Genomic DNA, 142633 nt, shown 5'->3' with positions numbered 1-142633 from the left:
CACGTTGGACTCTGTGCTGACAGCTCAGAGCCTGGAGCCTGCTTTGGATTCTGTGTCTCCCTCTCTCTCTGCCCCTCTGCTGTTCATGTTCTGTCTGTCTCTGTCTCAAAAATAAATTAAAAAACATTTAAAAATAAATAAATAAATCTTTTTAAATATAAAATATTTTCTTAAAAAATTATAGAGTAAACATGAGTATAGAGGATATGCAGATATGGTCAAAATTGTGATGGTGATACACTAGTTAAGAAGTCTGGGCTACACTGCAATATGTTGAGCCATTCAAAGCATCCCAGCCCCCTTGACATTCAGTGCTCTACATCAGTCATAGTTATATAAAATCTAAGATGGCGCCTGGCCTCTAAAATGAGACACATCAGCTTCAGTCAACTTCACTCCAAATTTAACTCCTGGGGGCACCTGGATGGCTCAGTCAGTTAAGCATCTGACTTCTGTTCAAGTCATGATCTCATGGCTCGTGAGATCCTTGATCACGAGGTCAAGCGCCATGTCAGGCTCTGTGCTGACAGCTTGGAGCCTGAAGCCTGTTTCGGATTCTGTGTCTCCCTCCCTCTCTCTCTCTGCCCCTTCCCTGCTCCTGCTCTGTCTTCCTTTCTGTCTCTCAAAAATAAATAAATGTTAAAAAAATAATAACTCCTGACTTGTCTTGACACAAGAAAAGTCTTTGATAAACTGAACGTGTCCTAAATTTATAAATCATTGGTCAGGATGCTATTGCAAACATTCAAGAAATTAGCTCTGTTCTGCCACTAAATATTTCTGTGGACTCTGAAGTTCTAAGCATTTTTTAGAGACTCAGCATTCAGGGATGAGATCCTCTAATACTCCATATTAGACTTAATGTTCTAAATCATGGAATCAACACAGATCATCGATTTTTGATCATAGGGCCTTATTTTTTTCATCGTAAGAAAAATAGATGCTTTTCTTTTCGTGAGGAAGCTGTGAATTATTTTGGTAAGTGTGATACTGAAATATCAATTCAGACCTCCACATATACTCAGGATAAGGTGTTAGAGTGTATATCAGATATACTCAAAAAATAAAAATGTATTCAAGCCTTTCTAGGGTTAGTTTCCAGTATAGTTTTTTTCACAAAATGCAAAAACTATTGGGCATTTTCACTGCCCAATGGGGAATATACTCCATGGCTCTGAATGCTACCAGTGTGAAGCACCTTCTAAAGTTGTTCACAATGAGCACAGTGTCTCAGCTGGCATCTGTGGGGAATGCTTGTTGAGTACCTAAGGAATCACAAGTACAAAGCAGGACCCTCAGCCTGAATATTTGCACTGGAACATCACCTAAAAATATTCCCTAGTCATAAATTTGTCTGGGATACTGATAATTCAATTTTAAATTACATGCCTAGATTATGAATCCAGGAATCTTAGTTTGTTTAAAAAGGACCCTTACCAACCCCAAATGCACATCAAAAGTGGAACTAATTACTCTACTTCCTCCCTATTTCTTTCTCTTCATTTTTCCATCTCTCTCTTTTTCATTCGCACACACAGATACTTACTCCTGGAAGGTATTTCTTCTAACAACTATGAAAAGGAAATATGATGCCTGGGCAACGAGGGTTCAAAATGCTCATTTTATAGAGGTTCAACACTCGACACCATGTAGTAAAATGATACATCCATATTTTAAATTGTACCTTCAGATTCAAATAAATTACCAAAGTACATCATTTCTTTCATAGAGTCAGTGAGTAATACAATAAACCTTTATCAATGGCTAAGGTGTACAAGTATGACACCCCTGAGGCTAACTTGATGGCGTAACACAGACGTTTCTGAAAGCTTTGAAAAAATCAGGGAAATGGAAGATGTAATCTAGGGAAATGAAATCATTTCAGTTTCTAAATGACAATTCTTTTAAGTTTGTCTATTTATTTTGTGATAGACAGCATGAGCAGGGAAAGGGCAGAGAGAGAATCCAAGCAGGCTCCATGCTGTCAGCTCAGAGTCTGAGGTGGGGCTCAAACTCACAAACCATGAGACCATGAGCTGAGCTAAAACTGAGAGTTGGACACTTAACTGACTGAGCCACTCAGGTGCCCCAAAAACTATTTTTTTAATAACTTAGAAAAAGTACTATTATGACCATAAATGGATTAGACAAACTTTCTATCTTGCTTGCCTTCACAAGTCCTCAGTTATTAAATGTGAATGACGTTTGGAGATGGACAGGTCATTGATATTCAATGAAACCTAAAAATACAGATGTTTCTTCCTCTAAAACTGAATTTATCATTTATAAAATTTTTATTATGGGAAAAATAAATTCAAGTTCCATATATTCCATAGTTCCACTGTAGTCATAAAATATATTTATTACTCTAAAATATAATATAAATACAGTAAGTCATAATTTCTGGGAACTTACTACCTTAAATATTAGTATATAAAATCTATTTTTTCCTCATTAAATGATTGCTGCAAAATCTATAACCAAAATTACGAATTCAGCTGGCCTCATATGATGCATCCATCTCTTTATTACAGCAAGAATAGCAATATGTGGAATGTACATCACAATCGAGACCATCAAAAGTATATTTCCCATTATAAAACAATCTCAAACTTAACATAAAATCTTTTAAACATTTCAAAAATGTTTATACTATTTGAGTGGGTTGACATGATACTATTCTTCCCCAAATGCTTGAGTGTGTTCCTCACTCACGAAGACAGTTCTGTACTCAATCCGGTATGAAAACTGAAAAAGGGATATAGGGATATATATATATACACATATATATATATACACATATACATATAGCCACTGGGTGGCTCAGTTGGTTAAGCATCCAACTTCAGCTCAGGTCCTGATCTCACAGTTTGTGACGGGAGCTTTACACTGGGTTTTCTGTTGTCAGTGCAGAGCCTGTTTCAGATTCTCTCTCTCTCTCTCTCTCTCTCTCTCTCTCTCTGCCTTTCCCCTGCACTCTCTCTCTCTCTCTCTCTCTCTCAAAAATAAACAAGCACTTAAAAAAAAATAAAATAAAATTGTTCACCAGTCTTCCCCACTAAAAAGCCAACCTTATCCCCTTTGTAATAAGTATTTTGTTGGAAGTTATTTTGAAACTGTAAAAATCCCATTCCTAATCAAACGTTCAAGTTACCAGTTTGCTTTTTATCAGTATGAACATAAGTATATCCATTCCATTCAATGGGTCATGATCCTTGTTATTACTATTTAAGTCTCAATTTTTTTTCCAGTTTTGACCTTTGGAAACTCATCAAATATAGCCCCAGTGTACTTTCAACGTATTCCCATTATTCTTGAACACTCCTTTACTTTATGGTTGAAAAAGAAGTTCCAGTCTCATCGGGTGCATTTCCTACCCAGCCCTGGCACTTCTTCATGGCACTTTGGTTCCTTTTTAGTGGAGCAATGTTCAGAAATCAAGGGCACTATGTTAGTAATTGTTAGGGAGGTGAAGCTATTCCCAGTCATTGTCAGGGGAAAGAGCTAGGGAACATATGTAGATGAAGATAGAGGTACACACATGTACACACACACATATCCCATATATGTACTTTTGTTATTACCTTCATATATCCTATAAAACCAAAGTGCATTGCTAGTTTGTGATTTTTTGCTTCATTTACTTACCTTTAGAGCGACGAAGAACAAAGAAAATTACTTCTTATGTTTCTGCTTCATTGCCAGCAGCCAGTATTGTCAGGTTTTTTTATTTATGCCATACAAATAAGTACATAATAGCATCTCACTGTTGTTTTAATTTCAGTTTCTCTAATGATAATGTTGAATACCTTTTCACATGCATACTTACTATATATTTATCTTCTCTGATTTGTGTTCAAGCGTTTTGCCCATTTATTAAGAATTGTATTATTTTCTTATTTTTGAGTTTTAAGAGTTTTTTATATTTTGTGGTTATGAATCCTTTAACAGGTGACTTGCAAATATTGCTCATACTCTTTTGTCACTTCATGCCTTTAACAGTTATCTTTTTCACGGCAAAAATTGTCTAATTTTGACAAAGGCCAATTACCTTTCTCTCTGTCAGTAATAACATATTTTAACTTGGTGTCTTAAACGGATGTTCACTTGTGCCCTGGGGCTGCAGCTTTGGCTGCTTTTCTCTCTGAAACTAGGCTTCCATTTGTTAAGGTAGTGAGGGCCCCTAAAGCCTTTCACACAGTGCTGGCTTCTCTTCTTCAGGACTCCACCATGGAGGCAGGCTTTCTTTAGTCTCCCAAACTACCTCCAACCACTCTTAGGTTCCTGGACAAGATCCTGAGAGATGATGAAAATAATGCCTTTTGTCTTTAATATGAGTGAGGGATTATCTCCTCAAGGTTGTCCATGTTCAGGCTTCAGCAATTTGCTACAAAGTTTAAGTGGATTCCTATATGCCTATAATGTGTCCAGCATCTCAGCTTCCTGTACTATGCACAGTTAAGATTATTCTTGGGTCCTATAGCTCTAGAGGGACATGTTTTACATTAGATGTCAGGTAATTTGTCCTGTGGCAAAAAAAGCTAAATTTTTTTATTTTATTTAGCTTGCTCTTAAACTTGGTTGAGGGCGGCCCACTGTTTCCAACTTTCTTTTCTTTTTTTTTAATCAATTAATTTATTTGAGACAGAGAGAGAGCAAGAGAGAGAGGATGCAGGCACAAGCGGGGGTGGGCCAGAGAGAAGGAGAGACAGAATCCCAAGCAGGCTCCACACCATCAGGGCAGAGCCTGATGTGGGGCTTGAACTCAGAAACCCTGAGATCATGACCTAAGCCAAAACCAAGAGTCAGACTGACTGACTGCGCCACCCAGGTGCCCCTGTTTCCAACTTTCTATACCCTAGGCAGAAGCAAAACTCTAGATCATCTTCTAAATGGTTTTCTCATTAAAAACCAAGCAATAAAGTCCTCAAAAGATTAACGAAATGTGCTATGTATGTATCTGTATATGTATACACATGGATACATGAAAATGAGAAGAGACGTTTCCATTTTATTCTTATAGTAAATTACAAAAAGGTTAATGAAGATTTTCAGAAACTCTAAACTGTAATGCAATTTATTACACAATTTAGGCTAATTTCATAGTTGATTTATACATTGACATTTTATATTAGATGCCAGTGAGCATAATGAGATATAAAATTACGGGACTGCATAAAGCTTGTGAAGAGACAGGAATATATATCAAATATAAGTTACTGTTCAAGGAAATTGCTGATTACCTGTCCTTTACTCTGGGTTATTAAAGATTAACGTTTTCAAGCATAACCTGAGAAAAATATAGTCTGGGGATCCCATCTCTGCTATCTCTCTAGACACTAAATGAACAAATAGCAATACTTTATGAATTTTACACCTCAAATAGTTGAGTGCTTTCTGTATTTTGCCTCATAGCATAAATTTTATAGCTTTACCTAAGCCAACTACTGAAACAAATAGTGTCTCCCTCCAGAAACAAAACTTAAAAAAAAAAAAGCCAAAACCCCTGAAGAAATTTTTTAAAAATATCAAAATTATGTTGTCATCTCCTTGAACATGCAACTAATGATGCCATCAACACAGCATTGGCTGTGGATAACAGACCAGCAACAGGACTGCCCACTACTGATAGGCCAATTAGAAAACACACTAAGAAAGATTTAACTGTCATGGTACCTGGGTGGCTCAGTTGGTTAAGCATCCGATTCTTGACTTTGGCTCAAGTCATGATCTCACTTTTTTTGAGTTCGAGCCCCACGTTGGGCTCTGCAATGACAGCACAGAACATGCATGGGATTCTCTGTCTCCCTCTCTCTCTGCCCCTCCTCCACTCACTTTCTATCTCTTGAGAGAAAGAAAGAGCAAAAGAAAGAATCTTTTTTTAAAAAAAGGCTAAGATAAAGAGTAGCATGAGCACTCAAACTTCGTATGTGAAGAAGACAACATGGAAAGGCATGTTCATGGTGTCTTGAAGCATTCCTCACTCAGATGAGTAGGATTCAAGCCATGCCTCCATTGACAGCTTGGTGTAATATATTCCATTAGCTAAACTAAGTTTTTCATCAGATCTATTTGGGAGTTTACAATTAACCCTTCACTGTGAATTCCTCCACATTTTGTAGAAAATGCTCAATTTGAATCATGAGATAAAAACAAGCATCCTACCAAGTCACAAAGAAACTTACACTTAAAATGGCACAAGTATGGAAAGGACATTGATTAGGATTGTGTGGCAATTTATCTAGGATGACACAGATCCATACACAAAACTCACAGACAAGGATAGAATTTCGTTTCTTTTAACCCTCTGAAGTTACGTATACAGAATTTATGAAATTTACCCTTTGTTTTTCCAGGTTAGTTCCTATCAATCCCTTTTCTCTCAAAAAGAATAAAATAACTCCTCCTTTTGTCCAACTCTATCTTTTAAACTTTCTGAAATTTCAAACTCTGTTTAGGGTCTATCAGTACACCCATCCTTCACCACTAAATTAACCCTTTCTTGCCAGATGTGCACGTTTTCCCCTTTGCACGGCTGTGTTCTCCAGTTGTTCATTTTTTGGAATCAAACTTTTGTTTTGTTTTTCTTCCCAACATCCTAGATTCTCAATTTGGGATATTTGCTCAAAGATGCTGATGTTTGAAGTTAGAATAAAGCATACCCTGTATCAATACTGAGTGAGTCTGAATGAAAATTTTCCTGGAAGCTAAGGAGTTAAGCACTAAAATCCAAAGGCAGCCTCTGTGGAGACCAAGACTGTGATTCAGTTAACTTTGGTTGAAAAATGGACACTAGATCTATTTTGCTCAAACCAAATAACTTAAACCTTTTTATTACATTGCTAGAGAAATAGAATTATTCAGAAAGCATAGTACTGATGAATTAGGCTATTGTGACTTTAAATTCAACTTGGAGAAAATCCTATGCTACCATTATAAGAAGTTTATAAAAACTAGGAAGTAGTTTATTTTTCTACAAAGGCTGCCTTCAACCACACACCGTTTAATCTGTTTCCATTTCCATATCCCATGACTTCTGTATCCCATGACTCCCATGAGTCATTTTATGGTATCAAAATCCAGGCTTAGCAACTAAGATTCATGTTCAGGTACTAAGCAACTTCATCTGTTCTAAGTTAAAACTTTAATCTCTCTTTCAAGCCAAAGCTTTCCTCCTCTTGCACAATCCTAAACTATTGTTCAGATCTCTGGTGGGAGAAGTACACTCTGATCTTTCACTTCCACTTGACTTCTTTCCCAGCTATTTTCTGGCTTTTCTAGAGCCATTGAGAAACTTAGAGAAACCAGGTAAAATTTTATATTTGCACTTCTCTCTTCCTGACTCATACTGGATGACCTCAATGTCCTTCCAAATGGCAGGTAAAAAAATATGGGCTTTTTGTGTGGGAGAGGTAAAGTTCTTTGAAGGCCATATGAGAACTTTGGCCTTTCACTTTTTCTAGAGATAGGCTATCACAGTTGACCTGCAGTCTTGTGATTCACCCATGCTCAATTGATGCTCGCTGAAGTATGCAATACAACCTACTTTTGGATTCTCTTTGCCCAAACAGGTTACCATATTGCTTTTAAATTACTATCTTTGGAGTGCCTAGGTGGTTCAGACAGTTAAGCATCTGCCTCTTGATATCAGCTCTGATATTAATCTCAGGTTCATGAATTGAAGCCATGAAGTGATAAATTTTTATGATAAATATCATAAAAAATATGGTAAATTACTATCTTTGACAGAAAGAGTAAAGGACAAAGCACATCTTTTGCATCGTGCCACCTGATTCCAGTTTCTTTCTTATTTTTAAACTTCATGGTAGTTCTTGACTAACATTTGTTTGTCAATGATTCTCTCTTGTAAATGAAGTATACTAAAAATAAAAGACTGATACTTCCCAAAACACCAGCATATTCTAAAGGAGTAAAAAATGTTCATTCTCAAATATACCATTGCAGTAAATAAATACATACTTGAAAAGAGTCAGCCTCCTTTCTTTTCTTTGGAAGTATTTTATTAATGTCCACCTGTAAGGCATCTGGAAAGAATCTTGAAGTATTCAGGTCTTTATGATCTAGGTCTATCCTTCCAGGATAATGAAAACACCAGCAATGTCAAGAAGTTTCTTTTTTCACAATATTAAATGTAAATACACAATCACAAATTCCCCTTACCTAAATTTGCTTATTTTCTAACTGACCAACCAACAAGTTGAATGCCAGTTGTATTCAGAATAATGAACTTGAAATTGCCAGTGACAAAATTTCCTACTGTCAACTTCTATTTATATAGGGAAAAAAATAGAAGGCAGTGGATTTTACTGACCTAACACTGAAGCTTTTTATAATTTCAGGTCCAAAACATTGTACAAGGTGAAATGCCAAATAATTCACACATGGGCAAACAAAGACCACAACAAGAGGAAGCAAAGTCTACGCATACAATTGTTTTCTACTTAAATGCTTTACACATGCTCGAGTTTGCCTGGAGTGCCAGACTCCACAGAACCAGGTAAATACATAAATGCAATTTCTATACTACATCAAATAATACGCAGTTAACAAATATTTAGCTTTGTATATTCTGTTTATAAAATACCTGCCTACTTCAAAGAGAAGAATGTCTTACAAGAAGGGGTGTGGTTCAGGGCTGCTTCCAAGGCAGAAGGCACACAGGGAAAACCATACTATAGTAATCTTTCTCTCACACTGTTTCTTATGGGTAAAACCCAGTAGAAACAAACATTAGATATGGTCTAGAAAGGCTAAACACATGCACACACACACAGAGAAATGCCTGTGAGGTTCCTGGCATTCTCTATACTTCTTATATGCTCCTGCCAGTTAACTCTCCAAACTTCTGCACTGTGTCTGTTTGGTCTAGGATGAGGACCTGAATAGAAAACATCATACCCCTCCCCTCCATGCTTTTTGCCCTTTTGTTTGGTTGGGCCAACTGAGTGCCTAGCGGGGTGCTGGAGGGAAGGATAGGGCAGAATGCTAGAAGCATAGTTGGGATATTTATTCTCCAGCTCCCTCTCTGAGAAATCAGCATGGATTGGCAGCACCCTTCACCCCAAATGAAGGTCACGGTTTCACTCAAGGTGGCTCCCTTCCACAAAGCAGTCTTCTTCCAGGTTGCAGAAACCCTCCCTTTCCCAGTTTCTCCAAGTCAAGAGTGGTAACAGCTGTTACTCACTCCATGCTACAACTTTCTACCACTTTTTAAAATATTGTTTTTACTAAACCATTCTTAAATCATGCCATTTGGAGTGTGTCACGGTTTCCTGCTGGAACCTTGACTAACAGACATGAGGGTCACCATCACACCTGCTTCATTCCCCACCATACACTAAGTTGTGGGAATAATGCATGACAAGGGCACATAGTAATTATTTAATTCCAGAAAGGAAGGAAGAAAAGGAGCTAGGGAGGGAGGAAAGAAGGAAGAAACCTGCCTACAGAGTTTACATTTAAAATTAACAATGGAAAGGTTTATCTGCTTTTGTATTCCCCCTTTTGGTTATTACCTGGGGGGGCGGGGGGTAGGCAGCACTTAGACTAATTGTAGTGAGTCTCTGTCTTAAATCTTCCCTCCAACATCTCACCTGGACTCTAAAAACAGTATTGACTGCTTTCTCTGTTTTGATTTTAGATCTCCTATAATTCATTCTCTGTAAAGTTGTCAGGGTGATTTCTCTAAAAACGCATACTTTACCCCTGCAGCTTCTAAGCTACTCACAGTCTTGTAGGTCACGTCCAAACTCTTGAATGTACCACGTATAATGTGCTATCTCTAGTTTCTACCATCCTCTTTAGACTTATCAAATCATTAATGTCAACCCTCAAAACCTTGTTCCAGGATACAATGCTACTATGTAAAACAGCAAATGTCCAATATTACATTTAGACATTGTTTTAAACTTAGGAAATAAAAACAAACAAAAAGTACATACATTAGTGAGCAAGAAAGGGTAGGGACTTTAAAATGTGGGCCATTGAAATAAACTAAGGGTGGGGCACCCGGGTGGCTCAGCTGGTTAAGTGTCTGCCTTGAATCTGGCTCAGGTCATGATCCCAGCCCTAGGTTGGGCTCAGTGCTGAGTACAAGCCTGCTTAGGATTCTCTCTCTTTCCCTCTCTGTCCCTCCCCCTCTGCTCAGGAGCCAGTGTGCACATGTGCTCTCTCCCTGAAATAAAAAATCAAATTAAAGTGGCATTAAAAAAAAAAGAAAAACTAAGGTTGGCAAAGGACTAAAAGGATAACTTTAAAATGTCTTTTGGATGGCACAAAAACAGACACATAGACCAATGTAATAGAATAGAAACCCCAGAACTAGACCCACAAACGTATGGCCAACTCATCTTTGACAAAGCAGGAAAGAACATCCAATGGAAAAAAGACAGTCTCTTTAACAAATGGTGCTGGTAGAACTGGACAGCAACATGCAGAAGGTTGAAACTAGACCACTTTCTCACACCATTCACAAAAATAAACTCAAAATGGATAAAGGACCTGAATGTGAGACAGGAAACCATCCAAACCTTAGAGGAGAAAGCAGGAAAAGACCTCTCTGACCTCAGCCGTAGCAATCTCTTACTCGACACATCCCCAAAGGCAAGGGAATTAAAAGCAAAAGTGAATTACTGGGACCTTATGAAGATAAAAAGCTTCTGCACAGCAAAGGAAACAACCAACAAAACTAAAAGGCAACCAACAGAATGGGAAAAGATATTTGCAAATGACATATCGGACAAAGGGCTAGTATCCAAAATCTATAAAGAGCTCACCAAACTCCACACCCGAAAAGCAAATAACCCAGTGAAGAAATGGGCAGAAAACATGAATAGACACTTCTCTAAAGAAGACATCCGGATGGCCAACAGGCACATGAAAAGATGTTCAGCGTCGCTCCTTATCAGGGAAATACAAATCAAAACCACACTCAGGTATCACCTCACGCCAGTCAGAGTGGCCAAAATGAACAAATCAGGAGACTATAGATGCTGGAGAGGATGTGGAGCAACGGGAACCCTCTTGCACTGTTGGTGGGAATGCAAATTGGTGCAGCCGCTCTGGAAAGCAGTGTGGAGGTGCCTCAGAAAATTAAAAATAGACCTACCCTATGACCCAGCAATAGCACTGCTAGGAATTTATCCAAGGGACACAGGAGTACTGATGCATAGGGGCACTTGTACCCCAATGTTCATAGCAGCACTCTCAACAATAGCCAAATTATGGAAAGAGCCTAAATGTCCATCAACTGATGAATGGATAAAGAAATTGTGGTTTATATACACAATGGAATACTACGTGGCAATGAGAAAAAATGAAATATGGCCTTTTGTAGCAACGTGGATGGAACTGGAGAGTGTGATGCTAAGTGAAATAAGCCATACAGAGAAAGACAGATACCATATGGTTTCACTCTTATGTGGATCCTGAGAAACTTAACAGGAACCCATGGGGGAGGGGAAGGAAAAAAAAAAAAAAAAAAAAAGAGGTTAGAGTGGGAGAGAGCCAAAGCATAAGAGACTGTTGAGAACTGAGAACAAACTAAGGGTTGATGGGGGGTGGGAGGGAGGAGAGGGTGGGTGATGGGTATTGAGGAGGGCACCTTTTGGGATGAGCACTGGGTGTTGTATGGAAACCAATTTGACAATAAATTTCATATATAAATTAAAAAAAAGAAGTAAAAAAAAAATAAAAAATAAAAAAATAAAATGTCTTTTGGATCACAAAATCCCATTAATCCAGACCTAAGTTACTATACTAAAACCAGAAGTAAAAACTCCGTTGAATGTTTAAATTTATTATTTAATAATTTGCAATATAAAGTACAGTTCAACTTTTTAAAAGGGTTATTCTTCTATTTGTATATTTCAAACTTATTTCCTTTTTTTTCTTTTTTCCCTCTCTAAGTACCTGTTTCAGTGGAGGAACACAGCTCATCCAAGGGGATGCCCAATGGAATACATAGATTTGATACACCCCTCCCCCACAAAAAATCACATGATAGGAACTGTTCCGAAAAGCAATTAATCAACAGAGTAGGACACACTTATTGTGTTGTTCTTATCGTGATGTGCAAGCTAAACACCATGCTTTTGGTTGTTGCTATTTCACAGATCTTGCAGAACATAATTACAGAATTATAGACTGTCTACCAGAATAGTTGTCTAATCTCAAACAGATCACACACAGCTTGTCCCATTTGTTTTGGTCCCCTTTAATATCAATTACAATGACTGTCAGTTTGACACAATTTTAGAACAAAGATTGTAAGATTATACCTGGTTATCTATCACCCACAGAAGGAAAATACAATGTTTCTCATCTCTATTATACTAGCCTTTTTCCATCTGCCTTCAACATTTATAACTAAGGAAACGAGGTGTCACAGTGATAAGTTCCTGTCAGTGAAAACTTCAATAAAACAGCTGCATATTTTCATGCAAAAACCCCTCGTCTATTGATTACACTTAGGACACTCTTGGTTACAAGCCAACTCACACACACTTAAGTCAAAAGGCAGCTGTTCACTATAAGAATGTTGAGTGTAGCTTTGCATTTTGCCGTCAAATTAATGACTGGGTCCCAAATGGAAATCAGAAGCTTTAAACATTCCCAATTTTAATACAATTACCCCAATTGTTACTCAGTGTTATAGATTAAGTTCTCCAGAAAGCAAACTCTAAGACAGAGTTCAGCATACAAGATGTTTTGGAAGGAGCACCGCCAGGATCAACAATTGTGGAAGGGAAGATAAAGAATTAGAATTGAGCAGAGGAAGAGGCCAAACTGCCATACAGGTTTTACAGGCTCACCAGACCCAAGAATCATCTGGACCTAAAGTGATCCTTCAGCGTTGTCCCGCTTTGAAACAAAATAAGTGAGCCTTATACTTCTGCCTCCTTCACTCATTAGATGTGAACTGACCCTGGAAGGGCATGACTTTAGGTGAGATGGCTATGTGATTGAGACAATCACTCAACAGGTGAAGACTATTTGCTTCAGCACCTGGATAGTAAGTCTTTCCTTCAACAAAGATCTGAGTGGCACATATTCCTGTCTATGTGGACCCCCTTTGTACCACCAAGCTCCATCTCTGCATGTATGCCCAGGAAACAGCATCCTCTGGAATCCAGTAAGCCTCAATTTTGTGGAGAAACGTAAAATAAAAATACGAAGGTTAGTAGAAATAGCTGCCCAACCCATCATCAATACCAATATCACCTTCCTTCATTACCTATACTAGACCTCCTTGCAGCTGCCAACTCTGCTGGTCTCCAGGGCATATCTGGTGACATGACCCAAACCCTCATTCCAGAGAGGACTGGACCCCAAGTCACTGTGCTGTTTTCAAGCTAGAATTGCTATAACTGTTCATTTACAGTAAAAAATGGGCAACAGGAATGTATTAGTCTTTTCAGCCTTCCATAATAGAATACCACAGACCAAGTTTGAATAATAGTTCTGAAGGCTGGAAGTCTAAGACCAAGGTCCATTAGAGTCCATTCTTCGAGTAGGCCTTTCTTCTTCCTGGTGTGCAGATGGCTGCCTCCTCACCAAACCTTCACATGGCCTTTCTCCTTTACACATGCAGAGAGAGCATATTCTCTGGTAGCATAGCTCTTCCTCTTCCAAGGATACCAGTCTTATTGTATCAGGGCTCCTCTTAGGACCTCACTTAATCTTAATTACCTCTTTGAGTACTCTATCTCCAAGTGTAGTCATATTAGGCATTAAGGGTTCAACACACAAACCTGGGGGGAAGGGATACAATTCACTCCCTAAGAAGGAAGACCTAAGGGATACCTAAATAGTTTATCTTGCCCTGCCCCAATTGTGTAATTGAAGTCCTACTTCCTCCTGATGATCAGGATCAATTACTCCTGCGAAATGGTATCTCCACTTCTCACCTATTAGTCTCTGGACACAAGAAGTTCAAAGCGTCCAGTTGGCTGATGTAGATTACAGTCCAATGGGATACAGGCAAATGTGTGCTCACTATGGGGACAAGGACATCTGGCCCTGAAGGCTAGAGTTGCCGGGAGAGGAAACATCCTGCCCACTAAGGTAGTTATGAGTAACAGTAAAGGAATTCACTCCTGCTTCTCTACTCTTGAGTTCCGTCAAAGATAACCATAACTGAGCATTGGTTAAAGTGGTAAAAATAGATTGTACTCAGTAACTACTGACAGTAGGGGAAAGAGTTGAGCTCCATTCTGATTTGTGAAAAGGCAATTTGGGCATTTTAAGGGAGAATGAGGGAGGGAAGAGACATTATGCATATAAAACACTTCTTAAAGTTTTAGTCAACATGAATTAGCTATTGTCTGCATTTCCAAAACAGATAGTTGGACACAAAATTTTATCTGTGGCTTTGTGACAGGACCAAGATAACTGGTTCCCATGCATAACTCTCAATGTAACAACAACCATGAGTATTACAACAAAAAATAATAGTATTGCAGTAACAATTGTTGCATGATGTCTGTGTGTCAAGGACTATACCAAGTGTTCCACATGGATTACTTCCTTAATCTTTACAAACTTTCTATAAGGTAGTTAGTAAATACGTGTGTATACACACACACACACACACACACACACACACACATACATGCATGCATATATATACATATCACACATATACACACTCTGGCAGTGTGGAGCCTGCTTGGTATTCTCTCTCTCCCCCTCTCTCTCTGCCCCTGCCCTGCTTGGTCTCTCTCTCTCAACATAAATAAATAAACTTTTTAAAAATTAAAAAGAAACACATACCTGCATATTTCAAATTGTATGATCCTAAATACATTAAATATTTTTCTACAATGAATCCTACATTCTACAATATAGATTCAAACACCTAAAAAATAAATTTTTCATAAAGTAAAGTTCACCATATATTCTCTCACTGAGAAAAACAATGTGCTTTTGATGAATTGTTAAATGACTTAGTTATAAAAGAACAAGATTTATTGCCCTACAAAAGCTAACTCCTTGATGGAATTTACTCTGTCTACATTTCAGAGAAAGAAAAATAAAATCAAAGCGTCTGCTATTGTCCTCCAGTGCCAGTCAATGTCATTTGAAACTGCCTCGTTACTGTGTAAAGGCCGAATCCATGAGCTTGCATCAACCATTACACTCAAGTATGTTAGAGGAGAAAAGAAAGCAATATGTGTGGTTATGGAATCATACATTGCCCAGGCCTGCATCATTCTGACCATGGAACAAACTACTGAACCATGGAAAAAACACTAAATATATTGTGGGATACAGTTTCCAGTTCATCTTAAGTATTTGCTTCAAGTGGATTCCATGGTCTTTAAAGCCCTCTAAAGTCAATAAAATAAAGCTCAATAACTTTTGAATTTAAATCATCACATTGCCATCTTGTGGCCATAGAAGAGAAAATTGATGATCACTAGGAGCCTCTCCCTCTGCTTGTAACTTGGGTTATAAGGACAGGATAGCTCACCTGCGTGACTTATGGGAGGCTAAAAAGGCTCTGTTGCTCTGACTGGCAGCTATAGGACCTGATAGAGGACAGAACTTTTACATAATATTGGGATGTGATTGCTGAGCAGAAAAACACATTTTCCAAATTAAGTAGAAAGTAAGTAGAAACTAAGTTAAAATCTGAAAAGGTCTTAGTATGAAGCATCATACAGTGCTCCATAAAAAGATGGTGAAGTCACATTTGCTCAGGAACCTCTACTGTTTTCTCTAACTTGGACAACTACAGAATGAATGCTTTTCAAAAGTGTAACAGATTGGACATCCAATTCATGCAGTTGGAAATCAAATTTAAATCAGAAACCCCTCAAAGCAAAGTGTCCCTGTTTGGCTGACTTAAGACTCCACTCAGGTGTGTATCAAGACAAATACCAAGGCCCGATTTCTTGTCTTAAATTCCCAACCGTATTTTGAATTATTAAAAAAAAAAAAAGTCTTTATTTGAACTTAAATGTCATGCGTTAGTATGGCTGCATGTTAACATCTAATTACATTTGCCTGTGGATTCATTAATTCATCAAAATTTGCCAACTCTACTGCTGGGAACATATAACAAAAGTATGAATTCTGTGAAGCACGAGTTGCTTTCCTAACATATGACAAAGCTGGGAAATTTTCAAGAGAAAGATGATGCACATAGGTAACCAAGTAAGTAGCTCCTGCTAAGTTAGCTGATGAAGAGGGGAATGTCTAGTGGTCTAGGAATGACTCGGAGGAGGAAAAGGGGCAAAAGGCAGGGCAAAAGGCAGGGCAGGGCATTTAAAGAACATACAGGCTCTGTAAGATTGTGTTTTATACTGCCTTAGTTCAAGAATGCTTTGCAGTCTATGACCCATGATCATCTCTGTGACATTCCAAGGAAACTTGAGAGCAAGCGGCAGTTCCCAGGAAGCTGGCCCCATGACTGGAATGAGCAAACACAGGCTGGAGAGACTAAAAGACCTCACACTTATCTGGTAGAGTTCCTCTACAAGTGAGTGCTCCAAAAATACCTATTAGCTGCTCCCATACCTATGTTATTTATTTCTAAAATTTCATTCGTCATGTAAGAATTCTGCTGAATAATTTCCAGGCAATAAATAGTTCTTGCTATCCTTCAACTTGCTCCAGCTAGTGAAACTATGGAAAACCAACCCCCTAAACTGTTTATTAGCTTTGAAGTGCCATTTTCCATTTCCTTTAAATCCCTAAATGTCTATGAATCTTGAAAGTGTCACATGTTTCCTTACTATAGTCTTCCATTGACTTGAGATAGTGGATTTTTATAAATAACCGAAATGTGTGTCTCTATTTCCACTTCAATAGAGAAGGTCTCCTGTATTTATTTCCTGTTAAGAGGTAGGTAGTTAAGATTAGAATTTAGGGAAAATTCACTGTTCTTATATACACGGATGCTCACTTTAGAAGTTAATAGAACCATCACTCCATCTCAGATAATGGTCTACCCTTTGATTATTTGTAATTGCTTGAGAGTAGTCAGCAGATCTCTAGAGACATTTGGAAATGAATTTACAAAATTGACTTGCTCTTGAAATAGAATGAAACAATAAAGATAAATCATTTTAATAGGAATAAAAATTCTACTCCTCTCAAATATAAATTCTCTGAAGAAAATGTATTTTGGGGAATCCTTATAAAGACAAATATCATTTCAGGAATTTTTGACTTAAAGAAATTGAAAATAACTTCTGAAGAGGACACATCTGGCAAGTCAAAATTCCTGGGTTCAGTTTTAATTGACATCTTCATTTAGGTGCAATAGTTGATGAAAGGAACAAATTCTGGTGTGTCTGGGTGGCTCAGTCGGTTAAAGCATTTGACTTTGGCGCAGGTCATGATCTCATGGTGCATCGGTTTAGGCCCCATGTTGGGCTCTGTGTTGACAGCTCAAAGCCTGGAGCCTGCTTCAGATTCTGTGTTTCCTACTCTGCCCCTCCCCACTCTGTGTCCTTTGCTGTTTCCTACTCTGCCCCTCCCCACTCTGTGTCCTTTGCTGTTTCCTACTCTGCCCCTCCCCACTCTGTGTCCCACCTGTGTCCTTTGCTGGGAATAAGAGTTACTCAGGCATGATGGATGTTTCCTGGAGGAGGTGTGCAAGCAGGTTAAGTTTGGTGGCCTAAACTGATCTTTATGAGAGAAATGGATGCATGAAGTATTAGCCAATTGTCAGACTAGAATCTGGGCCAACTGGCAGATGGGCCTGCAGGCATATATAAATGATCTTCGTTCATGACATACTAGACTTGGTTCTAAGAAAATGTAAGCTAGAATCAGAAAATGAACATGCTCTCCAGTTCTGCTCAATACTCTGTAGCCCAAAGGACTATAGCCCCCACAACTCTGGATCCCAATTTTCCAAGTATCAGAATCTAGGTTTTGGCACAGACATTGGCATTGACAAGGTGGGCATCAGGTATAGTGACAGACACATACTCATGCTTTTCACAACCAATAGCCATCATGGAGAGGGTTGGAGCTGCTGAGGAAGAATATGGCAGATGTTGACATGGTAACTGGAGAGAGACAATTCTTTTATGTCTTGTGCTCTCTCCTCTTCTGGTAGATTCACATGCACAGTCTAATGAAGAGCAAGGCCTCTACTACACAGCAGCAGCGTTTGGTTATCTGATAAGGTAAAAATATACGCCAGAGAAATTACCTTACTATAAATCCATAGCCTGTCCCCTCCAAAATGCCCCATAAATGTGTAGAGTAGTATGGGTACAGATTACTCACCTGAAACCTTTACCAAGAGAAGACTGAGTATTGTATTGCAAAGCAAGACTCGCCCTTTGTATTCTAATTTCTTTATTCATCAGCATATTGCCAACTTACTCAGACTTCAGGATTTTTATTGTTGGTGATGTGTATTAATTTGAAAGCATGTGACAATCAGCTGAGCAAAGTACAGGCTCTGAAAAAAATTGTGTGTTTAATCTGACAGTGTAATTAATATGAAAATTATAATTGGTTAATGAATATAGAACACTTGGATCACATTAATTTTTCTGATTACTTTCATGGGTTTTCTTCAATTAGTTTTACTATCACATATTCCTTTTCATTTTTAACTCCACCAAAAGGGGGAAAATATGGACACTCACTTGAATAAATCCCAGAATAACAGGCATATAGACATCCAGAGTTGCCTTGGACAACAATGAGCATGAGGCTGCTGGTGTTCCACTGAGGATGTTGTTTTGGTGACCAACACTCTTGAAGCCCTGAGATAGCCAGATCTGAAAATAAGATCACTCTGACAACTCTGTGATGGCTCAGGAAATTCTCAAACTACGTCAATATCTGGCTCTAACCCTAGTGTCTTGTCTTCTCGTGTTGCCTGTCCCTCAGCAGAGCCTGAGTTAGGCTGTAAGTACAGCATGAAGAATAAAGCCAATATTAGGCAGGAAGACAACCTAAGCAAATTGGAGAAATTTGACATTTACTTAAGATAACCACTAAAATAACATATAAAGACTGGTGTGATTGAAGATTAAGAGCGATCTACCTTTTCCAGGAAAGGTACAGACACCTATCAAGCTATCATTCTCAACTCTGGATTGAAAGAACATTCTCCTCCCCTCCACCCTCTCCCCAAAGCTTAATAGGCTGCCTCATGTTTTTCAAACTCCACATGGAGTAGCCCAAAAAAACTTTTTTTTTCAAATTTTACTCAAAATATGTTGTATTTCATTAAGAACCATTCAACACAATAATTCAAGGACATAGGGGAAAAAATCTAAGTCTGGAAATTATCTCATGGACTATCCAAACACACAGACTAGAAGAAGTATAAATTGTATCCCATGATGATGATAAAAAAGCAGAAATATTTTCTCATTTATATCCAATATAAAAAATGTACCCTTTCCTTTTCCCAATTAGATTTCACTGATATTTTTGATAATACATTTTCCCTTGTTATTAAGGACATAAGAATCACAGCCATTTATAGTTTTGAAGACATATGTAGTCCCTGAACATAATTAAAACTATATCATTTAACAATGATTATTGTTACTGCATTTTATTTGTTACCCATGCCTTCCTTTAAATTTATTTTAGTTGAATTCAGTTAACTACATCTGTCATTGTTACCTACTGTGTTTTCAAAATCTCTAGCCTGAAAATGCCATGTTTTTGAATCACACTGGTTTTACATAATCAAATCTGAGACTCTTCACCATTAAGCACAAATATTTAGATCGCTCTTATTACTATAATTGTATTGGGATTGATTTCAGTTTTCCTAATTAATATTTTCTACTTCCATATTCTCTTGACACTTTAAAATTTTGTTTTCAAGTGTACCTGGATGGCTCAGTCAGTTAAATGTCCAACTCTTGGTTTCAGCTCAGGTCATGATATCATGGTTTGTGAGTTTCACCCCAGAATCAGGCTCTCTGCTGTCAGCATGGATAGATGCTGTCAGCATGCTGTCAGAATACCGCTTTCTCAGGATTCATAGCAATAGATGACTCAAGTACAGGGAAGTAAATCTAAGGTGCTAAATCTGTGATCATGGTCATTTGATATGAATTGAAATTAAAATGTATTCACTCACTCTACCCACTCATTACCCAGCTATAGAATCTCACTCTAGATACATAAAACATAAGATCACTGCCCAAGAGAAACCAAAGGTCCACACCTGATGCTAGAACTGCTTCACAAATGATAGGTGTTTATTTAATAGACACTTTCCCCCCTAGCTTCTTCAATTCCATGTATCCTTTTCTTCCACGCATGAAACAAACAACTAGTGTAGTTTTCTTCCCTTTTAAATACATTTAAGTTCTTGCCAAAAGAATTTACCCCCTTTAGCTCTCTTTGTTCAATGAATAAAATTAGATACCTGTTGACCATTTTTGGGTTTCCAGTAATAACTTCCTCTTGACCATTTCATATCCTTCTAATTTTGTAATTGAAGAAAAATGGCAATGATAAGTTTTAAAGTTTGCCCCCAACAAATAAAATAGTGAAAAGAGGTTCTAGATTTTAGTTTTTCACCTTATTCAAATCCATTTAATTAGGGGGAAAAAAGCTACTTTATTAAGATGTAACGTTTCACCTTAACTTTATAAACACAAGAATAGTTATCCCAAACTATGATTAAGCTGACCTTAGATATAGTAGCATAAGCTGGAAGAAGTATTTGTATAAATGTAAAATGATGTGGAGCACCTGGGGGCCCAGTTGGCTGAGCATCTGACTTTTGATTTCAGTTCAGGTCATGATCCCAGGGTTGTGGGATCAAGCACGAATTAGGGGTCTGTGCTCACAGCATGAAGTCTGCTTGGGATTCAAACTCTCCCTCTATCTATTCCTCTCCCCCTATCACTCTGCCGCCTAAAAAAAAAAAAAAAAAAAAAAAAAAAAAAAAGAGGAAAAAATGGTGTAACTTACAGTCCTATCAAAACATCAAATATCTATGAATAAACAATGAAATATCTGTAAAAACTCTACACATAAAGTAAAAACTATCACAGAGTGGAATTAAGACATAAATAAATGGAAAGATAAAACACTTGAGAATCAGAAAATTCAATACTATAAATATGTCTCTGTTAATTGATTTGTAGATTCAGTGTCACACCAATCAAAATCCAAGCAGTTCTTTTAATGGAGATTGCCAGGTTGATTCTCACATTTCTGTAAAAAGGTGGAGAAGCATGGACACCTAAGACAGTGTTGAATAACATACACTTATAGGACTACAGTAGTTAAGACCGTGTAGTACAGGTACAGATAGAACAATAGGAACAAGAAGCACATACAGATAGAACCTGATTTCTGGCAAAGTTGGCAGGAAGAATAATAAAAACTAGATATCTTTCTAATAATTTTTGCTGAATTTATTGGATATGTGGATATCCATAAAGAACAAATAAATTAATCACTATCTCACAACATACACATGTACTTACATACAAATCATAGTGTCCTATAATTTAATCTTGTTGATGATTACATGAGTGTAATCTTTGGAATTACTTTGGAAAAAGATCATCAGAATTTACACTCACAATTTACCCATTTTTCTCTACGTGTGTTATACTTCATGTTATACTAAAAAGTATATTCTCAAAAAAGTCCTTACATGGGGTGCCTGGGTGGCTCAGTTGGTTAAGCAACTGACTTTGGCTCAAGTCATGATCTCATAGTTTGTGGGTTCGAGTCCCAATTGGAGCCTGCTTCAGATTCTGTGTCTCTCTTTCTCTTTGCCCTTCCCAGCTCATGCTCTGTCTGTCTCTCTCTCAAAAATAAATAAACAATAAAAAAATTTAATCCTTCTAGATTTCTTTTATAAATTAATGACATTAATGGCTTATCTATATTTATGCCTTCTGCTCTGAAATTTTGTAGATTCCAATTAGTCTGCTATGGGTTGCCATAGTAAAATACCATAGAGTGAGTGGCTTAAATAACTGAAATTTATCTGTTACAGTTCGGGAAGCTGGAAGTCCAAGATCAAGGTGTTGGCAGGTTTGGTTTCTCCTGAGGCCTCTCTCTACAGTTGTAGACTAAAACACAGACTGGAACTTTTTATCTCACTGTGTCCTCACAACATTTTTGCTCCATGCATGTTCATCTCTGGTGTTTCTTTCACTTCTTGTAAGGGACCTGTCATATTGGATTAGGGCCTCACCCTTAAGACTCATTTAACCCTAATTATCTCCTTAAAGGCCTTGTCTTCAAATACAGCCAAACCAGGGATAAAGGCTTGAATTTTGAGGGGACACAATTCAGTCTGTAATATCACCCATTCTGATTTGGGGGCCCAGATGTGTGACTTGCTCTCCCAAACTGGATGTGAAAAATATGCAGAGCCATAAGTCTGGATTCAGGATAAAGATACGACAATGAGGAGGTAGCCAGCCATAAATCCATCTTTCCAAGAATATAATAAAAATCTTAATGACTCAATAAGAAAGAAGGAAAGAAAGAAAGAAGAAAGAAAGAAAGAAAGAAAGAAAGAAAGAAAGAAAGAAAGAAAAAGAAAACCACAAAATAATACCTTACAAACAACAGCAAAGATGAGATGGAAGGAGACAGACAGTGACATACATGTTCATATGCCCTCGTCAAGGTTTTGGCCCAGATTATAGTCAGGGGACAGTATACTGGATACTTTGAAAGGAATGTTAAGGCAAGAAAGGTTTGGGAATCTGAAAAGAAATTAGTTTGTAGGCTGATTCACAAGATCTTCTGGCAGCCATATTAAGGTACGATGAACCACATCAAGTCAATAAATATGAATTATGTATGCACCATATGCTTAGATCTGTGCTCAGTATTTTTAAAATATATATGGAAGATTAAAAACAAAGTATATGGAGGATAAAATATTCTCCCTTCTTTCAAGGGATGCATGACCATCATGGAGAAAGAGGACAACACCATTAGTCTTACAAATAATGGGCACGAATGGTCAGATTTAGGGCTCATATAATCAATTGTAAGGAAACAGTGCCCCATGATTTTGCTGCAATGCTGTGATGCAAACCTTGTTGTAAAATTAAGGTTGACATTTAAAAAGGAACACCCTGGGGCACCTGGGTGGCTAAGTTGTTTAAGTGTCTGACTTCACCTCAGGTCATGATCTCATGGTTTGTGGGTTCAAGTCCCACATCGGGCTCTGTGCTGACAGCTCAGAGCCTGGAGCCTGCTTCCGATTCTGTGTCTCCTTCTCTCTCTGCCCCTCCCCCACTTGTGCTCTGTCTCTATCAAAAATAAATAAATGTAAAAAAAAAATTTTGTAAAGAAACACCCTGCCCAATATCTTACTGCAATGTGTTTCAAAGTATATTTGTACATAAATATTTCTTTTTCAATATGTCCATAAAGCCAAATGCCATACAGATTCCCAGTCTCCCTTCTATGAGGCAACACATTTTTAGTTATGGAAACTGAATTCATATTAACCACTGAATAAGTATGTATCTACTAGATTCTTAAGAAACCTTTGACAGGTAGAAAGGAATTCAATAAGAGATGCCTGATCTCAGCCCCTTTGGAAGGATTTGTTGATTTTATAATTGACTTAAATTTGAGAGGGATAACTGGCTTATATGTTGTTGTGTTTCTACATGGCCTTAGGCAAAAAAAATTTGAATGCACAGGCCATTTCTCCCTCTTTTGTGTGTGGTTTTAAAGCCAAGAGTACAAAATATACTCCATATTTTGCTTTTCATAACTAGGAGAAGTATAGTTTGTGCTGAAGGGGTTAAGTTCAAGGCATATTTCACTACACTTTATAAAACACTTATAGGATAATAACCATTTTCAATTATATCTAGTCAGGCATCAATACTCAACAATTATTTTTGTAAAATCTCATTCCTATTCTTGCAAGTAAGCAATTCTTTTCATCTAAAGCCATGTTTTTCAAAGTGGAGTCAAAATTTTCCATGAACATATAGGCTCTCGCCAAGGCAGAGAGTTCTGAGGCAGACCTGTATCTTCAATTTATCAATTCATATTCTCTCTGTCCTCCTCATGTCTTTCTCTGTTTCCATAGAGATCCTTATTGCTTTGCTTTTTTTTCAGTTTCTCCTTCTCTCTTCATTTAATGGTATCGCCTCTCTATCCTTTGTCTCTATCTCCCTTCCTTCTTATCCTTCTCTCCTTCACACACACCCACAAGCATTATTTTATTCTTCTCTCTCAAATGTAGCACAAAAGAAACCAGAGCCAGACTTCAAGAAGTTTGTTCCACCCGTACAGTGTGACCTTAGGGGCAAAAGGAAGCTACTCATGAACAAATAAAAATACTCTGCAGCAACTGCAGTTCTTATAATCCAAATAATTTGTCATGAACAGGTATGGTTCGATATGCACAAGGTCAGGCCAATAACAGCACCTCACTCTTCTGTCCAAACAGTACCAAGTGCTGGGCAAGGTATGCAAACCAGGCCAGATGCAATCCTTTCCTGGGGAATTTTCTAACGGAAAAGACCCTCTACCCCTCAGGATCTGCACTGAAAAGATACAATCCAGGGATGCTCATGACCATGCAATCTTGAGGATCTTAAAGTCTCCAACTAATTGGATGAGGCTCATCTATATGATGGAGGGTGTTCTGCTTTACTTAATGTCTACTCATTGTAAATATTAAACATATCTAAAAAATACCTTCCCAGCAGCATCTGGACTACTGTTTGGCCATAAAACTGGGCACCATAGTATAGTCAAGTTGACACATAATATTAATTAACCATTGCTGATAGTATGTGAACTAATTGTGCACAGATGATTTTAGAAAAGACATCTATCAACTTTTTGAAATAGCTATTTATGATATTTGTTTTAATGTGACTAGAAAAAGCATAACTAAAATACCAAACCTATGATATTAAGCAGATTATCGCAAAGAATATTTTCAAAGCTATGTAAGATAAAATAAATGTATTAAGTGATAGTCCAAGCTGTATGTGTCAAAAATTTGAAGGTGATACTAAAATTACTGAAGTCTGGAAAATCCCAGCCTAAGACCTTGTACCATTACAGATGAAAATATCCTTCACTGTTAATAAAACTAGTAGACATTTTCCAAGGTAGATTTTGATGAATTTAAGTCATATGCTAAGGACAGCATAGGAGACACATTCTTTGCAGTTAGAAGTGACCAGTGATGTAAAAGCAGAGATTGGGTAGGACCTCTGAGAAATATTTTGTCCTTCGCCCTTCCTTTTTCTACAGCTTAGAAAGATGCTATGATAACTCCAACAGCCACACTGAACCACAGGTCAAGCTTAGGATGAAAGCCACATGCTAAGCGTGGTAGAGTAGAAAGAAGAAGTAGTCAGGGCCCTATTGTTCATGACACCAACATACTATTCCTTGGCTTCCCACCTCCAACTTCTTATACCTGAAGAAAGAAATAACCCTTTCTCTTAATGAAGCCACTTTAACTGGATTGCTGCTTCTGGCAGCTAAGTGCCATCCTTAGTGCAACAGGAAGGACTTCTAAGGAAATTGGAAAAGGAAAAACACTTTTACCAGCTGGTAAGTTAGGAGGAGATGTTAGAGACAGGACATGAAAACAAACTGCTAAAACCATTCTAAAACAAACCCTACGGGCGCCTGGGTGGCTCAGTCGGTTAAGCGGCCGACTTCGGCTCGGGTCACGATCTCGCACTCTGTGAGTTCGAGCCCCGCATCGGGCTCTGTGCTGACAGCTCAGAGCCTGGAGCCTGTTTCGGATTCTGTGTCTCCCTCTCTCTCTCTGACCCTCCCCCGTTCATGCTCTGTCTCTCCCTGTCTCAAAAATAAATAAACGTCAAAAAAAAAAAAATTTAAAACAAACCCTAACTCAGGAAAGAAAGTGAAAGTTTTTGAAATATTTAAGACTAGTTGACAATGTTATCATAGTATTTTTTTTTTCCATTTCAACACTTACTCCATCTTGAATCTTGTTTTAGTTGAAATGTGATACAGAAATGTGAATATGACCCCCCCGAAAATGCTCAATAAGGCTTTGATCTTGGACAGTTCTGGGTACAAACAAACCAAAACTGAAAAACTGCAAAAGGAAACATGAAAGGGTCTATATGAGCTAAAGGATTAAAAATGCAAATTCTGAGGACACACACACACACACACAAAGAAAAAAATCACTAAAGAAAAATTAACACTGTCCTTCCATCTTACGGATAATTTAATGTTTGTTAGCCTTTCATGGTGTTTACCATTATGTTAAATTCAAAATAATAAAATCTGAGTTCACCAAACTTTTAGGCTTATTTATATTTTCTTAAAGACTTCTTCACTTTCCATAATTATGATTAATAGTGAAATTTTCTTGTGTGTGGAAAGATATCAAACAAAATATCAAAGTGAAATAAAATAATTTTTAAATAAGTACTTACTGGACATTTGAAGAGCACAGTACTTTATTACACGGAGGGTGATTATAAGCAGTTTCTTAATTGGAAATAAGGTATGAGGTTAAGACCATGGCTCTTTATAGTACACATGGTAATAACCATGAGGATGAGCTATTGCAATAATAAAATATGCTTCTCTTTAGGTTTTTTTAATATAATTTATTGTCAAACCGATTTCCATACAACACCCTGTGTTCATCCCAACAAGTGCCCTCCTCAACACCCATCACCCACTTTCCCCTCTCCCCCACCCCCCATCAACCCTCACTCAGTTTGTTCTCAGTATTTAAGAGTCTCTTATGGTTTGCTCCCTCCCTGTCTGTAAATTTTTTTCCCTTTCCCTCCCCCATGGTCTTCTGTTAAATTTCTCAAGATCCACATATGTGTGAAAACATAGGATACCTGTCTTTCTCTGACTAACTCATTTCACTTAGCATAATACCCTCCAGTTCCATCCAGGTTGCTGCAAATGGCCAAATTTCATTCTTTCTCATCACCAAGTAGTATTCCATAGTATACATAAACCATCTTTTTTATCCAGTCATCAGTTGATGGACTCTTTAGTTTTTAAAACAAAATGTATCCTCATTGTTTAGAATGTTAGAGATTTTCTTTTGTTACCTGGGATTCAGTGCTTATCATATACTTTGTGTCTCAGTTTTATTTCTTTCATGGCTGCTTGCTTGCCACATTCTAATCTAAGGAGGTCAAGGAGAAATACTAAGAGAAGTGAAGGAGTTTTAAATGAGATGTATCACTTAAACTTAAGAAATAAAGTCAAGAAAGAGTTCTTAGCTCAGTGCTCTCAGAGAGGGCCATATACCTGGAAGGAATTGAGAGTAGTGGACATTTTTCAGAAGCTCTCTTTCGTGGATTTCTTCTCCACTGCCTGGGGCCAGACATCAGAATGATTCACCTCAATGATTCAAAACCTGATTCAGAGATCTAGTTAAAAGAACTTTGTATTTCTCATTATCCTACCTTATTTCCAGTGGCAAAATAGATCATTCAGGATAAATTGGAATGTGTAAAAGTACAAGCAAGTAGATTGGGTCAGAATCATTACTGCCATCAGAGGGAAGCCTGGTATATCAGAGCTTTTATTAGTCCTTATAGTAAGCAAAATATCCTAAACAAGTAGAAATGTGTTAATTAAATGCACATATTGATTGCTCACACTTCATATAAACTTTAAAGTGATATCCCACCTTTGCCTCTTACGTGTCATATTTAAGTCCGGAGATCTAATCTTCCTAAATGTAAACAAAGTAGTATTTTCCCCGTCGACCCTACAACTTTCAAATCACTAAGAACACTAAAATTATCATGGAATAGAATTTTTGTCTTAAATCCTATTAGGGTTCTCAATCTAAAGTTATTTGAGTCCTAAAAACCAATCTTTCATCCTTAGTTTTCATATGTACAACATCAGATGTTAATAAATGTCATCACAAATGACCCTGTCCCCTTCACGCTTATTTTTCTGCGTTTGCCTTACTCCTACATCTTCTCCTAGTTAGCAGAATTACTTGAAGTTCTTGTGGCTCATTAACTAAATTGGGCTGAAGCTACTACGATACCCAGGTGAGAAGCTATGTGGCCTGGGCGAATGTGGCAGCAGTGAAAGAAGAACTGAGAGTTAATCAAGCTCAGGGTATCATTTTTAAGATTGAGACGATTTCCCTGTTCATGGTTTGGTCAAGGTTTGGTTGTGAAATAGAAGGTGTCATTTATGGAGACTGAAGGACTCTCAGGTTTATGGCAGAAAACAATTCAGATAATGACGCTTGATAAAGAGCTCTATTACATATTCAAGTACAAAAGTCAAGCAAGCATTTATAGTTACTGACATCTGAGTTTAGGAACACAATGAATGCTTGAGATATAAAGTAGGGAATTACAGGTGTAGAAGATGGTATTTGAAGCTTTGAAATTAAATCAGACCATCCGGATGTGAGTGTAAATAGAAAAAAAAAAAAAAAACAAGAAAGAAAGAAAGAGAGAGAGAGAGAGAGAAAGAAAGAGAGAAAGAAAGATTGTGCCGATGAGCACCATATGCTCCAAGATGTAGTGATTCAAAGAGGAGAAAAACGTGCAGGTAGTGTGCTACATGAGGGGCAAGTCTTTCCTAACACCACAAGGGTCTCTGTCCCAATTAATGGAGTTTGATAGTAATTCTGGCTACGAGTTAAAAAAAAAAAAAAAGGAGAAGAAATCAGAGGAGTCTAAAAAGGAACCACTTGTGAAGTAAGAGTGAAATTATGTGCGCAGGGTTCTGAAGACTGTTGTAACCCAGAAGTCAAGTGAAGAAAATATTTGAAAATGGTGAGATAGACCAATGGTGTTAAATGTTAAGAGATCCTGTAAGGGAACACTGTGGATCATCCATTGGGTTTCAAAGATGCAGATCGCAAAGCACTTATACAAGAGTAACATTAGGGGCGCCTAGGTGGCTCAGTCAGTTGAGTGTCTGACTCTTGATCTTGGCTCAGGTCATGATCTCACAGTTCATGAGACTGAGCCCTACATCTGCACTGACAGCGTGGAGCCTGCTTGGGATTCTCTCTCTCCCTCTTTCTCTGCCCCACCCCTGCTTTCATGCTCTCATTCTCTCTCTCTCTCAAAAATACATAAATAAATATTTTTTAAAAAGTAACTTTAGTGGAGCAGTGGAAATGCAACTCTGATTAGAGTGGGTTGAAGAGAGAATAGGAAATGAGTAAACAGAGAGAATGAGTATAAAAGAAGGTATTGGACCTAATATCTGCAGATATTGTTTTTGATTTTCACAATAGCATAAAGTTATAAATTACAGAGAAAAGTAAGAACACATTGTGGCTACTAGGAAAACCTCATTCAGATCTTTCCTAAATGTCCTAAGTCACAAACAGGCATGAATAAAGAAATTTGCTACCCCCTCAGCACTGAAACCGGTTATAGTATATAAGTCACCCTAAATGTGGGGCACCTGGGTGGCTCAGTCAGTTGAGCAGTCAACTTTGGAGCAGGTCATGATCTCAGTTTGTGGGTTTGAGCCCCATGTTGGCCTCTGTGCTGACAATTGGGAGCCTGGAGCCTGCTTCAGATTATATGTCTCCCTCTCTCTCTGCCCCTCCCCTGCTCATGCTCTCTGTCTCTCAAAAATGAATAAACATTAAAAAATTACAAAAATAAATCACCCTAAATGTAATTGTTCCTCTACTCCAAAATGGTGTGGTACTGTTGGAGTTGACAGATAGAAACAGAGATAGAATAGATACATATATCCAAATGTGTGAATAATGGAAAGAAAAGATCTTACAGAACTCCATGTGTGGTAGAAATACAGTCTGAGCATTCCACATGGTTTCTCATATCACAGTATTATTCTTAAAGTGTCTTTCTTATTTTTCACTTATTGTATTATTATTCACTTATTGTATTATTATTCACTTATTCTATTATTATTCACTTATTCTAGATCATTCATTTTCATGATGTTTCACTTAATTTATTTGAGAAAAAGAGAACGAATATTTACATGAATCTTTTAGCATTACTGGGAAAAACAAAGTAACAATCTACTCTTAGAAGTGCCTATTTATTAGCATTTATTTATGCAAGTAGGAAAATAAAGGCAGGTCATGTGTAAGAAGTGCCTCGTTTGTTAAATACCTCCTGATTTATATTTTTCTCTTCATAAGCTTCTTTCTCCTTTCAATCACTATATACCACTAGGATCTCAAGAAAGGAAATAGATAAATATCATTACAGAAAGCAAACACTGATTTAAGGGAGATCCTGACAGAAGACATCTTGGAAAACAGCTGGGGATGACAAAAAAAAAAAAAATTGACATGTTGAACAATCCCAAAGAGAATACATTACCAAGTTATCAGAATTAAAATTGTTTGAGTTGCTGAATTTGAATGAGTTTACTGTATTATAAATTAATATAGAGAGGTTGGCATGGAAGGACATGAGAACTGTGCTAGCCTACAAGGTCATAGCATTGTAAGAAAAAGCAGATAAATTATAGGAAGTAAACACTATTATTTGAATACATAAATATCAAAACATAAATATTTAGCCCTAATACATGATTTCACATAATGGGTTTATTATTCCTAGAAAATTTATTTTGTGAGGAAAGGATGTTAGTCCAATGCCTTACCTCATAATTCTTCACCCTTTCTACATATTAATATGGGGGGGGAGGGATGCAACTTTTCCCCTTTAAAACAAGGTTGATGTTAGCATAACACGAGCCTCTCTACTTCCAAATTTCCAATGATGAAATGCAAATTTTGGAATACCAGGAATGACCAAAAGGATTTTTTAAGCATGTGACTTTAATTAAAGCTAGATGATACGTTAGGCTGGGAGAGAAAATTTGATTTGGTAAAAGCAGCTTCTCCACCCTCAGTAAGCTTGTCCTTGCTTTTATGACAGTAAGAAGGCACTTTACCTTTGTTTTTAGATTAAGTACGATTTGTCCATGTTCCTGATGGCTCTCCGGTGTCATCTTTGTACTGTAGCGATGTTATAGAAGAAAACACAGAGCTGATCCATATCATTTTGAAGGCAATCTTTTCTACCTGTTGATGGGCCAGTTTGTAAAATAGTATAACTGAAGATGGAGATTAAGCTCCATTTTCCTAGATGACTCTCATAAAATATCGATGACAGAGACAAATAGCAAGAATCTGAAAGTATGGCAGTATTTTACAACTAGAAAATTTTTTGCTTTTTTTTTTTAATTCTGAAGTTTTTCTATTAGGATGTTCCTTTAAAGGCTGAATCAATGATGTCAAGAACTTTTCAGAAACCCCATGCTCTGGATTTTGTGATTACAATAAAGCTCTTGCACAGATGCCTGCTATTTATTTACTTATTTGTTTTGCTACACGAAGAAAAATCTCATTCCTGAAAGCAGAGATGCTGACTTGATTTCTCTAAACTTAGAGAATTAGAATATTGTGAAAATGGAAAAAAAAAAGATCTCTGGATCCCCAAAGTTACAGGTAACAAATAGCATATGAAAGAACAGGGCCAAATAGTCAAAACTAAGAATGAATAGCATATTATTATTACAGTAATTATTACAAAGAATAATATATAATTATGATTAATTAATACCATATTTAATTACATAAACCCATATTTCTTCTCATAATTTCATTCTAATCGAAGGAAAGGCAAGTGGTATGCAAGTATCCAGGCTCCGATCTATGGATACCCTAACAAATCCTTTAAATCTCACCATTAAATAAAGAATAGTAACTGCATTTAAGAGCTCCTTTTATTTATGGACATAGTTAATTAAAAATAAAAGAGTACCCTTAATTGAGAACTCCATTTCCTAATATTTATTCCTTTGAACCACCTAATTCCACAGCGGATAATGTGTATAATCATGAGAGAAAAAACAACAAATCATCAGACCTTTCTTTTTAAGTTTGGTAATTTTGAAGAAACTTTGTTCTCAGGCATAAGGAAAAACAAGTGAGAATATTTGTATTCTCTGTAGTTTACCCTTTTCCAATTTCAAGGCTTTAACCAGATCTTTAATTTTTTTTTTTTTTTTTTTTTTTTGCTAAAAGAGTTTTGCAGGGTAGGAAAACAAAATCTGCTTGAAGCCAAATCTTGGCTCTGTTTTTTGAAAAACATTAGTCTAGTGAAAACATTATTTTAAGTGTGATGGGGAGTGGGGGGAGAGGAAGAGACAAATCTTCTAGAGGGTTATGACCATTCATATTGGGAAGTAAGCCAAAGGAAAAAGAAGTCAAATTAATGCAGTTTTCTTCCCTCTGAGAAGACAGCAACCCTGAAGAGTATTTTAATCCTTTTTTCAACATTTTCCCACCTCTTCATATTTGCCAGCAGTGATAAAAGCCAAGAGAATGCATTGAAAGGGTGGTAAAAAGGTCAATTGAAGATTAGAGGAAGATAAAGAGGCATCTGGGGGTAAAGTAGCATTTCTATTTCTCTTCTAAATTCTCTGACAGTGGCAATGCTGGGCCAGTAAACTTTGATGTGATATAACTTTATTTCTGATTTATTTTGTGACGAGAAGTAAAAGTTATAAAAGGTAAATAGTGATTACAACTGATTTATTTATACTGCTGTTTCTTTCGTTTTATTTATCAGTGGGAAAAAAGTCAAATGTTGTCAAACAATGTAGACGATTTCCTATGGTCTTCTACTTACCCAGGGCTTCTGTTAGTACTCAGTAAATTTTATGATGCATGTTATTATTTCTAAGTATTGAAACCCATTTCCTGGACTACGTTTCGTTATAGGTTGTTCAGAACAATCATTTACTGGATGTAAACCTGCCTCAAAAAGATACTTTGTGTGTGTGTTGTTTGCAGGGAGAAGAGAATGAGGTCATGTTACTGTACCTAAAGTGTATTCTTTCATCATTTTATAGTGGTTAATTTGAATAACAAAGTCATTTAATCTTCTCAAAGCTCCATTTCCTCATCTATTAAACTCACCTGAAAAGGTTGTGTGGACTCAAGAATGTAACATAGGTGAAGACATTTGGACTGGTTTTAGGAACATAACAGGTTCTGAATATATCTGATCTGTATTGATTTCGTTACGTGCCAAATATGAGATAATTTGAATGCATGCAAGGATATATATGGCGTGTTCTGTACTCTACATTTTTTTTAATTTTTTAAATTTATTTACTTATTTTGAGAGACAGAGAGAGCATGAGCAGGGGAGGGGCAGAGAGAGGGAGAAAGAGAATCCCAAGCAGGCTCCGCACTGTCAGCATAGAGCCCAATGTGGGGCTCAGTGCAGGGCTCAAACTCTGGAACCTTGAGATCATGACCTGAACCAAAATCAAGAGTTGGATGCTTAACCACTGAGCCATCCAGGTGCCCCTGTACTCCATTTCGGAGGCACTTTTTATACCTAGGCCAGTAGCAGACCAATAAGATATAACCAATAAACTTTTTACATTTTTGCATTATGTTTCTGATGATGATTTGGGAGAGGTCCCTTACATTAATTCCTGTCTGAACCGTCGGGAACCTTTCTACCAACTGTTTCAGCACTGACTGAATGGTCAGCAACACCAGCACCATTGACAATACGGAAGACTCAAAGTTAATTGGGCTAGCAGTCTGCTTATGTCCCATGGATCGACTTCCCCCAAGCTTCTCTTCTCCCCAGTTGTGGTACTCCATCATGATTTTAGTCATGACCTTTCTTTTATTGCTTAGGAAAAAATTACTAACAGGTCATGGATAAGCCACATAGAAAATAGCAAGCTCATAATAAATACGCCATGGAACAAAATGACTGGCAGATAATGCCCTGGTATAGGAACTAGGTGGCTAGAGGACACATTTACTAGATTTGTGTGACAAGGAATGTAATTTTTATGATTTGTTTAAGGCAGAGATTTCCACATCTTCTTTAAAAAAATAGACAATATGATAAAAGAAATGTATGTTTTATGCTAGCACTATGAGGACACTTTGACATTTCTTTCCATTTTCTGACAGCTGTTTTTGCAAGTTTCTCTATAATATTTCCATAAATCAGTAGCTGAGTATATAAAATTATGCAGTCTCCATAAAATCACAGAAAACCATCCTTAGGTAACTAACTTCAATATTTTCAAAGTCTTTGTTTTAGATATTTTAAATGTTAGCTTAAAATGTTGGTTTAAATTATAAGCAATCAACTTCCTGGCACTTTCAGCAGGTTCCATATATGGGTCAAACCTGCTCCCAGGACTAGAAAATTCCCTCAGGATGCCAGCAAGTAGGGCAAAGGTCTGTGACTAAGCTCCCTAGGATGTGCTGAGGGAATGTGGTTGGGCATTGACAGTATCTTAGTTTAGTAAGAAATTCTAGAGTCCAAAGATTTATGATTTGAATCCGTGTGACCTTGAGGCAAGGAATGGGATAAGTATAGTCAACAAGAAGAGCGATGTGTAAATCCAGTTTTGGTAGCGCTGAGTATGTGATTCTATTCGGAGAATCAGAAACGCATGTCTTGGACTTGAGAACTGATTCAGGCAACTTATATACAATATAAACAAGAAGACAGTTGGGAACAGGAGAAAAAATGACATCCAGGAGGCAAGAGAAAAAAAAAAAAAGAACAAGCTTAAAGTTTAAAGAACCAGATATTTAACAACATGTCATTTGTATTGGCATTAAACTAACAGCATTGTGCTAGTTTTGCAATATTGGAATTTTTTATCCAAGGTATTTTGCCTTTCACATTGATTTGGAGATGTACCAAAGTTCATGGAATGTTTGGTTTTGCAATATTAAATTTTCACCTATCACTGATCTAAGGGTGGCTATATGAGGAAATGTACAAACTAATATTTACAAAAGTAGATATAGTTCCCCAAGACCTTAGTTTTCAAATGTTGAAGAATAAATTATTCTTTGACTTTCAGAAACAATACCCTCAGGAAAGCCTGAGAACAAATGTAAAAAAACTGAAGTCAAAACTAAGTTCAGGGCGCCTGAGTGACTCACTTGGTTAAGCATCTGAGTCTTGATTTCAACTCAGGTCATGATCTCTTTGTTCCTGGGATTAAGCCCTGCATCTGGCTCTGCACTGACAGTGTAGAGCCTGCTTGGGATTCCGCCCCCCCACCCCACCCCTCTCTCTTTCTCTCTCAAGTAAATAAACTTTGAAAAAAAAAGAAAATTAAAAAAAACACAAGTTTTATCTTAGTTAATTCTGAGTGATTAAAAACAAGATACTTCATTGAAAACTAGTCTGTAATCTTACTTATTTGTACACACTATCATATACCCCAGATTTTCCCTTGCCTTTGTTCAATATTAATGCTGTTTTAATATTCACGAATTCATAAATAACATAAAATAACACTATCACTGTAAAGTTAGCTATTGTTGGGATTGCACATGTTACTGTTCCAGGCAGTGTCATAGTTCAGGTCCAAGAGCCTCATATTTTGTGACTAGAGAAAATATGATGGAATACAAGCATGTCAGAAAGGTACTAGTAGGAGGGAAGAGAAAAAAGACTGCGAGGTCCTTTTTGGGAGATCCTTCAGGCTTGTTATTTCTCGTGGTAGCATCTTAGCAGCATTATGAACTTTTTCTTTTATTAGTTTAATTTTAAAGCTTCTGATATATAGATATTCAGTGAATTCAGTACATGATTTCTCATTTTCTCAATCTTAAAGCTTCAGACTTGATAAAATGAAGGAAATTTTCAACTTTTAATGTTTGTGGGCCCACCCTGCTCAAAAGGGTCTCAGAGGAACCATACTTTAACAGTCACCCAAATCAACAAAACCTCAAAGCACGGACTCAGTTTCTGCCCAGAGTACACATTGTACATCTGCTTCATTAACAAATAACCTTGGAGGAAACATTCTAAACATAAAGATAGGAGTAAAACTTCCCTAGTTCCCACAGGATTGGAATCATGCAGTCCTGCATATATTAAAAGCTTAAGATAAGGTCTGTTACTTTCTGCAATGCCTTTTGATTTGTAACTCTTTATGTAAAAAGTATATATAACCCTGAATGGTCCTTCCGTGGAGCACTTTCTTCTTTGTGAATGAAGATCGTGTATCACGGGCAGCGGTCCTAACTTGGACTTGAATAAAACTCTTTTCCTTTACCTTTAATTTTTTTTAAAAAGGTGTATTCATTTGTATTGACAGACTGCTTATCAGTAATGGAGAAATAATGATTACTTTGATTTTCAGAGTACTTTATTGTTGTTTGTACACAGACCTTTTTTAATTCACAAAGCTCTGTGGAGCACATAACTCTTAAGGCACACATTGACCTAAAATTTATTCCATGTGAATGACTCACAGAGTCTGCCTTTCTGACCAACTCCTGATTGTTTTAATGCCATAAGCTGCCTGTATTTAGTTTTCAACAAAATAATGTGCTTCTGAGCATAAAAATGAAGTATTCTGTTCCCAGAATACTTCTACTACTGTGGTCAAAAAAAAAAAAAAAAAAAAAAAAAAAAAAAAAAAAAAAAAAAAACTTTACCTAAAACTCAAGGTTTGATTTCCTCTATGAGAAAAAAAAAAAAAAGAAAGAAAGAAAGAAAGAAAGAATATGTGTGTGGGTGTGTGGACACTGAAAACTTGGAGTTATATTTAACCATTCATAGCAAATGAATCTAAAACACTTTTTTTTTAAATAAATGCTGGCAAGCATTGAGCCTGTATCCATACAAGGTAGAAAAAACTTGGCAATGAATCAAGACTTTTTGCATTCCCTTGACTGATTACATTCTTCATTGTTTAGCTAATTATTCTGGCATCATGTGCAGACACAGAGTCCGTGTACATTCCATATTTTCAGATAAATCCCAAATCTCAGAAATCAGGACTTTGAACAAAGTCTTCAAACAATGGGCTTCCCTTTGAGATATATCAATTCCTGTGCATCTTTTTCATAAATACATGCATGAAATAGAGTGAAAGATGATATGCTATCAAAGGTGTATCAAAGTTTAAGAAATTGTAACTGAAGGGTGGCGCCTGGGTGGTTCAGTCAAGTGTCTGGCTCTTGATTTTGGCTTAGGTCATGATCTCATGGTTTGTGAGTTCAAACCCCACATTCAACTCTGCACTGACAGCACAGAGCCTGCTTGGGATTCTCCCCTCTCTCTGCCCCTCCCAAACTCACTCTCTCTGTTTTTCTGTCTCTCTCTCAAAATAAAGAAATTGTAATTGAAGGAAAATTTTAGACATTTCACTAAAACACCCACAAAACCCTTTGTAAGTCTATGTTATTCTCCATGAAAATAGTTTCCCTGAATAAATCAAAAGGTTTTAACTTTAATTTAATCTTTATATAAGTAATACATACATAGAGTTTGAAATGTCAAACAGTGCTGAGATCTTAATAAAAATAAGTTCCACTAACACTGACCTCTTCACCCCACTCCCCCCACACATATACCAACCTACTGACTAGAGATAACTATTTTCAAGTTTGTTTTCTGTTCCTTCTTATTTACTAGTTACTAAATAATATTATTTGTTGTTAATTCATTGTCAGTTTTAGATGGTATCCACTAATTTCTTATTAAGACAGGTGAAAATATATTATTTTTATTGAAGTAACATTAACACACAATGTTATATTAGTTTTAGATGTACAACATAATGATTCAACAAATCTATCCTTATGCTAAGCTCTCCACAAGTATGGCTACCATCTGTCACCACACTACACTATTACAATACTATTGACTATATTCTTCATACCATACCTTTCTTCCTCATGACTTAATTCATTCCACAACTTGAAGCTTTTACCTTGTACTCTTCATCCATTTTGCCCATCACCCTCCCAAATATCATATTTCTTACGTATTGCCCTCCATTCATTACCTATTGTAATAATTTTTATCCAACCTGTATTCAGTCATTTATTACTTGTATTATCACATGCTTCTAAAATAAGTATTATAATTATGCTTCTATTTATATCAATCTTCGTGGTGGTGGTGTTTTCTGGCAATCCGTCCCTTCCCTTCCCTTCCTTTCCCTTTCCTTTTATTTGTATGTTACTTATTTTTGAGCCTTGGGCTGTTTTATCCAATATTGTGGCTATCAGTGTCTAAAACACATTATCATATTCTATTTGCCAGGCTCATGTTTTCAGTTCCAGCCTCACAAGTAACTATGCTAAATTTTGTATGTTTGTATCCTTCAGCTCAGCTCCTCATCTCTTCCTTCCTCTTTGACTAGTTACGGTCTTCACTGGTTAAATTTTGCTGGAGAATTTATTTCCCTTATTCCGATTATTTTTGAAATATCCAGTTGAGGCTATTAGAACCTATTGTAACAAAGAATTTTGAAACAACTCAGGAAATGTAAACAATTCAATTAATCAATTTATCAATAAATATTGATATTTAATCAATATCAAAAACCTGCTTGATATTCTGTGGGAGAGAATGGGAGAAATTTGTTGGACATGTTCAGGTGTATAAAATAATAACAAGAATAATAGAATCTTTCTCTTTAATTATTAAAACATACCATCAGATGCCATGGGAAGCATTTTTCATAGAGAAGCATTGGGTAAAAAAGCTGTCAGTTCTGAATAAACATTAGGATTCTTATTTAAATCGACATGTTTAGAAGTAAGCCTCAGACATAGCATTATATAAATCATTAGGCAAATCTAATGTGTGAGCCAGGTATGGAACTTGAGACAAGAACCTGGGTTTGGAGATCAGTTATACTACTTAATTGTTATTTGACATTCTTAAATTGGTTTATTTCCTTCATCCCTAAGAAAACTGTATTATCTATATCTTATAGTTATGTAAAAATCATATATGAAATCTAAAATAATGATTACTTTTTCTTGAGAATAAACATGTACTAGGCGCTAAACTAAGTAGTTTTACATATAGCTTTTAATAGGCATTCTAACAGTACATGGCAGATATCTACTTGATCTAAATATAAAAAGTAGAAGCTTAGAGATGTTGAAAGTGTCACTCAAGGTCACACAAACAGTATTTTAGGAAATGGTTTTCAAACACTGCTATGGTCATTGAAGAACTTAAACTCTTAGACACTATATTGGCAATAATAGGCCCTTAAGAAGTACTGGCTATTTTAATTTTATTTGGAGAGGCCAGCTGGGTTATTGGTATTCTTGGCTAAACTTATCACCCTCATAGACTGAGAAAAACTCTCTGGAAATGCCCTCTATTCCAGACAAATAAAGGGCCCTCATGTTACACTAGCAGTGTTTCCTCAGAGGACCTCTCTGCCAACCATTGAATCTGAATGAATCTGAATCTGTTCCGATTCAGAAGGACAAGCTCCTCGGTCAAGTTCTTAACTGTAAAACAATAGAAATGATCTGAATCACTCCTAATGGGGCAAGTCATCTAAACTCTCTGAGCCTTAATTTAATAGAAAATTTAAAAATGAGGTGTGTCTAAATGATTTTAGTTACTCAAAAATTCCATCTAGTTTCATGATTTTCCATCATTTTTAACACATTATTTTTTCTTTTCTGTCTTACTTTTAAGAAAAAGTAGGCCTCACAGAAATTTTAGAAGTTATATCAGAGATCCCTTGGTACCTACGTGTTGACATTCAGTTGATGCATTTAGGTACAACATTGTCTTATCAACCCTCAGGCTGACACACTTCATGAATGATAGAATGAGTCATACACTTATTATTTCACTATTCTTCACTGTGATTTAAAAATATTTTTTAACTTTTATATTGCACAAAATAATTTCTCATGGAAATGTGATTGAAAGAAGAAAGTTTTGGGGCGCCTGGGTGGCGCAGTCGGTTAAGTGTTGGACTTCAGCCAGGTCACGATCTCACGGTCCGTGAGTTCGAGCCCCGCGTCAGGCTCTGGGCTGATGGCTCGGAGCCTGGAGCCTGTTTCCGATTCTGTGTCTCCCTCTCTCTGCCCCTCCCCCGTTCATGCTCTGTCTCTCTCTGTCCCAAAAATAAATAAAAAACGTTGAAAAAAATTTAAAAAAAAAGAAAGAAGAAAGTTCTAAATGAAAATAATAATTTCGTAACTCAAAATTGGAATCACACCTGCATTAAAAAAAAACACAAAACACCTGCAATACTTCCAAGTGTTGATAAACAATTCTATATTATTTCTGTTTCTAAAATTAATTGGGAAGTAAGACATCTGAGATTAAAAAATACAGTATTTTTGAGTAGCATAGTTCAAGAGTAACCCAATGTGAAAAAAAAAAGCTAGTTTTTCTGTTCTTATTTCTACACCATACCTCCTTATAACTGAATTTTCATATTGTATTTCAATAAAAACAGAATATGGAAATGAATTGGTTAGTCTTCCTGACATAAGTATTTATTACAATATTTACTCGATAAGAAAACTTAATAATATAGTATTGCCAGAGTCCAGAACCTACTTTGCAAATTAATTCCTACCTATTATAAACTTGAAAAACCCAAAGTCTTTTTTCTCATATAATTTCTAAAAGACATGAAAATTATGTGTACTTTTTTAAAATCAGAATTTTGCATGTCATATTTGGATGTAATTTAACATTTTAAAATATTTTATTTTATTTTCAATTTTGTAAAGATACATCATTCGAAGTTGTATAATTTCCTTCAAAATTTCATTTGTCTAAGAGATCTTGTTCTTTTCCCTATCTTAACCTCATATACTTCCATTGGTATTCCATGTATGTTATTTTTTTAATGCTCTGTAATCATAATTTGTCAAACAGCCCTGCAAAGAGAGTATCTTTCATACTTTTTAAAATTATTATGTTCTTCCACAATTACTACTGGATGATTTACAATGTCACTCTAATCTATCTTTCTTTTTTTTTGTTTGTTTTTCAATCTATTTCACCCCTCCTCCTCCACACCTTCTCTCTGGAAACCACCTGTTTGTTCTCTGTATTTAAGAGTCTGAATTCGTCTTTTTTATTTGTTTTGTTTCTTAAATTTCATGTATAAGTGAAATCATATGGTATTAGTCTTTCTCTGGCTTATTTCACTTAACATTATATCCTCTAGGTCCATCAATGTTGTTGTAAATGGCAAGATCTAATTCTTTTTTGATAGTTGAGTAAGATTCCATTCCATATACACACACACACATATACATATATATACACACACATATATATATGATATTCCATGATGTCATATAATTTTATATATATGTGTGTATATATATATACATATACACACACACATACACATATATATATATATATATATATATATATATATATATATACACACACACACATATATACATACCACATCTTCTTTTCTATTCATCTATCAGTGGACACTTGGGTTGCTTCTATATCTTGGCTATTTTAAATAACGCTGAAATAAACATAGAAGTACACATATCTTTTTGAATTAGTATTTTCATTTTCTTTGGGTAAATACCCAGTAGTGGAATTACTCAATCATACACTAATTCTATTATTAATTTTTTGAGGAACCTCCACAAGTTTTTCACTGTGACTGCACCAATTTACATTCCCACCAACAATGCATGGGGATTCCTTTTTTTTCCACATCATCATTAGCACTTGTTATATCTAGTCTTTTTGATTCTAGCCCTTCTGACAGGTGTGAGGTGATATCTCATTGTGAATTTGAGTGGCATTTCCTTAATGATTAGTGATGTTGAGGATGTTTTCATGTGTCTGTTGGCTATCTGTATGTCATCTTTGGATAAATGTCTACTCAGTTCCTCTGTCCTTTTTTTAATGGGATTGAGTGTGTGTGTGTATGCATGTGTGTTGAGTTGTATAAATACTTTATATATTTTTGATATTAACTTATTTCATATATCATTTGCAAACATCTTCTCCCACTGCATAGGTTGCCTTTTTGTTTTGTTAATATTTCCTTGTTCTTTCCTTTTCCGTGCAAAATCCTTTTTATTTTGGGTGTAGTTCTGATAGATTAAATTTTCTTTTGTTTCCCTTGATTGAGGAAACCACGTCATTATTATACTGGACTAAAGATTAAATCCATTTTGGATTTGTTTTGTGTGTGGTATAAGTGGTCCAGTTTCATTCTTTTGCATGTTGCCGTCCAGTTTTCCCAACACCATTTGTTGAAGAGGTTGTCTTCCCCAGTGTATATTCTTGCCTCTTTTGTCATAGATTAATTGGCCATATAAATTTAATCTTGTCCTCTTCATGTTCTATTCAAAATTTGTTACTCCTTTGAAATATTTCTAAGATACCAATCTCAGATCTATGAAGTTGAATGACATGGTTTCAAAAATACTGACAAAGAAAACTTTATCTTCTTTCAATTTCCTTCTAAGATCATTTTAGGTCCTGAAGTATCAAATCTATCAGAAAGACTATATTATATACCACCATGTAAGATTGTCTAGTCTTGGTAACTGATAGACTCATCAAATTCATCTCCTGTCTGACCAGAGTTGCATTCAAACCTAATTAAAGGTAGTGGACTGCCATATTATTTTTTTAAATTAAGGAAAGGAAGAGTAAACTAATCATTATATTCATACACTGGAAATCTATGAGGTTGCTTGAACAGTGGGTTAGATATACCTAGAGAGTTATTGACTATGTCCATGAGACTATAAATGAAAGGTGGAGGGAGGGGGGTGAAGTAGAGCAACATTCCTTGTAACACAATTGCATTTTCCAGTTTTATAAAATTAAATAGACAAAGATTGAGAAAGGACTAAAGGGATAATAGGATTATTTTATTTGTTTCAACACTCCTATAACAATATTGTAATTTTAAGTAATATGGAAAAATATCAATAAAGTATAATCTCCTGAAAAGAAAGTTCCAGAACCTGACTTGAACACGATTTCTTATATCTTACAATTTTTAAAACTTTAATTATAAAGACTTTTTCTCATAATTTAACCATATGTCTTCTTTGTCAGTCATTTAAAAAAAATTCTTCTTTCATAACACTATGGAAAACAGAATGAGATATAAAAATTTAGATGCTGAATTTGACTCTCTGGAAAGCCACATACTCTAAATTTGTTAAAATAATATGAAAAAATAGGTATCATACTTATCCTAGGCACTAACCTTGTCATTTTTCTGGCATGCCACATAATCCCTGTTAGATTGCTCTTCATCTCTAAAATCAATTTTTAAAAAATGAGTTTCATACCTGCCTTCTAACTTTTAGAACATTGTGGTAATGTTATAGAATACAAATCATTTCTTCAACATATAAAAAAAGTGAAAATGTCTATAAGTATAAATCTAGAATGATCATAATCTGTAATGTTTGAATAGGTCAAAACTTGGAGGAGAATTCTGTCTAGGATCATACTCTAAAACAAAGGCCAAAACCTCAGGAAATATAATAAAAAACAGAATCTCCTCCCAACAGAAGGAGACAGAAAGAAACTACAACCACAAGTTTTCTAAAGTAACTGCTCTAAGAAAACAGAGAGAGAAGAAATATTTTCCCCAGGGAAAATTAAGCCTCTTATTTTCTATTTGTATTTGCCTTTATACATCACACTAGGCCATAACAAACTCACAAAGGTCCTGTGGAATATTTAAAAGGATTTTTTAAATATTTATTTATTTATTAGCGATCTCTACAATGTGATACTCAAACGCACAATTCTGAGATTAAGAGTGAAACACAGCAGGGGTCCCTGGGTGGTTCAGTTGGTTGAGCGCCCGACTTCAGCTCAGGTCATGATCTCATGGTTCATGAGTTCAAGCCCCGCGTCAGGCTCTGTGCTGACAGTTCAGCGCATGGAGCCTGCTTTGGATTCTGTGTCTCCCTGTCTCTCTGCTCCTTCCCTGCTCACACTTTGTCTCTCTCTCAAAAATAAATAAAGATTAAAAAAATAAAAGAGTGAAACACAGCAATATTCGACATTATAGTCCATAGAGACTGCTAGCTTGAGGAATTCAAAATCTTAACATTTGACTGCACTATATTCCTTGAGATGATGCCATATCTTTGCAAAGCTAGGTTTTCAGCAGTCACTATGATAAACGGCAAGTACTCATGAAAACCAATGTGGGATAGGAAAAGAGGATGGCAGTGTCAAATCTGATTACAGGTTTGAGAAGTTGCACTGTGTCCAAAACATGCATACATTAACAATTGTGATTAAGAATGAAATAAAAATATAAGTTCTCTTTCAATGTGCATGTGGTTTCTGTCAAACAACAAACTTTTAGGTAATATTTACTAAATTCTTGGACCCATTTAGAGATCAACTATAATTGTTAGCCACTTTTTTTTTTTAATTTAGGAGGGGAGGGGCAGAAGGAGAGAGAGACAGAGACAGAGAAAGAGACATAGAGAATTCTAAGCAGGCTCCACACTCAGAGTGGAGCCCAAAGCGGGGCTTGATCCCGCAACCCTGGGATCATGACCTGAGCTGAAATCAATAGTCAAATGCTCACCCAACTGAGGCAGCCTGCTCCCCCTTAGCCACTTCTTTGGGTGGAGATGCACCATGGAAAAATGACAGACACAGCTAGTTTGCTGTGAACTAAGAAACTATGGGACCTCCTGGATCAATACTTAATCTCTGCAAAACTACTGTGCAAGAGAGGAATACAGTACACTCATCTCAGTCTTGTGGCTCTTACCTTCATAACTTTAATGAAAGAAAGATATGTGCTGCCACCCACCCATGGAGAGTTAAGTGCAGACTCATTTGAATGAGAATGATTCTGAGACAGACTTTTGATTTAGGATACATCTGGGATGGCACCAAATTTAGGTTTTGTTTCCTCTCCCTATCACCAGAATCCAGTGATGTCTTGTCATTAGAATAATAGAAATTATTATTATAATGGGAATAAGCATATGATTCACCTTTATGTGAGCATGAAAATGAATTCATGAAAAAATTACTTATCATCCAAAATGGAAGCATCCACTCCACAGAGGGCCAGACTCCCTGGGCCTAGCAATTCACTGAAAATTGGGGAAATTCTGACAACACATCCTTCATCAGTTAAACAATTATTAATGTGCTAAGTCTAGCAAATTTGTGACTGGAGAAGACAGTACACTGGAAAAGGCCTGTCTTCAGTTAGACAAGTATAGCCCATTGCATCTCCATTCTTTTAAGGTTTCATGTGTATAGATTGTGTATCTGCAGTATAGCTAATTATCTAGGCATTAAAGAGAAAAGGAGAAGAAAAAGGCAAAAAGGAATTAACCTGTATGCCATTGTATGCATCTGTGTTCTCCTATAAATACTGGATTCATGAACCATTGCCAATGAAGGTCATTCACTTTAACTGGAATGAAACACAATAGCAATGTAATTTTCTTAATCTCCTGTATGACTTTCCTTCCATGCATTACATTTCCATCCCTCATTTCTTTTGTCTCATTTCATGTCTTCTATTATAGTGGCTTTAATATGCTTACTCCCCAATCTCTTATTGGCCCACATTCAAACCATTTACTGTAGGTAATTAGCTTTACTGTGTCTGAGCCTGTGTTATCTCTGCCTGTTCGGTTCACAGCAGCCTTTTTATGAGTATTCTTCTTATATCAGAATTTAAAAGAGTCAAAATAGGATCAACGTCTGTTGAGGACATTGTGGCTTAGTTTTTCAGTTTCAAGCAACCAAATGTGATGTTATACTCTTTTGAGTAAGAACACAAATCATTGACCAATGTGTTGTTTAATTAAAAAAATAATAGCTTAAGTCAGACCAAATTTAACAAGGGCTACTATATTACAGAGTCTCTAAATCTAAAATCAAATACCAAGCAACCACAAGGATATGCTATATAAAATATGCTTAGAGAGACTCCAGGGAAAATTGAAATGAAATCAAAGAATTTGCATCCCCTTGACCAAGGCAGCCTTAACATTTTTCTCAGCCTAACTAACCATTAGACAAGCTTCTTTCTGACTCTAGGCCCCTGCCCTTACTTTTCTGAGAACATTTCCTTTAGAAAACTGGTCAGTAAATCCTTTCCCAGCCCCTTTGAAATGTAAGTATTTTTAAAAGCTTGCCTATTTTACAACCTAAGGATGTCTTTCTCAAGACCTGGGAGCCATCTTTCTGAAATGTAGTTATCAAGAAAAAGAGTACCCCTCTCCTCATTTCCCCCCATTTTTGTGGAAGGACAGAAGCCTAACTTCCGTGGACTCCTTGATCTCAGTTGTAAAACTTCCTGTGATGAAGTTATGATTTTACTTATATTTGGAATCTAAAAACAAAACAAGTGCACAAACCACAAAAACCCAGAAACAGAATCATAAATACAGAGAATAAACTAGTGTCTGCTGGGGGGAGAGAAGGAGCGATGGGTAAAATAGGTGAAAGGAATTAAGAGGTCCAAACTTCCAATTATAAAATAAATAAATCATAGGGATGAAAAGCAGATCATGGGGAATATAGTCAAAAATACTGTAATAACATTGTAGGGTGACAGATGATAACTATACTTATCCCAGTGAGCATAACTTAATGTATAAAATTGTTGAATCACTATGTCATACATATGAAGCTGGTATAATATATGTCAACTATACTTCAATTAAAAAAAGAGAGAGAAAATGTTTACTTTTCCTTTTGTAAAAGCCAGTTGGCAAACACAGATGGCCTATGATCTTTGCCTCACCCCCACCTTTTATTTTTATTTTTTCAATTTAAATTCAAGCTAGTTAACATATAGTATGTCCAAGTATTGCTTTCAGGATCATTGGTTTCAGGAAAATTTAGTGATTCATCACTGGCATATAACACCCAGGGCTCATCTCAACAAGTGCCCTCTTTAATGCCCATCATTCATCCCAAGAAGTGCCCTCCTTAATGCCTATCACCTGTTTAGCCCATTCCCCCACCAACTTCCCCTCTAACAACCCTCAGTTTATTCTCTGTATTTAAAAGTCTCTTATCATTTGCTTCCTTCTGTTTTTATATTATTTTATTTTCCTTCCCTTCCACTATGTTCATCTGTTTCGTTCCTTAAATTCTACATGAGTGAATTCCTCTGACTTATTTTGCTGAGCATATACACTCTATTTCCATCCACGTTGTTGCAAATGGCAAGATTTCATTCTTTTTGGTTGCCAAGTAATATTCTTCTTTATCCATTCATCAGTTTATGGACATTTGTGCTCTTTCCATAGTTTGGCTATTACTGCTATAAACACTGGGGAGCATGTGCCCCTTTGCGTCAGCATTTTTGTATCCTTTGGATAAACCCCAACTTTTCAAAACCATACTGCCTTTTGTTTCTGCAAAGTTGCATTCAGACTGAGTTCTAATCTCTCTTCCTTATTATAACAACCTGAACAAAGTCTTCCTTTCCTGTTTAACTTCACTGAGTGCAATTTTTGTTTTGAGACATTAATGCCTGATAATATTGTTTTTAAAAATATTCAAAACCATCAGTTTTATCTCATAGATTTTACCCAAGGCTTGCTCTGGTCAATGAACTGGGTGTTGCAGAGTTGGAAAGTAAGAATTCAAGAAAATAAGCATTTTCATTTCCAGCTTATATTAACAAGTTATTCATTTCAAATTATTATATTATCATTGATTCATGAAAGAAATGTTTGAAAATAAAAAGCCAGGAAATGAAACTTAATATTTGATCATTCTTGATTTTTCCTTAATTATCTCTTGACAATACACAAAGGTAATGGAGAAATAAAAACATGGTCTAAATCTAGACGTGGCATTCTATTTTATTCTGCTCTCATAGTACAACCCAATACATATTTACTGAAGAAATTTAAAACTGTTTATATGTTATCCTTTCCTTTAAATTACAACCATTGTATGCAATATTTTTTTGTTGGTCTATGGTGAATTGTCAAGATGAGGATTGTTTATGGGTTTGGAGTAGGATAGATGGCGAGTTTAGAACGCAAAAGCAGGGGAGTCTAGGAGTCAACTGGGTATAGCCACTCATCAAAATGGAGAAAACAAGAGAAGAAAGGAGGTGGAGGAGGGTGGGAAAGCAAGGTACTTGGTGAGTTCAGTTACTGACAAATTGAGTTTTGATGCCTGTGATTTAGCCCAAGAAAGATGTCCACTATAAACCTGTATATGGAGAGGCAGATCAGGGCTGGCATTCGACATTTTGAAGGCATGGGGGGAGAAAAAGGATTTTCTACAGAAGGGAGAACCTTGAACTCTTCAGATGTGAAAGGGATGAAAGAGAGCAGAGATTAATATTCTACAGAACAGAGGGAAATTGATTGAGCAAAGTCCTGAGAAAGAAGTTCAGGGGGATTCAGAATGGATGAAGGAACGAGGTTGATAGTTTACCTTGAAAAATGAAGATGTCTTTTCCGCTGAGCTGAGATGAAAGACAGATACATGTTAATCTGAAAGCAGGATGTAAAGAGATGTGAATAGAAACTGAGAATAGTCTATTTAATAGTCTCTCTCTTGTCTACAAAGTAAAAAGCAGTATTACCTATGGAAAAGAAGGTTAGATGCTTCTAATCAGGGCTTCTAAATGTCTGTTCCATTAGGGAGATAGCTCTAACTAAACCAGTTTGGGCACAGAGCTGTGCAAGTCATTTGCGATCAGGTATTGCTTTGTAACATCACATCAATCCATCACTTGCTAAACCATTAACACAGCTGTCAGCCTCCTGTATTAAAATCCCAGACAGAGTTGTTGAGTCACTTCCATTGTGTGTTCTGGAACCCATCTGAACCCGCCATATTATATTTCTTTGTAGATTTACTGACTGTAAGCACTGGCTTGAGAAGGGGACAGGAGAAAAGGGACTATATTTCTGTATTAATTATCAGTGCTATGCCTGACACCAACTCTTCCACAAAAAAAAAACGCCTGGTGATAAAAACAAACTGTATTTTAATATGATTGATTAAATACAGTTCTATTTACAAATGTCCCTGAGTACCCGAAAAATAAATATAGACAAAGTGCCTCTCTGTCTCTGTCTCAATCCCCCCCATCCCCGCCCCCAGCATCTTCCCCAATTTTTGGAGCTCAAAACAGCCTGGCATTAAGTAAAGGATCAATGAATGTTTCTGGAGGCTGAATGCTTTGACTTTTGGCTTAAATCTTGAATTGCTTTACTTGTTAACTCTTTATATACTTATGCTTTACTTTGCCATTTGGATGCTAAGTTTTTGAGGAGAGAAACTCTAATCACAACACTACATGTTAAAGCCCCAACTAGCAAAAAAAGACAACTTTGAGAAAGGCAGTTTTATAATAAAACTATATACATAATACATTTGGTTAGCCAAAAGGGTTTGGGAATATAAACACGCTTGAAATCTCCTTTCAACAGCAAGTACATAATAAGTACAAGAACACATTTTCAGATTCGTTGTTTTCAGATTCATTTTTAAAATTCTAGTTTGAAGTGGTCTTATAGAAATCGATGGGAGGAAACCCCAGTATAATAGTAGCAAATGTTAATAATTTTAATATGTAAAAAATTCATGCTTAGCAATGGAAAGACAACCTCATCAAAATATTGATTTTTTTGGCATTTCTTTTCTAAGTTTTTTAAGGATTAATTCTAAAAAGAATTGGAAGATAATTTAAATAGCTATTTGCTATTTAAAAATAAAATATAGATTAATATCAAAAATTCACTCTTGGTCTATATCTAGAGAGAAAAACTGTTAAATTGGAAATATGTATCATTCTATTTCTAAATGAGAAAAGAAGTCAAAATAGCAAAAGTTGAATCCACCAATGATTCTCATTAGTTACCAGTTTCTCTTCTAACTGGAAATCCTTCCAATGATCTGTAATGAGAAAATAATTCTGGAAAAGTTACTAAAAGGATATGAACAATGATAATGAAAAAAATGCAAATGAAATTTTTACCAAAGAGCCAGAAATACTCCAACAACAAAAAGGTTCCTAAAGCAAAACACTTTTTTTTATTATTATAGTAAAAACAACACCGCCACCTTCTGATAAAAATATAAATTGCAACCTCGGAATGGATTTTTTTGTTTAGTGCTTCAAATTTGCTTATTTACTAACAATAACTTCAGAAAATATAATTTTTAGCATTGACGGATATTGGATAATTCCCACAAATAAAAGTTGTGTTTGGGGTTTAAAAAAATATCTACGTGGTTAACCTCAGCATACCAACGATAAAAACAAAAGCATGAGACTTGGAGCCACAGATACCCAGATTCAAGTTCTAGTGCTGACACTTACTAACATTTTGGCCTTGAAAACTTAATTTCCCTGGGCTTTAGCTGTCTCACCTAAGAAGAAATTGATAAGACTGTAGTGAGTCAAAATGTGTAATACATCTAATGCATTTCCTCATATCCAACAGATCCACAATAAGTAATATTTTCACTAGAACTATCTGGCCTTTTCTTTTTTCAGTTTAAAGTGTTCTGTAAGCAGTATTACCCAACTGGCTTTGCTGTTTATAATTTTCCGAGTTTCAAATTGCTTATCAAAGACATATGGTAATTATCTTTACACCATTCACTCATATAAAAGGAAAGCCAATAATAGATCTATTTAATCAATTGAAAAGCAGGACGTATATACCACAAAGAAAATAAGGCAGACAGTTGATAAACTGATTCATTTTTTCCTTTTCTTGGGCAAGCTTCTGCTTTGCAGACAACTAGCAAAAAGACGTGCCAGAGTTTCTGTAATTGGGAAGCCAGATGAGTCAGCTGTTTCCACATTCTTTTGAAGATTCAAGAATATAGCTAAGGAGCATGTACCAGGAAGTCTTTGTCTTATGTCGGTCAGTGCCTTTACCATCTCCATTGAGTTATGTCAATTCTCTATTTTCCTTATCAGAATTTATCCCATTACATCACCATATGCTGCCATGCACTCAACCCAACTACTCTTGGATCGATCCATGAAATAATCCTGTAGTGGGTGTTATGTCCACATTATTACTGAAATAGCTCACTAATGCAGGAAAAAAAGGGATCTAGTGATATTCTCTGATTTTTTTATTTCTAAAATCAAGAGCCTTTAGAAAAATTTAAAAACAAGTAACTCTCTCTCCGTTGCTTTCCAACTTTCTACCACCCTTTCTTCCCCAACTCACTCTACCCCATCCCAGAGAGCACATGCTTCTAGAAAAAGCCTCAGTAGTATCTCAGCTCTCAGCAGTTTCCAGCACTGATTACACTTTAGAATAAACTAGGAATTTTTAAAAATTATTTTGAAAGATGGAGAGGGAGAGAGAGAGAGGGAGAGGGAAAGAAAGGATAAGCAGGGGAGGGGCAGACACAGAGAGAGAGAGAGAGAGAGAGAGAGAATCCCAAGCAGGCTCTGGGCTGTCAGCACAAAGCCCAACTCAGGGCTGGAACTCACCAGTGGTGAGATCATGACCTGAGCCAATATGAAGAGTTGGATGCTCACCTGACTGAGCCACCCACATGACCCAGAATAACCTAAGAAATTTTTAACAAAGCAAACTTAATCAGACCTGGATGGCACTTGACATTGTTAATTTTTAAAGTTCCACAGGCAACTTCCATTTTAGTCATTGCCAACCACTCAATCCAAACTCTAGTCAGAGACAGAGTTGACACAGAATCTGAAGCAGGCTCCGGGCTATAGGCTGTCAGCACAGAGCCTGATGCGGGATTCGAACTCACAAACCAGAAAATCATGACCTGAGCTGAAGTCAGATGTTTAACCAACTGAGCCACCCACGTGCCCCCCATACGTTGGGAAATTCTTATCTTCAGATGTTATGAGTGCAGCTATTCTGCCGAGGCTTCTGCTCTGTGTATTTTGGTCCCTAGGCTTAAGCCATGAATTTCTAACTTTGTTCCTTTCCTCCTTCACCATATTGGGATACATACTCCATTCTGATGGGACTGAACTAAGAAAACATCCAAATAGGCAGGAGACACTAGCAAGATCCTCTTAGGGAATTCTCTATAGACTTGGAAAGACACAACAATAGTTGGCTTTTCAACATTGTTTCTAGTATCAATTCTTTTTACAAATCAAATATATATTAAAATGCACCATTTTAATATGTACAGTTCAACAATTAATAAATATATATATACTACCATGACAGAGAATAGTTCTACCATGCCCTTTTGCAGATGTGGTATTAATTATTTCTTTAACGCTAATTTGCTGGTTTACATCATCATTCTACGGATAGTTAATATGTTAACATAAGATAAGCTGGCTAAAGCTTATAGGAGAATTGTTCGTACTATTTTTACAGCTTTTCCTAAGTCTAAAATTATTACAAAATAAAGCATCAAAAAAAAGAAAGTCAAATTAAATCTGAAAAGAAAAATTAAAATGCCAATTATTTGAGGACGATTTTTATAAGCTGTTCATTTTAGCAAAAACACTAAAATGTTTTGATACCATTTACCCATGCAGTTTTTAAAAACAAATTCTTTTATTTATTTTTGATCACTCACATATAATGTGTAAGTTAATGTTTATTGTTTTGGGTACAAAAAAAGGCCGAAAAATACTGAAATATGCTGCAGTGCAGGAAAAGGACATTACCTCTAAAATTAATGTCCAATCTGATTTCTTTAAAAAAATAGTACTGAGTGTTTTGATAACCCAAGAGGACTTACATATAAAACCTTCACACAACACATTACTTTTGCAGTTTCAGATAACTGACAAGCAGCCATCTGCAACTGTATACTACTAACATAAATCTTATATGTCCATCTGTCATCCATGAAAACTATAGTATGGAACAATATTTTAGCATGTATTTCATAGTGAATGCAGTTTATATTGAATTAAATACATCTATTGAGATACCAGAAATCACTGAATTAAATTACATTCACCAAGTTCAAAAGTACACTGATTTTCCCTTTCCCAACCATCAAATGTGTGTATTCATAAACAGATATAAAACACACTGCAAAATCTATGCCAATTAATAAGGTTAAATACTTAACAACCTAATACAAATATTCTCATTTTTAAAGAGATACATATATACATTTTACATAATTAAAGAAAATATTCAAAGAAAATATACAATTTTACTTATATTTTTCTCCAATTTACAAAGCTAGATCAATTGCATACATTCTTTCCATACATAAGAGTGTGTGGAAAGTTACATTTTTATGTCCTACAATTAAGGAAATCTAAATATTAAAAATAAGTTTTAAGACATATATCCAATTATGTACAAAAATAACCACAGGTCAACTTATAGTTTCAAGTTCACTTTAAAAATCATACAAACTGTGAAAAAACAATACTATGAAAAAATTTTGTTCTTAAAATAGCATACCAACACATATAATCTAGTTGATCCAAAAGTATAAATAATGATTATAAATTACAGTAGTGTCTAAACTGCCCTGTCATAAAAGGAGGTATTCTTTGTAAATATGTGTAAGAGTCTGACTTCATTAAAGTGCCAAAATTATTTTCACTTTACCCATTTTCATTAAAAAGTTTATAAAAATGTATCATCTTATAAAATTGAGCACACTGAATGCAATTAAACCCTTGATAACTAAAAATCATTATGAATGCCAATTATTAAGTGACTTGTTCATCAAATATATGCATATATAGGGTGATTTCTTCTTCTCCCTAAATTAAGTATGAACTTCAACATTTTTCGTAATCTGTTATTCACAGATCTATTTCCTCCATATTCTGAGTAGACAAAGTTGGCTTCAATCTGAGCTAAAACAAATGGAGTGTTATAATGTTATATGTGAAATACTTTATCTTTCAAATAAATGATAAGTAGAAAAGTGGAGTTTAATGTATTAATCAAACAACATTAATACAGGCCCACTATCAGCAAAGTACTATTTTAGGTGCTGTAAATAATATACTAGGTGATAAGTTTTTAAAACGAGAAAAATTAAATTACTGAGTATGTAAATACTGATCAACAGTTTATTAAGAAGTCTTTTCAAAGAAAGCCAATAAAATGTACCTAAGTCATTTAAAAAAATTTTTTTCATATATAATTGGCACTTTACTGAAGTTGGTATTTCTCCTGGAAGACATATAATTGGATAATACTATTATGGAATCACAAAAGGAAAGTGTTAAAAATAAGAAATAGTAGCAAATTACTTCCTGCAATTCTTGAGTTAAAGTGAAAATATGTAAATACAATGTTATTCCTGAATTCATTTTATACTGGGATACAAAGAAGATAATCAACCTATGTTCTAATAATTCAGTAACCTTTTGTGATGGACTAGTGTATATAAATTTAAAAACAAAGTAGCTGGTTTTAAATTCATGAGTTTTCAAGAATAGTTCTCAAAAATCATCACATAAATTTGGTTAGTTTAAATTTTCATACCATAAATTTTCTAAATAAGCCCCAACTACTGGTAATGATAATTAAACTAAAACAAGTTGCAAGAAGAATAGAAATATCACTTTGTTTTTAAGATATAAACTTTTAACTAATCACTGGCTTTTTCTCTAGTTTAGTTTATTAGTTTTTTATTTCACACCTGTACAATGGGAAGTGTGTGTGTGTGTGTGTGTGTGTGTGTGTGTGTGTGTGTGTGTGTGAGTTCTGAGGTTTTTGGTGGGTTCTGAAGGCACAAGTCTGTTTCTTATATTAAAACAAAAACAAACACGTTCATAAATATACAGGAAATGCATTTAATTACAAAATACCAACTTTTAAAATATGATTGTCCGTATCGGGAGGATAATGCTGCAATGGCAATGTGAATTCTTACAAATGAAGGCCAATTTTCCGGTTGTAAAATGGTCTCCTTTTGCTATTTCACCCTTCATTTCCTGCATTGCTGAGATCACATTCTACTGAAACAGTCACAACTGCATTCTGACTCTGAAATGATACATCTGTGTCTAATGGTGGCGGCTTATACAAAAAGATTGCACACCCATTGAAGAAAACGGTGATAATTTTACAAGTAACACCTAAATACAAAAACAAAAATTAATCATGTGTTTGGGCCTTTAAGTATTACAAAAAATTAATTCTCACTGAAAAATTCCTCATGAATAGAAACTACTTTAAAGAAGAGCATTATTTACAGTTCTATATTTTAAATTTTAAAAGTTTTACAAAGAAAGGTGATATTCTTCAGTAAAACATTTCTATACAACTCAATGAACTAGTCTTTATTTTCCCTTTTAAGTTTATTTATTCTGAGAAAGAGAGAGACAGAGAGCACACATGCAAGTGGGGGAGGGGCAGAGAGAGAGATGGAGAGAGAATAGCAAGCAGGTCCCCCACTGTCAGTGTAGAGCCTGACGTGGGACTCAATCTCACAAAACAGGAGATCATGACCTGAGCCAAAATCAAGAGCTGGATGCTTAATCGACTGAGCCTCTACTTTCTTTTCAAACAGTAAAATGTACGATAACTATTCTTTTCTTGGTTATGCTTGTACATTCTTATAAAAGAAGTATTACAGAGAATTAAAATAAATCCATGTTTCACTTCTAATTTTATTAACATCGTATGTATAAAAAGTTACAAGGAATGAAGCCAGTGACAAAATATAATAGCTTACTATATCCTTGAACCTAAGTAAGTTGTAGAATTTTCATGTCCATGAAGGAAAACAATTCTTAAAATAAAAAGCCTCTGGGGCTCTTAGGAGAAAGCTTCCATGAAATAGATCACATTGAATACTCATCCAAATTTAAGTATCAACTAAAAATATGAAACAGATTCACTTCACAAATTTTGTTTTCAAAGAACTCTGATTCTGAACTTGGCTACATGAAGAGAAACTATTTCTGGCCAGAGTATAAGCATTTAAGTCACGGTTGAATAAATTAAATGACCTCATAATGTAGTTTTTACAATACCTAAATGTATTAGCCATTAGTATTTTATTCAAAACGCATATATGAAAAATAGGAATTTTCACTGAACTATGCATTTATAGAACTACATGTAGGAAGAATAATTACATAGGTATTATTGTCACAATGTTTTTAGAAAATTTAAAGGTATGTATGTTTTGGGGGAAAATTCTCATATTCATAGAGTAGGAAAAGGAACAAATTCATTATCTGTACCTTTTGGTTAAAAAATACAAACATAACAAATTAAATAATTTTTAAGCATAAAAACACAGTGAATAAAAATGTTTAACAAGTAAAAGTTGTGGAAAGATTAATTTCACCTAGTTAATATTTATTCTATTATATTTTTGAATTTATGTATTTATTTCTTCAGTGGGCATTTTATTATTTTGTCATTATAAATTCAGACATCATTCTCTAGGTTTAAACACATTGAAGCTTAATAAGCTATCCTGATACATATACCAAAATACAATCACAGTCACAACAAACTGCACAATATGTAAATATATACGTGTGTGTGTATTGTATCTAGGACTTCTGAATTTTTTTATTGAATTATAGTGGCATAAGATTTGTATTAGTTTCAAGTATATAAGAATACTTTGATATTTTTAAACATTATGAAATGATAACTACCGTAGGTCCAGTTACTGTCACCACATAAAGTCATTACAGTATTATTGAACATAGATCCTATGCTGTACATTACACCCTGTGACCTATTTTATAACTGGAAATTTGTACCTTTTATTCCCCTTCACCTATTTTGCCTGTCCACTCCTTCCCTCCCCGGTGTCAACTACCAGTTTGTTCTCTGTATCTACCAATCTGTTTCTGGCTTGTTTTGTTTCTTTTACTTGTTTGGCTTTTTTTAGATTCCACATATAAATGAGATCATATGTTATTTGTCTTTATCTGACTTATGTCATTTAGCACAATACCACCTAGGTCCATTCATGCTGTCACAAATAACAAGATTTCATCCTTTTTATTCCTGTGTAATGTTCCACTATATATATAGACCACATTTTCTTTATCCATTCATCTATCAATGGACACTTAGGTTACTTTCATATCTTACCTACTATAAATAATGTTGCAATGAACATAGGAGTACATATATTCATCAGATTAGTATTCTCATTTTCTTCAGATAAATACCCAGAAACACTCAGAAGTAGAATTACTAGATCATATTTAGTTTAGAATTAATAGATCTATTTTTAATTTTTTGAGGAACCCCCACACTATTTTACATAGCGGCTGCACCAGTTTGTATTCCTACCGACAGTGCATGAGAGTTCCCTTTTCTCCACATCCTCACCAACACTTATTATTTCTTCTTTTTGATAATAGCCATTCTGATAGGTGTGAGATGATAGCTCACTGTGTTTTTGATTTGCATCTCCCTTATGATTAGTGATGTAAAGTATCTTTTCATGTGCCTTTTGGCCATGTGAATGTCTTCTTTGGAAAAACGTCTATCAGATCCTCTGCCTATCTTTTAATCAGGTTGGTTGTTTGCTTTTTTGTGGTTGTTATTGAGTTGTATGATTTCTGTATATAGTTTGAATATCGACCCCTTATTGGACATCTCATCTCCAAGCATCTTCTCCCATTAAGTTGCCTTTTCATCTGTTTATGGTTTCCTTCACTGTACAAAAAAAGTTTTTTAGTTGAATGTGACTACATTCCCTTTATTTATTTTTGCCTTAGTTTCCCTTGCCTGAACTCAGAGATCCAAAAAACTACTGTTAAGGCTGCTGTCAAAGAGCTTATTACGTTTTCTTCTAGGAATTTTATGGTTTCAGCTCTTACACTGAAGCCTTTAATACATTTTGACTTTATTGTTGTGTATGGTGTAACAAAGAGGTCCAATTTCATTCTTTTGCATGTAGCTGTCCAGTTTTCCCAGCACCATTTATTGAAGAGACTGTCTTTTCTCCACTGTATGTTCTTGCCTGCTTTATTGTAGGTTAATTGAGCATATAAATATGGGTTTACTCTTGGGATTTCCTTAGTGCAATTGAAAAAGTTGTTTTCTTGATTTCTCTTTCTCATAGTTTGCTATTAGTGTAGAGAAATGTGACAGATTTCTGTATACTAATTTTGCATCGTGCAACTTTACCTAACTCACTTATTATTTCCAATAGTTTTTATGGTGGACTTCCAATACTATGCTGAATAAAAGTGGTGAGAGTAAGCATCCTTGTCATGTTCCTTATCATAGAAGAAAAGCTTTTATCTTTTTACTGTGGAGTAAAATGTTAGCTGTGGGTTTGTCATATGTGTCCTTTATTTATTGAGGTATGTTCCCTCTTTACCTACTTTGTTTAGAGTTTTTATCACAAATGGATGTTGAATTCTGTCAAATGCTTTTCCTTCAATTATGGAAATGATCAGGTTTTTTATCCTTAATTTTGTCAATGTCATGTGTCACACTGATTGGTTTATGGGTACTGATGAACTCTGCATCCCTGAAACAAATCCCACTTAGTCATGGTTTATGATCCTTTTAATATACTGCTGAATTAAGTTTGATACTTTGTTGAGGACTTCTGCATTTATGTTCATTAGGGATATTTGCCTGTAATTTTCTTCTTTGCAGTGTCTTTGGTTTTAATATAAGGATAATGCTGGGCTCAGAAGGATTAAGTATTAACTCTTTAAATGTTTGGTAGAATTCACCTGTGAAGCCATCTGGACCTGGACCTTTGTCTGTTGGGTATTTTTTGATTACTGATTCAATTTCATTACTAGCAATTAGTCTTATTCAGATTTTCTATTTCTTCAAGATTCAGTCTTGGAAGACTATTTTTCTAGGAACTTACTCATTTCTTCTAGGTTATCTAATTTGATGGTGTATAATTGTTCATAATATTCTCTTATGATCCTTTGTATTTCTGTGGTGTCCACTGTAATTTCTCTTCTATCATTTCTGGTTTTATTTGTTTGGGCTCTCTTTGTTTCTTGACGAGTTTAGTTAAAAGTGTTGATTTTTGTTGATTTTTGTTGATGTTTTCAAATAACCAACTCTTCGTTTCATTGATCATTTTTATTTATTTATTTGTTTATTTATTTATCTCTTATTTCACTTACTTTTTCTCCTGGTCTTTATTATTTCCTTCCTTCTAAGAACTTTGGGCTTTGTTTTCTTTTTCTAGTTTCTTTAAATGTAAACTTAGATTGTTTGAGATTTTTATTGTTTCCTAAGGAAGGCCTGTATAACAATGAACTTCCTTCCCTTTTACAACTGTTATTTGCTGCATCCCCCAAATTCTAGAACATTGTGTTTCCATTTTTATTTATCTCAAGGTATTTTTTTAATTTCTCTTTTGATTTCTTCTTTGATCCACTGGTTGTTCAGTAGCATGTTTTTATTATTTTTATTATTTTTTTATTTTAATTAATTTATTTTTAAATTTATATCCAAGTTAATTAACATATAGTGCAACAATGATTTCAGGAGATTCCTTAATGCCCCTTACCCATTTAGCTCACCTTCCCTCCCACAACCCCTCTAGCAGCCCTCTGTTTGTTTTCTATATTTAAGAGTCTCCTATGTTTTGTCCCCCTCCCTGATTTTATATTATTTTTGCTTCACTTCCCTTATGTTCATCTGTTTTGTATCTTAAATTCCTCATATGAGTGAAGTCATATGGTATGTGTCTTTCTCTAATTTCGCTTAGCAAAATACTAATTCCATACATATAGTTCCAAGTGGCAATATTTCATTCTTTTTGATTGCTAAGTAATACCACATCTTCTTTATCCATTCATCCATCGATGGACATTTGAGCTCTTTTCATACTTTGGCTATTGTCAATAGCATTGCTATAAACATTGGGGTGCATGTGACCCTTCAAAACAGCACACCTGTATCCCTTAGATAAATACCTAGTAGTGCAATTGCTGGGTCATAGAGTAGTTCTATTTTTAAGTTTTTGAGGAACCTAAGTACTGTTTTTCAGACTTGCTATACCAGTTTAGTAGCATTTTTTTAAAATCTTCACATATTTTGGAGTGACTGGGTGGCTCAGTCAGTTAAGCATCTGACTTTGGTTCAGGTCATGATCTTACAGTTTGCATGTTCGAGCCTGATGTCAGGCTCTGTGCTGACAGCTCAGAGCCTGGAGCCTGTTTCAGATTGTGTGTCCCTCTCTGTCTGCCCCTCCCCAGCTCACTCTCTCTCTTAAAAATAAATAAACATTTAAAAAAAATTTTAATAGAAAAATAAATAAATAAATCTTGACATATTTTGTGAACTTTCCAGTTTTCTTCTTGTAACTGATTTCCAATGTAATACTTTTGTGGCGAGAAAACATACCTGATATGATTTCAGTCTTCTCAAATTTATTGCAACTTGTTTTGTGACCCTGCATGTAATCTATTCTGGAGAATGTCCCATGTGCACTTGAAAAGAATGTGTATTCTGCTGTTTTGGCATGGAATGCTCTGTAAATATCTTTTAGGTTCATTTGATATATTTAAGGCCATACTTACATTATTGATTGTCTATCTGGATGATCTATCCACTAATGTGAGTGGGGTATTAAAGTCCCCTACTATTATTATATTACTATTTCTCCCATTAATACTGGTGATATTTGCTTTACATATTTAGGTACTGCTATGTTAGGTACAGAAATGTTTACAAATGCTATTGGATTGATACCTTTACCATTATGTAATGCCTTTGTCTCCTGTTCTGGTCTTTGTTTTAAAATCTATTTTGTCTGAGGGGCATCTGGATGGCTCAGTCAGGTAAGTGTCTTGACTCTTGATTTTGGCTCAGGTCATGACCCCACAGTCCATGAGATTAACCCCCACTCTGGACTCAGCATGGAGCACAGAGACTTTGGATTCTCTCTCTTTCTCTGCCCCTTCCCTTCTCATGCTTGCTCTCACACTCTCTCTCTCTCTCTCTCCAAATAAATAAATAAATAAATAAATAAATAAATAAATAAATAAACTTAAAGTCTATTTTGTCTGAAGTAAGTATTGCTATTCCAGCTTTCTTTCTATTTTTATGGAATGTCTTTTCTATCCCTTCACTTTCAGTCTGGGAGCTTATAGTAGCATATACAAGGGTCTTGTCTTTTATCCATTCAGCCACTATATGTCTTTTGCTTATAGAATTTAATTCATTTACATTTAAAGCAATTACTCATAGGTACGTACTTACTGCCATTTTGTTAACTGCTTTCTGGCTATATTTGTAATCTGTTTCTGATCCTTTCTTCTTCTCTTTTTCTCTTCTCCTGTGGCTTATTTTCTTTTACTTGTTTAGATTCCTTTTTCTTTTCCTTTGTGCATTTACTATAAATTTTTTTACATGTGTGGTAACCATAAATTTCACATATAACATCTTACGTATATAAGTCCCTTTCAAGTTGATGGTAACTTAATTTTGAACACATTTCAAAACTTTATACTTATACTCACATTCTCCACATTTTAGATTTTTGATAACACATTTTACATCTTTTTACTTCATGTTTCCTTAACTAATTATGCATTTTAAATGAACTTTACTATTTTTATCTTTTACCCTTAAAACTTACTTTATTAGAGGTTGATCTACTATCTTTATTATTTATTTACATTTACTGGTGAGATTTTTATTCTCATGTTTTCTCATTAATTAGTGTCTTTTCTTTTTAGCTTAAGAGAAGTGCCTTTAATATTTCTTGTAAGGCCGGGTTAGTGGTGATGAACTTCCTTTAGATTTTGCTTACATGGAAAACTCTTTATATCTCCTTTAATTCTAAATGATAACCTTGCTGGCTAGAGTACTCTTGCTTGACAGTTTTTTTTTTTTTTTTCCTTTAAGGTTTTGAATATGTCATGCCACTCCTTTCCATCCTGTGCAGTTTCTGCTGAAAAACCTGCTGATAGGCTTATTGGGTTTACCTTATAGGTAATATATTTCATTCCCTTGCTGCTTTTAAGATTCTCTTTTATCTTTAACCTTTATCATTTTAATTATAATTTGTCTTGGCGTGTCTCTTTGGGTTCATTTTATTTGGAACTTTCTGGGATATCTGGATGTTGATGATCCAGATGAACATCCAGATGATCCAGATGTTGATGAATCTTCCCTTTTCTAGATTAGGGAAGTTTTCGGCCATTATTTCTTCAAATAATTTTTCTGACCCTTTTCTCCCCTCTTCTCCTTCTGGGGCCCCTAAAATGCAAATGTTACTCCACTTAATGTTCTTCCAGAGGTCCCTTAAGGTATCACTTCTTTTAATTCTATTTTCATTTTGCTTCTCTGAGTGTTTTCCATTGCTGTCTTCCAGATCACTGATTCATTCCATTATTTTGTCCATTATGCTGCTGAAACCCTTAGAATATTTTTTAGTTCAGTTATGTCTTGTACCTTCTTATATTTTCTACATTTTTCTTGAAGTTCTCGCTATTCATCCATTCTTTTCCCAAAATTGGTAAGCATCTTTATGATCATTGCTTTGAACTCTTTATCAGTAGGCTGCTTATCTCTATTTCCCTAAAGTCTTTTTTTCTGAGAGTTGCTTTGTTCTTTGGTTTGGAATATATTCCTCTGTCTTCTCATTTAGCTTATCTCTCTGTTATTAGTCTATATGTTTTAGGTACAATGACTACCTTTTTCAGTCTTGAAGTCGTGGGCTTGTGTAAGAGCTGTTTCATGTGGCCCCAAAACACAATCTCCCCTGGCTACAGACACAGGCCCCCAATGGATATCCTTTTGTGGGCACTAAGTGCTAGCTGGCTACAATAGGGACGCAGCTGCTTTATGGGGTAGGTAGGGCTCCAGGTGCTTGGCCAATCCAGTTTTGGCTTGGCAGCCATATGGATAGGGCAGTGGTTAAGGTGTTTGCCTGATCCAGTTGGAGCTTGTCTGCTACATTGGGAGGGTGACGCTCAGGAAGTTTATCTTTCTAGTTGTGGCTAGATCTCTACAGTGGGTGAGTAAAGTACTGGGAATTTTCTCAGCCTGGTTACAGTGCAGGGTGCACAAACATGACCTCTGGTGCTAGTAGACGAGAGGGAGGGCACAGAAAATGACATTCAAAGACTGTCACCACCAAGTTGGGATGAAATTACAAAAATGGCAACTACCAGGGCTTCTGTCCCTGGATAATGTCACCGCAGGTTCCTGCCTCTCTAGCAGCCACCTTAAATTTAGTAAGTGGGTCTTCTGTGCTTATAGTCTGGGTGTTTTTCAATCTGTTGCTTTTGTGCTGGATCTCAGGATGAATGGGTCTGCACATAAGCCCTTTAAGAGTGGGATTTCTGTTCCCTATAGTTCTGTGATTCTCTTGATCTTAATCTCTGTTTATTTTCACAACCAGATGTTTTGAGATCTTGTCTTTCCAGTGCCAGTCCTCAGGGTCAGGGTGCCTATTGTGCAGCACAATCCATTCACTAGTTGAGGAACTGCTCTTTATTTTGGGGATCCTTCCCAATTGTGGAGTTACTGTGTCTGGGGTGAGATCCTCAGCAAGGCCATGTCTCTGCCTTTCCTACCCTACTTAATGCATCTCTTTTGTCTTTTGTTATGGGGTGCTGTGTCAAATGCTAAGATCCTTTTTAGAAAATTATTCTATATGTAGCTGTAAATTTATTGTGTCCATGGGAGGAGATGAGTTCAGGGTCTTCCTATGCCACCATCTTGAAACCTCTACCTCTATTTTTAATTTAAATATTTTAATATTTTAGGTTGTTTTTAAATTTTTAAATTTTAACTCTTGCAAAACACATGCATTGGCATAATCAATCTTTTGCAATCTTAAATGTCATTTATTGCTTAACCAAGACTATCCAAGATGGGCTACCAAAGGCAAAAAGGGTTAAACATCATAGCTAACCTTTTAAACTATAAAAACATTTCTTAAAACATGCCTCCGAGCCAAAAGATACTTCCCTACCTCAGCTCTAAGTACTTTCCAAAGAGCAGGTATCTAGATGACAATCATTCCAGAGAGTTTTTCAGAATTGTCTTTTTTCTTTTTGTCAGACTTTCAAAAAATTTTTGACAGAAGTTGTTTTAAAAAATTACATGTGATTTCATGAAAGGTAAAATGTTATTCTCTTCTGAGACTGAGCCTAACAGACTCATTAAAACCTTTCATCACATGCTGTGTTAACTGATCTCTATAGGATACCCCAGTAGCATGAACTAATAAACATTATAAAACTTAAGTAACAATAAGATTTTTTTTTCTTTTGACATTACCAATTTAATCTAAAGTTATCAAGAAATCACCACTTACTTATGGCTACTAGCATGTAGGCCATCTTGATGTTATCATAAATCCAGCAAGCACCTCTAGTTCCACATTCATTAATATCCCACAGAATACATGTGCTGTCTATTGTGATACCAAATATAATTGGTCCAGGTATTGTGCCTAGAAGAATTATATGTGAAATACACATCAGTAAAGATTATAGCCTACAGTTATAGATTTTTATATACATGGTTATACATATATTTTATATAAATAAGACTAGGAATTAATCTGGACATATATAAATCAATCAGTTCATGTACAAGTAATAGGGGTATAAAGAAACAGATAAAACATTCTAAAATAATTATATAATTATTATATACTTCTAATCAATTCAAAAATTCATTTTAATAAGAATATCTGGCATGCATTAGGCTAACATTTAGCTAAGTAAATATTTTAATTCATTGCTTTCCTAATTTAATGAATATGTTTGAAATTAGCTATTTTAATTTTAAAAAATCAAAATTATTGATGCACAAGTGCTAAACTACAGTATATGTGTTATGTGCATGTGCATGCATGAAGAGTGCACATGTGTATGCACACACATGCACATACATATACATTCATACTAACATGCTTAGGAATACTATCTCAAAAACACCCCCTCCCTCGCATGAAGTCACGAGGCTCTAAGCTGCCACATCTTTAGGAAGTTTCCAACTGTTGCAAATCAAATACATGAAGTGGTATTTCTTAGACAAAGATTTCAGTTACATCCAGTCTGCTTTTTCATGACCTGAAGACTGACAGAGTCAAAATAGCACTGGATTGAGAATAAAGTTATCATTTTCCTATTCTCATTTTCACCACAAATTGTGTAACCCTGGGCAAATCCCTGAATCTCCCAGAACCTTAATTTATTCACCTGAAGATGGGAAAGTTGGTTCACAGGATTTCTAATGCTCCTAACTTTTGGTTTTTAGTTTTATAAATGATCTTTATATTATGGGTATAATATTGTGGGAATAATCATACACACATATAATTATGTGTATAATACAGTATTTCTGTCCTTCTGTTTCTTCCTACATCTGGAAACTTATGAAATTTTCTATAAAATCTTTCTTCCATCAATTCTTAACTAGCCACAATATGTATGCCAAATTTTAATTGAAATTTGTTAACTCATTATTTTTCATTGCTAATACGATATAATTATGCCCCAAATGGAGATCAATGCTGGGAGAAAAGGAATTGCAATAGTTATAAATATGATTCTATCATAATTTATGTTGATAATAGTTTTACATGAATAGGAAAAATTTATGTATTTTACTGTGCTCAATTAAAAATGTGTTGATGATCCTATGTTATATTTATAATAAATATGATACACTCTTTAAAGTTATATTTGTAACAGAATTGGAAATGACAGTTAACCAATCAGGTAGGTTAAAGAGTAAAGTCATTATTTTCTTATGTGATCTGTAAACAATACTACATCTCAAATATTAGAAAACAACTTTCTTCCATGACAATTACATAGTTTTCTATGGCATTTAAATTATTTTCTTGGCATATCCCTTAAGTGAATTAATCAATAATGCTAATCAACAAAAATAACCAACAGTCACCAATGAATTAAGAAAAATGGCATACCAACTAATCGAAGCAGCATAAACTGTATTCCCAATGCTAGGGACCGTTGCCTCTGATTAACACACCTAAAGATATCAAATATGTATACATTAACTAAAAGTGGTCATATAGTATATTTGCTCTTAAAGCCAATTTATTTTTCTACCAGTTTAGCATTTCTAGATTAAGTAAATGTTATGTGCATGAAATAAACAAACTATTTGTAACAGCTTATACAGAGTTGAACCTTTCTGGAATTATAAAAGAAGAAAAATGTTACATGAACTAAAACACTACAAAACACCAAAAAGAATCAAAGTTTGACAAATATATCGAATATGTATGAATTGAAACAAATGTAAAAAAGAAAGCACATGCATTAATAAGACTTGTTTTTTACTATCCCTTAAGTCACAAGTCACATGACTTAAGTCACAAACAAATAAATATTACTCTAATTCTTACTAAGTTTTGAGACAGAAACCATACATAGGGGATAAAGTACTAATTCAGGTTTTGTAAAACAGTTGTTGAGGCTCAATCTGATTCAACAATGATTCTTTAAGTAATGACTATCAAACATGAAATGAGACACGATACTGGCACACAAGAGTTAGACAGGAGATAAAAGAGATCAACTAGTTTTTAAAAACAAATATGTAGTTGAAAAGTTTTATAGATAATGTTCCAAAAATGAAGTTTTAAAAAATTGTTTTCTCAGTTCTCTAACTCCAATTTCCACATAGGATAATGTTATCAGACTATTTAATATTTGCAGACAGAATCTCCAAAATTTCCATTGGACAAAAAGTATGTGAAAAAGTAATGAGTATCAGGGAACAAAAACTGAAGAGTAAAAAAGCTAGAGGTTGTTAGGAAAGACATAGAAAGACTGATGAACTTATGAAAGGGCAGATTTTTTTATCAAAAAAAATTGATAAGTATTTTTATCAAGTGTTGTGAAGGAAAAAGAGCAAATTGAAAGCTCAAAACACTGCCAAGAGCCATGTGGCATCTAGCTTCTCATCTAGTAGAGCATTGTTTAGAGAAGGTTGAATATCACTGCACCTACTATATGAGGTAGAATTCAGGTCATTCTGATTCTGACATATGCGGAATACTCTATATTTCCATCATACTCAAACACGGTTGAATAGCTTAAACTGAAGCCTGATGAAAGAGTCAGAGAAGCTAAAGTCAAGTATATTCCAGATAGGCAATATTAAGACACTTTCACATACATGATCACATTTAAACCTCATATATCTGGGGTTCAATGAAGTAGCTTTTCCAATGTCATAGAAGTAACAATGTTATAAGAACTGAATTAGTTTTAGAACCAGTGGTCAATATATGAACCAAATGAACCTGAGTCTATTTTCTTTACACTCAAATTGTCTTAGGGATGGCAAATTTCACAATATAATACATACCTTAGGATGGACACAGTTATAGGAGTACCAGCCATAAATGTAAAGATAATTGTAGCAAAGAAAATGCCAAGGAATATGGGCAAATTTGCACATCGACTTTCACATTTTCCAGCTTTAACTTCAGAAATAAAACTTGCCGAAGTAGGAGTTATTTCTGTATTCCTTGCAATACAGGAACAATTGTAATATTCCTACAAATATTAGACATGATGATATTGCACGTGCTTATCTTGAAAACATATTTTATCATTGTAAGTTAGGTGATTTACAGACATGGCAATCATTTTACACAATCTTAATCTTTGAACAACAAATAATGCTGCAAAAGAGTAATTAACTTTTAAGAGATTAAGTAAGTGAAAATAAAGGACAACATTTATGAAGTAGAATCATCTGTATTTGAGTAGTGTTCACTGCTTCAACTTGTAAGCTATTACTGACTCATAACTTATAAAATAAATGGACAAGAATATACCAATTATCTGACCTCACCTTCCAGACTACTTTTAATAAATCATATTTGTTCAAATTATTTTCTTGCTTTCTTTTCCATTATAGAAGGTAAAGAAGCACACTATCTACGATAGTTTGAAAGGACAAACACTATAATTTTAACAAATGTCACCGCAAAATTAACTAATATATCACAAGTCTCTAGGAAAAAAATATGTTGCTTTCAAGTAAACAACTTTACTATCATCTTCTGAACTTTCTGTAATTGCTTTACTAAAAGCAAGTTCTATCCCTTCTAAGATGACATATTTATGACAATGATAAGCTAGAAGTTATTGTTTTATTATCCTAAAGGCTATTTTATATATAAATATATAAGATTAACTATTTAATATATACTTACATATAAATTAATAATATGAACTGTTGGAAGGTAACATGTTAAAAGATTACAATTATTACTTTTGTAGGAAAGAAATTCAGAGTTTAGGGGTGCCTGGATGGCTCAATTGGTTAAGCTTCCGACTTCGGCCTAAGTCATGATCTTGCCATTCCCAAGTTCAAGCCCCGCATTGGGGTCTGTGCTGGCAGCTCTGAGCCTGGAACCTGCTTCAAATTCTGTGTCTCCTTCTTTCTCTCTTCCCCTCCCCCATCCTCACTCTGTCTCTCTCTCTCTCTCTCAACAATAAATAAACATTAGGAAAAAAAATCCAGAGTTTAAGAAGTTTGTTAGGCATAATTACTTTTTAAATGTTTTTTTACAGCTCAATTGCATTCTTACTATAACTCTTTTTACAAGTTTAAGGCCTCAATAAAGTCATAACAGAGCCATAGAAGTCAAAGGGAAATAGTACTTTTTTTATTCTAAAGGCCAGAGACCTTTTTTCAGTGCTAAAGCTAATCTAAGGCCAGTGGTACTGACACAGGATATCCAAATATGCAGATGACACTCCCAAAATGGAATATTACATACTCAGCACCTGGATATATCAAATAACGAAGAAATGTAGCCTTTAAAATTTTAAGAGAAAAGTATTTTATATCTTGATGAAACTATATACCTCTCTTAAATAAAAAAGTATACAATTTTACCTGCAATATACTAGCTCTTACTCAACATTTGCTTTGTTGTTTGGGTCAGTGTAAAAATATAAGACTAATATTTCTGTGAACAAATGTGCATAGGTATTTACTGTATTATTATCAATGCATTTTGCCTCTCTGAAATATTCCATAAGAAAAAAATCCTGTGAAAAAATGAGTTGTGACATGGACCAGATAGACATGAAAAGCCAGAACAAATAGAAAATTTGTAAGTCAAAATAACTTGCTTTTCCTAAACAATCACTAGAGGACGATTTGCTATTTAAGATGGAAATTACAGTACTTGGGGAAAAATATAAATATCAAATTAATCATATCAAAATAACCAATACCACTTCAAGTATGTTCTGGGTATTAAAGTTTTTTTTTTCTTTTTTTGGTTTCCTTATGCAGGATAATATTTGTGTCTAACATTTTTAGTTATGGGAGTAAAAATCTACAAATATCTTTTTGTTGTAATCTACTGATTAGAGTTATTCAATAGCCCTTAGCAATCATATTTTATACACAAGAAAATGTTACCTACATACCTACCTCTGAAAGTAATAGTTACCTATCATTTGATACTTCTGATTCTGTAACATGCATCATGCTCATTTGTGGAATTTGATCCCTTATAAGTAACACAAACACCTAATTTTCTCAATCTGTTTTAAAACTAAAGGAAGCCCAGATGTCTAACTAGTTTGAAGGCATGATAACCCTGAGACCTGAGATCTTAAAAATCTTCTGGAGGCCATTTATTTTTCATAGGTACTTTATGGTAATGATATAGTTTTATCCCATGGATTAAAATTGCACATATGGTACCCCAGTCTGTTAGGTCTACTATGATTCACCACAGATATTTTTTTGACACATTTTTCAATGTTCTTAGATGATCGTTTTAAAATCTATAAGTGAGGTAATGTGGAAAAAAATGTACATTGTTCCTCATATTCTCACACACCCTGCAGGAAGATCAAATCCTAGTATGTTCAGATAAATTTCTAATGTATTTATTACACACAAAATCATTAAAGATATGTGTACATGTATATGCACACATATATTTATGTGTTTATGAACATATAAATGCATACAACCACACACATATACACACAAACACATCCAAGTTGGCTTTAGAAGAAATCTGAAGTAATTTTATAGATTCTTTCAATTAGCTTTTTCTACTTATTTATGTATAAATCTTTTCTTACAATCTTAAACTTATCTTTATATGGTAAAAGAAATGCCATTCCACTAGTCTACATTTCAAATATTCAAGATTGTACTGTTTTGTCATAATTGTTATGTATCTTACTCATTGTGGTCTCTTATTTCACAGTATATATTTCTCTCAGATCTTTTTAAAGTTATCACATTACGTATTAATCCATAACATATTATGTACTACTAATAATCTGAATGCTATTTTTCCCCAAACTCTTAAATTTAGCTAAGATGAAATCTTTAGATTATAGATATAGTACAATAAAATTCTATTGGATCTTCTTAAACTATTTAGCTGTTTAAAAAAATCATATCTAGGTAAACTAATATGCGTTCTAACCTAGAATTGAAAGTAAATTTGTATTTGAGAATTAATGATTTGGGGCATTTTAAAATGAATCTGTGGTGCATCAAATAAGAATAATAAATATTTATTATGTTTCTAATATATACACTGTAATTAGTAAGAAAAGAAGTTCCCTGACTTCTAGGGGCATAAAGCATGGTTGAGGAAATAACACAATGTAAAAAGGTAAATAATATTTCATTACTATAGTAGAAGTGATGTAACAAGATGTAGGTGATTAACTGCCAAATTTATTTTTCATCATTTAATGCATCTGAAATATAAAGGAAGAAGAGTCTTTTCCAGCAGGAGTGCTTAGGGTCTTTAAAAAACAAAAAATGTATATATGCATACACACACACACAATTAAGAACACTGTGCATGAGCTCTACCCTCTTAACAAATTTAAAGTGTGTAATACATTATTGTTGACAATACATACAATGTTGTATAGCAGATTGCTAAAGTTTATCCATCTAACTTTGACTGAAACTTTATGCTGGCTTCTGAATGAAGGAGGTGGGCCAGCAAGGGAAGAACAGACAGGTACTACATAACTCCACTAGAAGGACAAAGAAGGTCATCCATAAATGTACAAACACACTACCTCATTAAGGTAAAGCAGAAGACCCAAGTTACCTTTGGCTGTCTTTTTAAAAGAGAATTTTTACAACCTGCAAAGCAGGGAGAGAAATACTGGACCCCATCTCCTCCACAGACAGGATAATAATATGATTGAAAGCAGTTACAATCGGCATTACAAGGAGCAGTCAAGTTTCCCAGTTCTCCTGTCCTGTCATCAAGAAATGAAATGAGGCAAATTATCTATATTGTAACTTTTAATGAACACTTCAGAAGCATTGTTAGATCTTGCCCTTCAGTCATTTATTTACTCACTCAACACATACTTAATTACTGAATGAATAAAACAAATCAAATGTCTGCCTTTTCACACAAAATTTAATTTCTTGTGGGAGAGAGAGTCAGCATAAACAATACTTATATAATACAATGTGTCTCAGTGATAAGAAAAACAGGCAGAGTAAGTAAATAAAGCAGGGTTTCTCATTAGGTGCTACATTATTCTTTGAAGGGGTAGCAGGGAGGGAGTGCTGCTTTTGTGGATTATAGGATGCCTAGCAGCATCCCTGGCCTCTACCCATTAGATGCCAGTAGTATCCCTCAGTTATGATAACCAAAATGTCTCCAGACATTGCTAAATTTCCCTAGAGTGTGGAAAATTTTACATCTACAAGGATGAATAAAATAATGGTTTTCAAAATACTCATACTCATTTTATCAGTGGGAAAACTAGGGCCCAGAGAGATTAAGCTTTCTATCTTCACCAAATATTCCTGGTTCCCAGGCTCAGTTTTGCTCCACGCTGCCTTTTAATAGGATGCAATATCTTTGATAACATCGTTATGTTATTGTTAGGGTTACCCTAACCAAAGATACTTCTCCAATCCCTGTTCATCCATTCAACCAATAAACATTGAGCAAATGCTAGGCCCTATGCTAGGTATCAGGAATACAGCTGAGTAAAGTAGTTGCTGTCCTCAAAGATTTCACAGTCTAGGAGTAGAGATAGACACAGAAAATTATACACTAATACGGTGAACATGGTTACAGGTATTTGCAAAGTGTACTTTAGAAGCACTGAAGGACAAGCTGAAGTTTAGGTGAGAGTCTTTAGGAGCTACTACCTGAGAAAGTCTTAAAGGAAGAGTAAGAGTTAGCTGGATACAAGGGGAATGTGAAGGGCACTTCAGAAAAGCTGGTACAAAAGCATAAAGGTGAGATATAGCTTCCTATATGGACAAATATGAATGATGTCTGAGGCAGTGAGTGATCAGAAACATAGTTGAAGAGACCAGATAAATGAAGGCCTTATCGACCTGTTAAAAAAACAATGGGTTTTAACCTATTTTTGAAAAGGTAATCAAAGTATTTTTACACTGGAAAGTGACACTGTCAAAAGCACATCTTAGAGAAATAATGCTAGGAGTGATGCAGAGTATAAATGTGAAGGAAGGAGACCAGTTATAATATGCCAAACAGTAATTTATGACAATCGACAATATATAGGAGAACCAAAATAGAACATTTGATTAAAGGAGACAGATTTGGGAAATATTTTGGCTGATTCTGGATGTAGAATCATCTAAAATATTGGGGGTAAGATTTGGTGTTTGAAGATGGGTATAGGACAAAAGAGTCAAGAAACTATTATTAGAAAAATAGTCAATGCTTGAAAAGCTTATTAAATGCTCTTAATATATACATATTGTTTTTAAAATACATAACACATTTTAAATTTCCTGAATATTTAAAATATACACGTGTATAAACACACACACCCATACCACATACTGTCTAACTTGGTGTTTTGGTAGAAAAAGAGGACTAGTTTGGGGAGGACATGATGAATGAGGTTTTATACATACTGAGGTTTAAGAGTATCAGAATTTGGTGAAGAAATATGGCCTGGAGCTAGATATCTAATATCGTTTGCATATAAATGTGGCTGAAACCATGATAATGATAAGATTAGCCATAGAAGGAGCATAGAGCAAGAGAGTAGAGGTCTCAAGTGTCCATTTATTTCATGAATACATAGTAAGCTCCAATATTGTGCTAGACTCTACTCAAAGTGATGGAAACATATCTAAAAGAAATAAATAGAAAAAGGGAGGGAGGAAAGAAGGAAATGGAAAAGGAAGGCAGGCAGGTAGGGCAGAAAGAAAAAGATAATAAAATCCCTCCTCATCACCATGAAGCTAACTTCCTTGCTCTCCACTGCAGGTCAAAATCAGTAAATGAGTGATTTATCTAAGGATTATAAGAGAATAACTGCTATGTTGGAAAATGATATTTAAGGGGGAGGTGGAGAATAAGGAGTCAAGAAAGAGTAAAGGAGAGAAAACAAATTGGAAACAAATCAGTGGAAGTTGGAAGAAAAGGTGATCAAAGAGTGAATTGTAAATAATTCATTACTCTTCCTGGAGTCTCTTCCTCTAATCAATTCCATAGGCTGCTGCTAGATTTCTTTATCAAGCACTATTTTAGCCACAAAAACAAGCATTATAGTCTACCTACAACTAGCTTACAATATAGATACAGAAGTAAGGTGACTACAGAAATACTACCCCTTCAATTCTAGAAATGGTGTCTACACATTTTTAAACTTAACTTTTTTTTTTTTAATTTTTTTTTTCAACGTTTTTATTTATTTTTGGGACAGAGAGAGACAGAGCATGAACGGGGGAGGAGCAGAGAGAGAGGGAGACACAGAATCGGAAACAGGCTCCAGGCTCTGAGCCATCAGCCCAGAGCCTGACGCGGGGCTCGAACTCCCGGACCGCGAGATCGTGACCTGGCTGAAGTCGGACACTTAACCGACTGCGCCACCCAGGCGCCCCTAAACTTAACTTTTCCAACGTAAAATTCTCACACTATCAATATGTGATTACTAAGAACATGAAGGTGTATGACAGTATGATGCAAACTTAAGTAGAAACAGAGAAATGTAGCATATATTCCTTTTAGTTAAGTGTATATAAACTACTTAAGCCTATATATTTTATAAAGGTTAATTTCATGAGGTAAAGGGGAAACTATTATTAAAAAAATAGTCAATGCTTGAAAAGTTTCTTAAATGCTCTTAATATATACATATTGTTTTTAAAACACATATTTTAAATTTCCTGAATATTTAGGGGCGCCTGGGTGGCGCAGTCGGTTAAGCGTCCGACTTCAGCCAGGTCACGATCTCGCGGTCCGTGAGTTCGAGCCCCGTGTCAGGCTCTGGGCTGATGGCTCAGAGCTGGAGCCTGTTTCCGAGTCTGTGTCTCCCTCCCTCTCTGCCCCTCCCCCGTTCATGCTCTGTCTCTCTCTGTCCCAAAAATAAATAAACGTTGAAAAAAAAATTTTTTCCTGAATATTTAAAATATACACGTGTATAAACACACACACCCATATATGTGAGCAACACATTTATAACAAATAATAGAATTTAAATGTCAATTTCTTATTTGAATCCCAACTATTCTATAATTATGTCTCTACTGTAAGGAAAGATTTCCCTAAACCTATCATAACATCTTAATAGGTATGCATCTTTAAGGTGCTGTTTCAGATAAGTAAAGCAATTCTCGCTATAGACCAGATAGAGAAAAAATACTGTGTGTACTAACTACAGTATTTCATATTTCACAAGGCTCTAAGTAGAAAGTAAAACACAAATCACAATTATCAACACTGATTACCAGAACAAACCCAGAGTCAAGGCAATATGAGAACAGTAGGAAGCTTTAATAACTAATATATTTCTAGAAATGACAGTCTGCTTTCAATTGTTGTGTCCACATTAAACATTTAATAATAAATTAATGTAAAATATTACAAATATTAAAAATACCCTCTGAAATGATTAGTATTGTTAATCTTAAGGTTTTTTTTTAAAGTTTCATTCATTTTTGAGAGAGAGAAAGCATGTGCGCATGCACAAGTGGGGGAGGGGCAGAGAGAGGGAGACACAGAATCCAAAGCAGGCTTCAGGTTCTGGGCTGTCAGTGCAAAACCCTAATGCAGGGCTTGAACCCACAAACGGTGAGATCATGAACTGAGCTGAAGTCAGATGCATAACTGACTGAACCACCGAGGTACCCCAATCTTAAGTTTTTAATATATACTATTTAACAGGATTTTAAATGAACCTATCAATAAGCCTAATTCATTAATTCATAGTTGCAAAGCTGTGTTTGACAACCATAACTTCTTTTTCCTCATAACTAACAAGGTATGTTTTGTGCTTCTTAGTCTGTTTCTCTTTCCATATACTACTTTTTTTTTTAATATATGTGTTTGTTGGATGAGGCTATAGTGAGTAAACTATCTACGGTATGGACATTTTAATATGCAGTGTACAGAGCTAACATGAAGAATTTGAGGGGCACCTGAGTGGCTCAGTTAAGCGTCTAACTCTTGATTTCTGCTCAGATAATGACTTCACAGTTCCCGCGTTGGAGCCCCGTGTCAGGCTCTGCACTGACATTGTGGAGCTTGTTTGGGATTCTCTCTCTCCCTCTCTCTCTCTGCCCCTTCCCCACTCAAGCACATGGGTGCACACTCTCTCTCAAAATAAATAAATGAACTTAAAAAAAAAAAGAAAATGAGGCCACAGAGGAAAAAAACATTGACAATGTCTCACCTATTCTGCGACATTAAACTCTATCTCCATCTCCATTTATATCTAAATAAATACACACAACTCAAACTGACACCTTCTCTCTTGTCTTCCCTTCCGATTAGGCAAAGGACAGCTTATCTGGTAGGAACTCTTGTTTAAGGTAGAAAATAGCAAATAGATTCACATCCACATCATTCATCTTTCAAGGTAATTAAACTAGTGGTAAACTATCCAGAACTTTCTGTTCTAAAAGGAATATACAAAAAACAAGTGGTTTCTCAGGATACATTTGGGTAAAGTTTATAGGTGTAAAGTCAGGTCTGCAGTACTTACCTGTACCTACCTTTCAACATTTCCAGATATTTTTTCATTTAGGAACATGACCTAAGTCCCATTGGAACTGGTTCCTGAACCTACCAGCCTTTACTAGGCATTTATGCCTAATATACTCCCTCTGCCTTTCCCTCTTCTCAAATTTTTAACTCTCATAGCTTTTTTTGTACCCTTAAAAAATATGTAAACCAATTTCTCTGTTATACCATGAAACTTATTCTGAATCTAATCAAAGGATACTGAAAAGCTCTCCTTCTTTTGAATTTCATAGCCCTTTGTGTGTCTCTCATTACCTAATACATTGTTCATTTACCGTTTTTTTTCCCAATCACTCCTGCTACATTGCAAACTCCTTTAGAGCAGGGATTTTTCAGCCACAGGATGTAGTAAAAAAATGTTGAATAAATGTAATAGAGGTGAACTTAACATTGCTTTAGAATGCTCAGCATCTCATTAATGTAAAAGAATGACAGCAACTGCAAATCACAATCGTTACTGGCAAACTCATCCAACAAAGTACATTCTACTTAGGTTATTGGAATGCCATACTCTACAGAACTGTGGAGTCCTTGACCTAGAGTACCATCTCCCTTACCAGCCTCAAACACATTCAGTGAAACAATTAAAGCAACACTGCAGGCTATGAATGCACCACTATGCAACATCCTCCTGCCTGATCCGCTAATTCATGCCTTAGGATTTCAAAACTAAACATACAAGGCAAAAGTAAACATACAAAGATAAAATGGTCATACCAGTTACAGGTGGAAACATGTTTACAGGTCATAACAAGGAGTCATTTATTTCTTTACAATAACCATGAACTTCTAAAGTGGAAACAATAATCATTAGTATAACCTAGGACTAGCTTCATTTTAATTTATCTGCAGACTATTTTCAACCCCCCTAATACACTAATGTCACCATAGAGGCATCTCCATTTTTAAAGATTTAAATCAATAGCAACATATGAAATTCTCCATAGGATGTGAATCCTTTCAGGGCAAAGATTCTGTTACTTTAATCTTTGTATCCCTGAACATAGTTCAGGATACATTGCCCAGGATAGAATAGTTGAGTAGTTACTCTTTAACTGCTCTCCAGATAAACACCCAACATTTAATAAGATGCCAAATTATTTAAACCAGCAAAACAAGAAAAAAAAAAAAAAAAACCTTACATCTTCTTATATACGAAAAAGCCAATTTTTCATTATTTTATTCAAGAAAGCATATACTTGAAAATACACAGCTTTTACTCTCATATCAATATCAAAAAGTACTGAAATATATTTACCCATTATATGATTCAGACACACCGGCAAAAGGCTCATTTTCACAGTTGGCATAAACAAATACAAAACTCAGCACAAGCGCAACTAAAGATGTGAGCAAAGCAAACTTCATTGTGTTTTTACATGTCATTTTGAGTTTTGAAACAAGTACACCACCTAAAATATGACCAAGAGCAGCTCCAGGAATTAAAACAGCCCCTGATGAGAAAGAAGACACAGAGAGTGAGAAAACATACAGGTGTAGTCAGTTACTTACATGACAAATTGGGAAACATCAAAAACAAGCACCAGTACTATTTTAACATATGAATGCTATCATGTGATTTATAATGTTTTGAATATTAAGATCAACAAATATTCTCTTTAGCTATACAGCCTCTGTATTTCGTGTTCATACAACAGACTGTCTATTAACAGAAAATCTGAAACTTTTATCAAAATCAGTAGTTTAAATTTCAAGAAGTGGCTATCCAAAATGATATATTATTCTAATAAAAAATTAATGTAGTAAAGTAAAATTATTAGATTAAATCTGAACAAAGAAAAAAATGGTTTACCTCCAAGGGTAGCTGCAAAGCTGGAAGACAATCCAAATTGATTTTCTATAAATTTAGGTAAAAATGTAGCAAATCCAGTAGTAATTAAGGCTTCTGAGGAAGTTGAAAAAACTAAACACATAAAGACAGTATTCCTCATCAAATTCTAAAGAAAAAATACAGTTCACCAAATGAATAAGTATGATTATACTGCAAAATGTAACATTAAAATGGCAGCATGATGAAATGGCAAATATTTAATAAACACAGTATAACTATAAAATTTCAGCATTTCCTCCAGCATAAAAATGAAATATTAATAGCTTGATATATACAACATTGAGAAAATTTATATGTGGAGCACCTAGAGAATTGACAGGTGATTGATTCAACAGTAGGGTGACTGTGCCTTTATCATATGCAAAGGATGGGGTAAAGGAGGTAAAATCCAGGTTGGAAAGGTTTTCTCCAGTATATGATAAACTTCCATACATTAAATCTACCCCTTGTCTGATGTTTTGAATTCCCATGTCTACTAAATGAAGAACTTGGTTATAAACACAGATGAGAATGGTCTCTTAGTATCAAATTTGTATTGTTCTATGAGTAAAGGACTCACTAGTTAAGAAACTTAGATAGTTATAGAGTTCAGCAATTTTAAATAGGTGGATACACTGCTGGACTTCTCAGAATCTTAAACTATCAGAGGAGAGTACAGAGATTAATTAATCTAATATATCTGCCCACAAAGTGAAAACCAAATTACACTTCTGGAATATTAAGTGAAAAAAAAATTTAATTAAATCAAGCAAAATACACACACTCACAACCACTCACAGGAGTCATGAAGAGGCAAGGCAAGAGAGTTAGAAGTCAGATCCAGATGATCTAACTTAAGAATAATAGTAGTGACAAAAAAGAGAAAAGTACCTGAATGAAAACATTCAATAATTTTTAAAAATAATAATGGCAGAAAACATTTAAATCTTCAGGTTTAAAAAGATAATGGATTTCTAGCAAGAATTAATGGGAAAAAAAAAAAAAACACATACTTAGGCATAACCTAATATATTGCCTGAAATCAAAGATAGATGGAAATAAAAATGAATCATACTAACTTGGATGGAACTTCTCAACCACAACACATTTAACTAGAAAGGAGTAAGATAACATCCACAGAATTCTGGGACTAAAAGAGTATGATCAGAAAAGGTCCATTTAGTCAGAAATATCATTCAGTCTTCAAGGATACTTAGATGCTACTCTGTCTGAGGAAAACTAGCAATAAAATACTGAATCCAGAGGGATCTGAATCAGAATTGAGACCTCAAAGCATGAAACCATAAGAATAAAAAAAAAAAAGCAGTAATATACATAAAAATGGTAATATACATAACAATTTATAAAATAAATAGAAATATATGACATAGAACATAACTATTACAAAAGAAAATCGTTGTTGGGATTAAAAATCATGAACAATGTCAGAAAAACACAAGAATGTGCCTGCATGGGAGGGAATAGAGTTAAAAGGTAAGATTAATCAATTAAAAACATTTCAGGCTTTCATTTAAGGAGGAAAATGAAAATGATTGAGAAGGAAATAATTTCAAATCTTGAAAAGGTAAAATTACAAACTCCTGTATGTACAAAACTTCTATGATGCTAAATGAAAGAATGTTTTTCTGTGCAAATACAACAGAACAGACCATAACACTTGTTTCTTTAATCTCAAATTCAAACCAAGTAACCACTAACTGCCACCTATTTCACAAGGGAAAAATACTGGTTAGACATTCTCTAATATATATTTATAATTTAGTGATAACTGATCTATTACATAAAGGAAGTGGCATGGAATAACGAACTATAGTGCTAAAGAGAAACCACTGAATATTGATATTGTCATTAAGACAACTCATGTTCTTTCAACCATTCTATCCTGGAATAGTTCTCATTTACTCAAAGCATAATAAAACTAAATCTGAGGAGTTATTTATTTATAAGAGCTAGAATTATAATAAGTAAGCAAAAATGCATTGTGAAAATATGTATATATATACTTATTTATATGTATATATAATATAAATATCTACCTATATATATGGAGGAGGGTGTGTGTGTATATGTGTGTGTGTGTGTGTGTGTGTGTGTGTGTGTGTGTGTGTGTGTGTGAGAGAGAGAAAGAGAGAGAGAGAGAGCAAGCCTGTATGTGTATAGTGTTATTTTACCTTTAGGGCAGCTGGAAAATCTTTAAAGCTTGTTCCAAAACTCTCCTCGGTGTCTTTTAAGGAACTACTCTTATCCTGGTGAGTCTGGGAAATTCTTTCACCTTGAATTTTTGCAGTACCTAAAAAAAACAGTAAATGTACTTCTTCTATCACTTCATTCTTCATTTTTTTAATGCTTACTTTTAATTTTTTTTAAATTTTTTATTCTGAAGTTAGTTAACCTACAGTGTAGTCTTGGGTTCAGGAGTAGAACCCAGCAATTCATCACTTACATATAACACCCAGTGCTCATTCCAACAAGTGCCTTCCTCAATGCCCATCACCCATTTATCCCACCTGCCCCACCCCCATCAACCCTTAGTTTGTGCTCTGTATTTGAGTCTCTTATGGTTTGCCTCCCTCTGTTTTTATCTTATTTTTCCTTCCCTTCCCCTATGATCATCTCTTAATTTTCTCAAATTCCACGAGTGAAATCATGTGATATCTGTCTTTCTCTGACTGACTTATTTCGCCTAGCATAATACCCTCCAGTTTCATCCATGTTGTTGCAAATGGCAACATTTCATTCTTTTTCATCCCTGAGTAGTATTCCATTCCAGTGTGTGTGTGTGTGTGTGTGTGTGTGTGTGTGTGTGTGTGTGTGTGTGTGTGTGTATATATATGCATACATACATACCACATCTTCTTAATCCATTCATCAGTTGATGTATTTTAGGGCTCTTTCCAAGCTTTGGCTATTGTTGACAGCACTACTATAAACATTGGGATGTATGTGCCCCTTCAAATCAGCATTTTTGTATCCTTTGGATAAATTCCTAGTAGTGCAATTGCTGGGTTGTAGGGGAATTCTGTTTTTAATTTTTTTGAGGAACCTCCACACTGTTTTCCAGAGTGGCTACACCAGTTTGCATTCCCACCAACAGTGCAACAGGTTCCCCTTTCTCCCTATACTTGCCAATACTTCTTTCTTATTTTGTTAATTTTAGCCATTCTGACTGGTGTGAGGTTGTATCTCATTGTGGTTTTGATTTGTATTTCCCTGATGATGAGTGCTTTTAAGCATCTTTTCAGGTATCTGTTTGCCATCTGGATGTCTTCTTTGGAAAACTGTTTATTCGCCCCATTTTTTCACTAGATTATTTGTTTTGGGGGTGTTGAGTTTGGAAATGCTTACTTTTTAACTGACACACACTTCTACAAGTTTATAAAACCATAACATAAGAAGTCAGTTCCTCTGTCAACAAAATTGCACAAACATTTACGTATATAATTTTTTCTGAGAGCTAGAATTATTACTATCAGCTAAGGAAGTTCCAACCAGTCTAAAAATTAAGATGAGACAATTCTGTTCCAACGATATATTTATCCTCTTTATTTAAAAATATCTCTTAGGGGCGCCTGGGTGGCTCAGTCGGTTAAGTGGCCGACTTCGACTCAGGTCATGATCTCACAGCCCGTGAGTTCGAGCCCCACGTTGGGCTCTGTGCTGACAGCTCAGAGCCTGGAGCCTGTTTCGGATTCTGTGTCTCCCTCTCTCTGACCCTCCCCCGTTCATGCTCTGTCTCTCTCGGTCTCAAAAACAAATAAACGTTAAAAAATAAAATAAAATAAAAAAATAAAAATATCTCTTAAATTCTTTTCTTCTTTTTGAATGGCTCTCTTTTTCATCCATTATATATTAAACAATGTATGTTCGAGGTTCTTTTCTTTTACTCTCTTAAGTTCTTTTTTTTTTTTTCATTTTTTTTGATGTTTATTTTTGAGAGAGAAAGAGACAGAGCACGAGTGGGGGGAGGGCAGAGACAGAGGCAGACATAGAATCCGAAGCAGGCTCCAGGATCTGAGCTGTCAGCACAGAGCCCGACATGGAGCTTGAACCCACGAACTGTGAGATCATGACCTGAGCTGAAGTTGTACGCTTAACCGACTGAGCCACCCAGGTGCCCCTACTCTCTTTAATTCTAACATGCTTCACAGATGAAGTATTTACCATGTATTATCATGTCTCTTTGATTTTTAATAATGGTACTGTGAATAAATCTGAGAAAACAGTCAATACATGGAATTATAAGTTGGATGGCCCGGGGTAGACAGGAATCAGTGAGACCAACTACTTCTACTCTGCCAACTTTTCTTTTGCCCATTCCCAAAGTTAATCATCTACCTTTTACATGTAATAGAAACAACTATTTCATCTTCACCCTAGAGAAAAATACTTTTATAGATAATTTGAACTACATGATTATATAGAAGCAAAGTTTTCCAGAGAAGGGGAATGGATGGATATTCTTTTCTATTAATCTTTTCTTTTTGGACAAACTGTCGAATATTGAAATATGGTGAAAAGTGAGTATACTACAGCATTACTTTTATGACAATTGGAAAAAAAGTACTTGTTCTCTCATCAACAAATAACATCAATGATTTAAGGCAGATTAATTATTGGGTAGTGAGTAACTGAATACAAACCAATAGTTTGAAAGATACTTGTACTTTGCATATACATAAAGCAAGATTCCAGACAACACACAGGAAACAAATTTAGTTAAGTATACAGTAAGAAAGTGCCTATGTACAGTTTTATTGATTTTATTAACTGGAAATAAAGGAAAACCATAAGTATTAAGATTGCTACCCAGTATTTCCTAAAGACAAATGTTCAAAAGTTTGCATAGGCAGACAACTGAAATTCTATAGAACAATGAATTTTCTAGGGTTCTTATCAACTATACAAAAAGCAACAGTTGGCCTAGAATTGGAATAAAACTCTTTGATTTTAACAAAAATGAATACCTGGTAAATGTTTTGGGAAGCTTAAAAAAGGAATGATCAAAGACCAAGCAAAGAGCCAACACAGAAGAAATCCAATCCACCATGCCCCCAGCCATCGTGGATCATCTTCAGTAATATCTATGCTATACAACAGAAAAACAAAATGTAAAAGTCAACTTTACCTTGTTCACTAAAATTTAATTATGATAACTATACTTTGTAATTCAAGTACATATATAGGGGAATATTATTACAACATTCAACATTTAAAGCAGAGTCACTGTGATGAATCAGACAACAGAAAGCAGGCATAAATGAAAACTATAATAATGGTTTACAAAGTATATCAAAATGGCACTATGACATAAAAGTGTAAAATATTTAAGAGTAAATATATATATGCTAAATATCTGAAAGCATACATAGAATTTCTAAACTACCTTATTTGGCTAAGTTTTTCTTCTCAACTATATTGAATACATCTTATAACAAATCACTGATCTGTGTTAAAAGCACATACACTGTGTCTTAAGGCATTCACTTAAACATAAAATTCGTTTTATTTATTTATTTATTGAGGTGTAACTGGCATACAATATTATATTAGTTTCAGGTATACAATATAATGTGATATTACCATATATTACAAAATGATCACATTAAGTCTAACATCTTAGCTGCAGAAGTATTTTTCTTGTTTTGAGAACTTACAAGATTTACTGTCTTAGCAACTTTCCAATATTCAGTACAGTATTACTAACTATAGTCATTGTGTTGTATATTACATCCCATGACTCATATATAACTGTAAGCTTGTACCTTTTGACTCCCTTTACCCATTTCACCCATCCCCCACCTATAACATATAACATATCCAAATGGTAGCCATAAATTTGTTCTCTGCATCTACGGGCTTTTTTGTTTGTTTGTTTCGTTTTTTTTTTTTAGATTTTACATATATATGAAATCATATAGTATTTGTCTTTCTCTGTCCGACTGTAAAGTTCTTCTTAAAGTAATTTCTTAAGTTTTATAACCGTTCCCATCATTTTAGATCAAGATATTTCTGGGGCTCCTAGGTGGCTCAGTCAATTGAAGGTCCAACTCTTGATCTCAGCTCAGGCCTTGATATCAGAGTCATGAGTTCAAGCCCCACACTGGGCTCCATGCTGGGCATGGAGTCTACTTTAAAAAAAAAAAAAAAAAAAAAAAAAAAAGGTTTCCCTCCCAAACACACCATTACTACAACTCATGTAATTCTCCACTGAAATTAAAAACCTTTCTTAAAAACCCAGCTCTCTGTTTCAAGGACTTCATCTGCACATCTTCTTATATAGTTTCTAAAAATTAACCTGGGACTAACAGCTCAAAGAGCAAATCACATATCCATGACCACATTTTCTATTCATTACTCACAGTCACACAAAGGAATGCGCAGTTTTGATTCCTAGTGGTAAAATGAGAAAATATGGACTCACCAAAGGTTACTGACTTTTCTATATTCCGGAAAAAGAGAAGGTAACTCAGTGGTTAAAAGGAAGATTTGGGAGTCAAAGGTCTACTTGGATTTATGTCTTAGCCACTTAACAACCTCTGTATATCAACTACCTTATAGGATTATTAAGAGAATTAAATGAAGAAGTATGTAAAATAATGTAACACACAAAACCTATAAAAAACTATAGAAAATAGTATGGGATAAATAAATATTACCTCTTATTATCCTCTATGGCCAGAGCTGAAACCACACAATTGCAATTCTTATGACCATATCAAAGCTACTACAGCACTTAGTTTAAGAATCATAGACTTTTGAGACTTTTCAGGCTATCTACATCCAGCTAAATCTACTAAAAGCACAACTAATTTTGATTAAATTCTTCATTCTGAGCAATGCATGAAGTCCTAGAGGTGTATTTTGAAAATTTTCAGATGACTATTAAGCATCCTTATTTATGAATAAATTTATTATACTAAGGGGTGGTATGGCATTAATTCATGAAGTACAGATAAAGTATTATATAAATATTGTGTGTATTCAGTTCTGTTTCCTGAAAAATCCCTCACGTTATCTGAGGAAATTCTTTGAAAACGTTCTATGATGTTAACATTATTAAAATAAAATAAACATATAAAAGAAAAAGAGATGTCGCCTTGCCTTTGTCCCATGTTCACATCAATGTACATGCTTAGCAGCTGTCCTCCCAACACATAACCAATAGCAGGGCCTAATACTGACATAGAATAGCCAATTCCTGGAAGAACAAAGACATTGACGATAGTCAACTGTACAATTGTGCTTTGAAAAGCTTACAGCAGTGAAGACAAATATTTTACACTAGAAAAATCATGAAATGATTAGAATTACACCAAAATTACACATTTTCAGTAAAAAAATACCATTGAATAGTACTTGTCAAGTCAAACAGCTTAAAAAATATTTTAAAAATAAATATAAAACATTTTAAATATAAATATTTATGTAATTCAGTGTATAAATTGTTAGACTGCAATAATTGCAATAAATCTAACAACTATAAATTCATGGAAAGTTACATTACGTTACTTGGTGGCAGAGGTAGTGCATCTACTACTACCCTTTGTGGATGGTGATATTAGTTACTGTTCACAATTCTTATGGAAAAAATGATGTGAAATGAGAAGCCTTTTCTATTGTGTAGACACTCCAAAAGCAATCTGTATTTTGCACTACAGCAGCTGATTTTAAAACCTGGATCTGGTCATTAGTCTGTTTCATAAAAGTAAGCCATTAATTTAAATTCCTGCACTTAGTGAATCTTCCACTTTAACTTGCAGCAGAATTAAACTAACTTATTTCTCTGATACTTAAATTTTTGCCATACATAACATTTAAATTTTCACCAAAAAAGATGTGTACATTAATTAGTATCTTCATATATTACCACTTTCTGAATTTTTTATTAATTGCTGAGATTCTCATTCTCATATACAAAAGAACAAAATATAACATATCCAAAGTTAAGCATGTGTCAATGGCAAAAATGACTTATATACTTGACCAAGTCTCCAAAGTAGAAGCCATGCAAGATGATCTGGAAACATATAAGAATTCTGAAGGACCAGAGTCAAGATTCTGAAGAGGGACATCTAAAAAAATGGGACTGATTTTTTTCCTACATATAGTGGCTGATTCTACAAGAGACACTGGGGGTTAGCAATCCTTGGTAGTGTCTGGGAAGGAGGGAAACCAAAGTTGTAGTTCAGGGCCCCTAACTTGGAAGTTATTAACTTCCTCTACCCTACATTTTACATTGGCACCTAGGAGGCTATACTCTAAAAGTAAGGGTAAATTACAAATAGACTTGCTCACAAAGTAAATACAGCTTTGCTTCAAATAAACTCAACCTGCGAAGTCAGATAAAGGGCATCCCAGACTGCAGTGTTCCCAAATATATCAGAGATTGGGAGTTTATTAAAAGACAGAGTGGGGTTTGGAGAAAAGTGGTACAAGTATAAAACACCTTTGTCAAAGTGAAATTAAAGAGATCCACAACAGATTCCTCAGAACTTAAGATTACCAACTGGAAAATACAATTAAGTCAGTAAATATTTATCGAGAAGCACAAAAAATAAAAACAAAGGATAAAAAATACAGAAAAGAGTAAGAGATGAAGAATGCATTAAAAATAAAAAGGCTTAGCATACATGTAATTGGAGTTCTAGGAGAGGAGATAATAGGAAAGAAGTTATATTTAAATAAATAATTATAGGAAATATCCTAAAGCCAATGAAAGTACAAAACAACATATAAATCCAAAACATGTAAATCCAAGTCATATAAATCCAAAACAAGTTAAATAAAAGGAATTTTGCACCTATACACATCATGTAAGTAAAACTGAAGAAAATCATATCAAACAGAAAAATCTTAAAAATGCAAACATATATAAGAAACATTGGAAGTGAAAAGACAAAGAAACAGTATTTTTAAAGTACTGAAAAAAAAAATCAACGGTCAATTAGTTATCTATTCCCAGTGAAAATATTTATCAGGGAAAAGCGTTAAAAAAAATTTTTACTGAAAGAGTTCTAGAACCTTTGTGATAAACAGGAATGTGATAAAAATATCAATTAACTTCAGAATTTCATAATATCAAGTTTGCATATAAGGTCATTAGTAGATGAACAGTAAAGGATACTGATAAAAGGAGGAAATTGATAAAAGTGAAGAAATGAAATAATAAACATTAAATTATCAAAAAGAAAGAAAAAAAGGCTAAGAAGAACATAGAGCAAATATGTTTTGCACATGTTAAGATGAAAGATTTAAACACAAAATAACATTAAATGAATTAAAAAGTTGGGATTAAAGAACAAAGATTGTTAACCCAATGAAAGCATCAAAGAAATAAGGGAATAAAGGGTGAATGGCCTGGAAAAGATTGTAAGGATTGAGATGTTACATTAACTACTTTTTTTAATTCACTCTAAAAGGTAGCAAATTTTGATTGTTTTCTTTTTGCCCCTTTTTGCCTTGTTATGTATAAAATTTGTTTCATAGAATAATGTATGCTACCAAAAATAGATACTGTTTTAAAAGAAAGAAAGAATGGAGGAAGATTTTGGAAATGGGGGAAATAAAAAGAGATAAAAAGCATAAAAAAGGAAGTTTTTCACACAACAAAACTTAAATACCCACTAAAAAATACTGGTTATCTGAAATTGAAAAAAAAAATCAGGTATACAAGATACTACAATTAAGTGTTCATATTTTCCTTAACATAAAGAGATAAAATGTGTTTCCCAGTTTTGTTACTTCTGTTGTTTTCCTTTGCTCTCAAAAATTACCATTTGATAAATTCCTACAGTATAAGAGTTAACACAGCAGGCCTGTGACTGTTAACTTTAGAAAGACCTGTTTGCAAGGCTGGCCCTTGGCTGGCATTTGGGATTTATGTAACTGTCCAGAAGGATGCCACCATTCCCTAACTAATTAGGGTGCCTGCCTGACTGCACCTACACTGTACAAGCAGTATGATTTTGCTGACCACTTGTATTCCTTTTAAGAGTCTAGAACTTTTAATACATGCAAGGCAAAGGGTCCCTACATGATCAACCCCCAATAAAATCCTTGGACATTGAACCTGTAATGAACTTAACTGGTAGAAAACATTTCAAACTCCTTGCTGGCAGAATCAATTGTGAACTGTCTGGCTCCACTAGGAGGAAGCTAAATCTTCGAAGCTTGTACCTGGTTTTTGTCTGTACTTTTCCTTTTACTGATTTTCCTTGGCATCCCTCCCTGTAATAATTCACAGCTATGAATATGATTATATGCTAAGTCCAGCAAGTCCTCCCAGAGATTTATCAAATCTGGGACAGTCCTGTGGGCCTCCACTCTACCTACCGTGTTTAAATAATTTTTGTAAAACTTCCTAATTTTGTGTTACTAACACATGAAGATTAAAACTGTTTTATGAGAATTATTGATCAGAAGAGGACTTCAGAAAGGAAATATGCTAAACTGAGAGAGTGAAAAGCATCATTACTAGCTAACTGAAATAAAAGCATTACTAATTAGTAAATGAAAGAGAAGCTATACAGATCAGCTAGAACTTGGAGAGAGAGACAATGAGACTTTGCAGAGAGACCAACACAAAACAAGTAGAGAAAACAACTAGAAGTGTAGTGGTTTTCATATTAAGGAAGAGCCTAAGTAGGTTTAATAGTCTCCATCAGGGCTGCTGTGAACACACTTGACTTCCAGTTACTATAGCAATAAGTTCTTGTTATACACTGAATGTTTGTGTCCCCTCAAATTCCTATGTTTAAACCTGGGATGTAGGTTTCCAGTGTGATGGTAAGAGGTGAGATGTTTGGAACTGATTATGTCATGAGAGCGGAGCCTTCACAAATTAGATTAGTGCCTTTCTAAGAAGATGCCCCAGAAAGCCCTTTCTTACCTGTCTGCCATGTGAGGACACAAGAAAAAGATGGCTGTCTATGAACCAGGAAATGGGCCTCACCAGATCCTGAAACTGTGGGTACCCTGATCTTAGACTTTCCAGCCTCCAGGACCATGAGAAATAAATTTCTGTTGTTTACAAGCCAACCAGTGTATGGTATTCTGTTACAGCAGATTAAAAGAACTAAGGCAGCCCCCTATATTAGAATAATAAACTGATAAGATGAAAACTTACAGAATGTGAAACACATTAATTTGATGTAAGGCCACACACACAGCCTAGTAAACTCTACCTTGCAAGAATATCACAGAAGGAATTTAAGAGAAACTTACGCTACCAAAAATTAGGTTCAGCACTGCCTTTCCCCTCCCCCCCCCCCCCCCCCCCCCAGCCACCAACCCAGAATTGAGCCACACATAACCAGCATTAGTCTGAAATGAAAAGTCCACAGAGTTCTGGGTACTGTCTTGTGGTTTCTTTTGTTGACTCTAGTTAAGTCCATAAAAGATTTAGTAAATCAGGTAGAATGGCCAACTCAATCTCCCCACCCTGTGTAAATTAACCTGGAATTCAATTAATCCAGACAGCCTACTGCTTGGATGGCAGTTCTAGGAGGGCTGGCATGCCCGGAACAGGATATAGAGCGGGATGTCAACAAAACTCATAACCGCATTCAACTGAAGGACATGTGTCAGTAAACAATCAAAAAGAGTAATATTGCTCTATCTAATATTTAATGGAAATTGAATAGAAATGCCTATGAAATTACAACTTTTCATAAGCATTATGTTATGCTTTTACTTATCAATTTAAAAAGCAATGAAATGATACTGAAACATTTATTTTATAGAGAAAACTTACCTATGTAAAGAGAAGACTTGTGTGTGGGCACAGAATCATCAATAAAAGCTGTTCCCAGGGTATAGAGAGGAGTTCCTCCTGTTCCCAGCAAGAGTTGTCCCAAGATGAACACATACAAGTAGTTAGAAAGTGAAGAACTTGAAGAGGTACAACTGGTTCCATTCCTTGTTGCTGAGCAAGTATCTTTGGGGCAAAAAAATTAAATTGTGAATTTACAGAAATTTAATTTATCTATCTGTCTTTATAAATCAGACTTGCCTAACATAACCTTCTTAATCTCTTTCAATCACTTCACTTTATTTTTTAAATACATATATTACTAAAGAACATTTATTAAATATTATGTTAAAATATAGAAAACATAGAACAAAACTGAGAAACATTACTTTAAAAATCATAATTCACAAAGTTGGGGGTAAATTAATGTAAACACAATTGAAGCATGTGGTGCCAGGGAAGGAGTTTTCAAATTAAGAAAAGAAACAAACAAACAAAAAAATTAGCCTTTATTTTTCTTTCCAAGTTATAATACAGTATGAGAACCATAATGAATTCATCAATCAATACCTTAAACACATGTGAAAAGTATACTTAGGTTACAGTATATTTTGGCTAAAACAGTAATTTCTTAATGTTTACAGCAAAGCCATAATATTTGAAGTTATGTCTAATTTTTTACTGCAGCTTGAACTATTTTATTAAATTTATTTTTTGAAGCAACCTTTGGCTCTAGAGGATATTCTTCTGAATATCATCAAACGAAAAATGCTTATCTTTAAGATTTGATTAAAATCTTAAAAATCACACTCAAAGACTGGATATTATAGTAAATCTAGATTTCCTAAACTCACTGGATAATATTAATGAGCAATGATGCTTGTTAAAAATACATTCCCAGCCCAGGACACCTGGGTGGCTCAGGTTGTTAAGCATCTGGCTCTTGATTTAGGCTCAGGTCATGATCTCACAGTCATGGGATCCAACCTTGCATAGGGCTCCCCATTGAGAGTAGAGCCTGCCTGGTCTCTCTCCTTCTCTCTCTACCCTTTCCCTTCTCATGCACTCTCTAAATAAATAAATAAATAAACATTAAAAATACATATATTCCCAGCCCTTTCCCTTTGAATCTGGTGTAATATCTAGGAATCTGCATTTTAACAATGGCCTTAGCTAATTCTATTTTCACTTCCTTAATATCAGATCAAGATTACTTCCTGAATGATGTAAGACCCCCAAAGAACCAATCCTGAAGATTCTTTAACTGATTCATGGCCATCAAACTTTCAGATGCAAATTTTATGTATAAAACATTTTATTTTATTTACTTATTTATTTATTATTTATTTATTTATATTTGACAGAGAGAGAGAGAGAGAACACGCACACAAGTGCGGAGAGGAGCAGAGGAAGAGAGAGAGAGAATCTTAAGCAGGTTCCATTCTCAGCTTGGAACCTGACCATGGAGCTTTATCTTACAACTCTGGGATCATGAGAGAAGCCGAAATCAAGAGTCAGATGTCAACCGACTGAGCCACCCAGGTGCCCTTGCACAAAATACTTATTTTTTTTAATGTAAAATATACCCTATAATTTTGTACATATTCAGATTATAAGAGGTTGATGAATATTCAGGCCGATAATTTGTATCTATAACTGGGCTAAATTTGCATTATTTGTGTTACTTCCTTTGCCATGTCAGATATTTGAACTGTGATTTCTGGTTTCATCATTCACTTTCTTGGAGGTAGTAGATTAGACTAAGAATAATCTAATTATTTGATACATTGCAAAATTGAACATACAGGTATTTCTTATTATTTTTCATATTTTTTTATGATAGGTAAATATATTTTTTACTAATCTGGTAGGTATTTTGACCATGTGAGTATTCTCTGGGGTTTTGGTGTTTGTTTTTTTCCAGAAGAAGTCATACATGAAGTTTCAACATGTTTGTTTAAGTAAATTTTAAATACCACAGAAGATCAAGAGAAAGAGAAAATTCTCCCTTCCCCCACCTGTCTCCACTTTATGATCTTCCATGTAACTCAGAGGGAGGTAATGACCTTTGTTAACAGCTCCTTTTATTTTTTTCAGACACTTTCTCACATATTCACATGTTTCCTATCCATTTACTGTTTTTACACAAGTACAGTCATACTAAACATACTACACCTATACTCAACAACTTCCAATTTTCACTTACATCCTGGTCATCTTTGAAATTTAACTGTATTTAAATTTCTTTGTTGGTACTGTCATAACATTCCATAGCATAAATGTCTTCTAATGTATCTACTTAATCCACAATTTACACTTAAAAATTAATAATTAATAACACATACTGGGGCACCTGGGTGGCTCATTCTGTTAAGCGTTCAACATCAGCTCAGGTCATGATCTCGCAGTTCATGAGTTCAGTTCCATATCACACTGTCGGCTGTCAGCACAGAGCCTGCTACAGATTCTCTGTCTCCCTCCCTCTCTGCCCTCCCCTGCTCACACATGCTCTCTCTCTCACTCAAAAATAAATAACATTTTAAAACAATAACACATATTATTATATTATAAATATATTTAGGTCATTACAAACATGTTGTGATAGGTATTTTTATAATTTCCTTGGCATATTTATGCAAGTCTATATGTAGTAGTTTCCAAAAAGTGGAACTGCTAAGTCAAAGTGTATAAATATTTGTATTTTGATATTGCCAAACTATCTTATCAAAAATTTAAACAAATATGCAATCATACCAGCAACACAGCAACATCTTCCATAATAAAATTAAATTACTACCAATCCCACTGGTTAAAAAATATCAAACACACATATTTTTTTCAATTTAATTTTTAAGGTCATCAATAAGCATTTTTTATTTTATTCGTCACTTACATATTTTTTCTATGAATGTTTCAAATATACTTTCGAGGTCCTAGCTTTGATATTTGCCTTATAAAATCTTCCCTTCTCCAAGATTATGTACATAGTAACATGATTTTATCCTAACATTTTACAGTTGACCTGAGAACGATGCAGGGGTTGGAGCACCAAACGCTGCACAGTTAAAAATCCATGTATAGCTTTTGGCTTCCCAAAACTTTACTAATAGCCTACTTTTGACGAGAACTCTTATTGATAAACAGTTAATTAACACATATTTTGTATGTTACATGTATTGTATATTATTTTCTTACAGTAAAGTAAGCTAGAGAAAAGAAAATCTTAAGAAAGCCATTAGGAAGAGAAAATACATCTCCCGTACTGTATTTATTGAAAAAAAACCTGTGTGTATAAGTAGACTCACACAATTTAAACTCATGTTTTTGTGTTTTTCAATTGTATTTTTAATTCATATGTAATATAGTTTAGTGGGAAAAGACAGAGATGCAGCATTCTGTTGGATTAACCAAAGAGAATCTTTTATTAAAGACACTGTTTTATGTCACTGATCTTTGCAGTCTTTCTCTGGCTCAAATCTCTTGTAATTACTTCTGCTCTCTAAGCCTTGAGATATCAATATCTCAGCCCAGCTATAACCCATTTCACAGTACTGCATAAAAGACTCTTTAATACTTAACATTTTCTTTTATCATTTTCCCCAAGTAAACAAGGCCAAAGATCTACTTATGAACACTACTATATCTAATATACTACTCTATTATTTCTGAATAATTTATTTCTATTGCTTTTCTTAGAATTGATAAAAAGAAATGACATACTAAGCCACAGAAAGGCATGGATGAATCTTAAGTGCATATTGCTAAGTGAAAGAATCCAGCCTGGGGAGGTGAGGTTAAGACAGTGAAGTAGTACGTGGTTGCCTCATCCCTTGAACACGCTAGATAAATATCTAATCATTCTGAACACCCAGGAAATCTATTTGAAGACTGAGGCAACAAACTGCACAACTAGAGGGAAAGATGAGGCTATAATGTAGAAGGCAAAAGGTGTGGAGATGTGATTTAGGGGAGAAAAGGATCATGGGTGCCAGGGAAGAGAGGGGAGCCCTGATCATGGAGAGAGGTGAGAGCCTGAGAGACTGGAGGGGGGTGGGGGGCAGGTAGGAGGAGAGCAGTGTACAGGGGATAGCACAAGAAAAACACTTCCCTAAAAGCATGAACTGGGAAAATGAGAGGGGCTGATTATTGTGAGTTTTTTCAACCAGTGGAGCTCAAAAATTGGAGTTTTAGAAGTCTTCGCTGTGGGGGTGTGAAGCCCAGCAAGTGAAGATGTGCCCCTGTGGAGAAGAATGGAGGAGGCCTGGGAGTAGACAGTGCAATCTGAGGAACCCCTGGGACAAACTGTGAGAAGACAGTTTTTGCTTCTTCAAGTATATCTGGGAGAGATGTCATTACTTCTCAAGGAACGAAAGAGACAGCAGGCTCCACTGCACTGTCTGGTTCCTTAGCATAGGGGAAGAAACACTTGCTAAGGGTGGCAAACTTGGACTCTGTTTTTTTTCTGCATTTTATAATCCACATTCCTGCCTATGGGTATGACTGCACTTCTGGGACAAGCTGGCACCCTCCCCAGTGCAGCAACCCTCTCTGAGAGGACCAGCACAGGTCCACGCCACGCTGGGTCTCTAGAGTTTGGAGTTCTAAAACTCAGTGTGCCTGAGATAAAACACAGGTGCACTGCACTGCTGGGAAGGCAGATAGTCCAGATACAGACAGGGTGAAGGTAGGAATTTGAGGGAAGCCTGGGAGACATGAGGAAGAATGTTTGCTCTTCTGTAAAGGCTTCCCGGACAATGGTGGGATCGAGCTCCCCTCCCTGGGGAGGAAGGAGAGGGCTGGCACCATTTCTCTCAACCACCCATCAGCATGGACTGACTTTGTGGAGCAAAACAGCACCAATAATGAAGACCTTAGCCACTACACCAAGTCCCACACCTCTGCACTCTGCAGGTGCTTCTTTACTAGGGCAAGTGTGCCTGAGAACCAAAATAGTGGGTCCTTCCCCCGAGAAGACCAGCACAAACTTCCCCCCACACACCAAGTCAACCGACCACAGAGTGCTGCAAAGCTTCAGCTCTAGTGGAAACAGGATATAGTCTCTTTTAACAAGCAGACCAGACAGAGCATACCTAGTTAAAACCCACCATCCTCTGGACAAGATCCAAATACTTCCCATTGCAGGCAAGGAAAACCCTGCAGAAGACTGCCCTAAAAAAGAGCAGACAAAACACAGCAGCAGAGTGCACACAGCATACACTAGACACACTTCTTGAAGCACCAGGCCCTAACAGTATATGACCTCTTCTTCACAAAGGCATTTTTGTCAGGAGCAGAAAACACAGCAGGTTTTCATAACCAGACAAGAAGACAGAGACCTAGACAAAATGCCAAGATGCAGGAATTCATCCTAAAAGAAAGAATAATAAAAGGTCACAGCCAGGGATCTAATAAAAGAAGATATATGTAGAGGTGCCTGGGTAGCTAGATCAGTTAAATATCCGACTTCAGCTCAGGTCATGATCTCATGGTTCATGAGGTCGAGCCCCACATCAGGTTCTTGGTTGTTAGTGCAGAGCCTGCTTCAGATCCTCTGTCTCTGTGTGCCCCTCCCCGACTTGTTCTTTTACTCTCTCTCTCTCAAAAACAAATAAAAACATTAAAAAAAAATATATAAGTAATATATCTGATCCAGAATTTAAAACAACAATCATAATGACACTATCTGGGCCTGAGAAAAGCATAGAAGACACCAGGAGTCCCTTACTGCAGAAATAAAAGACCTAAAAACTAGTCAGGCCTAAAAAAAAAGTTATAACCAAGATGCGAAATCAACCGGATATAATAACCACAGGATAGGAGAAGCAGAGGAATTAAGTGATACAGAAGATAAAATTATGGAAAATAATGAAGCTAAAAAGAAGAGGAAAAGAAAAATACTGGATCACAAATGTAAACTCAGGGAACTCAGCAAAGCCATAAAGCATAATAACATTCCTATCTTAGGAGTCCCAAAAGGAGAGGAAAACAGAAGAGAGCAGAAAGTTTATTTGAGCAAATTATACCTGGATATTTCCTTAATCTGGGGAAGGAAGCAGACATCCAAATCCAAGCACAGAGACCTCTCATTAAAATCAATAAAAGCAGGCCAACACCAAGACATACATAGTAAAATTTGCAAAATACGGACATAAGGAAAAGTCCTAAAAGCAGCAAGGGAAAAGAAATCCCTACCTTACAAGGGAAGACATATAAGGTTAGCAGCAGACCTATCAATAGAAACTTGGCCGGCCTGAAGGGAGTGACATGATATAGTCAACATGCTGAATGGTAAAAATATGTAGGCAAGAATACTTTATACAGCAAGGCTGTCATTCAGAATAGAAGGAGAGATACAGAGTTTCCCAGACAAACAAAAACTAAAGGAGTTCATGACCACTACACCAGCCTTGCAAGAACTGTTATAAGGGACTCTTTGAATGGGGAAAAAAAAAAAGTGGCAAAGACTACAAAGGAACACAGAAAATCACCAGAAACAACGACTTTACAGGTAATACAATGGCCTAAATTAATATCTATCAATAATCACTCTGAATGTAAACGTACTAAATGCTCCCCTTAAAACATAGAGAGTATCAGAATGGGGAAAAAAAAAAGATCCATAAATATACTGGCTACAAAAGACTCATTTTAGAACTAAAGACACCTGTAGATTAAAAGTGAAGGCATAAACAACCATTTAAAATGCTAATGGACATCAAAAGAAAGCTGGGATAGCCCTACTTATATCAGACAAACTAGATTTTAAACCAAAGACTATAACAAGAGATGAAGACGGGCACTATATCATAATAAAGGGGTCTATCCAACAAGATCTAATAATTGTAAATACTTATGCCCCCAACTTGTAAGAACACAAATATATAAATCATTTAATCACAAGCATAAAGAATTTTATTCAGTAATAGTAGGGGATTTTAATACTCACTTACATAAATGTAAAAATCATCTAACCAGAAGATCAACAAGAAAACCATGGCTTTGAATAACACACTGGACCAGATTGACCTAACAGATACTTTCAGAACATTTTATCTTAAAGCAGCAGACTATACACTCTTTTTGAGCACATATGGGACATTCTACAGAATAAATCACATACTGGGTCATAAATCAGGCCTGAATAAATACAAAAAGACTGAGATTATACCATGCATATTTTCCTACCTATGAAACTTGAAGTCAACCACAGGAAAAAGTTCAGAAAGACCAAATACATGAAGGTTAAAGGACATCCTACTAAAAATGAATGGGTTAACCAAGAAATTAAAGAAGAAATTAAAAAATACATGGAAACAAATGAAAAATGAAAACACAATGGTCCAAAATCTTTGGGATGTAGCCAAAGCAGTCATTAAGAGGTAAGTATATAGCAATATATAGTATATAGCAATATAGTATAAAGGTTTATCTCAAGAAGCAAGAAAAATATCAAATAAATAACCTAACCTTACAATTAAGGGAGCTAGAAAAGGAGCAACAAATGAAGCCTAAAGCCAGCAGAAGAAAGGAAATAATAAAGATTCGAGTAGAAATAAATAATATAGAAACAAACAAACAAACAAAAAACAGTAGAATAGATCAATGAAACAAGGAGCTGGTTCTTTGAAAAAAATTAATAAAATTAATAAACCCCAAGCCAGACTTATCAAAAAGAAGAGTGAAAGGATCCAAATAAATAAAATCACAAATGAGAGAGGAAAGATCTCAACCAACATCACAGAAATACAAACAATTATAAGAGAATATTATGGAAAATTATATGCCAACAAATTGGCCAATCTGGAAGAAATGGATAAATTCCTAGAAACACATAAACTACCAAAACTAAAACAGGAAGAAACATAAAATTTGAATGGATCGATAACCAGCAAAAAAGTCAGTGTAATTAAAAATCTCTCAACAAAAGTCCAGGGCCAGATGGCTTCCCAGGAGAATTATACCAAACATTTAAAGAAGAGTTAATACATATTCTTATCAGTTTTCCAAAAAATAGAAATGGAAGAAAAACCCAAACTCATTCTACCAGGCCAGCATTACCTTAATTCCAAAACCAAAGACCCCACTAAAAATGAGAATTACAGGCCAATATCCCTGATGCACATGGATTCAACAATTCTCAACAAGATACCAGCAAATCGAATCCAACAGTACATTAAAAGAATTATTCACCATGAACAAGTGGGATTTATTCCCAGGTAAAGGTGATTCAATATTTTCAAATCAATCGATGTGATACACCACATTAATAAAAGGATAAGAATAAAATGATCCTCTCAGTAGATGTAGAAAAAGCATTTGACAAAGTAAAGCATCCATTATTAATAAATACCCTCAATAAAGTAGGGATAGAAGGAACATACCTCAACATCATAAAGGCCATATACAAAAGACCCACAGCTAATATCATCCTCAATGGGGAAAAACTAGTTTTCCTCCACAGTCAGGAACAAGAGGAGGACATCCACTCTCACCATTGTTATTTAACATAGTACTGGAAGTTCTAGCCTCAGCAATCAGAAAACAAAAAGAAATAAAAAGGCATCCCAACTGGCAAGGAAGAAGTAAAACTTTCACTGTTTTCACACAACATGAAACTCTATGTAGAAAACCTGAAAGACTACAAAATATGCTAGAACTAATACACAAATTCAGTTAAAATCACATGATACAAATAAACATACAGAAATATGCTGCATTTCTATATGCTAATAATGAAGCATCAGAAAGAGAAATCGGGGAATCGATTCCATTTACAATTGCACCATAAACCATATGATACTTTAGAAATAAACATAACCAAAAAGGTAAAAGATTATCCAGACTCTGAAAACTATAAAACACTGATAAAAGAACCTGAAGAGGACACAAAGAAATGGAAAAACACTCCATGCTCATGGACTGAAAGAACAAATATTGTTAAAATGTCTATACTATCCAAAGCAATACATACATTTAAATGCAATCCCTATCAAAATACCCCCAGAATTTTTCACAGAGCTAAAACAAAAAATCCTAAAATTTGTATGGAACCACAAAAGACCCTGAATAGCCAAAGCAATCTTTTAAAAGAAAAGCAAAGCTGGAGGCATCACAATTCCAGACTCCAAGCTATATTACAAAGCTGTAGCCATCCAGACCATATGATACTGGCATTAAAAAAGACACATACAGACCAATGGAACAGACTATAAAACCCAGAAATGGACCCACAACTATATGGTCAACTAAGCGGGAAAGAATATCCAATGGAAAAAAGTCTTTTCAGCAAATGGTGCTGGGAAAATTGGACAGTGACATGCAGAACAATGAAACTGGACCCCTTTCTTACACTATACACAAAAATAAATTCAAAATGGATGAAAGACCTAAGTGTAAGACGGGAAACCATCAAACTCCTAGACAAAAACACAGGCAGAAACCTCTTCAACCTCAGCGGCAGCAACTTACTCCTAGACATGTCTCTGGAGGCAAGGGAAACAAAAGCAAAAGTGAAGCAATGGAACCTCATTAAGATAAAATGTTTCTGCACAGTGAAGGAAACAATCAACAAATAAAACTAAAAGGCAACTGATGGAATAGAAGATATTTGCAAGTGACGTATCTCATAAAGGGTTAGTTTCCAAAATCTATAACTTATCAAACTCAACACCCAAAAAACAAACAATCCAGTGAAGAAATGGGCAGAAGACATGAATAGACATTTTTCCAAAGAAGACATCCAGGTGGCTAATAGACATATGAAAAGATGCTTAACATCACTCATCATCAGGGAAATACAAATCAAACCTACTATGAGATACCACCTCATACCTGTAAGAATGGCTAAAATTAACAACACAGGAAACAACGGATGTTGGTAAGGATGCAAAGAAAGGGGAACCCTCTTACACTGTTGGTGGGAATGCAAACTGGTACAACCACTCTGGAAAACAGTATTGAGGTTCCTCAAAACATTAGAAATAGAACTACTCTACAAGCCAGCTATTGCACTACTAGGTGTTTACTCAAAGGATATAAAAATATTGATTCAAAGGGACACATGTACCCCGATGTTTACAGCAGAATTATCAACAAGAGTTAAATTATGAAAAGAGCCCAAATGTCCACTGACTGATGAATGGATAAAGAAGATGTGGTATATACATATACAATAGAATATTATGCAGCCATAAAAAAAAAGAACGAACCTTGCCATTTGCAACCACATGGATAGAGCCAGATTGTATTATGCTAAGTGAAGTAAGTCAAAGAAAGACAAATACCATGATTTCATTCAACTGGAATGTAAGAAACAAAACAAACAAACATAGGAAAAGAAGAAAAAAAGAGAGGGAAGCAAACCATAAGAGACTCTTAACTATAGAAAACAAACAGGGTTGATAGACATGGGTGGGAAATGGCCTAATGAGTGATGGGTATTAAAGACCGCACTTGTGATGAGCATCTAAGTGATGAACCCTTAAATTATACTTCTGAGCCCAATTTAACTCTATATATTAACTAATTAGAATTTAAATAAAAATTTGAAAAAAAAAAAAAAAGAAAAGAAAAAGGGCATTAGAAAAAAGTTAGGGAAACCTGAATGAAGTATGGACATCAAGTAATAAGTATAAACATTAAGAGATGATATATCAACACTAGTTCATTAATCATTAAAAATATAGCATACAAAGTAATATCTTAATGATAGGGGGAAATTGAGGCACCTGGGTTGCTCAGTCCATTGAGTGCCTACTCTTGATTTTGGTTCAGGTCATATTCCAAGGGCTGTGGGATGGAGCCCCATGTCAGACTCCATGCTGAGTATAGAGCCTGCTTAAGATTTTCTCTTTCCCTCTGTCCCTTTCTCCCACTTGCCTTCTCTCTCTCTCTACAATAAAGTTTAAAAAATAATAATAGAGGGAAATGGTTGTGGTATATTTGGTATATTTGGAAATTCTCTCATACCTAATACTACCTTCACAATTATTCTGTATATCTAAAATTGTTCTAAGCAGTGTGGAGGTTCCTCAGAAAATTAAAAATAGACCTACCCTATGACCCAGCAATAGCACTGCTAGGAATTTATCCAAGCGACACAGGAGTACTGATGCATAGGGGCACTTGTACCCCAATGTTCATAGCAGCACTCTCAACAATAGCCAAATTATGGAAAGAGCCTAAATGTCCATCAACTGATGAATGGATAAAGAAATTGTGGTTTATATACACAATGGAGTACTACGTGGCAATGAGAAAAAATGAAATATGGCCTTTTGTAGCAACGTGGATGGAACTGGAGAGTGTGATGCTAAGTGAAATAAGCCATACAGAGAAAGACAGATACCATATGGTTTCACTCTTATGTGGATCCTGAGAAACTTAACAGAAACCCATGGGGGAGGGGAAGGAAAAAAAAAAAAAAAGAGGTTAGAGTGGGAGAGAGCCAAAGCATAAGAGACTGTTGAGAACTGAGAACAAACTAAGGATTGATGGGGGGTGGGAGGGAGGAGAGGGTGGGTGATGGGTACTGAGGAGGGCACCTTTTGGGATGAGCACTGGGTGTTGTATGGAAACCAATTTGACAATAAATTTCATATATAAATAAAAAAAAATAATAAAAATAAAAAAAAAATTTAAAAAAAATTGTTCTAAATACCAAGTTTAGTAAAAAAAAAAAATTACAATTACAACTAAAGTCTTACACTTTCATAAAAATTAAAAATTAAAATATACAGCAACAATATTAATTAGTCAGATAGTATGAGACATGTAAGAATAGACAGAAAAATGTAGAAGAGACTTTAATATTCATCTTTCTCAGTCCAAGAGTGAAAATTATTAAAAATAAGCAAGGATACACTATAAACACCAAATGTTGGCTAACTTGACAATAGATGATATTTAAAATAAAAATAAAAATAAAATAAGCAAGTATAGATAAGACCTAAACAATATTATCAGTAACACTGCATGTAGGGAAACATGTCAAATTCTATACTATGATGAAATTGTGTCTTCTATTTTTAGGTCCCAAGGACAATTCTAAAAAAATTGACCAAATATTATGCTATAAAAATATTTATATACATTCCAAAGAGTAAATAACAATAACATTCTATGACCAAAATGAAATAAACTAGAAATTTATAATGCGATAGAAAATGAAAATGCACATAAAAAAAATTGAATTCAAAAAATTTAAACTTAAAAAATTTTTAACTCTTAAATTATTTTTGGATCAATAATTTTGGAATTATGAAAATGCTCAGAAATTATGATACTAAAAAAATACATCAAAATTCATATTCTACAACTAAAGTAGTACTTATAGGAAAGCATCTCATTCAAACAAAAAAAGAACCAAATAGAAAAAGGAAAATAAAAATTAAAAATATATAAAAATAAGTCACATTCTGAGTTACCCCCAACATTCATACTACTGGAGCAAGATGAGCTTATGATAGAATATCTATGGAGGAAATAAAATGCAAAAGAATATCTAAAAAGGGAATACAATGAGGAGAACCCTCTAATTAAAGCAATAAAGAATTAACAAATGACTAGAAATATGATTAATGAAATAAAAAATAATAAAGTTAATAAAAAGTAAATCCTTTGAAATAATCAATAAAATAAACCACTGACTAACATAATGAAAAAGCAGAAATTACAACTATACAAATACACGGAAAAAAAGGAAATGAACTAAAAGGAGATGACTTTTTAAAATTCACAAGAGACTACTTAGAGCAAATTTCTAGCAAATATATTTGAAAAACAAGAAATTAATTCCCAAGACCAGATAGTTTCAGAGATCAATTTTGCCAAAACTTTAAATGTTAAATAATAATGACAATTATAATAACAACATACATACCTAATGCCATTTAAATTATTCCAGAATATAGAAAAAGGATTAAAAATTACCAAAATATTTTTTAAGTTATTCATTTATTTTGAGAGAGAGAGAGAATGAGAACATGAGCAGGGGAGGGGCAGAGAGAGAGGAAAAGAGAATCATAAGCCGGCTACACACTGTCAGTTGTAGAGCCTGATGCAGGGCTGGATTTCAGGAACCATGAGATCATGATCTGAGCCGAAATCAAGAGTTGGACACTTAACGAACTGAGCCACCCATACACCCCATAAATTACCAAATATTTGGTAATATTGATACCACGTGAAAAAGATCAACAGCAGCAGAAACTAATAGACCAATCTCATATCTAAGTATCAATACAAAAAATATATTAGCAACAAAATCCAGCACCATATTAAAAAATGTAGCATGACTCTTTAAAGATGCATGCTTTGGAAATTTATTAAGAAAATTTAATAAGTTAGATCTAATTAGAAAACTCAACGATCACTTTCATAGATTTTAAGTAGACATATGACAAATGTCAACAACAAATCACATAATCAACATAAAACAGGAATAGATATGTCTCTAACATGATCAAATAAATATATGGGCATGTAAGTATGGATATATACATGCATATGCATATGCACATACATACTACTAAAGTCAGAAAGAAGTAAGACAAGGATACTCACTATCTTTGCAACTTTTCAATATTGTATTGTGGGGAGAAAGAACCTTAAGGCCTATAATCAAGGATCAAGAGGTAAAACTATCTCTATACGCAGAAATTACAAATTCTTTCAGGAACAATGGAAAAACTACTAAAAGCAGTAAGAAAATTTAATAATATAAGTTTATTTATAAATATAAAATTAATATATGATAAGTCAGTAAGTATCACATGTTCAAGTTGGATAATGTGATAGAAAACAATTTACAATAGAAAAAAGAAACTAAATACACCTAGAAATAAATGTGAACAAGCTGTATGAAGACTACTGCCTACCTAGTATCACAGTGAAGCAAGTGAGGTGGGGCAAAAAAATACAGTTTGTCACAGAGGTGAGGTGCCACAGAAAGATTCTAAATATGAGCAGCAATCTCTGTATGTGGAGAAAAAGGTAAAAGCTCAAAAATTTACGTATGAGGAACATCCATCTCAACTAGAGAGAATCCCTGCTTGTCCAGAACAGGGTTCCAGTTCCTCTCCTACATAAAATATGTTAAGCAAGAACTCCCAGATGGTCCTCTGAGAGTCCCCATCGTAATTCCTGGGACCGTGAATAGGACATTACTACATCTTTGATTACGTTACAGTGGCAAAGAGTTTTTGCAGAATAAGATTATTAATCAATTGACTTTGAATTAGGAAGGAGATTATCTGCTTGTGCTCGATCCAATCATATAAGCCCTCTAAAGCAGAGGTCTTCTTCCTCTGGCAGCAGCAGCATATGTCAGAAAAATCTAAAGCCAAATAGAGATTATACGAGCTGCTGCTGGCTTTAAAGATGAAAAGGACCAGGTGCCAAGGAATGTGCAGAGCTTTTAGCTGATAGAAACACTCAATGATGATTGTCAAGGAAATGGAGATCTCAGTTAAACAATTCCAAAAAATTACTTCACAGTAATTACTTCAACAGTTTAATGATTACTTCATTACTGATTACTTCAACAGTTTAATGAGCGTGGAAAGAGATTCTTCTCTAGAGCCTCAAATGAGAAGGTAGTCAGCTGACACCTTGAGTTTGAGAGTCTGATCAGAGAACCCAGCTCAGCTGTACCAAACTCCTGATCCATGGAGATAGTAAGATAATACATTTGTGCTGTTTCAAATTTAGTTTGCAAAATATGTTATGCAGCAATAGAAAACTAATACAAACATCTCATAAAAAATTAGCCAAGGAATAATTTGCCTCATTCAAACGTAAATAATAAACAAAGAGGAAAAGCAAATGACATGGCAAAATAGTCTCCAGGAGAATGTCACTATGATGTAGATTTAAAAATTACCACATTGCCATACTTTAAAAGTGATGACAACAATTGCTTCTTTTTTTTTTAATTTTTATAATCTTTTTTTTTTTTTTTTTTTGAAAGAGAGAGAGAGAGAGAGAGAGAGAGAGTGCAAGTGGGGAAGCAACAGAGAGGCAAACACAGAATCCAAAGGAGCCTCCGGGCTCTGAGCTGTCAGCACAGAGCCCAATGCTGGGCTCAAACTCACGAACCATGAGTTTATGACCTGAGCTGAAGTCAGATGCTCAACCAACTGAACCACCCAGGTGCCCCAACAATAGCTTCTTAAAAGCAAAAGCTGAAAACAGGGATTTAAACTTTTCTTTTTTAAATGTTCATTTATTTTTGAGAGAGACAGACAGAGCATGAGCAGGGGAGGGGCAGAGAGAGAGGGAGACACAGAATCTGAAGCAGGCTCCAGGCTCTGAGCTATCAGCACAGAGCCGGATGCAGGGCTCAAACTCAGAAACTGAGAAATCATGACCTGAGCCAAAGTCAGACGCTTAACTGACTGAGCCACTCAGGCATCCCTGAAAACAGAGATTTAATAAGCTCATAAATGTGATGAATAAGAGAAGTGGAAAAAAATGGGCTGAAAAAACTCAGAAAAGGCATGAAACAAAAATGAAAACTACCGCAGAAATAAAAGTACATCAAAATGGGCAAAAGAAAGAATAGCACTATAAGAATCACAAAAAGACAGAATATATATTTGTGACTTGAAATATAAACAAAATTAAGTACATAAAAACTAAGACTTAAAAGATTAGAGAGAAAATTATAGACATGAGATCCAGACAAAGAAAATCAAACATGTGCATAATCAATCAGAATAGTAGGGGTGCCTGGGTGGCTCAGTCGGTTGAGCGTCCGACTTCAGCCCGGGTCACGATCTCGCGGTCTGTGAGTTCGAGCCCCGCGTCAGGCTCTGGGCTGATGGCTCAGAGCCTGGAGCCTGTTTCCGATTCTGTGTCTCCCTCTCTCTCTGCCCCTCCCCCATTCATGCTCTGTCTCTCTCTGTCTCAAGAATAAATAAACGTTAAAAAAAAAAAATTAAAAAAAAAATCAGAATAGTAAAAAGCATCTACTCTGAAGTAAAACTTAGGAAACTTTCCCGAAATAAGTGAAGGCCGATCTCTAATTTAAAATGGCATAGAGGGGCGCCTGGGTGGCGCAGTCGGTTAAGCGTCCGACTTCAGCCAGGTCATGATCTCGCGGTCCGTGAGTTCGAGCCCCACTTCAGGCTCTGGGCTGATGGCTCAGAGCCTGGAGCCTGTTTCTGATTCTGTGTCTCCCTCTGTCTCTGCCCCTCCCCCGTTCATGCTCTCTCTCTGTCCCAAAAATAAATAAAAAACGTTGAAAAAAAAAATTTTTTTAATAAAAAAAATAAAATAAAATGGCATAGAACATCCAGGAGAATTTGATGCAAGGCCTTTAAGACATTCCCTTATGAAGTTACTGGATTTTAAAGATAAAGAGAGACAAGTACAGTCAAGAAAAAAGATAGTCACTCATGTAGAGGGAAATGAACAACTTTGGTTGGCATCAGACTTCTCTAGAGCAACATTAATCTCATAAAGCAAAGGAATGATTACAAAAAGTAATCACTGAAAAATAATGTGACTCACAAATTTTATACTCAAACAATCACTCAAATATAAAGGCAAAAGACAAATATATAAACATATTTCAAATCTCATAGAATTGACCTTTCCTGAAAAAAACAAAAACAAAAACTACTAGAGGGTACATTTCAGCCTACCAAGAAATATTGCATTCTGAGAAGCCATGGAGACCTGAAGACCATTGCATCATAAAATGTTAAATAATTTATTAAATTTCACTTGTAATAACATAGCTTTAAAAAATAGCTAGGTTTACCTATTACGTGAATTCTGCAGTATTATTAGTTGAGGTAACTACTTGAACCTAGAGTTTCAACATCTACTGAGAAATGAAAAAATTTCTGACAAAGTATTTCCAACACTAATTTAAAAGCATGTGATTTGACAATACACCACAAGAGGGAGCGCCTATGCTGTTTATGAACATAGGGAGTGTTCCCAATAAAACCAAGGCTTAGAATTTCATTTAATGGACAAACCAGTGTCCACTCCTGCCCACTAACATATGCAGAAGCTAAAGGCAAAAGGTAAAAAGAAAACGTACATATCAAGGTAGGTGTAAGTTAAATATGAAGCTCAGCCCAACCCTTATTCCCACAGAGAGGCCCAAAGTTTACTATCCCCAGGCATTTATTTACCTTCCAAACCTTAAAGTTAAGAAACCATGTTTTCTTCTGGGCCCATCCTGCTGCCAGGGGTAGGGCACGATGCTGCAGTTTGAGATGAGATTTCACTCCCCCAGTCACATTTGGGTTTTTGTTTTGTTTTGTTTTGTGTTTTACTTTTCAGGAGGTGCTCCTGAGAAGAAACATAGTTTTATAGGGAACCTGGTCTGCCCAATTACCTGCATTAGGTAATTTGAGGTGGCTGACTTTACTCAAAAACAGCCTCTCTTTATCCCTTCCCGGGGAATGACTACAGTTTTCTCCCCCAGCTCCCCTTCCCAGCTCCCAGCTACTGCCCTAAAGAAGGAGAAAGGACTGTTGCTTTTGTTTAAACCTGCCCAGGTCCAAGTCTCTAACCAGCATCTTCTGGCCTAGAGAGTGTAGATCATCCCCACATGCCTCTCCTACAACCTCTTTTCACTAATCCTTCCACCAATCTTTCAAAAACCTTTCTTTAAAAACATTTCTTTAGGGGTGCCTGGGCATAGTCAGTTAAGCAGCCAACTCTTGATTTCAGCTCCGGTCATGATCTCACGGCTTCATGAGCCCTGCATCGGGCTTTGCGCTGGCAGCAAGGAGCTTGCTTGGGATTCTCTCTCTCTGCCCCTCCCCTACTTGTGCTGTCTCTGTCTCTCTCAAAATAAATAAACTTAAAAAAAAAAAAAGCTTATTTAAAGAGAAAAACAAGTTAGCTTTGAGTCTGTGTCTATGATATGGGTCCCTCTATGCCCAGGGCTAAGGGCAGCTGGTGGCAGAAGACCCGAGAAAGGAGTAAGAAAAATACTCTTCCTGAATATGAGGAACCCATATTCTGAAGCCCTCATCCAACTGATGTAGGAACAGGAGATGAGCCAGGTGGCACCAGGGACTTCTTAGGGTGCTATTGTTCATAAACGTAGAGGGTGGGTGGCAAACAGTTGCGCAAGGAATCTCAGACAATTCAGGACTCTAGCTTTGTGGGAACTGAAAGGATGACAAAGCCTTTGCCTATGTAATCAATCTGCCTAGGATGCCAGCCTGCTCACTCACCTCCTATGGGAACCTGAGTCAAGAAAGTGATTTTCAAAAGCAGCTGTAACAGCATCTATATCAAGATGCTGTAAATAGGGAGAACAACATACTTTTATTAAATTAAAATGAGGACACAGACCACAAAAGTATTTTCATGGTGCAGATGAAAAGTGTGAACACACATTACATCATGAAACAAAGCAGTTATTTATCTGAAGGAAGACAGCAAAGTGGAAATGAAATAACTTAGAAATGTGAGAGAAAGAAAGCAGAGATGAAACATGAGCTGGCAGAGCTCAGGAAAGAGAAAAATTAAAACCCCATAGAAATGAAGATAAAATTGAAAGGGCCATAATGGTGAAGAGACTAAAAAATTATAATAAGTCATATAGTATAGAAATGAGAAAAATGAGAGAAATAAATGATAAAGAAATAGAAGAAGTGTTAACTGTATATGGTGGTCAAAAGAGATCACATATACACATAATTTAAGTACCTGAGAAAAAAACAATGTCATGGAATAAAATACTCAAAGATATAATTTAAGAAAATGTCCCAAAAATCTAAAAATATGTATGTAAATCCATATACTTCAATTTCCATAACTGGGTGCCAGAGAAACATGACATGAACAGTCATCACCAACACACAGCCTGGACTGGACTTTGAAGAGACACTCCAAATTGCACAGATGTATGGACTACTGAGAATATTCTTTCTAGAGAATACCAGCAGTCTACTTACTGTGTATCAAGTGTCACAAACACTTCTAAATGACTTCAGAATACAGGTGGCCAGAGGCTACTGAGAACAAAATAAGAATGGATAAGAAATTTAAAAATGTCAGTGGTCAAATTATGAATGTACAAATGAGAAACACTTTAGTTATGAATATGAATAGCACCTTCTGATAAGTAACATATAGACCTTTCACTAAAATGAAATATATCCTAGGGGCACCTAGGTGGCTCAGATGGTAAAGTGTTCAACTTTGGATTTTGGTTCAGATCATGATCTCACAGTTAACAGTTCATGAGATCTAGCCCCACGTCAGACTCCATACTGACAGCTCAGAGCCTGCTTGGGATTCTCTCTCTCCCTCTCTCCCTGCCCCTCCCCCACTTGTGCATGCATTCTCTCAAAATAAATACACCTTTAAAAAATAAAATGAAATATATCCTAATTTGCTCAGATTATACTGCTCAAGAGGGGAAAAAAAATGAAATAAATAAATACAGTTATACTTTATGGTGCTTCTCAATACTCAAAGCTTTCACATACATTTCCTAACCTAACCTTTATAACTTTCTTTAATCATTTTATAAATGAGGAAACTGAAGCCCTAAGTCACATGCTATGCATAGTCAGATTTTTCTAATATAACCCAGTACTCCGATTATAATCTTCTAATCCCCCGATGTATTCTCCTTGATCTCTAAATTACAATTTAATAAGCTGAACCATCACCTAGAGAATTATAAAGCAAGGTTTCCCAAGTATATTTTATGGAACCCTAAGCTTCTGAGAATTTCCATGAACCAAAGGCTTCTATGGTCAAATCAGTGAAGGAAATATTCTATTATTACACCCTCCTCTTAGAGAGTACTAAGCATGCATTTATACATGATATGATAAAGTTTTTCACATGCCATATATTCAAGTTACTTTTTTCTCCATTAATGTATAATACCTCACAGAATATGCTTATAAAACACACTTTTGAAGAATGCTGGTTTCAAGTATCACAAAAGGGTCAAGTAAAACAAAAGAACCTTACGTAATTAAATTTTTTAATTTAACACTTGTATAGATAACTCACAGAGTTAGTTTTATCAGTGATCACTTAATGACTCCTGTTGCCAAAATTTAGGATTTTGCCTTTCACCTTTTCTTACTACCCCTCTCCTTTGAAATGAACACCCAGAGTCACAAATGTAGAAACTGAGAAGATGACTCCAAATCTCAATTTTAACCTTCCAGTATCTCTTATGCTCTAGAACTGTACTTCTAATGCCAGATTTCTACCCCATATGCCAAAAACAAAATTCATCACCATTCTCAAAAAACCACATTCTCTGCCTGACTTTCCAAAAACTGTTTACAACATCTATTTTCTAGTCAAGTTTAAAACATAAAAATCATCCAACATCATATTCGTTGCCTAAAACAACCACACCATATGCTTTTCAGCCTGAAACTATACCCATTGTTCAAGTCCAGTTCAAATTCCACTTATTATTAAAAGTTTTCCCGAGTTGGCCAAAGGAAACTCTTTTTCTTCATTTACTATCTTTCTTCATTCAGTGACAATGAACCCTGAAGTTTTAAGTTGCACCAGGTTCTTGCTTATCATGCCTTACTTATATTTGATCTTTATCTATGTTAACAGCAATAACAGTTATATTTGCTGAATGGTCATCTTATGCAAGATCCTTCCCTATCGTGTATTATCTAATCCCCAGAAACATCATATGGAGGAAGTACTGTTACTTTCCACATTTTACAGAAGAGAAAAATCAGGACTAGATTAACTACTTGCAAAATCTCTAAGACTTAAGAGCCTAACCTTTTAACAGATTCATCTCATGGTTAATAATGACATAAAGTACAATTAATTGGTTACATAAATAATTTGGGATGTAAATTCAAAACATTTCTGTAAGGTTTTCTATCAAAATAAAACAAAAGCAAAAACTTTTAATATAATTTCTTATAGTCAATCTACTTATCTTCTCTAAAATACAAACCCCTGAAAAATAGAATCCAACACACTATGAATCTAATAAGAATGACCACAAATGCATAAAACCTTTGTAAAACATTAGAAAATCCTACGTATAATCTTTACCAAGAAATCTGAAATGTCTTAAAATAAATATATTGACTTTAAATTGTACAAAATTCTGGGGTGCCTGTGTGGCTCAGTCAGGTAAGCTTCCGACTTTGGCTCAGGTCATGATCTCATGGTTCGTGAGTTCGAGCCCGCCTAGGGCTCTGGGCTGACAGCTCAGAGCCTGGAGCCTGCTTCGGATTCTGTCTTCCATGCTCTCTCTGCCCCTCCCCCACTCACACTCCGTCTCTCTCAAAATAAATACATATTTTAAAAATCTTTAAAAAATTATACAGAATTTGTATGGATCTATGATTCTGAATAAATTGAAATGGGAATCACAAGTTTACCTCTAAAATCAACCTATCTGAATGTTTTTTTCTGGAGAATTTATGTCAAAACTCAATCAAAAACAATCAACACTTTTGTGTTGTTTAAACTATTCCAATATAGGGAAGAAAATATAAAACTTCCCAATTTGCTATAGAGTATTAGCACAACCTCATTTCAAACAAGTCATTTGTAAGGAGGAACTTTAAATCAAAATATTTTTAAAAGACTAAAATTAGAAAATATGTATGGATATTTTTTATGTATCAGGTAACACTGCAGTGGAATACAGACAAAAGGAATAACTGAAGGAAATTTAACTTTTTTTTTATAGATATGGATTGTTTTATGGGGTTGATTCTTTACAAAGGAAGACTTAAGGGAACAAACAGGTATTAACACCACTAGGCAGTTACCAAAACACTGCAGAAAGTGCATCTTAGGTTAAGGCACATACCAACTTCTGCACCAACTCTGGTGGGAAACACACCAGGAAAATAAACACTACAACCTCTTTCTTTCCAATATGTAAACTCCCACTGGCTAAACCCAACTAGAAGCCAGAGGGTAAAAGTGCTATAGTCCATGGGGCTTCTTCTCTTAAACAGGGTGATAAAATGAATGACAGATCTCAAAGGACAAAGGATATACACCACTGTCCATTCTTTTTTTTTTTTTTTTGTTTCTTAGTATCCATTTTTATCTTTGTCCAGATGAAAAACATATCTCCCGTAACACAAGAAATCCACAAAAACCTATCAGCAATACATCATCCTGGGGTAATACCAATCCAGTTATTCTCCCACCTGAAATCAACACTGAAATGTTGGTTATCACCAGTAGTCTTCACATAAGGTGTCAGAGAAAAACACGGGCAGTAGGATAATTAACAAGATCTATAGTACTTCGTTTTATAGCTGGTCAGAAAGCCTGAGATGACAAACATCCCTTCCTTTCCTGTCATCCAGGCTGTGTTCCCTTTACTTCCTTCCTGTAACTCAACAGGCCTGAGATATTACATAGCATCTACAAGTCTTCAGCTGTTTTATCTCTGCTTGCTTGCCATAGTTATCCTTTTAACAAGAACTATTAGGTATGGGAGTGTTAAGAGTCACCCAACTGAATTCTCTCAGTCCAAAATACATTTTCTTGGACACTGTATAGAAACAACCCAATTTCCCTTCCCCTTAGTAACTAGAACCTATCATTTCTGCCAGTTCAGTGACCATTTTCTCTTCCTGTTGATTATTTAATATAAACAGATAAAAATATAATTAGGGTACATTCTCAGCTTTAACTTTAAAGAAATAATGACTGTGTTGTCTGATAGAAGCATGAATCCTTTGGGGACTAGGACTCCACGAGTCCAAGGCAGAAAGCAAAAATTGCATAAATGGATTTTTACAGTAGAAAAGGCACTAATCCTTTGCCACTCCTTAGGTCCTTACCCTATGCATTCTGGCTATAAAGGATCCAGCAAAACAGAGTGGTTTCTGCCTTGTTCAACACATACACCATGTTCACTAGGGTAGAAAATTTTATTCTGCAAATTATAACATAATAGACATCATTCCAGTAAATCGGTGATTTCTGGGTTTAGGGTACACAGGAAGACACACTGGTGAGTTTCATGAGCAGGAGTTTGCTACCATACTTCTTTTGTTGCAAATAAGTTTCTTTGTCAGAAATGATGTTGTGTAGAATATAATAATAATGAATAAGGCATTTCATAAGTCAAACAATGTTGAGTGTCGATAGAAGCACTGAAGGGCAGTGAAAAGAAGTTCATATATAGAATATATAGTTACATCAGGCAGATAATTTGCAACAAGGAGAGATATATTTTATTTTTTTAAAATTTTTTTTTCAGCGTTTATTTTTATTTTTGGGACAGAGAGAGACAGAGCATGAACGGGGGAGGGGCAGAGAGAGAGGGAGACACAGAGTCGGAAACAGGCTCCAGGCTCCGAGCCATCAGCCCAGAGCCTGACGCGGGGCTCGAACTCACGGACCGCGAGATCGTGACCTGGCTGAAGTCGGACGCTTAACCGACTGCGCCACCCAGGCGCCCCGAGAGATATATTTTAACCACTTCTGGGTATACTGGTTGCTCTGGGGAATATTGGCATATCGGTAGCTCTCAGGACTGAGCCCCACGGTTGGTAAATTAGGCAATCCATATGCAGTGGGGGTAGATAGACCAGTCTTGATGAGGGAAAGGCATGTTTTTGAATCCATGCTTATACCATGATGGGTACTTTCTACATGGGACAATTCCACAAGACACTGAGTGACATTCACTCTACAGACCATCTTTGTTCCTGATTGAAAACCTCTTCCACAAAGGATACCCTTAAGTGAGCATTAACAAGTAACAAAAATATCTTTACATTCACGTACACAGTAATAAAAACAAGTAGCATACAAATTCGAGATGCCTACCTATATGGTTACTTATGCTTTCCAAACCTACTTGTATCTACCATTTCATTTAATAACAAATACTTCTTCACATGTCTAATTTTATGATTTTTTACAGTAGATAACACATACCTCATCATGGGGAGTTCAGGTCATAATCATGCTTATGTCTAACACGCCAGCATCTAGTAGCAACCCGAGTTTCTTTTTTTATTTTCAATGTTTATTTATTTTGAGAGAGAGAGCGTGCACACCCATGGACATGCATACCCCTCCCCCCCCACACACACACACGTGCATGGGGGAGGGGCAAAGAGAGGGAGAGAGAGAAGCCCAAGCAGGCTCCATGCTGTCAGTGCAGAGCCCGATGCAGAGCTCAGTTTCATGAACCATGAAATCATGATGGTGCCGAAACCATCAACTGAGCCACCGCCCAGGCACCCCAAGAGTTGCTTTTCAAATGGAGAACACTGTAAGCAGACAAAAGTGTGGTCTTACTACAAAAACCTAGCGGCCTCACTGTGGAGGCCTGTCAGAGGCTCCCTACATCCTCCCTGTCTGCTAAAAACGATACCTTTAAATGCTGCAAGAACTTTACCTTGTTTAAGTTCCTAGTCAATTCTGGCAACCTTAGACATTACCTAATAAATACATTACATTAATGTATACAAATGAGGTAGGTGAGGTCTCCTAAATCCCAAAAAGTATACCAAGGGCTATTCAAGTGTAGAATGTACAAGGTGCAAAGTGGATACCACAACATGGCCTAGGCCCTACTGTCATGGTAAGCTGCTGATGTCTTTGTGGCTTTTCTCTAGCATACATATACTTTACTAAGGCTTCTAAAATATTTCAACTAACCAAGTCCAATTAGCTTAATACCATCAGTATGAAGTTCAGCATGACGTTCTATGGGATAGTATTATGATCACAGTACCTCCAGACCAGAGTTTCTCAACCTTGGCACTAGTGACATTTGGTGCTAGATAATTCCTTAATGTGGCAGGGGCTCTTCTCTAGGCTTTGTGGGATGTCTATCGGTGTCCCTGACCTCTACCCCGTGAGGCCAGTAGCACCCACCAATTCAGTCATAACAATCAAAAATGTTTCTAGAAATAGAAAATTGGCCTCAATTCACAACCACTGCTCCAGATCACATTATACCAAAGAGCAAGACGACATATGTAGTAATCATATAAGAGAGTGGTGGTGTATTCTTGTTCCTCCACAGAAAAGCAAGCTATCTTGATTATCTGTGCAGTTGAAAAGTGAAAGAAAATATTTGCCACATCAAGAAATACATATAAGATGTCAGGCTCTATGTTGATTTGCTCCAGAAAAGGTATCAAATCTGGAAACGTGGCTAGTAGTATTATGTTTACTTTATGATTTAAAGTTATAAAAAATAAAATCAAAATAAAGTTATAATTAGTATTATGTTTACAGTCAATCTAAAGTCATTTTCCATGACTTTCCCCTACATTTACACCAAATTCATAAAAAAAGTGAGAATGTGGTAGGAATCACCACACCTACAACTTTCAGATCTTTGATGGTATCACTAAACTTCTTAATTCCCTTAAGGAATAGTATTACTTCTGGTTTACTATCTCATTTAGGGGCTTCTAATTATTTCTTCCTACCATAAGATCACTCAATCCAAAGGTCAGATAATCAATGTGGGGATTCTACCAGTTAGTGTATCTACTACCTTTCTACATCCTAAGACTAGAGACAATTACAGGATGAGGATCTCACTGTGAGAGCAGTTTTGGACCAAGTCTATCATTGGACCTCTATTAAGTCCCATTCTTAACAGTGGAGCATGGCACTATTCTAGAACTCCAGAGATCAGATCAGTTCAGAGCCATTACCTAATCACCTCCAGTGAGTATGAATACTGCCGTTCCCCTTCAACACTGGATAAGAGGCTTTAGGATGGGTTTAGGGAAAGAGAACGCATCATATACTTCTGGCTTTGTTGTAAAACTCTTCAAAGAGATCTAGCCTCCCTCTCAATAATGAACTCTGTGTCTGTAAACTAGATTAGGTCTGGGAATTGGTAAAAGGGTTGTGAAGCCCTACAGTATTGACTCAGATTGGGTTTCTTCCCATGAGACTTAGAATTTTCCCACTTATATATGTCAACTCAGTCTCTGAAACTTGTAATGGGGATTGGAGCCAACCTTGCCTCTGAAAGTCAGCATATCCCCTTAGCTTCTATCTCTCTAGGATCTGGATGGGCAAATGAAGAATATCCAGTACAACTTATAAACTACAGGTCTTTCAATATTTGTAAAAAGCAAGGGTTACAATAAGAATATAAGATTCAATTAAATTTCATGGCAAAAACCCTGGGTGTTAATTCAATTTATTAAACACTGACAGAGTAGGTAATATTTTAGCTACTGAAAAAGATGAATTATGATCCCTGCATTCTCCCCAGAATTCAGTCTAATGTAGTAACAGTGGTAATTAATACTATAAAAATTAAAGCCTGACAAATACAAAATTTATATGCTCAAAATATTATAGTAATAAAAATAGACAAAAGAAAATTAAGCATAAATGCCAAAAAATGAACAGGAAATATCGGAATTTAACAAATTAATATGAAGAATGGATAGAAATCATAGATTAAAGATAGCAATAAGTGAAATTTAAGTGAAAGTAAATAACATTAGGACTGGAGAATATACTTCAGTTTGAAGTAACCAGAATTCTGTCACAAAGATTGTATCCTGAAAAACGTCATATTTAGCAAAAACAAAAGACCAATATGTCCTCTTCTTAATACCACTGAGTCAATTTTAAAAATTCAGACAAAAGGTAAAATAGTTTTTATTATAGCAACTTATTAACTGCTTTTATAAAATTGAAATTGTAAACATGACCAGATTTATGAGAAAATGGAGATAATAGGAAATACAATCTCTGAAAAGAAAATGGCATGGCTATAGATAATTTTTCAATAAAGAAATGTTTTTCACATTATGCCCAAGGACCCCATGAACAATTTAGTTCTATTCAAGATCCTTAGAATTATTGCAAGAAAGAAATACAGTAAGTTTGTTTATTCTTTAACTTTCTGAAACAGTTCCTTCCTCCCTTCTTCCCTTTCATGTGGCAGGCTCTCTTGTGCATTATAGGATGCCCCTTTCCTTATTCAACAAATATCTGCTGTCTACCGTATGCCAAATGATACGCTGAACAATGGTGCGAGCTTGTGCTGAAACTCTTTTTAAGTAACATAATTTAATATCCTACAGAGCTTTACGGGACATTGCCTTTCTGCCTCTTCCAATAACCCACATAACTGACAGTAATGACATTGTGGGTGGCCAGTGGATATCTGCCAAGTATTTTGGATGGACTAAAAGGGAACAGTAAGATTAGAACTTTAGAGTTGGAAGAGACAACTGCTTCGCATTCAAATTGTATAAAAGGTAAAATTCAGAAGGCCTTTGTGAGCAACAAAGATCAATTAAAACAGACTGTGACATGGATAAAAACAAGGCTCTGGCCCCATTGTTGATATCATTAAATGGATTAATGTGGCACAAGGAAATACTTTTAATTGGAAAATACAGCCTACATAAAAGTACCTAAGGGTATGACTCTCCCATTAGTCTGACAGGCTTACTTAAGTCCAGAGAAAGGCATGAGTTTAAGAAAGATACGCTCTATAACAAAACTAAAAATGTGGTCATTGGCACATATACCTGAATCAATTAGATAAGAAACTAGTTTGAAACCATTACGTCGTACCAAATGAACCACCAGCCCCTTCTCAGAGAGATTATGACTGAATGAGTATTAAAATGACCCTTAGTCCCAAATTTTATAGGTAAGAAACCGGATGACACAGATTCTAACCACCCAAGGAGTATATTCTCCATTTGCCACCTTCAAATATAGCCAAAGATGAGAAAAAGGACCAAGAGAGAACACTGAGCCCCTCCCAAGAAGCAGGTTTACTCAAGGAACAAGCATAACATCTCCCAATGGGATTTTAGGATTTCTCTGAACTAATGACATCTATGTATTTTCCCCTTTCCAACCAGTAATGATTACTGTGACAAATACATTTCTTACATGTTTGGGGTATTAAAGGGGGGGGGGGAAACAGACACTGCTAATGCTAATGGGAATATAAAGAGTAAAAATTCAAAATGTGTCACAGACTTAAATGGAAAATGGAAAACTATAACACTTTTTGAAATAAAAAAAGTAGATAATCTTTAGGATCTAGGACTAGGCAAAGAATTCTTAAACTTGACAACAGAAACATAGAAGAAAAACTGACAAACTAAACATCAAAATTAAAAACTTTTGTTCTTGTGAAGAACCCTGTTAAAAGTAGGAAAAGACAAACTATACATTGGATGAAAATATTTGCAAATCACCTATCTGACAAAGACCTACGACTTAGGATACATAAGTAACTTTTAAAATTTAACAGTAAAATATAAACAATCCAGTTAGAAAATAGGCCAAAACATAAACAGACATTACACTAAAGATAAGTAGATGGCAAAGGAGCACAAGCAAAGATGCCCAATATCATTAGCCATTAGGAAAATGCAAGTTAAGGCCACAGTGAGATTTTATTGCAACCTATCAGAATGGCTAAAATAAAAAAAAATAATACAGCACCAAATGATGGCAAGGATTACATCACTCATACGTTGCTGATGGGCTATAAAATGGTACAGTCACTCTGGAAAACAGTTTAACAGTTCTCAAATAAATAAATAAATAAATAAATAAAATGACATAGAACTACCACATGACCCAACTGTTTCACTCCTGGGCATCCATCCCAGAGAAATGAGAACTATGTTCACACAAAAATACGTACAAATGTTCACAACTTTATTTGTCAGAGCCAAAAAACAGATGAACTCAGATGATCTTTAGTAGGTGAATGTTTAAACAAACCATGCATGGTACATTCCTACCCCGAAATACTTAGTAATCAGCAATAAAAGGAATTAACAATTGACAAACACAACCCAGATGAGTTTTTAGAGAATTATTCTGAGTGCAAAAAGCTAATTCCAAAATGCTAAATTCTGTAAAATGATCAAACGGTAGTAAAATCTTTAAACAAAAATATGTAATCAGGGGGGCACATGGGTGGCTCAGTAGGTTAAGTGTCTGACTCTTAGTTTGGGCTCAGGTCATGATCTCATGGTTCATTAGATCAAGCTCCACAGCAGGGTCTGCAGTGCTGAGCCTGCTTAAGATTCTTTCTCTCTCTGCCCCTCCCCTATTCATATATACACATGCACTCTCTTTCAAAATAAATAAACAAAAAAACAACCATTAAAAAGACAGTTATCATGACGTAGTTTATAATATGAAAAATTTTCAAATATAAATATTCAACTCTATGAGAATGGTTAAAATTTAAAATGGAATGTTACATAAGAATAAGAATGCTCAAAGGTTGCAAACTATACACAGTACTATATTAACTCTTCAAGAAATAGGCACACTAAAACATTAACTAACATAGTCCCAAAGTTGTTTCCCTTGAGAAAAAAAAATAAAGAATTGGGTTTTTTTCTCTATTTCTTAGTATTATCCAAATTATCTGCAGTGACCAATAGATCTTCTCTAACCAGCAAAATATGCTAATAAAAAAAAAAGAGGACTGATTAATAAGTTATCTATGAAATGAATATAAAAAGATAAATACTCTGCAACTATTTTTAATATATAATAACTAATATATATTCTTAAAGAAAAAGTAGATATCTATAAATTCAAAATGTTTCCTTAAAATGTACATTTGAATGCATATGGGTAAATGTGATGTAAGATGTACGAATATTAAGTGTGTGGATGTGGTTTATGCATGAGTGTGTGTTAATGACAGTGTAACGTAAATGTGTGTATTATGTGTGAATGTGAATACATGTATAAATGTATATATATTAAAAAGGCGAAACAATATTAACAGTGGGTAATCTAGGTTCTGGTATGAAAAATTTTTTATTTCCTTCCTTTTTTGTTCCATTTATTCCATTTTTTTCCTTTTATTCCATTTCTTTTTGTTTTTGTTTTTGTTTTGATCTTCTGAATGGCTTGCCAAGGATGCATGATGTTTAAAATTAGATAAAAATTAAAGATATTTAAAAGGGGTATTTCGACTATTTAAAAGCTAATATTTTGGTATACTATTTTGAGTGAATCCAGTTAAGATGAGCTACACCAAATAAATCTATTTTCTTATCTCCTAAGAATATAATCCTGGACACTTGTATAATTAAAACCCTCTCTAATACATGATTTTGGAGGTATTAAGCCAGACTTTGGATATACATCAATATCAAGTGACACCAACAACAACAACAAAAAAATAGCTACCGTATTGAAAGATTTTTACTTGTTCATAGGATTTTGTATCTACCATTGCCAATAACTAAACAAACCAAGATAGGTAGTTTTTTATATTAATATAGCTGTTACTTAATTAAGATGAACATCATTATTATTCATTGCTACTAATTAACGAGCACTTACCATGCACCAGGCACTGCCTATCACTGTATGTTTATAGTCTCCTATGAGGTAGGGGTTACTGTCATCACCAGGATTTATAATAAAGCTTATAGTATAGGGCCACATAGTGTTCAAGGAAAAATTTAAACTCTGTTTTGTCTGACCCTAATATTCTTGCTGTACTGCATACTTTCACTCATGTGTTAATAATATTAAAATAAAAGGGAAAAGATACTTTAAAACACACATTGGCTAATTTGTTCATTTTTAATAACAGTGACTTAGAAAATAGAATTTCCTCATTTCTTTGTTGCCACAAACCACATTTTTACCAACCTGAGGAAGCTACAAAAAGCATTGCTTAACTTTTGCCTCCCATACATTATACTGGTTAGTTACAACTATGCCTATGGTCAACTTGAATACCTTATCAGAGCATTTCCTTTTATTTTATACATGAAAACAAATAAGGGTAATCACTACTAATAGTCTATCAAAAAGCAATCCCTACATTTTAGAATCACCTTGGAAGCATGGTAGCTACATAGGGACATCAGCAGTTCAGCAACTAATTAAGGCAAAACCAAAAGTAGAATATCAAAGCATTTTGTTACTATTTCTGAATATGCTTCTCATTTTAGCTTCCTTTTTCACACTGCAAATTTTTCAGATCCCAAATCTTACCCATAAAGATCATCTATGCTTTGCTTCTGATAACACAATTCTTCCCATTTCAGTGGCCAAAGAAAGAGAAAATAACCCATTACTTTTAGGCCAAGTTTATGGCAAATGTGAGCAGAGAATCCCAAACTGCCTATCTGACATTATTCTTACTGCCTTCTGTGGAAGGGCATGTCATTAGATTCCTAATATGCCTCCATTGAAAGGATCATTTATTCATTAACGCACGTGACAACTCAACAAACCCTTCTTGAACACCTACAATGTATATCACACGCTGTTCTAGTGCTGGCAATAATGAATTTTATAAATTCAACCATGGCTTTCAAAATGATTTAAGACAGCACAGAACAGATTTTCCTAAAGCCTGTTCACCAAAACACTTACCTGGAGGAGAAAACATAAAATGAACAGAAGCAGAGTAAACAGGGCAAACATAACAATGGTCAATAAGTTCAGAACTGCATATATCACGTGCCCTAACTAAAGATTCACAAAATGCATTAACTCTTTAATGATGCAACAGAGATACTCCTTAAGTTTCATTTTCCCAACTCATTGAACCATGGAAAGTATTTTTAATATATTCTTAACATCTTCAGAAACTGCTCTGCAGATCATACTTTAGGAAATGCTGGGACATTATATTCTTTTGCTCAAAGGCATGGATTTTAAAATATCTATCTATCTACAAATTATAGCTGTGAGCAGGCAGAACTGAGTTTGTTGCTAACACCTCATTGACACATGCTTTCCTACTTAATTTTCTCTGTTGGTTTCCTCTATTTCAGAAACTTGGTCATTTGAATTTCAACCAAACTGGATACCTTAAAGGATCTAGTATTTCATGATGGATGTGAAACTTCTATTTCAAAGGAATTTATAAAGCAATAATACTGAAACGAAAAGAAACCTCTGTGCCCACACAGCTTTACAGAATAATTAAGCATCAAGATGGACATATGTTTCCCCAAATGGACTGATAAAATAACATGAGTAATTTTAAAATATATAAATTCCTGAGAACTACCCACACTGGCTAAATCAGGATCTTCAAGAGGTATTAAATAACAGTAGCAAGAATCCAAGGTAACTCATATAATCTAGGAAGTTTGGGGAAGCCCGAAGTGCCTTGTATGTGAAAAATTGTGGTGGTTTCATCTGGAGCACTGACTATCGTAAAAGTTAGTTCTAGCTCTTCTATTGTGTGTATTAAATTTTAAAATCTTTGAATCATCTGCTTTATTATATCATTACATTTTCTAAGATATCTTTCCTTTTTTAATTTCTGTTATAACAAAATTGAAATATAAGAAAAATAAAACTGATTTGTATAAGGAAGAAGGAATATCAAGAAAGAAGAACACTCAGAGGCCAAGCAAAATTAAAGCATACTGTATTAAATTAGTGATGGTAAAACTGTAAGATTCTTGGCCCTATGTCTTCTCCAATCTAGTCAAGTATTTCATGTTTAAAACAAATCCTTATGAACACAAGATAAGACAAACAGTAACTAAAATTAAATCACACTGAGTCCCACACTAGTCATTTTCCTAGTTCAACATTTTAAAGTCACCTTGCATAACTAATGTTCTTTTGTACAATGTTCTTCCTAAAATACCAATCTAAAACATTAGAAATTTAATGCTATAATAAATGGAAAGTGTTGAGAGCTACCTTTTTCTGAGAAAAAGGAATGGAAAAGAGAAACATGAAAATAATATAAATCAGGAAAAATTATCCAACTATGGGTCAGTAAAGAAAAAGAGGTTTACTGGATTTAGTAATTACTTCTCTACAGTTTCTAAGCATTTACTAATGACTCCTTCCCAAAGGCTCAAAGAGACAAAGAGATTATTTTGCTTAACACCACTGAATTAACACTCATCAATAAGGAATTTAAAAATGCCTATATGAAAACAAAATGTTATGTTTATTTATTACATTTTTTAAATATTTAAAAGTTATATTGAAATACGTCATAACAAGTTAAAATATATAAAAAGTGAGTGTCAAATATTATGTACTTAAGAATATTTTATGACACTATTCTATTTTCAGGTTAACATATATAAAAATTAGGCCTGAGAAGCATTTGTCTTAATTTTAATTCTTCCCTTTTTTTGTATCCAATAACAACCAAAACTTCCCTTTCATAAATGTTATTATCTCTGAAGTCAGATAATCGCTTAGGTTTTCATAAAAGCTTCCCTTAAAAAAATACTTTCCCAAACCTACTTAAATTTATTTTTTACAAGCTGTTTTCAAACACACTCTTCTACCGTTTGCTAACCCTCACCTTCTTTTGTGTTTTCCTCACACCTGTGGAAATTGTACATGTTTATCATATTTCACATTTTGTCTTCTTCTACTTACAAACTATATTATGTTACTTTAATCTCCTCTTATAGGGATGATCTCATTCAAAGGGAGCCCCGACTTGCTCTCAAGTTCAAAAACCAGCAACAACAAAAAAGCACACAAAGGAATATGCTAATTCTCTCAATGTTATATTACCTAAGAAAATTGTACATTCCTTGGTTTCTAATTTATTTACAGAAAGTTTTCAACTCTTTTGTATCCTTTTCCCACTTAAATCTCCTTTTCTTCTACACTCTCCTTAGACTTGGACAAATAATTCCGATTTTTGGTTATGGAATCCAAAATTTGCAAAACTGGTATAATTCACTTGAACAGACAAGTTATTATGTTTTTAAGAAAGTAAAGATCATTATAATTGGCTATTTGAAACTGGGGAAGAAATGGTTTAAATTCATAAATATAATTCTGTAATATGTAAACACTTAAAAAATAAACTCAACAAAATATTTAAATTATCCAATATAGTTAATAAACCCACTATGAGAAATAAAAATTGAAAAACATTAAACAATGCATGAAAAATATTAGTTTTAGTTGTTATTGATCTATCTACGAAATCACCATGAAGTCATTTCACCTCATGTCCTAAGGTTCTACACTGTGAAAGAAGGTATTTATGATTTCTAACATTCCTTTTGTTTCTAAATGCCTGGGTTCCTTTAGATATGTCATGCTATTTCAGTCCTGAGTTTTGTATCTGTTTTATTGCAAACTCCTACACATACACACAAATATACCACAAAGAAATCCCTATTAAAGAAAACCTTCAAGGGAAAAACAATGCGAAAATTCACTAGGCATTTTTGTATACTGATTGTGGGGGAGTAACTGATATATCCCTTCCTAAAAGTCAATGTGGCATTATCTATCAGAAATTAGAATAAGGAAGCCCCTTAAACTCAATATTTATACTTCTAGGAATGGAGACTAAGGAGTAACTCACACACTTATATACACATGTATGCTCAAACATATATACGGCAACACTGGATATATAACATGCAGTAAACACTTAAGACTAAACCTGATTTCTCTTTTTTTTTTTATTTTTTTTCAACTTTTATTTATTTTTGGGACAGAGAGAGACAGAGCATGAACGGGGGAGGGGCAGAGAGAGAGGGAGACACAGAATCGGAAACAGGCTCCAGGCTCTGAGCCATCAGCCCAGAGCCTGATGCGGGGCTCGAACTCCCGGACCGCGAGATCGTGACCTGGCTGAAGTCGGACGCTTAACTGACTGCGCCACCCAGGTGCCCCAAACTAAACCTGATTTCTTGATTTCCACGCCTAATTCTGTTCTTCTACATTCTAGTCAATAGCCCCAGTTGTTCAAGCCTAATATTATGAGTCATTATTCATTCCTCTTTCATAATTAATCTACCAAAAAAAATCTTCTCTTTTTCCTTGAAAATCTATGGAAAACCAGTCACTCCTCTAGATCTCTACTGCTACTAACCCAGTCCAACCACCTTTCTCTCTCACCTGGACTAGTTGGTAAAAAAAACTAACTCTTGGGTGATTTTCTACCATTTACTCCCCATCCTTCAGAACAAGAGAAGCCAAAATGATCATTTCAAAATGTAAGATGATGCACATCCCTATGAAAAACTTTCTCATGACTACCCACTGCACTTAAAGGAAAATTGAAATGCTTCATGTTGGTGTCTAACTGCCTCTCCAAGTTCATCACATGCGACATTTTCCATTGCTTTGATCACGCTGGCCAAAGTGACATTTCCTAAAATCTACCAAGCTCTTTCCTGCTCCAAGGCCCTTAACCATGTTCTTCTCCAGTCTGGAAAGCATCTTTCAAGGCCGGTTCCTTGTTATCCAGCTATTATTATAACAGCTTTCCTTTGCCCTTTTATACACTATTACTTCATATTATTTGTTCCTTCATACACTCACCTTAATCTTCAATTATCTTGTTTATTTATCAGCTTTGTATTTCTTCCCACTACTACATAAAACCCTGATGGCATGAAACTGTTTCAATACTATCATCTCAGCACTATGTACAGTCCATATCAATAAATATTTATTGCATGAATGACAGACGATAAGAGCAGCCTGAGTTTTTGTTTTCATTTGCCAATGATAAGCTATTATTTAAATTATGAATCTTAGTTTACACTAAAAACTTCACACAACAGCCAATTCCTCTATCTAATCTACTTCAATTAAAATAATAAAAAACATCAATAAGACATATCAGAAATAACTTGGTGAAAATTTGCATAGTACACTATAACAAACTAAAAGTTTGTGATCTGGCAATAGCAATCTTCTTGGCTTCATCTCTGCTGCCCACCCACACACACACCTTAACTTGTGGCCGTTTCCCATTGAGAAATATAACTTGGTCAGATTAACTGCAATTCAAAGTGTGTATGGCAAGGGATGAAGCTAAGAAGACTGCTGAGGACAGATCAGGCTTCTGTACTGGAACAGGTGTTATGTTTTAGTTTAGAGAGTCAGGTATTTTATCAAAGTTCATATAGTTTAAGAACAAGTAGGGCATCTGATCAACTGGAAGAATGAGGGATTTGATTCAGTACAAAGTTTGGCAAGTAAATTCTATACACACAATATTTTTACTATCATAAAGTCAGTACCATGTTTCTTTTGTGACTACAATTAAGATTTTACCTTACTGTTAAGATTTCAATTATTTTTATTAAAGCCTAGTGTATACATTGTTCCTAAAACTACCCCCAGTGAAATTATGTGAAATTGGCCTTACACAATCTTTTCCATTCTTAGATAATGTACTAGAATCTACATAAGTGATCTTTCCACTGATAACATATTCTCCTTATCTCATTTATTCCAAACTCCACCATGCTTTAAAAACATGGTCTTGGGGCGCCTGGGTGGCGCAGTCGGTTAAGCGTCCGACTTCAGCCAGGTCACGATCTCGCGGTCCGTGAGTTCGAGCCCCGCGTCAGGCTCTGGGCTGATGGCTCGGAGCCTGGAGCCTGTTTCCGATTCTGTGTCTCCCTCTCTCTCTGCCCCTCCCCCGTTCATGCTTTGTCTCTCTCTGTCCCAAAAATAAATAAACATTGAAAAAAAAAAAAAAAAAATTTTTAAAAACATGGTCTTTGGTCCTATATGCTTGCATATTCTATTTTTATTTCCAAATGAAGCCTGCTAACCTAATTAGTACACTCCTAAAACCATGCTACATAATATGCACTTAATTGTTAAAAATATTTTGCTATTTTTTATCATTCTATAATTAGGAATTTGGTCTTAGGAAATGTCAACACTTTAATATTAATTTTCAATATTAACATTTCACAAATGTAACAACTTTAACTTTTTTTTTTTTAATTTTTTTTTTCAACGTTTATTTATTTTTGGGACAGAGAGAGACAGAGCATGAACGGGGGAGGGGCAGAGAGAGAGGGAGACACAGAATCGGAAACAGGCTCCAGGCTCTGAGCCATCAGCCCAGAGCCCGACGCGGGGCTCGAACTCACGGACCGCGAGATCGTGACCTGGCTGAAGTCGGACGCTTAACCGACTGCGCCACCCAGGCGCCCCACAACTTTAACTTTTTAAAAATAATGCCTGTATCGCAGCAGTCCCCAATTCTCCTTTCTTCTTACTCTAACTAAGGCTTTTCTTCACTTACTAACTCCTGAAAGCTAATTTTATAGCCCTCTTCTTCTCAATATTTACTATTAAAAGTCCCTGGAAGGACAAAAAAATGTTAAGGTCTTCATCAGCACATCCCTCTGGCTCTATCATAATTGTTTTTCCACTAAAACTAAATCTTTGGGGAGCACCTAGGTGGCTCAGTCAGTTAACCAGCCAACTTCAACTCAGGTCATGATCTCATGGTTAAGTTCAAGTGCCTTGTCAGGCTCTGGACTGACAGCTTGGAGCCTGCTTTGGATTCTCTGTCTCCCTCTCTCTCTACCCCTCCCACACATGTGCTCTTTCTCTCTCAAAAATAAATATAAATAAACATTTAAAAGAAAACTGATTCTTTGGAGGAAAAAAGAGGTAGAAATACAATAATATTTCCTTTTGAGCCTTTCAATAATGTACTCTTTTGTCTAACTGGAGCAACACATTAGATAAGTCATGAAGTTCTGTGTCTCTAAACTACAGTCATAGACATACAGCTAGCTTCAGTTCTTAGGAAAAGCTTCACTTCTCCTATAAATTTCACCTCTCTTTACCTCAAGAATCAGGAATCAACATGTCCAGGGTGCAGAGCTATAAGCACAGAAATGAAACCAAAAACGGGAAAACTATAGATCTTAGAACCCCAATGAGATTACAAGTGCACAGGAAAATTGATCACTGCTTTTTGAGGAGGACTGTGTATAATATGGGGAATGCATATCAGATGATTAACAACTTTAATAACTACTGAAGGGATGAATGATGCAATCTATTTCTGCAATCTCCTACTTCACACAATTCACATCAAAACAAAGCAGTAAGCAGTAGAGGAGACTAATCCTTTATCATACTTACCTGTACAAGTAAGTTGCAAGATAGAAGAAGTAAAGGCCTTGTTTTATAGTACTTCTTAAGTTAAAACATAAGAAAGAAAGAAAGAAAGAAAGAAAGAAAGAAAGAAAGAAAGAAAGAAAGAAAGAAAGAACACAACAGAAACTTACCTTCAAATAGGGACCCCAATTGGTATTTTCCACTAAAAAATTTTGGCAGTGAAAATACAAGTGCTCCCAGTCCTATCATAAAGGATGCAAATGCAAGCCACCTTGGTTTGTGTCCTCTTTCACCAAAGAATGACACAAATAAAGACAACACACAGAATGAGATATCATAGCTTGATGATATCAGGCCCGTCAGGGAACTCTTCATTTCATAGCGCTTCTCAATAGTGGAAATGCTAATATTTACGAGGCCATTTACTACAATACCTAAAAGAAAGAAAAGAAGATTTATGTGCATGATTTTTATTAACTTTACCATACAGATTATGATTTTCAACAAAATGTACTAAAGTTTGATTGTAACTAAAGTGTGGCTGTTCATTTACTTTGATTTTTTTTTAATGTATCAATTTCAAAAGTCTCAAAGTTAGCAACTCAAACGTACTTCCTTACAAATGAGTTTGCTTTTAAATAGTATACTCGTGAATTTTCAGGTGTTAAATAAAATTGATGCTTACTACATACAAAATGTAGCTGACTTCATTTTTCTTTATATGACAAATAAAAAGTCAGACTGGTAAACTCTCATGAAGCCAGTTTCCTACAGAGATTCCAAAGAGTACCATACTCTCATGGACTTCACTCAGGAAAGTAAAAAAAATTACAGGTGACTCCAGAGGTCATTAAAGTAATGCTCAATTGCTTCCAAGGTTGTTCAATTATTAGACATATTTATATATAACTAGAGTTCTTTGCCTTAGTCTTAAGAAAGGTGAAATTGAGCGCTGTGGCGCAGTCGGTTAAGCGTCCGACTTCAGCCAGGTCACCATCTCGCGGTCCGTGAGTTCAAGCCCCGCGTCAGGGTCCGGGCTGATGGCTCAGAGCCTGGAGCCTGTTTCCGATTCTGTGTCTCCCTCTCTCTCTGCCCCTCCCCCGTTCATGCTCTGTCTCTCTCTGTCCCAAAAATAAATAAAACGTTGAAAAAAAAAAAAAAAAGAAAGGTGAAATTGAGCTCTCAAACCTCCTTTCTTCTAACACTTTTATAGACCTTAACGTTACCATTTAAAAGGTCCTAGAGCAAAACTAAACACACAGCAAGAGTGTTTTCAACAATGGCATTCTAAGTCATATGCAAAGTAAGCAAACAAAAAAAGCACACTCACTCTGCTTATTACAAGTCTGATGGAAAAATATAAGGTAAACAAGGAAAACTGGAAATCCAATTTTGACTGACTTAACAAAAAAGTCTTGTCCAGATACAGATTAAATTTACAATTTAAACATTAATATAAATTGAAAATAAAAAACATCTGATCAAATTACAAAGTTTGAAACTAGATAACCCCTTTTACTTAAGAGGATACCATGAACTGTTTTCATTTGTTAATTAACAGAGTATACACAAGCCATGCTTTCTACAGTTTCTTTAAATTTTGCTTAAGACTGTAACTGGAAATGTGTTGCAATACAGTTGATATAACAAGCTTTAAAAGTCCTACTATTAAACTCATTTTACTTTTATGCCAGCTTAGTAAGTCAAAAACCAATTTACAATTCTTAAAATTTCAAGGTAAAGTGTCTAATGAACCTAGGAATGACATGCTTATAAGGAATCTGAGAATATGAAAATTTCCCTAACCAAAAATGAACTCCTCCCCAACACCCCCCCTTCCAAAAAAAATCAACTTCCCAGCACACTTACCATACTGATTAAAAGTCACTCATTAAAACTCATTGCCTTTATGGTAAAACCTCTCTGAAAAAGTACATTTGTAAACTCTTGTAGAGGCATAGCACTTTAAGCCTATGAATCCCACTCTGAATTCTATGCTACACAAGTTCTAAGAACACTGCTTTAAAAAAAGAAATTCCCAGAAATATTGCATACTGTATCTCTCTATTGTATATACATGAAGATAGGAAGCACATTAGGTGATTAACTGCTATGAGAAGTCCTGTTTATGATTGAGAAATTCTAGGTTAAGTCAACTAACCTGACAAGTTTGGACTTTTATGGTTTTGGGTTTTTTTTTTTTTCCCAAGCACTTAATATACCATGTAAATGGTCCTCCCAAGGATCATGTCTGAGAAACATGGTAATAATCCAAACTCAATGGCAATAATTCAAATTTAAACTGAAAAAAGAATTTATTGGATCACCTTCATCTAGGATTCTGCTTCTTAAATTGGGGACCTCTGGGTAGATGTAGCTCTAAGCCAAAACTGGCACATTTTTCTAAGAGTGCCAATAATATCTGATAATGATTTTAAACAATATTTTATAATAGATGCATGTTTTCTGGAATAAATGATGTATTCTGGAATATAGAAATTTCAGCCTATGTTTTAAGATAAAGCAAGAAATTTTACTTGTGTCCAACTTCTTTGAACTTTGCATTCCTTTGGCACTGAAGTGCGTCAACAGAGATTTTGGACAACTAAGATCAAGACACTGAGAGAAGGTGAACTAATGAGAAAAGCAGAAACCAAAATAACTTTTTAGCGCAAAACAACCTTTGACAGAAGAGCTGCAGTTGACTTGCAATCAAGGTATACTCACTTAACACCTAACATGTGCAAAGCAAGGGGCAAGCAGCTCCTTTCAGACAGGGGAGTGGGGACAAGAATAGGAAGATTATATTTAGATTTACTCTTCGGTTAATCTTAAAAAAAGAGCAATTTCCAACCCCCCCCCAAAAAAAAAATTTCTTGGATTGCATTTCTTCCAATCACCCTTGGATGGCCTCTTTACAAGTACTGTGAACCTAGGACTCAGGTGACCCAAATATACCTAAATACAGTACCACCAAATTCTAACTAGCCTTCAGCATTTCCTTCCTCTACCTTAAGGCCCACCTCTCTTCAATGTGTGGGTCACCTTGGCGTAACTTCCCGTTTCTTACACCCCCTGTGCCCCCGCATTCCATGTTGCAGCTGCTTTTACCTTCTGCAATCTTTCTTTCCTGGGAGCCATTCTTCCTCTACTCTCCCACTCACTCCTCCAAACCAGGCTTGCCCTGCAAACTCCTAAGGGTATAAACCTGGACTTTATCAGGTAACTCCCAAGAGAAACTGAAAGAGATCCTTAAACAAAACAGATACTGCACAACTCTTTTATTTCGAAAGCCTCGCCCTTCAACACCGCCTCGAGCGTTTGCTAGCATTCACCTGTGCCTACGTACGGCTCAAACTCAATATCCTCAACAAAACATGAATGCTGCTGTCTAACCTATTCAAGCAAGCTTCTCCTTTGAGAACTACCCTACCCTCATCTAAAAGTTAATCCTTCCCTTGCAGAAACAATGTAAAACAAAACAAAGCAAAACAAAACAAAAACCTCCTTTTAACGAGGGCTTTAGGAAAATAGATGCTTTTGTGGTATAGAATGGATTCCCCGAAGGGCAAACCGTTCCCAAAGGTTCCAGTCATTTCCACCCTCCCTAAAAGAATCGAACGGACTCAACTGAGGTTAAACACGAAAAATAAAGAGCCCTTAGGGCAGTTTCAAAAGTTGCTACAAAGGAAAAGCTAAAATGCGGAGGCCCGGCCCTGCTGACGCCTGCGGGAAGCTTCAGGACCCCGGGCCGGGGCAGGCACTGCGCGTCTACTAAGCGGAGCGCGCGCGCCTGCCCGGTCCCTCCGCGCCCCGAGCAGGGCCAATGCCCTCTCCAGCCGGCGCTGGACTTTACCTTGCGTGAGGGCCAAGAGGCAATAGAAAAGCAGAAAGCCCTGGGGTGTGTTGCAGGGCTGGAGGCACTGCGGTTGCAAGTTCCCACACCCGCAGGGTCCCTCCTCAAACTCGGGCGGCGACTCTGGCCTGGACAGCTCCTGGGAAGCAGAGGGAGCCGCTGAAGGCTGGGGTGCCTCCGGTGACGTCTGGGGCTCCGGGGGCTCCTGTGGCTTCGAATTCGGTCCCTGGGATTTGATGGCCAAGTCAGAGACTTCGACGTGAGAGGGCGATGCAAACAAACGGTGTGGGGTGTCCGGGCTGGAGGCGACGAAAGCCGGGTTCTCGATGCCTTTGCTGACCTTCATGGTCAGGATGGGTTCTCCCAACTCCAGCGCGTCGGAGCGGCACAAAAACTCGGTTCCCCTTTGGAACCTCCCCTGCGCAGGTGGCAGCGCCCCCGTGCGGAAGACTTCCCGCCTCCGTGCAGGAGCTCTCTCGGCGCTGCCGCCGCGCCGCCGCCGCCGCCGCTGCCGCCGCCGCCGGGACCTACCTCCAGGAGCTCGCAGTCGCCTAGAGCAAAGGGCGCGGGCGCCTGACTGGCAGCTGTGTGATTCGCGCCAGGCCGCGCCTCACCTGTTGCAGCCCGGGCCAACCGGAATGCGAGGCGTGTGCGTGCGGCCAGGACGCCGCCAGGTGACCCGGCGAGGCCCTTCAGCCGGCCTGGCTGCTTCCTAGAGCCCGGGGACAAGGAACTAACCAGAGCTTGTGAGAGTCTGGTGGCCGTAAAGCTCCCCCTGGGTGCTGACAGGAAAGCTGTAAACAGTTGCGTCAGAAGATCCTTCCAGAAAATATCCTGCGTTTTATTTCCTTTACTAGGTTCGACTTCCAAGAATCAAGCAGCCATAAGTACAAGACTTTGGATTTTGAGCATCTTGGTGACACTTTTACCTCTCATCTGCCCTAGAAACAGAAATCCCCACCAGCCACCTCCCCATTAAGACCTGACCGCCATAAACGTCACAACATAACCACCTTTGTGGTTTGACTTCCCCAAAACTGAAGATAACAGAAATTAGGAAACTTTAAAAGCCTATATATGATATTCTTTCTGCTGCATATTTCATATCTAAGATCAACAATGATGATATTCATGTAATAATTTCTACCTGGGGAATAAATTAAAAACACACACACTTTGAAAAATCGAACACCATTATGCAATAGTAGTTAAAGTTCATTCTTGTATTTATTCATCAAGAAACGGTGGTTAGGGAAGGCCTCAATGAATTTGAGCAAAGACCTGAAGGAGAAAAGGGAGGGAGTCCCTTATGTTGGTAGAATAGAGTGGCTGGGGTGAGTGACATGGTTGAAGAACAGTAGGAGTTGGGGGCAGGTAACGGGGTGCAGATGAGGTGGGGGAGAAGTGAATGGGGCCAAATTTGGAGGCCGTTATAAGGACTTTGGCTTTCACTGTGAGTAAAATAGGAAAGGTTGGAACCAAGGAGTGACATGATCATGTCATGATTGGGTTTTCAAAGGATCCATTCTCTCTCCCCTTCTGAAGATACACTAATGCATCCTAAAAATATTTTAAACAAAGACATTTTTAAAACTATATCAAGATCTCAACATTTATCTTTCCCTAAATTAAATGTTTATTGCAATAAGGAACATAATATAAATCGCACACACATATTTGTTTTTTGCTTTATATCAGGGCTACATACACAGAACTGTTAAGTTTCATAAGAATACAGAGTATTAAGAAACCCACTTCCTCAAATCTATTGATGATAAAAAAAAAAAAACTTCAAAACAATGTGTCTAGACTACCTTTAGCAAAGTTACCAGAGTTCTCAGATGTTACTAGATACTATACTTGCTATATTATATTGTTTGCAACACACTAAGGGCCCTTTCATTCAAAGATTACTTCAGGGGGTGCCTGGCTGGCTTAGTCGGTAGAGTATGCTACACTTAATCTCAGGGTGGTAAGTTCAGGCTGCACGTTGGGCACTGAGCCTACTTTAAAAATTAATTAATTAACTTTTTAAAAATTCCTTAATTATGAAAATCTTTTAAAAAAGATTACTTCACTAAAATTAATCAAGCTCTGTCAACTTTTAGAGAGATTTTCAAGTTTTGCTTTCTTAATTTAACACTAAGCTAATTGCCTGTCCAAGAAAATACTTCTAGATTCAGTACCAATACCTCCTGAATAGCAATGATAGGTCATATCCAAGCATAGCCTTAGTTCCAGAGAAGAGAATGCAGTGATGGAAAGGTTACCTCTCATCCTAAAACAAGATGTGTTTAGGGGTGCCTGGGTGACTCGGTTAAGTATCAAACTCTTGATTTCAGCTCAGGTCAATGAGCCTGGCAAAAGGGTCCACACTGGGCTTGGAGCCTGCTTAAGATTCTCTTTCTCTCAGGGTGCCTGGGTGGCTCAGTCGGTTAAGCGTCTGACCTCACCTCAGGTCATAATCTCACCACTCCTGAGTTCCAGCCCCGCGTCTGGCTCTGTGCTCACAGCTCAGAGCCTGGAGCCTGTTTCCAGTTTGGTGTCTCCCTCCCTCTGCCCCTCCCGCGCTCACGCTCTGTCTCTTTCTCTCAAAAAAAAGTTAAAAAAAAATTCTTTTAAAAATAAAAGATTCTGTCCCTCCTTTGCTTATAGGCTCTCTCTCTCTCTCAAAAAAAAAAAAAAGACGTGTTTATTTCTTCTAACTATAGTCACTAAGCTTATTTAACTTTTTTGTTTTTGTTTTTGAGAGAGAGACAGAGAAACAGAGAATTTTATTTATTTATTTATTTATTTTAATTTTATTTAAATTCAAGTTAGTTAACATATAGTGTGATCATGGTTTCAGGAGTAGAATTTAGTGATTCATCATTTACATGTGACACCCAGTGCTTATCCCAACAAATACCCTCTTTAATGCCCATCCCCCCACACAATACCCCTTCAGCAACCCTAAGTTTGTTCTCTGTGTTTAGGAGTCCCTTCTGGTTTGCCTCTGTCTCTGTTTTTATCTTATTGTTGCCTTCCCTTCACCTATGAGAGGAGAGAATCTTAAGCAGGCTCCACATTCAGCGTGGAACATGATGTGGCAGCTTGACGCCCACAACCCTGGGATCATGACCTGAGCAAAAATCAAGAGCGGGACATGAGTCACCCAGGTGCCCCGCCAAGCTCATTTAAAATGGTCTAGAGGAATGTTTTTCAAATACTACTAGTTCTTCTTTTTTTTTTAATGCTTATTCATTTTTTGAGAAACAGAGACAGAGCACAAGACCGGGAGGGGCAGAGAGAGAGGAAGACACAGAATCTGAGGCAACCCCGGGCTCCAAACTGTCAGCGCAGAGCCAGACGAAGGGCTCCAACTCACAAACCATGAGATCATGACCTGAGCCCAAGTCTGCTGCTTAACGGACTGAGCCACCCAGGCACCCCAAACACTATTTCTTTTTTTTTTTCTAATTTTTTTTAATGTTTATTTATTTTTGAGACAGAGAGAGACAGAGCATGAATGGGGGAGGGTCAGAGAGAGAGAGGGAGACACAGAATCTGAAGCAGGCTCCAGGCTCTGAGCTGTCAGCACAGAGCCTGACACGGGGCTCGAACTCATGGACCATGAGATCACGACCTGAGCCAAAGTCAGACGCTTAACCGACTGAGCCACCCAGGCGCCCCCCCTAAACACTATTTCTTAATGAAATGAACTAGACACATGATAGGTACTAATTTGTAAAAATTTTTGTTTCCATTATATATGCTTTATTTACTGAGATGAGGGATTGAGATTGAAAGTACATGTATCTTACTGGAAACAGACATACATCCTGTTGCTTGTTCCCTGACAGTCTAGACTGGCTGAGAACATAGGGAATAAGTAGAAGTAGGAACTATTTTTTTGTTGTTATTTTATTTGAGAGAGAGAGAGAGTGAGCACACCAGCATGCACATGCGAGCTAGGGAGAGCAGCAAAGGGAGAGAGAGAGAGAGAGAGAGAGAGAATCTTACACTGGCTCCAAGTTCAGTGAGGAGTCTGACTCAGGGCTCAATCCAAAGATCCTAGGATGATGACCTGAGCTAAAACCAAGAGTCAGATATTCAACCGATTGAGCCACCCAGGCCTCCCAGAACTATCATTTTTTAAATATCTGGTAAATATTATTCCATTATTAATGTTTACTAGAGCAGTAGCTATTATTATCTACATTTTACATATTAAAGTATCTATATTCCAGGAAATTAGTAATTCTCCTAAAGTCATATAGCTAATAAATGGCCTGCCACTTATTTAGGACTTGAACTCAAAGTTCTCAGCCTGATATCCTCCCTGGTCTTTGCATTTTCTCTCTTTGAATTTCAACAGCCTATCACTGTCAGCTAAGAGATCAACAGTCATGTAATCTGATGTTGATAAGGTTTAGAAGACTAATTCTGCTCTGAACTGCAGATATTCAGATTTTGTAGATATCCAAGTCAGGCTTGATATGGAATCCCCCTAGCCCTTCTAATGTAAAAAGTTTTCACAGAAATGGACTTAAAATGATGTCTAAAGGTATAAATGTACATATGATCACCATTTCATCTATGAAATATGAAATAATTTAAACAACCAGCAAATTTTGCTTTGATGAGATGATTAAACGGTCATGGCTTAACTCTTGCAGCTTTGAATTAACAAATTCAAATTACACCATCAAAATCAAAATAGCATACTCATTGTGCACTTAAATCCATACTGTGTAAGGAGAGATCTCCACTCTTGCAGTGCTGGAGAGTGGAACTTTTTTTAAAGATTAGCGAAAGTGCTATTGCTTCATCTTAAATACATCTTGCTCTTACTGAAAGTGTTATCAACACCACTTTCCTGTTCCCTTACATCCTTTGTGCTGCAATGATGGAAGGAAGGGGGTTCAGGTTTGCAACAAAGACAACAAAACAAAGCAAAGCAAAAAAAAAATTTTTGATAAATTTTGTCTCTTGTAATTCTGTGGAAAGTTACCACTTTTCAATTCTTTTGTCAATCTAGGGTAAATCTAGTGAGCATAGTCAAAATACACCATGTTAAATTTCAGAAGGTAATGAATAAATTGCTATTCTTTTAATGGATCTCATTTGCTGTATTTTTAAAGGGTAGAGAGTAGGATAAAGAACAGTATCCAAATTTTATAGTAAAACTCCAACAATGGACACAGGAGCAGGTGTCCCTGCCTATGGATCATTCTCTGGAATGTGCAGTAGGTTTTTCCTTCAGGAATTAGATGAACCAAGATGAAGTGGCTTAATGACAGAAGCTATCACGATCATCTCACTAACTCCCCTTGCTCTGATTCCATACTTAAAAGAAATCTAATCATTATATTTTGGCCTTCCATGGAGATATACCTATAGGATGGAAATATACTTAAATACGTATTTTAAGTATTTTATCATTTTTTTCTTTATGTGTGCTTTTAATAATTTATTAGTTCCCTTCCACTTGCAGACTAGATGTAAATCCTTTAATAGTATGACACTATGTGGCTCACAGAATATTAAAATTCCAGGGTCTTGAGAAAGCCTGAATACAAAGATGGTAAAGTGCAGATATTGTTGAAGTAATTAAAAATCCAAGTATTGAAGACTGATTAATAACACTGGATCTTATATTTATTAAATAAAAGCAATAGCACAATCTAAGTGATTTTCTTAGTATTCTTCACTCATCTTTTCTTTTTTAAATGCTCTACAAGATGTATAATTAAAAATAACAAATTATATCTAAGAAAAATTTAATGCTGAACTAGATTATTTTTAATACTATTTTATTACAGTTGCACAGAAAAATATATTTATGTTTAGAAGAAATTGCAGTTATATTTTCTTTAGTAATGCTAATAAATAATTAAGAAAGACATATATCCATGAACATAGATGATTATAATTTTTTAAAAAATGTGAACAGTTAATACTGTAATCCCATGAGAAAGCTAACCCAGTAGGCAGTGAAAACGTACTACTAGTGTAAAATTTACAATGTCAAGTTAAGCTTTTCACTAATAAACAATTATTATTATAATTTACTCAAAATACTGTTAACTCCTACTACCATATTTATGATACAAATATCACAGAGATAATATAGTTGGATTTGTATATATCAAGAAATGCTTTAAGCTAAAAGAAATTATCCTACAGTAAATGAATGATTAGGATAATATTCTAAAACATATTTATTTTCTACTCAAGATCTGATTTTGATGCCAAGAAACAGTCTTCAATGTTATGATTTTATAGAATATATATAATCACAATGTCATCATCATGGCAAAATGCCAGCTTTCCTGAGTGGAAAACAGCCATGCTGCCACTCTTGATGGTCGTGTCATTTCCACAATTTAACCGCTACTGTTTCTTAACAAAGGAAAGTAGATGATGAAGGTTATTAAAATTTAGGTTTATAGAACTATAACCTAAACCTTCAACGCAATCAGTATCAGGAAATAGGCCAGTACAAGGTAGATTGATAGCCAGCACAATATGAGGAATTATTACATATTCTTTAATAGATATCTTTTTACAATGTATTAAGAGTTGGTAGAAGTCTAGTGTGAGGTTGAGGGAGCTAGCAGGCTGTAATTAATTAGTAAAATAATTTAATTGTAAATACAAATAAGAGAGTTCATGAACAGAGTTCAAATCATTGGACATAGGGGCGCCTGGGTGGCGCAGTCGGTTAAGCGTCCGACTTCAGCCAGGTCACGATCTCACGGTCCGTGAGTTCGAGCCCCGCGTCGGGCTCTGGGCTGATGGCTCGGAGCCTGGGGCCTGTTTCCGATTCTGTGTCTCCCTCTCTCTCTGCCCCTCCCCCGTTCATGCTCTGTCTCTCTCTGTCCCAAAAATAAATAAACGTTGAAAAAAAAAATTAAAAAAAAAAATCATTGGACATAAATAAAATAAATAAAAACCATTATAATATCTTACATTTCTACTTTACAACTTGTGAAAATCTCAGAGCATGTTCCTAAAAGACAAGAATGAAGATTTTATACCCTACAAAGGAGCTTTGAAAACCGAGGATTACTTAAGTGTGCATAAGAGAAAATTCACAGAATCAAAGTATCTTCTTTGTTTGAAGAGAAGACAGAAAGATCTCCACACTTCATGGGGTGCCTGGGGGGCTCAGTTGGTTGAGCCTCCTACTTCAGCTCAGGTCATGATCTCACTGAGTTTGAGCCCCGCATCGAGCTCTGTGCTGACAGCTCAAAGCCTGGAACCTGCTTCAGATTCTGTGTCTCCCTCTCTCTGTGCCGCTCCCCCACTTGCATTCTGTCTCTGTCTCTCTCTCAAAAATAAACATTAAAGAAAAAAAAAAAAAGATCTCCACACTTCAGCTTATCAGAGGAGATGAAAATTTGATGGGCTAGGAAAATAAAAGAATACCAAAAAGCTATAAGAAGTAAAACTTCTGAGGCTGTGGTGAAACAAAGGCAAACTTTTTAAAAATGGGCATTAAAAGTACAGCCAGTTGAAGAGACTCCCACTTTCAGACGAGATGAAATAATAGAGGTCAGATTTAACTTCTACTTGAAACACTCAAAAGAAAAAAAAAAGAAAAAACATATGAAAGAAAAAAAAGGTTTTCAAGACACCAGATTTCAGGTAATTAAAAAAGTGGTCTCTAAGAGATGGGAAGCAAACCAAGTGAGCAGTTTACTGCCTTGAGAGTTTTTAAGTGTGGGAAGGGTGGGGCAGGATGTGAAATCCACAGAAAATCCAGCTAACTCTGAGTTGGAGACAAAATAAAGGTCCAAGGACACCAAGTGGCTAGAATGTATAGGGAAGAATACTGGAGAGGAGAAAGCTGCACAGATTTAATGTGCAGAGGGTTCCCCCAAGTACTCAGCAGAGTACAGATAGCACATTCATATGAAGAAACCATCCTAGTCCAGGGAAAGAATCATATGAAGGTATTAGAGAGACAGTGCCAATATTTAGAAAAGAAGGTAAAATAAAGAAGATTTTAGACATTAAAAATAAAAAAAGGAAAAGAAAACTGAAATAATTTAATACCCAGAACACCTACTCAAATGTTAAAAGAAATCCTTCAGGGGTGCCTGGGTGGCTTAGTCGGTTAAGCATCCGAGTTCGGCTCAGGTCATGATCTCATAGTTCGTGGGTTTGAGCCCCATGTCAGGCTCTGTGCTGACAGCTCAGAGCCTGGAGCCTGCTTCAGATTTTGTGTCTTCCTCTCTCTCTGCCTCTCCCCTGCTCACACTCTATCTCTCTCTCTTTCAAAAATAAACATTAATCATCCGGATGGCCAACAGGCACATGAAAAGATGCTCAACGTCGCCCCTTATCAGGGAAATACAAATCAAAACCACACTCAGATATCACCTCACACCAGAGTCGCCAAAATGAACCAATCAGGAGACTATAGATGCTGGAGAGGATGTGGAGAAACGGGAACCCTCTTGCACTGTTGGTGGGAATGCAAACTGGTACAGCCACTCTGGAAAACAGTGTGGAGGTTCCTCAGAAAATTAAAAATAGACCTACCCTATGACCCAGCAATAGCACTGCTAGGAATTTATCCAAGGGACACAGGAGTACTGATGCATAGGGGCACTTGTACCCCAATGTTTATAGCAGCACTCTCAACAATAGCCAAATTATGGAAAGAGCCTAAATGTCCATCAACTGATGAATGGATAAAGAAATTGTGGTTTATATCCACAATGGAGTACTACGTGGCAATGAGAAAGAATGAAATATGGCCCTTTGTAGCAACATGGATGGAACTGGAGAGTGTGATGCTAAGTGAAATAAGCCATACAGAGAAAGACAGATACCATATGGTTTCACTCTTATGTGGATCCTGAGAAACTTAACAGAAACCCATGGGGGAGGGGAAGGGAAAAAAAAAAAAAAAAAGAGGTTAGAGTGGGAGAGAGCCAAAGCATAAGAGACTCTTAAAAACTGAGAACAAACTGAGGGTTGATGGGTGGTGAGAGGGATGGGAGGGTGGGTGATGTAAATTGAGGAGGGCACCTTTTGGGATGAGCACTGGGTGTTGTATGGAAACCAATTTGACAATAAACTTCATATATTGAAAAAAAACCAAAAAAAAAAAAAAACAAAAATAAACATTAAAAGAATTCCCTTAAGCAGAAGGAAAACGATACCATGTGGAAATAATGATTTATACAAAGGAATAAAGAGCATCAAAAATGAGGAGATGTAGGTTAAGGCTGATGGAGAAATATATATGATTTTTAAGTTATTTCTATATCTTTAAAAGATAATTCACTGCTTAAACAAAAATTTAAAAGTATTGTGGTACTCTTAAGTTACACTTAAGTTTACACTTAAGGTAAAATGTATGAAAATAATGCAAAGGCCATGTAAAGAGAAATGGAAGTATATTATTGTAAATATTTTATATGTGAAAAAATACACGTCTTATATGCGAAGTGATATCATGTCAAAGGTATAATACTCTAATGACTTATAAGTACTAAAGCAACCAAGAGCCAAGAAAGGAAAAAGTGGAACCCTAAAAAACATTCCATTAATCCAAAGAAGGCAGAGAAGAGGGACAAAAGGAAAAAAAAATGGATAAGACAAAAAGAAAACATGTAATGAGGTGATAATTTAGACTAAACTATATTAATAATTACATTAAATGGAAATAGGGTAAACATTCTAATTAAAAGGAAAAGATGGTTAGATCTGATATAAAAAGCAAGAACCAATTAAATACTGCCTACAAAAAATACACTTCAAATATCAATGCTAATAGGCTTTACATTGAAAATGACACTAATCAAAAGAAATCTGGAATGACTACATTAAAAACAGTCCAAGTAGACTTCAGAGCAAAGAATATTATCTGAGATAAAGAAGGTTATTTCCTAATGTTAAAGGGGTAAATTCACAGAGAGGACTTAAGAATCCTAAAAATCATGCACTTAAAAACAATGTCAAAATTGACAAAACTAATAGAACTGCAAAGAAAAATATTTTTGCAAAACAACAATTATACCAGAGATACATATAATTGATAGGATAGTAATAATTGATAGGATAGAAAATCAAAAGCGTATGGTGGACTCAAAAAACATTATCAACAAATTGGACCCGACACTTATCAAAACTTTCCACCACCAACAAAAGACCACATCTTTCAAGGTACACATGGGACACTTGGGACAATTACCAAGATAGACCAGATTCCGAGCAATGGAAAAAGTCTCAGTAATTTTAAAAGAATTCAAGCCATACAAAATATGCTCTTTGATCACAAGGGAATAAATTAGAAATCAGTAGCAAAGATATCTGGACAATCTCCAAATATGTAAAAAAAAAAAAAAAAAAAAAAAAACACCTCTTAAATAACCCACGGATCAAAAACAAAATCAAAAGGAAAAATAGAAATTATTATAAACTGCGTGAAAATAAAAACAAAACATCAGAATTTGTAGGATACTACTAAAAAGCAGTACTTAAGGGAAAACTTACAATATGCCTAGAAATGAAGAAAGTTTTCAAACCAGTGACTTTAATTTCTATCTTAAGAAATTAAAGAATGAAAGGGGTGCTTGGGTGGTTCAGTCGATTAAGCATACAACTCTTGATTTGGGCTGAGCTCATGATCTCCTGGTTTGTTGGTTAAAGCCCTGCATGGAGCACTGTGCTGGCAGTGTGGAGCCTGCTTGGGAATCTCTTATCCTCTCTCTCTGCCCCTCCCCTGCTCGTGCTATCAATCAATCTATCAATCAATAGAAATCAAAAAGTGAAGAACAAATTAAATCCAAAGCAAATAGAATAAAGGAAATAATAAAGATCAGAGAGTAAGTTTATAAAATAGAACCAGAAAACAATAGAGAAAAAATGAAACTAAAACAAAGTTCTTTGATAAGTATATTTCATAGACCTCTAGTGAGACCAGAAGAAAAAGAGATGAAACACAAATTGTAACATCTGAAACGTGAAAGATGGTATCACCACAGATTCTGCAGACATTAAAAAGATACAGTGATAAATAAAATATATATATATAAATAAAATATATTTTAAAATAACTTGGGGCACCTGGGTGGCTCAGTCTATTAAGCATCTGACTTCGGCTCAAGTCATGATCTCACAGTTGGTGGGTTCGAGCCCGCATTGGGGCTCTGTGCTGACAGCTCAGAGCCTAGAATCTGCCTCAGATTCTGTGTCTGCCTCTCTCTCTGCCCCTCCTGCACTCACACTCTATCTCTCTGTCTCTCAAAAATGAATAAACATTAAAAAATTTTTTAATAACTCTGATAAATAACTGATAAATAACGCTGATAAATTTGGCAATATGGATAAATTGGACAAAAATCCCTCTGAAACAAATTACAAAAGATCTTTCAAGAGGTAATAGGAAACCTAAACAACCTATGTCTATTAAAGAAATTTAATTTGCAGTTAAAAATGTTTCCACAACCTCAGGCCCAATGACTTCAGTACTGAATTCTACTGAGCATTTAAGGGAGAACTAATACCAATTCTACACAAATTCTTTCAGAAAATTAAGGATAAGGGAACACAATCCAACTCATTCTGGATGACAGCATTACTCATCATTTATCTGAATTTCACCATAGCATCTATCAAAAATGATCTTGTATTCTTGTGGATAAGACAAATAAGTGTTGGGCAAATGACAGTACTGTTAGTACAATTAGTACAGTTGAAGTTGACTGATCCTTTTTGAT

General features: G+C 35.6%; 1 protein-coding gene across 2 annotated transcripts; it reads right to left on the bottom strand.

Moving 5' to 3' along the window:
- Positions 1–54478: 54478 nt before the first annotated feature.
- On the bottom strand, positions 54479–131520 carry SLCO4C1 (solute carrier organic anion transporter family member 4C1). Of its 2 annotated transcripts, none has more exons than XM_025924531.2 (13): positions 130914–131520; positions 127228–127491; positions 89255–89437; positions 84604–84700; positions 82467–82588; positions 79674–79792; positions 77464–77608; positions 76909–77104; positions 70728–70881; positions 66974–67164; positions 65562–65626; positions 63936–64073; positions 54479–54777 (listed from the first exon to the last, which is right to left on the bottom strand). In XM_025924531.2, exons 1-13 carry the CDS (start codon positions 131257–131259, stop codon positions 54620–54622), a joined length of 2178 nt encoding a protein of 725 aa, XP_025780316.1. In that variant the 5' UTR covers positions 131260–131520; the 3' UTR covers positions 54479–54619. The 2 variants fall into 2 exon arrangements, with proteins under 2 accessions (XP_025780316.1, XP_086547278.1); XM_086691152.1 differs by lacking the exon at positions 130914–131520 and adding an exon at positions 130169–130641.
- Between the last annotated feature and the right edge of the window lie 11113 nt (positions 131521–142633).

This window comes from Puma concolor, chromosome A1, assembly GCF_028749965.1.
Source record: "Puma concolor isolate L17-30 chromosome A1, mPumCon1.1.hap2, whole genome shotgun sequence".
Taxonomy (NCBI): Eukaryota; Metazoa; Chordata; class Mammalia; order Carnivora; family Felidae; genus Puma; species Puma concolor.
This window is presented reverse-complemented; position numbering and strand designations above follow the sequence as displayed.

What these genes read in the sequence shown, in the direction of transcription:
- SLCO4C1 (XM_025924531.2), bottom strand. Translation starts at nt 131,259, where the DNA reads ATGAAGGTCAGCAAAGGCATCGAGAACCCGGCTTTCGTCGCCTCCAGC. An exon ending in CTTCCCAAAACATTTACCAG is followed by an intron (nt 79,793 to 82,466) that starts GTATTCATTTTT and finishes TGTTTTTTTTAG; the next exon opens with GTACTGCAAAAATTCAAGGT. An exon ending in CTACATGCTAGTAGCCATAA is followed by an intron (nt 54,778 to 63,935) that starts GTAAGTGGTGAT and finishes TTTTGTATTTAG; the next exon opens with GTGTTACTTGTAAAATTATC.